The sequence below is a fragment of the Anolis sagrei genome, chromosome Y (genome assembly GCF_037176765.1).
Source record: "Anolis sagrei isolate rAnoSag1 chromosome Y, rAnoSag1.mat, whole genome shotgun sequence".
NCBI classification, from domain to species: domain Eukaryota; kingdom Metazoa; phylum Chordata; class Lepidosauria; order Squamata; family Dactyloidae; genus Anolis; species Anolis sagrei.
In genome coordinates, this window is record NC_090035.1 from 61,660,977 (window position 1) to 61,771,815 (window position 110,839).

Genomic DNA, 110,839 nt, shown 5'->3' on the forward strand with positions numbered 1-110,839 from the left:
TGTTTAAAACGTTTGAGGACCCCTGGTCTATGGCATTGAATGTTTGTCATGTATATGTGCATTGTGATCCACCCTGAGCCCCCTGCAGGGTGAGAAGGGCAGAATATAAAAACTGTAGAATAAATAAATAAATAAATAAATAAATAAATAAAATACCATAAGTAGTCATCAGTGTTGTCATTAATGGGAAAATAGAGCTATTTAGGTTAAAAAAGAAAGTGGAAACAACAATATCACTTTCTTGACTACAATGTAAAATTTGGGAACATTCAAGAAACTATTTGGCAAAACGTTCATTTAATTTACAGTGTAGTAAAGGTTACAGGTAAAAAGCTCAACTGAGTGTGAAAAGGCCTATTACACAAATGTACAAACATCTGTACAGAGACCCACATGTTTTATCCTGCCTCCCCGATGCTCAGTATCAGCCAGGCTTGGCTTCACAGATCTAAAATTAAAAGTTTGCATTATCCTGGGGAGATGAAGGGCTAAGATCAGCAATCAATAAAATCCCAACATATTTACCTTGCAAAACAGTCACTTTAAAAAAAAAATGTTTTAAAATCCAGGAAGGGAAAGCTCAACTGCTTTAAACTGATCGTATTCTGAAGAGCCAATCACAGAGCAAAGAACTGCTCTATCGTATGGAAAAATATTAACTAAACATATCACAAATTAAGTAACCATAGATCGGAAATATGGAATACTAAAGCTTATAAGCCATTCATTGTCACAACCGAGTATATGATGTTATACAACCACACAATAAAGAAACAGTGTCAGCCTCGCAAAGGGCCCCATGTAAACTATAAGATGAAAAAGAAAAAAGCAGGTTGTGCAGAAATAAAGTCAATTCTATTCATTTCACTGACTCTCAATATGGTAACATTCTTTTTCATTTTTTCTCTCCTGCAAGCAGCAATTTCAATGATTTATTTGGCCCCCAGGATCTGTCTGGACCAGTATGTTGAGGGGCAAATGTAATTTTGGAGAGAGGTAATCTTTCTGAAACAATAGGCAGATCTATCTGGGTTATGCTTTTTTATTGGGTTTTTTTTTTTTGCAGAATTCTACTGATTTCACCAGTTGAATGAGAACTTGCAAATTGGTTAATTTTCTTAATAAAGTCAACAGGGCTTGATGGAGGCTATGCCTGCCATGGGATAAGGAATTGCTAGCGAATCTAACTCCATTTAAATATATAGAACCAAGAAGAGATCAAGCCAACACTGTGCTTAACCATTTGCACAGTGTTTAGAGCAGGCATGGGCAAACTTTGGCCCTCCAGGTGTTTTGGACTCCAACTCCCACAATTCCGAATTGTGGAGTTGGGGTCCAAAACACCTGGAGGGCCAAAGTTTGCCCATGCCTGGTTTAGAGTCTGGATACTGAACCAAGACACCATGTGTACTAAATATCAAGGACTGAAAACAAGTCCTTGCTGCCTTAAATTCACTTTTGCTCAAATAGGGAAGTCAAATTGTCATGCAATAGAGCTGACATCTTGAAACTGAACTTGTGCCACATCCCTATCTGACTAAACTGCACATGTTATAACATTTCAGAGACTGGGTGACTTTCCTTGGGCTGCTGCTTTTAGGTTACCCCAGAACAGGTGACACACAGATAGTGGTTCTCAACCTGTTGCGCCCCAGGTGTTTTGGCCTACAACTCCCAGAAATCCCAGCCAGTTTACCAACTGTTAGGATTTCTGGGAGCTGAAGGCCAAAACATCTGGGGACCCACAGGTTGAGAAACACTGGCATAGGCCAAACAAACCATGCAGGCAGGGCCGGTTTTTCCATTACGCGAAGTAAGCGACCGCGGAACACTTTGTTTTTCCCAGGGGCGCTCATGCGCCTCCTTAAATGCTCCTCCAATTGGGCCTCATCCCACGTGCGGTGGCGGGGACAACGGCAGGAGGAGGCAGAAAAGCTGCGCATGGAGCAAGAGGGAAGGGAAAGGCGCGCGCCTCTGCTCTTCCCCTCTCGCCCTGCATGTGCCTTTCCTAGCGGCAGAGGCAGGAAAGGCGTGCGAGGGAGAAGAGAAAGGTGCATGCCTTTCCCTCCCCTCATGCCCCGTGCATCTTGTAGAGCGGCGAGAGGAGTGTGGGGCAGCAGCGAGGCTTGGCCATCTCCTTCTCCTCTGGGCGCTTCTTCCTTCTCCTCTCCGTTTAGACACCTCCAAATGGAGAGGAGGAGGAGGAGGAGGAAGACCCTGGAGGAGAAGGGGGGAAGACCTCGCTGCTGCTGCTGCTGCTCTGTGCCATCCTCCTCTTCTCACCTCCTTCGAGGCGAGGCATCAAAGGGGCCGAGAAGAGGGGGGTGGCACAGAGCAGCAGCAGCAGCAGCAGCGAGGTCTTCCCCCCTTCTCCTTCTCCTCTGGGCTCTTCCTCCTCCTCCTCTCGGTTTAAGCACCTCCAAATGGAGAGGAGGAGGAAGAAAACCCTGGAGGAGAAGGGGGGAAGACCTCGCTGCTGCTGCTGCTGCTGCTCTCTTCTCGCCCCTCTTCTCGCGAGAAGAGGAGCGTGGGGCAGCAGCAGCAGCGAGGCTTGGCCATCTCCTTCTCCTCTGGGCTCTTCTTCCTCCTTTCCATTTGGGGATCTCCAAACGGAGAGGAGGAAGACCCTGGAGGAGAAGAGGGGAAGACCTCGCTGCTGATGTTGCCCCACTCCATGCTCTTCTCTCTACCCTTTGAAGCCTCTGCTTCGCCTGGAAGGCTCAAAATGTTCCAGCAGCATTCTCTCCTGACGTTTCACCCACATCAGTGGCAAGCATCCTCAGAGATTGGGAGGTCTGTTGGAAACTGACTCGCCCCCATTTCCTTCTCAGCTTTGGAATTATTACTATTATTATTATATTTTATTATATTTATTATTCTATTTACAATTATTATTTATTACGTTATTATTTTTAACATGAATTATTTATATTTATTAGATTGTTATGTGTTATAAATGGCAGGCATCTTCAGAGGTTGGGAACTCTGTTGGAAACTAGGCAAGTGGGGTTTATATATATCCCTGTGGAATGATGTCCAGAGTGGGAAGAAGGACTCTTGCCTGCTTGAGGCAAGTGTGAGTGTTGCCATTGGCCACCTTGATTAGCACTGAATGACCTTGCAGCTGGATGCCAAGTTTTTAAACTTTGTGTTTTCTATATACATTACAAATTTACCCTTGGTTTGCTTCTGATGCAGCAAATAACCTTGCAGCTTCAAAGCCTGGCTGCTTCCTGCCCGGGGGAATCCATTGTTAAGACATATTAGCTGGCCTTGATTGACTCTTGTCTGCAAGGCCATTGAATGCTAATCAAGCTGATGGGATTTGGAGTACCTTCAACTGATTCAGCTCAGACTTCCACAGACCATTAAAACTCCCATTAATGACAGATCTGAACCAAACTTGGCACACAGAACCTCCATGACCATCAGAAAACTCTGGAGGGGTTTGGGAGGAATTCACAGTAATAGGATCCTAGTGTTGCAAGAGACCTCCAAGGGCCATCCAGTCCAACCTCCTTCTGCCATAAGGGAAAAACACAATCCAAGCACTCCTAACAGATGGCCATAGAGACTCTGCTTAATAATAATACTATTATTAATAATAGTAATAGAATCATAAAGTAGGGAGACCTCCAAGGTCCATCCAATCCAACTTCCTTCTGGCATAAGCGAAAAGCACAATTGAAACACTCCTGATAGATGGCCATTTAGACTCATAATAATAATAATAATAATAATAATAATAATAATAATAATAGCACCCTGGGGTAGTGTGGTAGTATGCAAAATAAAGTAATGAGAAGCAGCCAGAGATTTTTTTTTGTTTGACAGACATAGATTGGATTAGTATGTGTTTTGCTGCCAAATTTGGTGCCAATTCGTCCAGCGGGTTTTGAGTTATGTTAATCCCACAAATGAAAATTATATATTTATTTATATAGATAAGGTTATTCTATCTTTAGTCGTCTCAGTGGACTTACTTGTTGTGGTCCAAAATATTTTATTTTCTTTGGAATTGCCATGCATTCTAGAAGAAGTCCTTGCAGAAAGGAAGCCGTTTGTTCCGTAAATACAGAATATTTATTTAAGTGTGTGTGTGATGGAATGCATTGCAATTTGCAATTCCAAATGAAATAATATATATGTGTGTGTGTGTGTGTGTGTGTTCATGTATGTATGTATGTGTATGTATGTATATGTATGCATGTATTAAGGGCTGTTCTGTCTTCAATTGTCTCAGCGGAATTGTCATAATGCAAAGATCTTGTATTTTCTGTGAAACCTTTGTGTCATACTTGTAGATCAAAAATAACAACAAAAACTTAAAATTGTTGCCAAGTTTAATAAAATATTTGCATTTAAAAAACATTAATTTGTGTTAATTCTATGTAATGTAACTATATGAACATAATGTAAGTAACCTTCTGGTTTTAAGGTAACTCTTTATTCACCTCTACCTTTTATTTTTCAGTGATTGGCTTTTGTGGGTTTTGGGGGGGGGGGGGGGGCGCCAAAATAATGTTTGCTTACCATTGAAAATTACCTAGGGCCGGCCCTGCATGCAGGCCACTTCCGGGTATTCCTAATCACATCCTAAGTACTGGTCAAATGCCACTATTCTGTCATTTATTTTGCCAGGAAAAAAAATTCTGCTACTACTTCATCACACTAGAGAATGAATCCAATTTAAATCAGGTTTCTTCCTCCTGCAGAATTCTGGGGTTTGTAGTTTAGTTAGGCTGCTAAAGGATCCTCCCTAAACTACAAATCCAAGAATGCAGGAGGCAGTAACTGATAGGCTTGGACGGTTTCGTTCGTTAATTTCGTAATTCGATATTAATTCGTATTTAAATTAGCTTACGATCCAATATTGAGCCATGCAGGAATAGTGTGAGGAGTAAATTAGATTCGAAACAATTTTTTCAATTTATTTCGTAATTATTTTGTTATTATTTTGTTATTATTTTGTAATTATTTTCGCATGTCTGGTGCAAGTTTTATAGTTGTTGTTTGTTTTATCACACCAACAGTCAACAACAGAGGGAGAGGGAAGCTTCAGAAGTTCCCTCTGTCCCATTTGGATGTTTTTTTAGCATATTGCGCAATCACGTCTGCCATTAACGAATCGATTCGTAATTATACAAAATTTCATATATTTTGAAATTTTTAAAAGGAAAATTTTGGAATTATTAAAAAAAACAAAACGCAAGGACCCCCTAAAAACGAAACGAGTTTAGAACCAAATTTTTCCGTGGTTACCCAAGCCTAGTAACTGGATTTAAAGTGGATTCATTCTCTAGTGTGATGAGGCCTCTAGATTTCTATATAATTTCAAATTCAATTAAATTCATTTTCTTATACTTATGATGCTTTCAATCTATGATGCAAAGGAGCAACTGATCTCTTCCATTCTAATTTACTGATCACTCCAATTTAAATCCGGTTTCTGTCTCCTGCAGAATTCTGGGGTTTGTAGTTTAGTGAGGCTGTTAAAGGCTCCTCCCTGAACTACAAACCCCAGAATTCTGCAGGAGGCAGAAACCGGATTTTAAGTGGATTCATTATCTAATGTGATGAGGTCCCTAGACTTCTATATAATTTCAAATTCAGTTCATACGATGCTTTCAATCTATGATGTGAAGGAGCAACTAATCTCTTTCATTCTAATTTACTGATTGCTCCATTCCATTCCCGGCTCTTTCAAAATGGCGATGCATGTTTACAATGCACATAAATAAGTGCACTAGACTGAAGCCACCTCATATCTTGAGTTTAAAAAAGCAAACTACTGCTTTTTTTACTTACATGGAAATCATTTGATAAAAGCCTGACAAAGTGCTATTTTAGAACGTATCCGCTGTGAAAGAAAAGTGTTAGTCCAGAACCAACCGGTTGCAAATGAATACAATCAGTACCCAACAGTTCTGAGTTTGTGTAGCTGCAAAAGCTGGAAAGATTCATTGTGAATTATCTGACAGTGTCCCTTAAATGTATGAATAACATCAAAATAAAAACAGCAATGGGCCTGTAAAGGAAGGGTAATAAAGAAAAGTGTGTGGTTCTGCAGGGAGTGGAAGATATATGTTTTCCCCTCTTTTCTTGACACTGGCAGAACTCTTTGGGAGGGAGTTCAGCCCTGTAACTGAGCTATGTATGACATACACAGTTAGGATTCAAGTCTGAGAGCTGCCAACATACTTGTGCAGTTTTTTTTCCTAATTCCAACAGCTAGTTGGTCCTATCCCACCCACCAGAAGAAGCCAAACTTCTCAGATCAAGAGAGAAGGGGTGGGCTTCTTGCCTGGCCAAGCTTCTTTTGCATACTTCTTTTTCTTCGGCTCATTCACACCTTCGGGATTAAACACAGTTGGATTTGGAGCTGGGTTCATGGTGACGGTTGAAGGAGCAACAGGAGTCAAGTCCACATCTGGGGCAAGGTTTGGATAAGGCATGGGCAACCCTCCAATGAGAGCCGTGCCATGCACGCCATGGGACTGAGAGCCCGCTTCACTGTGAGTGGGAGGCAAGCCGCCATACAATCCCCTGCTGTAGGGAAAGTTCTGCATTGCAGCTTCATCCACACTCAGGGAGCCAGCATTTTCCAGGCGCTTCTTCTGTAGAAGAAAAGGAATCTGTTTCACACAAAGATCTCCCAATACAAGCAGCAGGAGGGGAACTCCTGTTTCCTCCTCCTTCCAAATATGAAATGCAGCTCACATTAATTTTGGGCCTTGCAAGGATGTTTGGATGCATTTGTTTCCAATCCATCTTTTTGCACCATTCCAAGATTGTGGGCAAAAATTGTATTTTTAAATCTTTAATCTTGGTAGGGTGCTGAGAAAAGTTTAGGCACAATTAACAGCGAATAAAGAAATAAACAGTGAATTCAAGAAAGAGAGAAGGAAAGCAATTGCATTTTTAAAGTGTCAATTCTAATTCAGTGTATTTTTTCTTCAGTCTTAGCCTATATTTACATTTGAACAAGGTGTTTCTTCTGGCTGGCCTATCCAGGCAATTTTAAACTATACATTTTAAATTGGAGTTTATTGGTATTTTTATCTTTTTTCTATGTCTTTTAATACATGAGTTTTTAATGGTTTTGTTTTTATTTATGGGTTTCAACTATGCTATTATATTCTGCTTTGAGGAGATGTGGGTAAGATGATCATAATATAAGTAAAAATATTGTTCTTTTTTAAAACCCTCAAGTCAATTGCTAAATTAACAAAGCTAAATTCCTTGTTTTGCTTGTTAGTTTGTCTAACAAGAGCCCCTTGGTGGGCAGCAGATTAAACCGCTGAACTACTGATCTTGCTAACCAAAAGGTTGGCGGTTCAAATCCAGGGAGTGGGGTGAGCTCCCGCTGTTAGGCCCAGCTTCTGTCAACCTAGCAGTTCAAAAACATTCAAGTGTGAGTAGATCTATAGGTACTTCAGTGGGAAGGAAAGGGCGCTCCATGCAGTCATGTTGGCCACATGACCTTGGAGGTGTCTATAGACAACACTGGCTCTTCAGCTTAGAAATAGAAATGAGCACCACCCCCGAGTCGGACACAACTAGACTTAATGTCAAGGGGAAACCTTTACTTTTTCCTTATGTTATGACATGAAGTTAGACCATTAATCTTGCATATATACTGTAACCCACTATATATGTATTTAAAAGGCAAATGGAAGACAATGTTATGTCCTTGTGTTTAAATAATAATATTAATATCTTAAACACCTGTCCTTACAGTTGAGGTGGGGTACAACATATGGGGTGTGTGTGTGTGTGTGTGCATGTATGTATGTATGTGTGTGTGTGTGTATGTGTATATATATATATATATATTCTATGAAATTATATGTTGAAATACACAGAATAAAGATTAAAATACAGTAAGCACAGGACATGACTTTAAAATTCAATTAAAAACTGGCTCGGTAGGCTTGCTAGAAGAAATAGGTCTTAAATTGTTTCTTAATGTAGTCAAGTGTCAGACATCAATTTTATATTTCAAAATACTGTACAATTCTATGACAGAAGGCACCAAACAGGCTACAATGCTGTTCTAATTCAGCATCTTACCTTCACTGGGACAACTGCGGTCTGTACCATGTTTCTGAAACGTCCAACAGAAGGGTCCACATCCTCTGTATGAGCAATTAGATTGAGGAGCAATCATTATTTCTGTTATAATGAAATATTTTTAAAGGTATAGCCAGTATTCACTATCCTTTCCCAAATAAAGCATGACAAAATTATTCACAAAGCCCTGTAGATACTGCTGCTCACAAGAACCAGAACAAGATGCAGCTGAACTTACACAGAATGAGTCTATAGTATAGGCCGTCGCCAAGTTACAGACATCTGACTTACATATGATTCATAATGAAGAATGGGGGTGAGAGAACAGTAAGTGAGAAGAGTTATTATCATGGGGAAGAGTTATTATCATGGGGAAGAGTTATTATCATGGGCAAAATGTGTTTCCACTGAAGCTTTTATTTTTATTTATTTGACTTGTATACCACTACTCCCAATTTGGCTCGGAGCGGTTTACAGCAGTAGATTAAAACAATACAATTAACTTTAAAATACAATAAAAACAAGAACAGACATAGTCCCGTGTTATTCACCCATCAAAAGCTTGTCGGAAGAAAAAGGTTTTACAGGCTTTCTGAAGAGTTAGATAGTTCAGGTTTCAACTGGCAAGGCATTCCATAAATAAGGGGCTATAATCGAGAAGGCTCTCTGTCTAGTAGAGGACAGATGATAAGTCTGGATGTTGGGGACTTCAAGCAAATTTTGGTCTTTGGACTGAAGTAATCTCTGGGGTTGGTAGGGGGATAAGTGGGCCCTCAAGTACGCTGGCCCCAGATCATAAAAGGCCTTAAAGGTTAGTACCAGCACCTTGAAAGTCATCCGGTACTCAATCGGTAGCCAGTGCACCTGTTGTAGAATTGGGGTGATACGACACCTCGCCGGCACCCCGGCGAGAAGACGAGCCGCCGCATTTTGCACCAGCTTCAGTTTCCGGATCACTGACAAAGGAAAGCCAATGTAGAGGGCGTTACAGTAGTCAAGCCTCAAGATGACTGTCGCCTGGATCACCGTAGCCAGGTCGTTCCTAGATAGGTAGGGAGCAAGTTGCCTAGCCTGACGTAGATGGAAAAACACAGATCTGCTCACAGCAGAGACCTGGGCCTCCATTGTGAGCAGCAGGACCAATAAGACACCAAGACTCTTTACAGACGTAGTGTCTCGCCATCCAGGGTAGGCAGCTGGATCTCCCTCCCACCCGGACGGCCCAGCCAAAGGATCTCAGTCTTCGCTGGGTTCACCCTCAACCTGCTGGCACGCAACCATCCAGTAACGGCCTCAAGGCACTGATGGAAATTTTCGGGTACAGAGTCCGGCTGGCTCTCCATCCTCAGAATGAGCTGAGTGTCATTAGCGTACTGGTGTCACTCAAACCCAAAGCTCCGCACCAGTTGGGCAAGCGGTCGCATGTAGATGTTAAATAATAGAGGAGAGAGAATAGCTCCCTGCGGGACCCCACAAGTTAGCAGAGATCTCGAGGACTTCCGGGTGCATGAAGATGGTGGAGAGACGCACACACTAGAGCTCTGCAAAAGTGTGTGAGCGATGGAGTGGATCGGGTAGAGCCTGTGCTCCCTTCCCAACTGTGGATTGAAGCAGAGGGAACAGCGAAACCGGGAGGGTCAGCCGACAGTCCAAAAGGGGGTCTTCTCCTCAAGAGGAGACCACCAAAAGGACCCGGTATTGGCCCCAAGGTACGGCGGATCAAAATGTAGCAGACTGAAAAGCCTGCATATCTCCTGCCACATGCTCTTTTAAACTAAGAAAGAAGAGGAGGAGGAGGTAAGAAATATTGAGAAAGGAAGGAGGGGGTATTGGAAGGAATCTTCAAAAGTCCTTTCCAAAATAAGAAAGAACTTAGGAAATTGATATTATTAAATGTGGATGAAGAAATAAAGGGGAGGCAGAGGCGAAAGAAAGGAGAAATAAGAAGTCTGAATTGAAAAGATAAGGGGGAAAAGGCGGGAACGCTATTTGCAAAGAATAAAAGGAATAAGATAATTGTTTGAGATAACTGGAAGGATAAAAGGAAGGAAAAGATAGAAGAGATAAGAGAGAAAGAAGAAGAAAAGAAATCACAAGATATAAGGAAATAGGGAAATAAAATACAGTGCATGCAGAAGAAAGGTGAATTAATAACACAGTGAAGAAGAAAAAAGGAGATTCAAAATCTACAAAACCATTAAAATAACAAGTAAATTTGAACGGAGAAGAAAGAAATACAGGGAGACAAATAAACTGGGCTTATTAAAGACAGAAAATCCTTTAAACTGACCTTGAGGCAGAGATTGTTTTGGCTACGAAAAGGCGAAGAGGGGGAGAAGGACTGGAAGGAGGAGGAACGCGGGGTGAAGGACGACGCCGGCGCCTCACTTGCATCGCTGCACAGAATTGCGGAGGGTATTCTCGCGAGATCAGGAAGAGAAGAGAGAAAGGAGGAGGAGTCCGAGATGAGAGTGGAGGAAGAGCATCAAAGATCGCGAGGCTAGGAAGAAAGAAAGGAGGGGGTAAACGAGAAGAAAGAGGCTTAACAAAAAACGCGAGAAGACGCGAGAAGACGCGAGACTTGGAACGGGAATAGAAGCAGGAAGTAAACAAAAGAAATATCGCAAGAGAGTGGAAAAAGGGCGAGATTTAGAAGGGGAAGAGAAACAGGAAGCGAAAAAGAGAAATATCGCGAGAGGGAGAGACAGGAAGAATATTGAATTATGCAAGTAAATAATACAGTAATAATACAGGGAATAAGGTGAATAAGGTGGCGCGGACCTCCGTAGGAGCAGAAGATAAAGAAAGACGTCCAAGAGGAAATAGAGGAGAGAGAAGCCAAAGTGCCAAAGCGTCTGGGAGAGCAAGACAAGAGACGGTGAGCCCAAAAATAAAATAAAATAAAAATAATAATAAAATAAAAATATATATTAAAAATAATAATAATAAAAATAAATAAATAAATAAAATAACAACAATAATAAGGGAAAAAACTGGTGAGAAGCTGCCATATGGAGATAAGAATATAAGGACGAATAATAACAAACACACAAGAAGATTAAACAGGAAAAAAAGAGAAGAATATCCAGAGCAACAAACTGGATATATAGCAAATAGATAGATAGATACGTTTTATTGATTGGCCTATTGGCCATATCAAAACATTTAACACATAACATAATTAACACATAGTCATACATACAACATACAACCCTCGGTATAAAAGAAGTTAAAATAAACAAGCTGTTAACAAGATCTCGTTCAGGTCAAATGTCTGCGTCACCTCCACAGTTTACCCCAATTGATTCTAAATGTGCAATTCTCAGCTGTGTTGCTTTGAATAGAAAAAGGGCTGTTTTGTGTGTTATTTTAGGGTTCTGGCCGGCCAGCAAAAATGAGGTTTTAATATATGGGTCCCAGTGTGTTTTTTGAATAATGTACGGTCCAAGGCAATGGTCTCTCTCTTTCTTATACAGCTCACAGTTGAAAAAAACATGTGTGATATCCTCCACCTCTGGTGCTCCACAAATACAAAATCGTTCATTATATGGGACTTGATTAAATCTTCCGTGTTTGTCCATTGTATCCAGCTGTTCAAAACGAGCTCTGGTAAATACCCTCCTAAGGTGTTTAGGCATTTCTGTTTTTAGATATTGAGCTGTTTGGAAGGTATGTTTAAAGCGGCCTAACCATTTCAGTGAGCCAGCTTTACTGAGGCCTTCTATATCCAATACTCGTTGAGCAACTATTTTTGGGTCTAACTCTTCTAAGAGATTCGGATACCGAGTCAGAAGTCCACAGCTCCTAATGTATTTTGTCAGAACTAACCAAGAGGACTGATGTTGATTTTCTATCTGCTCTAACAGGCACAATTTTTGGAGTCTATCATTTTCCATGGCCATCAGTTTTGCCCAATAGTTGTAGGCCCTGATTTTGGATAAGCCATCCACTGTGTGTACTCCCAGTTCCGCTCTTACTGTCCTGTCCACTCCTAGGAAACTTCGCAGGTGCTGTGATTGTGATTGCTCTAATAATGGTACCTGGTTTAGACCCCAAACTTCAGCTCCGTACAAGAGCATGGGAGTAATATTTGCTTTGACATACTTTGAGAAGTGTGTCTAAGGATCCTGGTTGGTTGTGATTTGTCAGTTTAAGTAGTTGATTTGCACGTACTCTTGCCCTAACTGAGCTTTTTTGATGGTGTGGTAGCCAAGAGCCGGTCTCAGAAAAAACAATTCCCAGATATGTGGAAGTGCAAACTTGCTGTATTGGTTCATCATCCAGGAACCATCTGTGTCTGTTACGTCGTTTGCCAAATACCATTGTTTTTTTACTTTGATTTATTAATAGTTAAGAGCGTTGTTATGACAATAGGAATTAAACCTTCTCAGCAGTCTACGTAGCCCAACTTGCGAATATGATAGTAAAATCATATCGTCGGTATATAGAAGGATGTTAAAATGTGTATTGCACAGCTTAGGCATGTGTACCTCTGGGTCCTTCAACTGTTCGGGGAGATCATTTACGTATAAGCTGAATAACAGTGGTGCTAATATACACCCTTGTCTGACCCCTTTGTATGTTTCTATACTGTTTGTCATGGCTCCTTGTATCCCAAGTCGCACTTTCAGGTAGGTGCTTGTGTAAAGTGCCTTGATTAGTGCCAGCAGTCTGGGTTCCATATTGAGATCCGTTAGTTTCTTCCATAACGTCTCTCTATTTACAGTATCAAATGCTGCACTAAGATCTATAAAGGCGGCATACAGTTGTTTCCCTCTGCTGACATATTTTGCAATTGTATGGTTTAAAACAAAGCAATTGTCAATAGTTGATCTACTCTGTCTAAAGCCAGCCTGTTCTTCGGCTAGGATATGTTTTTCTTTATCCCAACATTCAACTCTGTTCAGGAGATATCTGGCATATATCTTGGCCACAATATCAATTAGGCTAATTGGCCTGTAGGAAATAAATAAACAATACTAATATAAATTAAGTAATAACAATCTTCCTTCCACGGGAGTTGAAGATAAGAGTGGAGTAAAGCATATAGACAAAGTAGATTGAGAAAAGACTTACAACAAAAATAAATACAATCATTATTTTGTACAATTAGATAAAGAAAAGAAGAAGAGAAATAAAGCAAAATCAAAGACGTATAGAAAAGAAGTATAGAAAAGATACAAGCTCAACTGAACTACAAGATGTATAATACAAGAAATAAGACAGAGAAATCTGAAAAGACTGAAAAGACTGAAAAGACCGAGAAAAGTGACAAAGAACAGAAGGAAGCCAAAAGTACCACAAGAAGAGTTTCCCTGTCAGAAGAACAAATATTGAAAGATCTTCTAGAGAAAATGACGGAAAAAATGATGAAGGAAATAAAGACAGTTCAAGAGAAACAAGATGCCGCACAAAAAACATCTCAGGAACAGATGGCAGATCTGAAAAAAGAAATAAAAGAAGAAATTGGAGGAGTAAAAAAAGAACTAACACTAATGCAGCAAGAACCGAGAGAATTAAAAACAGAAAAAACAGAAATCAAAAAGACTCAGGAAGATTTAAAAGTAAAAGTTAAAAACCTAGAACAGAAAGCAGCAAGATTAGAAGAGAAATGTGAAAGAATGGAAGCGAAAGAACTGGAATACCAGCTAAGATTGAGAAATATAGATGAGGATTCAAAGGAAAACATAAGAGATAAAGTAATTGAGATTCTAGCTGAACTGCTAGAACACACAGAAGAGGAAATGCAGGATCAAACAGACAGAGTCTACAGAGTAAACACAAATTTTGCAACAAGGAACAGAGAAGCACGAGATGTTGTAGTACATTTTGCAAAGAAAACCACAAGAGATGAAGTTTTGAAAATGAGTAACAGGAGAACAGTATACTACAAAGGGAAAAAAATTATCATTCTGAAGGAATATCCGAACACGGTGTTAACATAAAGGAGAAAATACAACTTCCTAACAGAAGAACTAAAAAAGCACAGAATAAGATACAGGTGGGAACGAGGGGAAGGCCTGATGGTGACGTACGGAGACCAGAGATACTGGATAAAAAATGTCGAAAGAGCAAAGGACTTTCTAGAAAAAATAAAACGAGAAGAAAGAGAAAAAAGTAAGGATCCGACAAAAGGAAGGATGAGGAAAAAAGATTTAGAAGAAAGAACAAGGGAAAAAGAGAGAGAAAAAGGAGAACAAGAGAAAACTGCTGAAAGGACTAATGACGAATGTGGTGGACGAGAAGAAGGAATCACAAGAGAAGAGGGTGCAGTAGGGGGAAAAGAAGAGGAGGAGGAAGAGGAAAGAGAAGACCCAGAAGTAGAAGGAGGAGAAGAGGTAGTATGAGAAGAAAGAGAAGAGACTAGAGAAGAAGAGAGTCAACAATGAAAGAGTTAAAAATATACTCAAATAATATTTATGGCCAGAACACACCAAATAAAAGAAATAAAGTTTTTTATAGTTTGAAAAAGAAAAAGTTTGATGTTGTAGCGCTACAAGAAACACACATAAGGAGAGATCACACAAAATACTTAGAAAATAAAGGGATGGGCCAGTCATTCATAGCCTCAGCACAAGAAAAAAAAAAAAGAGGGGTGGTCACCTATGTAAATAATGATATTCCAGCGGAACTAGCATTTAAGGATGAACAGGGAAGATTCTTAGGTATAAACATCAAAATACAAGATCAGAAATTACTAATCTGCAATATATACGCGCCTAATGAATCCAAAATAAAATTTATGGAAAAATTTAAAAAAAAAGATAGAAGAACAGGAATACGACCAATTAATAATCTTAGGAGACTTTAATGGGGTTTTGGATAGGGATCTAGATAGAAGTAAGAAAGACTACACCATAAAGAAAAACAAGGATAAAGGAAATATACCAAACATAATGATAAGAATGATGAAAAAATTGAATCTGAGAGATATATGTAGAACAAGAAATGGGAACAAAAAAGAGTATACATACTATTCTGGTAGATTCCAAAATTGGTCTAGGATTGATATGATGTGGGCATCAACATTAATGATAGGGAGAGTGAAGAGTTTCCGGATCTTACCGAGGACAGACTCGGACCACTGTCCTCTAGAGTTAAAAATAGAGTTAAGGGATAAAATAAGAAGATGGCGGCTAGACGAAAATCTTTTAAAAAGAGAGGAGGATATAGATAGAAACAGGAAGATATTAAAAGAATATTTTGAGCTGAATGACAATTTAGAGACAAACATATTATCTGTATGGGAGGCCAGCAAGGCAGTAATGCGGGGCCACTTTATACAACAAAAAGCAATTAAAAACAATCAGAAAACAAAAAAGATAGATGAAATTATGAAGGAATTAGGAAAGGAGGAGGAGAAGTTAAAAAAGAACCCAAAGAATAAAGAAGTAAAAAAGAAATTAGAACTTTTACGTAAGCAATTAGAATACTTAGAACTGGAAGAGAAAGAAAAGCAATTAAAATATATAAGACAAAATTACTTTATGAACGGAAATAAACCAGGGAAGTGGTTATCGAATAAATTACGAAAGAAAAAGGAAAAATCACATATAACCAAGATAAGAGACAAAAATGCGATTTATACCCAGGAAAAAGAGATTAGAAACCAATTCTTTAATTTCTATAAAAAACTGTATCAGAATGAAAAAATTGATAGAGAGAAAATATACCAGTATTTAGGAAAACAAAAAATACAAAAAATTTCAGATAAACAAAGAGAAATCTTAAACAAGGAAATATCAGAACAAGAGATAAAAACAGCAATAAAAAACTTAAAACCAAATAAAGCACCAGGACCGGATGGATTATCCGCAGGTTATTACAAAATATTTCAAGAGGAAACTATACCATATTTGAAGAAAATAATGAACAATATAAGAATTAATAAAGAAATCCCAAGCTGTGGAGACAAGCCAACATAACGGTAATACACAAAGAAAATTCAGATCCGGAAGAAGTAAAAAATTACACACCGATCTCGTTACTTAATGTAGATTACAAAATATTTAGCAGCATTCTCGTGGAAAGATTAAAAAAAATTCTTGAAACATATATAGAGGAAGACCAAGCGGGCTTCCTGCCCAATAGACAACAGAAAGTTAATGTAAGGACAATAATAGATCTGATTGAATATTATGAAATTAACCATCAAAAGAAAGTAATGTTCATGGCCGTAGATGCCGAGAAGGCATTTGATAATGTCAATTGGGATTTTTTTTAATTTTTGATGAGGGAGATTAATATGGGGTTTTACTTTCAAAACGCAGTGGAGGCAATTTACGAAAAGCAAGAGGCCAAAATTATAATTAATGGACAGGAATCAGAGACGATACAAATAGAAAAAGGAACCAGACAGGGCTGTCCCTATCCCCCCTGATATTTGTTTTAACATTAGAAGTTTTATTAAAAAGAATTAGAGAAGAAAAGGAGTTAGAGGGAGCTAGAATACAAGGGCAGGACTACAAATATAAAGCATTTGCGGATGATGTAATATGTATTATAGAAAACCCAAAAGAAAAATTAGGAATCTGGCTGGATGAAATAAAAAGATACAGAGAAGTAGCAGGATTTAAAATAAATTTGGAAAAAACAAAAGAAATAACAAAAAATATTAGAGAAGAGGAAAAAGAGGAAATACATAAAATTGTTCCAAAGATAAAATTGTTCCAAAGATAAAATAACTGGGGATCCAGATAACGGCAAAAAACCTACAACTATTACAAAATAATTATATAAAAAAATGGAAAGAGATCGAGAAAGATTTGGAAAGCTGGAAAAATTCAAATTTATCATTACTAGGGAGAATCGCGTCAATTAAGATGAAAATTTTGCCGAAAATGATATTCTTATTTCAAAATTTGCTGATAATTAGGAACATGGAACTGATAAAAGGGTGGAATAGGGACATTTCAAAATTCATTTGGAATAATAAAAAACCAAGAATTCATTATAATATGATAGAACAAAAAGAAAAAGGAGGATTGGCAGTCTCAGACCTAAAAATATATTATGAAGCTAGTGCTCTAATCTGGGCCAGAGATTGGGCTATGCTAAAGAAGAAGAAATTATTAACTCTAGAGGGGGTAGATTTAAGAATGGTTTGGCATCAATACATTTGGCACAAAGGAAAAGAAAAGGAGAAAAACTTTGGTAATCACTTCACGAGATCGGCAATCCTAAAAGTGTGGGAAAAATATAGACCAAAAATGTATAATAAAACACCGTTATGGGTATCGCCCCTAGAGGCGGTACAAAGGAGGTGCTTAGGTTGGAATGATTGGCCAGTCTATAAAGAAATCTTAAAGAATAAACAAGGAGAGATAGAAATAAAGGAACAACAAGAACTAATTTTGATTGACAAAAAAAATATCATGGCTACAATATTGGCAAATCAAAGAGAAATTCAAATTGGATAAAAAATTAGGCTTTGCACGAGGGAATGAATTTTGGGATACCATAATGGAAACAGACAGAAAGTTAATAACCAAGACATACAAAAACATACAATAACCAAGACATACAAAAATAGAATGGCATTTAGAATCAAAAGAAGAGAAAAACTATATGAGAAGATGGAATGAGAATATACGAAGAACCATCAGAAAAGAAGAATGGAAGGAAATATGGAGGAAAAGACTTAAATTTATTTATGCAATAGATCTTAGAGAAAACTGGGTCAAAATATCACAGAGGTGGTATTTGACCCCAAAGAAATTAGGGAAAATATATAACAACACGAGTACGGCATGCTGGAAATGTAAGAGCAATGAAGGATCATTTTTCCACATGTGGTGGACGTGTGACAAAGCAAAAAAATTCTGAAGAATAATTCATGAAGAAATTCTTATGTTAAAGATACAGATACCAATGAAACCGGAATTATTTCTACTAGGGATATATGACAGAAATCTAGATAACGATAAAGATAAAATACTATTTCTGGCACTAACGGCGGCAAGAATGTGTTACGCCAGAGTATGGAGACAAGAAGAGATCCCAAATGTGGAAGATTGGATAATAAAACTGATAGATATTAGAAATTTAGATAAACTTACCTTCTTACTACTGAAAAATAGAGAAATCAGAAGAAAAGAAACAGACTGGAGTGAGGTTACTGAAAAAACCCCACAAGAACTGAGGTTACTGAATATTTAAAAAAGAAGAAAAAAGAAATAGTAGTCTAAGAGAGACAAATATAGACTGAAACGAGATAAAAGGTGGGAAAGAAGAGAGATAAAGAATTAAATGGGAAATGAATGAATAGAGAAGATTTCCAGAAGATATCAGGAGGTCACTTATATATATATATATATATATTTGACGTGGTTCTTTTCTTTTTTTTGGACGTGGTTTTTTCTCTTTCGTTTATTATTATTATTATTATTATTATTATTATTATTATTTTCTGCTACATGCTTTCTGTCATGTTATTTTATTTTATGAAAACTTTAATAAAGAATATTTTTTTAAAAAAGTTAGCGGAGATCTCTCGGAAACCATCCCTCCCCTCACCACACGCTGTCCCTGATTCTGGAGGAATGTTGTTAAAGGGTATCCCCCTAACCCCATTCATGGCTATGGGGGGTGGGTCAATAGATTGTGATCAACCATATCAAATGCTGCTGTGAGGTCCAATAACACAAGCAGCGCTGATCCGTCTTGATCCATCTGGCATCAAAGCTGATCTGTGATGGCAACTAGCACAGTCTACGGAAGCCGGACTGGAAGGGATCAAGTCCGGCTGTGTCATTAAGGAACTGCTGCAACTGTTCCGCTGCTGCCCCACCAGGTATGGGCGCCGAACCTATTTGGGTTCGCCCGAAGTGAGTCGCTGACAGGTTCCACGGCCTTCAGAGCATTCAGGAACCTGACCGGTTCCATAAGTCTCTTCGGGCGAACCCAAATAGATTCTGCGCTCATACCGGGTGGGATGGTATGCTCAATACGGATTCCTAGGGCACAGTGGTCCGACCATGGAACCTCCAGAACGGAGGTTAGGATCATTTGGATTCCAACGCCAAAGATCAAATCTAGTGTGTGACCAGCCTGATGTGTACGCCCAGTATTATAAAGTGAGAGTCCTAGTGTCGCCTTGGTTGACACTAGGACTTCAGCTGCTGAAGAAAAGGAGCCTGCATCAGCGTGGACATTGAAGTCCCCCAGAACGATAAGCCTGGGAAACCTCAAGTCCCACTCCGACACAACCTCCAGCAGCTGTGATAGGCTGTCCACTAGTGCGTTTGGCGCACGGTACACCATCAGAAAGGCTATACTCTCCTGTGAATCCCACACAAGGCCAACACTTTCAATACCAGAGATGTTCAGAGTGGAAGCCGCCCAAAGAGATAAATTATCTCGTGTGAGCATTGCCTCGTTCACCAGTGATTCCACGGCCATCTGCTTTTTTGATGTTCTGCCTCAGTTCCTGACGTTCAGAAAGAGATAGGCAACGTCGCCGGCTTCTATTTTCACTACTCCGGATTGCCTCAGTCGAGGAGGCCTGGCCCCTCACCAGGATCACCGAGATGTCGGGGAGTTCATCCACCGCCAGAGGAGCCTCAGCAAGGCCCATGATGCGATCAGCTGACCCAGTTCTCTTCCTAGCTGACCATGGGCAACCAGTTGGGTCTTGGTCAAAAGGGCATTCTCCGCCGAAAAGGCAGTCATGTTGGACCACAGTGCCTGGGCCAGCAGTCGATTGCCATGTCTCCAGACATTGAGCAAACTTCGGCGTAGGCAATCCCCGTCTCGCTGTCTGGGTTGCTCCACACTCCCAGGCCACCACCCCCAAAGGTAAATCCTCACATTTCGGGGAGTCGAGTAGTGGACAGGCCTTTCCCCTAGGGGTTAGTGTCAGGAACCGGTTTCCTGGCCTTGGAAGTTGGCGCAAAAACCCAGAATCCTGACATGGAGAACTGATAAGGATATGCAGCTGGTGGCCTTGGGGAGGAAGCAGTTGGTGTTTGGCGGGGAATATTGCGCGGGATTCTCGGTCGGCGGGAAAGGGAATTCAATTGTGAGGGAGGGTATATAAGGGTCAACCTGCAGCTGTATGCCAATCCTGGCTTTCTTCGTGTATGAATGTCCAGCAGTAAATGTTCCTGATTGATAACGGATTGGCGTCCTGTGTCGTTATTGGGGGCGGCTACTGTGAGCTTACATTAAGCCAGGATTCATTGTACCATCCCGCGGCTGTGGTGAGGTACCCTTATGGAACAGGAGGAAATTCTAGTGGAGGGGGAAGAGCCAGAATCCCCTTTTGAGAATGCGGAGAAGGAGTTGGAGAGAGTGGCTGCTTTGGCTTCATCGACCGCTTATGCCCGACCCAACGAGTGAAGCGAGTGAAGGGGGCAGAGGCGAGTGAAGGGGGCAGAGGCGGCAGCGAGAGAAAGCAGTGGGCTAGAATTCCCCTCCCCGCAAAGATTGGAATATCTGGAGGAAAAGGTGGCAGCCATGGAAACCACGCGGTAATGTCGAGGGTGATGGAGCGGCTGGCCCCCTTGATAGAGGAACCCTAACCCCGAGGGGGATCGGTGTGGAATACGGAGGAGAGGAGTGACCGGGAACCCGGGGCACGACCTAAATTGCAGGTGAGTTGGAGAGCTGCGCCAGAGAGTGAGGAGGAGGAAGGACAACCCCGGGGCCTGACGCTGACATCCCAGCAGGCGCTTCTGGTGCCCCCGGCCGGAGCCGGGCGTGGCACAGGGCGGCACGGACCACCCTCGGGGCAGCATGGGCTCCCGGGAGGGCTGCTGGGAGCAGAGAGCCGGGAGAGGCAGCCCCTTCTCCACCAACCGAGGAGGGAGGAACTGAGAATCGAGTTTGGAGGCGAAGCCGGGAGCATCGATTATTTCCTAACCATGGTGAGAGGATATCTAGAGGACAACGCACTCACCTTTGGATCAGAAGCGAGCAGAGTGCGGGCAGTGGGCGCAGCGCTGAGGAGGGAAGCAGCGGAATGGTATTTCCAGCTCCACGCCAGGCATGACCCATGCTTGGGATCCACGAGGCGGTTCCTGGCAGCAATGGAAGCACGCTTCAGGGATCCGCTTGAGAGGGTGCGAGCGAGGGAGAAGCTGCAGACGATAACTCAAGGCCAGCGTTCCGTGTCCGAATACGTGGAAGAGTTCCAGTTGCGGGCTGAAAAGGTGCCGGAATGGTCCAATACCACTAAGGTCCAAATATTCAAGGAAGGCCTGCGGAAGGAAATCTTGGCTTGGGCACTTCATCACGATGATCCGGAGGAGATAGGCGGATGGATCGAGCTGGCGGGCCGCATCGAGACGATCCTGGCCCAGGTCAGGAGACATCGTGGGGCGGTGCCGCAGCAGACAAGAGCCAAGGAGGAGAGTCGGAGGACGGAGAGAGGCGCGATCGGGAAAAGCCCAGCCGGAGGGTCCAAGGAGCAGAGAGGCGGCTGTTTTGTCCAAGGAGCAGAGAGGCGGCCGTGTTGGGCATCGGGCCGCAGTTTGCCAGCAAAGAAAAGGGGGGGATCCCCCTCTGTCAAAGTTTAGACCGGCCACTGGGAAGAGAGCGGAAGAGAGCCCCCCTTACAGGGCCCCAGCGGGGGATCTGGTGAGTCATAACCCAGGGATGTTAGTGTTCCTGATAAGGCTAGAAGGGGAAGGGAAGTGGGCCAGCTGCAAAGCCCTCATGGATTGTGGCTGTTCCAGGAACATTATGACCCCGGAATTGGCAGAGGAACTGAATTGCGAGAAGGCCGCCCTGCCAGCCCCTATAGCATTTTCACAACTGGACGGTTCGGTAGCCGCTGGGGCCCCGGCGCGATTTGAAGTGGGGGGAGTGAAATGCAGAATAGGGAACTGGGAAGGCGGCATAACCTTTGTGGTTTCCCCTATAGCAACTTACAATGTGATATTGGGGATGCCGTGGTTGAAGGAGGCAAACCCACGAATCAATTGGAGGGAGGGCAGCCTAAGCTTCCAAGGCAAGGAGAAGGGGGAATGTTGTAAGGGGGAGGGAAGCACGGCAGGCGGAATGCAAGAGATCCCCCCCGAGTATAGAGACTTTGAGGACGTGTTTGACGAGATAGAAGCGGATCAGCTTCCTCCCCCAAGATGGGTCGAGGTGAAAATCGAACTCAATGAGAATGCTAAGCTACCTAGGAGTAGACTATACCCCATGTCGGTCAAGGAGATGGAAGAACTGAGGAAGTACATTGACAAAAACTTGGCCCGGGGGTTCATAGTGCCATCTGAATCCCCATTGGGGGCCCCAGTGCTGTTTAGGCACAAAAAGGACGGCTCATTGAGGTTGTGCGTGGACTATAGGGGGCTGAACGCCGTAAGCACGACCAACAACTACCCAATGCCTCTAACCAAGGACTTGCTGTCGAGACTGTCAGAGGCAAGGGTGTTTACGAAAATTGACTTAATTGAGGCCTATCATAAGTTGCGAATACGGCCTGAGGACAGGTGGAAAACGGCTTTTACCTGTGCGCTAGGGCACTTCGAATATTCCTTCTGTCCTTTTGGGCTAAAAGGCTCTGGAGCAGCATTTATGCAAATGATTAATGAGGTCTTGCACCCGTTACTGTACCGCGGAGTGTACTGCTTTGTAGATGACGTAATTATATTCAGCCGTGATAGGCAATCCCATGTTCGGTTGGTGAGGGAGGTACTCCAGAAATTGAGGGAAGCAAAATTGTTTGCAAAACTGCCAAAATGTGAATTCAATAAGGAACAGATAGATTTCCTGGGATACCGAATCTCCAGGGGAGGAGTGGCAATGGATCCGTCAAAAGTAGAGGATGTCAGGGGGTGGGGACCCCCCCAAACACGCAAGCAGTTACAGTCGTTCCTAGGGTTTGCAAACTTTTATCGGGGGTTCATAGAGGACTTTGCTCAGGTGACTCTGCCCCTAACCGAATTGCTGAAAACAAAGGGAAAGGGAGAGACGGTAAAGGTACGCTCCCCGGGAGCAAAATTGAATTGGTCAGCAGAATGCCAGAAGGCGTTCGAGGAACTGAAACGCAAGTTCACAGAAGAACCTGTCCTAGTCCACCCTGATCTGACTAAGCCGTTTGTGGTCCATTGTGACGCATCAGATTGGGCCTATGGGGCCGCCTTGATGCAAAGGGATCCGGAAGGGAGGTTGAAACCTTGCGGATTCATATCCAAAAAGTTCAGCGAAACTGAACGAAACTGGCCAGTGTGGGAAAAGGAGGCCCTGTCAATCCTAAGGGCCCTAGAGACATGGAGGCACTTACTAGAGGGAAGCGGCGTACCCTTTGAGGTATGGACCGACCATAAGAACTTGCAATACATCACTTCCCCCAGGAATCTGTCAGCGAAGCAGATAAGGTGGGGGCAGTTCTTCAGCAGGTTCGATTTTAAGCTGAAGTTTCATAAGGGAAGACAAAATGTGGTCGCGGACACGTTGTCATGAATGCCGGAAGATGAAGGGAGGGGGCTGGGCCCGAAGGGTAGTATTTTCTCAGAGCGGCAGTGGGGCATGGCAGTGCAAACCAGAGCACAAACAGAGCGCAGTCAAAGGCTGGTGGGGGTTGAGAGCAAGGACGGGGGATGGGAGGAGGAGATAAGGCAGGCATGCAGGGAGGATGGGTGGCTGGAGAAGAACAGGGAAAAGGTGGAGTGGAAGGATGGATTGGGGTTCGTAAATAGAAAGTTATACATCCCAGTCAACCTACGGGAGGAAATGATGGTCAGATGCCATGGCAGCAAGGGAGCAGGACACTGGGGGGTTACGAAAACCCTAAAATTACTGGCACGCCAATGTTGGTGGCCCGGAATGAGGGGTGACGCAAAGTCGTACGTGTCCCGGTGTAATACATGTGCACAAAGCAAGGTACCCACACAAAAGCCAAAAGGGTTGTTGCAGAGGGTGGCAGAGCCATTAAGACCGTGGAGTGTGATTGCCATGGACTTTGTGGCCGAACTCCCAATTAGTCGAGGTCAGCGCTACATATGGACAGTGATGGACTTGTTCTCGAAACAGGCGCATTTCATAGCGTTACCCAAACTACCATCTGCGGAAAAGTTGGCTGAGCTGTTTATCAAACATATATATCAGTTACATGGCTGTCCCGATCAGGTGATCAGTGATCGAGGGGTGCAGTTTACGGCCCGGTTCTGGGAAAGGTTCATGCAATTGATGGGGGTGGAAAGGACCCTGAGTTCAGCGTTCCATCCCATGACCAACGGGGGGGTTGAGCGCACACAACAAACGTTAGGATTATTCCTAAGAACCTACACAAATCATTGCCAGAACGACTGGGCAGACTTAATGCCATTCGCAGAAGTCGCATATAACGGAGGCTGTCATGCGTCCACAGGGAAATCCCCTTTTGAAATAGTTTACGGCATGGAAGTGACCCCTTTGCCAAAATTGCCGAGTTGGGAGGAGGAACCCTGGGGAAAGGAAGGGTGGCCAGATAAAGTGAAGGCGAGTTGGGAGGAAGTGGCGAAATCACTCAGAGAAGCCCAACGGAAATATAAGTTATTTGCAGACAGGAAAAGGAGGGAGGGAGACAAGCTGGAGGAAGGGGAATTGGTGTGGTTGAGCACCAAAAATCTCAAATTGAACACCCCCTCCAGGAAGCTATCTCCAAAATACATCGGTCCGTTTAGAATTTCCAACAAAATAAACGATGTCACGTATGAGTTGAAATTGCCAAAGGTCTTGGGGAAAGTACACCCAACATTTCACTGTAGCCTGTTAAAGAAATACCAAGGTCCGCTAGATGAAGAAGGAGTATAGTAGTGACATGTAATTCCCTTCCAGGAAGAAGAGGAGGAGGAGGGGGACATCATGTCAGGAACCGGTTTCCTGGCCTTGGAAGCTGGCGCAAAAAACCAGAATCCTGACATGGAGAACTGATAAGGATATGCAGCTGGTGGCCTTGGGGAGGAAGCAGTTGGTGTTTGGCGGGGAATATTGCGCGGGATTCTCAGTCGGCGGGAAAGGGAATTCAATTGTGAGGGAGGGTATATAAGGGTCAACCTGCAGCAGTATGCCAATCCTGGCTTTCTTCGTGTATGAATGTCCAGCAGTAAATGTTCCTGATTGATAACTGATTGGCGTCCTGTGTCGTTATTGGGGGCGGCTGTTGTGAGCTTACAGGTTAGATTCTCTTTCAGAGAATCCCAAGATTGGTTCCAGACCAATTCCACTGACTCCCAAGTCGGCAGGACTGAATTGTCCCGAGGGTCCACCTTGTGTAGTAAGGTTAGGGGAGGTGGACACAAGCCATTCAGACACCTTAATAGATCTCCAAGGCATCTGAATCGGCTTGCTAGGAAATCATATTCCTCCAGGAGGAGCTTTATAAAACCAGGATCATATCTCGGGTGGTTAAAGCCCCAACTGCTTCTGTTGTAATTTGAGTCAGCCTGTTCTTCTTGGCCTGAGGGAGCTTGAACTTGTAGTACCAGAGATCTCATGAGGTAGTTCAGACCAATGGCAGCTGCTCCTGGTAAATTTCCTTATCCTTGTTTCCATGACAAACCAAAATGTTCAAAATCCAATTGTCATAGGGACAGAAAGGGAGGTGAAATCTGAGCAACGGCACACATGGCAAAACAAATGTTACAGGGGTGTTAACCCTTCCCTATGATGTCCAAAACTAAAAATATAGATTTTTGGCTGGAGTTACACTTTAAAAATGTTTATGTTCTGACTTACATACAAGTTTAACTTGAGAACAAAACTACAGAACCAGTATTGTCTGTAACCCAGGGGCTACATGTACACACCTGGATTGATTATTTCATCATCATCACTGAATGTTACTCTTGAGTTCTTCCGTTTCCGTTTTGGTCTTTGTATATCTAAATTTCCTTCTTCTATGGTTAGTGTGGAGATCCTCTTGTTGTGTGCCGTGTTAAATTCTGTCAGATTCTAAGAAACCAAAGAGGAGATTGTTAACACAGTAAACGCTTTCAGACTAAAGCATTTATATATTTTATTCCCATCTGCAAGCTCTTATCGGAAGTAATTACAACGCTGCCAAAGAACAACAGAATCAGCCTGAATAGTGACTTGTTTTAGTCAAGAGAATAGGGCTACCTGGTGGTGCAGTGGGTTAACTAGCTGACTGAAAGGTCGGCGGTTTCAAATCCGGGGAGCAGAGTGAGCTCTTGCTGTTAGCCCCAGCTTCTGCCAACCTAGCAGTTTGAAAACATGCAAATGTCAGTAGATCAATAGGTACCGCTCCATGCATGGCGCTCCATGCAGTCATGCCGGCCACATGACCTTGGAGGTATCTACAGACAACAACAGTTTTTTAGCTTAGAAATTGAGATGAACACCACCCCCCAGAGACAGGCACAACTAGATTTAATGTCAGGGGAAAACTTTACCTTTACCCTTATCTTAGCTAAGGGTTCGATAATGCTGATAATGCTAAACCGGAGAATGGATATTTAACTCAGAAGGGCCAGTTATCAAGATTATGTTTTCCACAGAAATATGCCCTATATTCAATGCTAATTAGCTCTCTTTAGTGCAGGAGATACTTATTTTGCATAGAATTATGGAAAAAACAGACCCCTGTATGATTCCACAGCAAGCTGGCTACAGGAAAGGCTAAAGCTGCACATCGCCAAGTGTTGAACCTGACTCAGCACATAGAAGATGGCTTTGAAATGCAGCAGATCACAGGAGCTGTCTTCATAGACCTGTCAGGAGCTTATGATACTGTGAATCACCGCCTCCTCCTGAGAAAAATGTATAATATCACAAAGGACTACCACCTCACCTGCCTCATAGGAAACCTGCTACAAAACAGGAGCTTCTTTGTTGAGTTCCAGGCCAGAGTAGATGGCGGAAACAGAAGAACGGCCTGCCTCAGGGGAGCGTGCTTGCTCCATCCATGTTCCACATCTACACAAATGACCAGCCACCGCCAGAAGGGATGGAGAGTTTCATCTTTGCTGATGATCGTGCCATTACTGCTCAAGGAGGGAGCTTTGAGATGGTAGAACAGAAACTCTCCGAAGCTCTAGGTGCCCTTACCACCTACTACAGGGAAAACCAGCTGATCCCTAATCCATCTAAAACACAGACATGTGCCTTTCACCTTAGAGCTGTCGCAAACTCTGTTCCTGCGAGAGAAAACCTTGCTAGCATGTCCCTGACGTCACGAGACTCCGCCTCTCTCCCCGCCCCTTTCTCTGCCCCTTTCTCCATGCAAGCGTGGTTTTTCCTTTGCTAGGGCAGCATTGCCCGCATTTTCTCTCAGTTGAATTCTGCCAACTGAGAGAAAATGCGGGCAATGCTGCCCTAGCAAAGGAAAAACCACGCTCGCAAAGAGAAAGGGGCGGAGAAAGGGGCGGGGAGAGAGGCGCAGGCTCATGACGTCAGGGACTTGCTAGCAAGGTTTTCTCCAGCAGAAACCTAGTTTGCGACGGGCCTAAAGAACAGACAAGCATCCCGAGCTCTGAAGATCACCTGGGAAGGAATCCCACTGGAGCATTGCAGCGCATCCAAATACCTGGGAGTTACTCTGGACCGTGCTCTTACCTACAAGAAGCATTGCCTGAATATCAAGCAAAAAGTGGGTGCTAGGAACAATATCATACGAAAGCTGACTGGCACAACCTGGGGATCACAACCAGACATAGTGAAGACATCTGCCCTTGCGCTGTGCTACTCTGCTGCTGAGTATGCATGCCCAGTGTGGAACACATCTCACCCTAGCTAAAACAGTTGATATGGCTCTTAATGAGACATGCCGCATTATCATGGGTGTCTGCGCCCTACACCACTGGAAAAATTACACTGTATAGCCGGTATTGCACCACCTGACATCTGTAGCGGCCAATAGTGAAAGGACCAAGGCAGTGACATCTCCAGCTCATCCCTTGTTTGGGTATGAGCTGGAGTATTTCTTGACTTAAATCAAGAAATACTTTTCTAAGATCTACATAGACACTCGCTATAACACCCCAGCTAGCGAGAGTCCAAAAGTGGCAGGTGAAAACCCAGAACCTCAATAAATGGCTGATATCAAATTAGAGACTCCCCCCTGGGCACACAGAAGACTGGGCGGCCTGGAAGGCACTGAACAGACTGCCCTCTGGCACCACGAGATGCAGAGCCAATCTTACGAAATGGGGCTACAAAGTGGAATCCACAACATGCAAGTGTGGAGAAGAGCAAACAACTGACCACGTGCTACAATGCAACCTGAGCCCTGCTACATGTACAATGGAGGACCTCCTTGCGGCAACACCAGAGGCACTCCAAGTGGCCAGATACTGGTCAAAGGAGATTTAATCAGCTACCAAGCTTGCAAACTTTGTGTTTTGTCTGTTTGTTTGTTTGTTTTGTTCTGTTAGAAATGTAATACAATGGTCTGGTTGCCCCTGACACTATAAATAAAAAAGTGCAGGATGTACTATTATACTATTAATTATACTTATTTTCATGGAAGGCCATATCTGTCTTATAGCCACTTTTGAGTTTCCTTTGGGGGAGATAAAATGAGGTATAAATGAATGAATGAATAAATAATGTTTGTCTCCTCTATGTATTCAGAGGCACTGAATACATAGAGGGAGAATCTGTGGATACAGAGGGCCAACTATATATATTTTTCATGGTGATCAGTGCTCTTTAGTTTTTAACCTATTTGGGTTCCCAGATATTATTGAATGACAATTTCTATCACTTTTGATTATCCACCATGTGGACTGTGGATAATGGAATTGCAACCCAAAGCACTTGTGGCTCTGAGGTTGGGGAAAGGTTAAAGGATGGTTTAATATCTGACATCATATCCACGAGCCTTGTATTCACATTCAAACCCCACTCTACTAAACAGAACAAACTGCAACCTTCCAGATGTTACCACACCACAACTCCCAACAGTAGAGCTGATGGGAACTGTCATGATGTCTAATGATGGAGAATACAAGAGTTGTAGTCCAGCATCTGGAGACCCACATAAAATGATATGGTGGGCACATTTAGAGAACAGGCTTTCAGCTTGACATATGTGCTTTAGTGTTATCATTGATGATTTAATTCCAGCCACGAGACCTGCTTTCTCTCTTCAAGACACAACATGACACGACACAAGAAACTGATCCTAAACTACAAGTGAAATACTCACATCTAATTCAGTTTCCTCTTCTGGTAAACCAAGCAACCCTTTGAGCTCATCGTCTTCACTGGTTATTTTCTCGTCACCTTTTACTGCAGAGGGCAACGTCTGAGGTTTTTCTCTGAGTGTGTAAGCCCGTGTGGAGGCACCAAATGAAACCGTAGAGTCAATGGGAATCTGTTGAGGTTTGTGAGGCTCCAACCGAATATGACCCAGGAATGTACCATGTGCTAACCATTTTGGAATAAAAACAAAAGAAATACCAACTGTTCACTGCCATCATATTATTTAAAGACACACTGGGCTGCTGAAAGTGTTAGAATTTCCTATCTTCCCAAGCTTAATCTATCTTATTCATTTTTATAGCTCAAGGTTTCAAAAACCTTTCACAAGACTAAAGGAACCCACCTTCTTATACTCTTGTGCTCATTTGGCATGGAAGAGTTTCGAGGTTATAGTTAAAAACAGCTAGTGTCCCCTAATTTTAATGCTTTTCTTTGTAAATAAAATGTAAAAATAAATTAAAAACACATAAAAATAATCCCAAACATTCCCTTCTTTACCCACACAAACGAAGTATATTACCTGGTTAATTATCAGTCAACTTACTGCTGTTGAGATCTATTAGAAAAACTCGCTTCAGATGTTTATGGTAGACCAAGGCAGCATGGACCCGAGAACATGACTGGTGATCAATGGTAAAATCGCAAAGGTCAGGATTTCTCCCAAAAAGATAGTATTTTTTCTCATCAATGATCAGTTTCTGTGATAAGATATCAGACAGAACGCAGTGTAAAACTCACACTTTTCCCTGTATCTTCTGTGCCAAGTATGCTAAAGCGGAGCATATTCGCTGGGAGAAGAGACTGCAACCCATCCAAAAAGAGATCCCCAAACTTATCAGAATGAGGATATTTCCCTTGAAATGCTAAACCACAACATTAACTGTCAACAGCAGGAAGATAGACCCTTTCCCCCATTTTTTTATCAGTGCCTATTCAATGGTGAGACAATTTACTAACATCTGTGAAAGAAACAACTATCTGCTTTTAATTTTTAATATAGATATTCTGTTTCCTCTTATTTTGTGCCTGGATTGTTTTTAGTACTGTCAATTGCATTACCTGCCTTGGAAATGTCAACATACAAGAAAGACTTCAAACAAAATCATTATCTCATCACAGAACATGAAATTTTAGGGACAAAGGTATGGACATAGCAATTTCCCTAACATACCAGATTTCTGTAGGAATGTCTCTTTCCAGAGGAAAGCCTTCCACCCATGAACTCCTACCTGTAGTCTAAAGATCTACAATTCACATATCGTGGAAAGAACTAGATAATTGTGAAGCAATAAATAAATAAAAATAAAAAAGAAGAAAGAAAGAAAGAGCCTTCAGATGCCTCCCACCGATCCGGTTTTGGCAGTTTGGCTGCTGGATTGCTGAATTTCCCCAAATCCAGTACCGCAAAATGGAATTGTGAACACCCCTAGTACTAAAACAACTTTTAAAAGGCAAAAAGCAAATGAAGCATCAGTCACTGCTCCACTTTTCTTAAAGGGTATATTTACACTATGCAGTTCGACACCACTAACTTTAATTGCCAGTCAGGTGCCAGGACTACTTGGAAGAGAATGCTACAGACTCTGTAAAACTGCAACTCCTATGACTGTATAGCACTGAGTCGTGGCAGTTAAAATAGTGTCAACCTGTATTAATTCTACAGCGTAGATATACCCAGTCATGTGCAGACTTGTATATACCGCTGTGTACACCCAGTGTGATTCTGCACACATTGAGCTAAACCACATGGCTTACTTTCATGTTGCACTTTTTAGACCCAGCCAATCACTAGTTGTACCACTGCACTCTATATAAGAGAACAAAAGTAGAGATGGCTTGGTTAGTATCAAGTGCTTAAACCTGTAGGCATTTCAAAAAATACATTATTTGCAACTGCCAATTTATAGTACGTTACTTACACTTTTATGGTGCTCAAAAGATATTCCCAGGATTATAGTCCATCCACACAGACAGTTCAACTGCATATTTGTTCTCATTTTAGAAAGCTGAGATATACATGAGACATTTTGTACCTCCTGCCTACCTGACGTGTTTCAATTAATCCAGGAAATATTCAATTAGTTATAGCAGGGGTCCTCAAACTTTTTAAACAGAGGGCCAGGTCATAGTCCCCAAAATTGTTGGAGGGCCGGATTATAATTTGATAAAAATATGAATGAATTCCTTGCACACTGCACATATCTTATTTGTTGTGCAAAAAACACTTAAAACAATACACTAATTAAAATGAAGAACAATTTTAACAAATATAAACTTATTAGTATTTCAGTGGGATGTGTGGGCCTGCTTTTGGCTGATGAGATAGGATTGTTGTTGGTGTGCGTTCAAGTCATTTCAGCCTTAGGTTGGCCCTGAGCGAGGGCCAGGTAAATTACCTTGGAGGGCCGCATCCGGCCCCCAGGCCTTAGTTTGAGGACCCCTGAGTTATAGCTTCCCATTATGTCTAAACAGGATTACCAGAATAGAGCAAGCAAGGATTGTAAACCACTGTTTGATAAGCATGGTTTCCTGGTTCAGATGTAATGGGAGATTATGACATTTTTTCTCGGTTTTCTGAGAAGGGAGGAGAGATGGGGTAGCATGAAGACTGACTGTTAGAACAGAAGAATGGTCTACATTATAATTTACTACAGTGAGATACATACATGTCCAAAGGAAGTTGGTATAGTTACAAACATTAAACATAGGACAATATATACATTCTTCTATCACCACTGCAAGTAGCTTCTGGTGTGAGAGAATTGGCCATCTATAAGGACGTTGCCCAGGGAACGCCCGGATGTTTTATCATCCTTATGGGAGGCTTCTCTCATGTCCCCACATGAGGAGCTGGAGCTGATAGAGGGAGCTCATCTGTGCTCTCCCTGGATTCAAACCTGCGACCTGTTGGTCTTCAGTCCTGCCGGCACAGAGGTTTAACCCACTGCGCCACCACTAAATAGTGACCTTTATGAACTTGGGAGCCTTTCTGACTTCTATGAAATTCATAAAATCATAGGTTTGGAAGAGACCACAAGGGCCATCTAGTCCAATTCTCTGCTATGGAAGAACACACAATCAAAGCAGATGGCTATCCAGCCTCTGCTTTAAAACCTTAGAGAAGAAGACTCTACCACCCTGCGAGGCAGCATATTCCACTGCAGAACAGCTCTTACTCTCAGGACATTCTTTCTAATGTTTTGGTGGAATCTCTTTTCCTGTAATTTGAATTGACTGCTCCATGCCTTAATCTCCAGATCAGCAGAAAACAAGCTGCCCCCTTCTCAATATGACATCCTTTGAAGTATTTAAACATGGCCATTATGTCACCTCTTAACCTTCTCTTATCCAAGCTAAACATACACAGTTCCCTAAGTTACTCCTCAAAGAGCTTGGCTTCCAGACCTTTAACTATTTTGCCAACTTTTCTTTGTACATGTTCCAGCTTGTCAATATCCCTCTTGAATTGCAGTGCCCAGAGTTAAACACAGTATTCCAGATGAAGTCTGACCAAACAAAACAATAGAGTGAGACTATTACTTCCCTCTATTTATACATTTTATTCCTACAATCATGTTGTTTTTTAAGCCGCTATATCACACTATTGACTCATGTTCAACTTGGTCTACTAAGACTCCTAGATCCCTTTCACGTATATTGTTTTCAAGCCAGGTTATCACCCATTTTATATTTAAGTATTTCATTTTTCATTCCTAAATATAGTTGTACATTTCTCCCTGTTGAAATGCATTTTGTTTGTTTTGGCCAAGCTCTCAAATCTGCTAAAGACATTTTAGATTCAGGTTGAATGGAGATGCCTGAGAAAAGGGTTGGGGAGAAGCACACATTGCACATCTATGCAATGGCAGTCTCTGCCCTGGTGTTGTGGATATCTGCATACAAAATCTTTTGCCAGACATAATGAGGAGCTTGGGATATCACCATAAGTGCTCAGATACTCTGAAACACAAAGGCAGAAGAAAATATGTGTGCTATTTGCTGTGTTTTTTTTTTTTTTACCACTTAGTGTTTCTACAGCTACCCAGGGCCAAATGAATCATCCTGGTCCATGTTCAAATAATCTGTATTTATTTTCATACCTCGATAAGTCTGTCTCCTTTGACTACATCCAGGTGCAACCCTTGGGGAGGCTTTCCTGCCCTAGAAAACAAAACAGAGACAGGTTTTGTTTAGGAATTGTTGAAGTAGCCTTTACAACCTCTAGTTATCAACAAATCAAAAGTTATCATTAAAATAAAATCCATCTCTCACATTCTTTCTGAAGAGGTGCAACAAGTGTAGCTCCTGCAACACTATGAGTTTAAGCAGACAAGGAACCACAAACTAAATACTGACATTTAGAAATCTGGTGAAAAGTTTCTGCATTTAGTATTTAATCATCACCTTTGGACTCATTTAGACTGTTGTGAATATGATTCTTAGATAACACAGACTAATGTGAAACTGATTGCCACTAAGATGTGGTACTGTCACTAGTTAAAACAGCTTTAAAATTCAATTCATCAAACACATTATTTGGGATTACTCTGGAACCTCCCTTGAGGTACTATGCTATTCAGTAGTGGCTCTTAGTCTGTGTTCATCTATATGTTTTGAACTTTAGCTCTGAGAAGCACCTGCCGGCATGGCCAAAGGTGAGAGTTTCTAACAGAGTAAGACTCATTATAAGACTTGTCAAACATTCTACTGAACCTCAGCTGCTTAAACAGCAATATAAGGCTACTTCTTGATGTTCTCAGCTTTCTGGGTGCATCTTGGTTTGCCACTGTGTGAAACAGGAGAGTGGGTTAGAAGGATCTATGGTGCCACCCAGACTGGCTCTTATATACAGCACCACATAACTGCATAAACTTTCATGTCAACTTAGCTAAATTAGAAGAGCAACAAAAATGATCCTTTGGGGGTGGGGGGGAGAAAAGAGTGTATTTTTTAGAAAACAAAATAATCCAATCATCATGTCCCAATGCACTTTACCAGAGATTTAAGATTGTCTGCACACTGCACCTATTGCCAAACTCATCCATTTCACCTGGTCATGTCCAGCATTTTTAAAATTTTTAATCATTACATCTGGCCCGGCCATAGTTTTTAATTGCGTCATGGTTTTATTGTTTAATGTTTTTTGCTTTGTTTTATGAGTTTATTTATTGTTGTATTTGTTATGTTGTTGTTTTGCTGATGTATTTGGCCTCGGCCTCTTGTAAGCCGCACCAAGTCCTTCGGGAGATGTTAGCGGGGTATAAATAAAGGCTTATTATTATTATTATTATTATTATTATTATTAGGTTCTTGTGGGTTTTTTCGGGCTATAGGGCCATGTTCTAGAGCCATTTCTCCTGACGTTTCGCCTGCATCTATGGCAAGCATCCTCAGAGATGCAGGCGAAACGTCAGGAGAAATGCCTCTAGAACATAGCCCTATAGCCCGAAAAAACCCACAAGAACCTAGTGATTCCAGCCATGAAAGCCTTCGACAATACATTATTATTATTATTATTATTATTATTATTATTACCACCACCAGGATAATATTTTATTGCATCTACTGTATGGGGACAAAATCAAACAAGCGTTATACACCAGTATTACCTGAGGTATATGGGTTTTTAAAAAAAATTATTTGGGAATATATGGATGTTTTGTACAGTAGCTAAGATCATGAACATCAGGAAAGCACCAGGAATCCCATTCTTGGTATCTCCTGCTCCTATCTGCAACATGGAAATAGTAAGCTTCATTTCACCAGTTATCTGTAAGTTTCAGAAGATAAGAATGTGAAGTGCCATGAGCACCGAAAGGCACATTCCCTTTTTTAGTAACATGAAATGTAGGTCAAAGTAACGTGACATATTTTTGTCTTTTTCCTCTTTTGTGGATTGAATAAATTCCTCTTTGATGTGTGTAATATTGCATGTATTTGGAAGCAGTCTATGTGCTAAAACTTTGAATGGCAGTTATTTTTCAAAGAGTCCCTGATGTCCATATAGCTTTTCAATGCTGTTTCTGACAGACACATAAGACATATGCATGCAAATTTGGAAGTATTTCATATCCACCACTCAAAGAGAAGATTTAATAGTTTGGCTGGAAGGAGCAAACGCCCATTATTTTAAATAAACATTCCTATACTAACACTGTATTATTAGAAAGCCATATTCGCACAGTTCCATAATCTACTGCAATTTGACACAGGAAAATCATGATTTTTCCTTAAAAGAACCAGGAACTATGGGAGTTAATTGCTCAGTAGAACCTGCATCAATGGAAACATCACACGAAAAAGCAAAGTGACAGATTCAGTTCCAGAACATCTGAAGAATAACAGAACTAATCAATGAACAATTCCTTCTCTCAATAAAACAAAGTGTCTGAATTCTATCTGCATAATAGGAATACAATCAATGCAATTTGAGGTACAAAGGAAGGCCGAAACTAAGACAAGTCAAACCCGCATTTTGGACTTTAGGAGAGCTGATTTCCAAAAAATGAAGGAAACACTGAGCAGCATTCCGTGGACACAGATACTAAAAGACAAGGGAGTTACGGATGGATGGGAATTTCTCAAGAGTGAAATACTCAAGACGCAATTGCAAACCGTGCCAACAAAGAGAAAAAATAGGACAAGTGCAAAGAAGCCAGAATGGATGTCCAAAGAACTTCTAACTGTGCTAAGACACAAAAGAGACATGCACAAGAAGTGGAAAAGTGGAGAAATCACCAAAGAAGAATTCAAACAAATAGCCAAACCTGTAGGGAAAAGGTCCGCAAGGCTAAAGCACAAAACGAGCTCAGGCTTGCCAGGGACATTAAAAACAATAAAAAGGGCTTCTATTCTTATGTCAGTAGAAAAAGGAAAAACAAGGAGGCGATAGGACCTCTTCGCGGAGAAGATGGGGCAATGCTGACAGGGGATAGGGAAAAGGCAGAACTACTTAATGCCTTCTTTGCCTCGGTCTTCTCACAAAAAGAGAGTCTTCAACCTCAGCAAGATGGAGTGGATGAGGGATTGGAGGACATCCAACCCCAAATTGGGAAAGAAGTCGTCCAGGAATACCTGGCCGCTCTTAATGAGTTCAAGTCCCCAGGGCCAGATCAACTACACCCCAGAGTATTGAAGGAACTAGCGGAAGTCATTTCGGAACCGTTGGCAACCATCTTTGAGAGTTCTTGGAGAACGGGAGAAGTTCCAGCAGATTGGAGGAGGGCCAATGTGGTCCCAATCTTCAAGAAGGGAAACAAGGATGACCCAACCAACTACCGTCCGGTCAGCCTCACGTCGATACCGGGCAAGATTTTGGAAAAGATTGTTAAGGAAGTGGTCTGCAAACACTTAGAAACAAATGCAGTCATCGCTAATAGTCAACATGGATTTATCAAAAACAAGTCATGCCAGACTAATCTGATCTCTTTCTTCGATAGAGCTACAAGCTGGGTAGATGCGGGGAATGCCGTGGATGTAGCGTCCCTGGATTTCAGTAAGGCCTTCGACAAGGTCCCCCATGACCTTCTGGCAAGGAAACTAGTCCAATGTGGGCTAGGCAAAACTACAGTGAGGTGGATCTGTAATTGGCAGGGGGTTGGACTGGATGGCCCATGAGGTCTCTTCCAACTCTTTGATTCTATGATTCTATCACTGCTGTTGAAAAATATCCCATAGTAAAAACTATACAAAGAATCATAGAGTTGGAAGAGACTCCAAGAGCTATCCAGTTCAACCCACCGCCATGCAGGGGCACAAAATCAAAGCCTTCCCAACAGATGGCCATCCAGCCTCTCCTCCACCAAACTCTAAGGCAATGTGTTAAACAGCTTTTCTTACCCTCTGGAAGTTCTTCCTAATGTTCGAGTGGAATCTTTTTTGCTTGCAAGTTGAATCCATTGCTGAGTGTCCTGTATTTATATCTTAATACATGTTATAGGTCTACGGATTAATAAACAAGCTCATCTTTCATACTCTGTTCATTACCTCTAACTCATAGCTGTGTATGTTTCTGATATATTTACAAGAACCATCTCTGTCAACTGTACGATTGCTTCTCCTCTAAAAGTCTGCCATTACAGGACCACAACTCTGTTGTGAGGAGGAAGAGGGGAAATGCTCCGTATTCCTGTACAGGCATAGGTTCTGTAGGTTTGTTCTGAAGCTGAATTTATTATGTGTTATGTTATGTTTATTTAAGTTTGGTTATTTTTTCTGGTTAGATTTTATAATTCTATATTGAGATTTTTCACCCATTGTTTAGAATCATATAATCATACAGTTGGAAGAGACCTCATGGGCCATCCCATCCAACCTCTTGCAAAGAAGCAGGAAAATCACATTCAAAGCACCCCCAACATATTGCCATTCAGCCTCTGTTTAAAAGCCTCCAAATGAGCCTCCACCACACTCCAGGGCAGAGAGTTCCACTGCTGAACAGCTCTCACAGTTAGAAGGTTCTTCCTTCAGATGGAATCTCCTTTCTTGTAGTTTGAAGCCACTGTTCTGTGTCCCAGTCTCCAGGGCAGCAGAAAACACGCTTACTCCTTCCTCCCTATGACTTCTCCTCACATATGTATAAATGACTCTCATCATGTTTCCTCTCAGCCTTCTCTTCTGCAGACTAAAAATGCCCAGTTGCTCCTCAGGGCTTGTTCTACAGGCTGTTGATCATTTTAATCATCCTTCTCTGGACACATTCCAGCTGCGTTACCCAGAATTGGACACAGTATTCCAGGTGTGATCTGACCAAGACAGAATAGAGGGGTAGCATGACTTCCCTGGATCTAGACACTATACTCCTATTTATACAGTCCAAAATCCCATTGGCCTTTTTAACTGCTACATCACATTGTTGGCTCATGTTTAACTTGTTGTCCACAAGGACTCCAAGATCTTTTTCACATGTATTGCTGTTGATCCAGGCATCCCCCATTCTGTATTTGTTATTTGTTGTTTTCGGCACTGAATGTTTGCCACTCTACTATTTTAGCTGGAAATCTATCTGAGTCCCCTCAGAGAGATAGCACAGGTTATAAATAAATACATATTATTATTGAATTTTTATGTCAGAACATGTACATTTTAAAGTGCAACTCCAGCCATATAGATAGATAGGACCCAAAACTCTTGTTCTTAAGCACTTTACAATTGCTATACCTAAATCCTTAATGGTAAATTGCTCTTATCCTCATTGCTGCTATATATTGCACTTTAAACATTAGCTCTATCCTTTAATGTTGTGGCACCAGTCCACCCACCCTTGACGAAACATTGAACTTTGCTTCTGATTGTTTGGTTTTGATGTTGTTTTATATACTGTTCAATGCTGTTGTTTATTTTGATGTATTGTTTTTGTTATCTTGTTGATACGCATTTTTCTGTATTATGTTTTAACTGTTCTGTTGGTCATGGCTTCATGTAAGCTGTCCCGAGTCCCTTCGGGGATATGGAGGCGGGGTATAAAAATAGAGTTGTTATTATTATTACTATTATTTAATATGCTTGTACCCCACCCCTCCCAGGGGGGACTCAGGGTGGCCTCACAGCAAACACCATTCGGTGCCATCGTAATGATAACAACAATCAACAAATTCATTAAAACAAAACATCAAATAAACAATTGTTAAAACGCGCCAATTAAAATCCAGATCCGGGTCAATTCATTGTCACTTCAAAATTGCTTATGTCTTCTTCATACAAGCCGCTGTTCAATAGTCAAATACAAGGTTCCACAGCCTTTTAAAGGACAGGAGGGAGGTGGCCAGTCTGATGTCTTTGGGGAGGGAATTCAACAGACGGGAAGGCACTGTTGAGAAGGCCCTGTCTCTCGTCTCCAGCAATTGAGTTTGTGATGGAAGTGGGATCGAGAGTAGGGCCTCTTCAGATGATCTTAAACTTCGTGATGATTCATGGTAGGAGGTAGGTTCAGACATGTAGTCTGAGCCAGAAATGTTTAGAGCTTTAAAAGTTAAAACCAACACTTTGAATTGTGCTCGGAAGCAGATCGGCAACCAGTGGAGCTGGCGTAACAGAGGAATTGTATGCTCCCTATACGCTGCTCCGGTGAGCTACCTGGCTGCTGACCGCTGGACTAATTGAAGCTTCCGGGCAGTCTTCAAAGGCAGCCCCGCGTAGAGCAAATTGCAGTCGTCTAATCAGGCTGTAACAACAGCATGGACCACCATGGCCAAGTCAGACTATTATATACATTAAATTTGGATAGCACAGGGAAGGGTTAACACCCCTGTATTGTTTCTTTTGCCATCTGTGGCCCTGATCAGAATATTTTACCTCAGTTTCTGTGATCACTTGATTTTGTGGGGAAAAAGGCTTATTGTGGAAACAAGGATTTGTGAGAAAGCTTCAGCGGAGACCCCTTTCCCACATGATAATAACTCTTCCAGGAGTGGATTTCTCTCACTTCCTGTTGTATCACCCAGTTCTTAACTAGGAGTCGTTTATAAGTCAGATGTTTTTAACTCGGGGGCTGCACATATTTGGCTAGAGCAGGCATGAGCTAACTTGGGCCCTCAAGACGTTTTGGACTTCAACTCCCACCATTCCTAACAGCCTCAGGCCGTTTCCTTTTCCACCTCAGCCGCTAAAATGAGGAATGGTGGGAGCTGAAATCCAAAACACCTGAAGGGCCCAAGTTGGCCTAGGCTTGGGCTGGAGGCCACAAGAGGCCCCTTCAGGGAAAGAGAGTCCTCTTTCAGCACCATGGCGCATCCTGTCAGTATTCACAACTGCTTTCCACTGGTGTTTCATGATGGATGCTTTGCAGTAAAGAAACAAAACACACACACACAAATAAATACCCACGCTGTTCATGCTTCACACATGATTACGAAATGGGCACCCGTTCATTCACAGAGGCACACTTTTAGTGTATACAGCAGGGGTCAGGAACCTTCGGCCCTCCAGGTGTGGACTTCAACTCCCACAATTCCTTGAGGCTCGGTAAGCCTTTGGGGCGAATGCCGAGCCTCAAGGAATTGTGGGAGTTGAAGTCCACCACACCTGGAAGGCCGAAGGTTCCCCATGCCTGGTATACAGGAAAGCCAAGCTTTTCTGCTCATGCTCAGAAGCCTTTCAGAAGGCCTCGGCACACAGCCCCTCCCTCTCCGGCGCGGCGGAACCAGGCCTTTCTCCTGCCCACGGCAGCTGCCCCGCCCCGGAGCCCAGCCCCCCTCCCGCCCTGCGCCGCCTCCAGCCTCACCAGCTCGGGCAGTCGAAGAGCGAGAGGCCGCCTCCTCCGCCACCGCCGGCAGAGTTCGCGTTCGCCGCCATTTTGCCTCTGCCCCATTCAGCCTGGCACGGGGCAGGCCGGGAGTCCGGGGGAGGGGTCCCGGCCTGCACCGCGCGAGGAGGAGCGCCTGGGCTGGAGACCCGGGTTGGCTCGGTGGTGACGTCACCGGCGAAAGCGCGGGAAAAGTTCCTCCCTCCCTGACCAACTCTGGTTAAACTCGCCAACATATCCAGTATGAAAAGGTTTTGCAGTTGAGAGACCCACAGAACCGCCCTCAACAGATCATTGACCTTCCAGCTCAGGACCTTTCTACGCTGCCATACAAAATCCAGATTATATGGCAGTGTAGACAAGGCATGGGCAAACTTCGGCCCTCTGGACGTTACACTTGGAAGGCAATCATACTTGGCCACAAGTAATAGCCTATGCCCCCTCCGTGGACTGTCACCTTGTCGTGGTGAGGGGGCTTGCGTGTTCCAATGAACCTGCGGGCACAACTGGAGTTGTTGGAGTAAAGCCCCAATTTTATTCTCCATCTTCATCGCTATGATACTTCATCTTGTTGACGGGAAGCTCCCCAACGGAGTGGAAATCATCTATCGGACAGATGGCAAGCTGTTTAACCTCAGCAGACTGAAAGCTAAAATCAAGGTTACAACAACATCTGTTATAGAACTCCAGTATGCTGATGACAATGTCGTCTGTGCGCATTCAGAAGATCTATAAGTCACTCTAAACACCTTTGCGGAAGCATATGAGAAGCTCGGCCTGTCATTGAACATCGAGAAAACCAAAGTGCTCTTCTAGCAGTCACCAGTCAATCCCTTCCCAATGCCAGTGATACAGCTTAATGGTGTAACATTAGAAAATGTTGACCATTTCTGCTACCTTGGCAGCCACCTCTCCACCCAAGTCAACATTGACACCGAAATACAACACTGCCTGAGCTCTGTGAGTGCAGCATTTTTCCGAATGAAGCACAGAGTGTTTGAGGACTGGGACATCCACAGGGATACCAAGGTGCTTGTTTATAAAGATATTATCCTCCCAACCCTGCTATATGCCTGCGAAATGTGGACTGTCTACAGACATCACATGCAACTCCTGGAACGATTCCATCAGCGCTGCCTCCAGAAAATCCTGCAAATCTCTTAGGAAGACAGGTGGACAAACATCAGCGTGCTGGAAGAAGCAAAGACCACCAGCATTGAAGTGATGGTCCTCTGCCATCAAGTCCGCTAGACCAGCCACGTTGACCGGATGCCCAACCATCACCTCCCAAAGCAGCTGCTCTACTCTGAACTCAAGAACGGAAAACGGAATGTTGGTGGACAGGAAAAGAAATTTAAAGATGGCCTCAAAGCCAATCTTAAAAATTCTGGCATAGACACTGAGAACTGGGAAACCCTGGCCAGTGAGCGCTCCAGCTGGAGGTCAGCTGTGACCAGCAGTGCTGCAGAATTTGAAGAGACATGAATAGAGGGTGAAAGAGAGAAACGTGCTAAGAGGAAGGCGTGTCAATCCAACCCCGACTGAGACCACCTTCCACCTGGAAACCAATGCCCTCACTGTGAGAGAAGATGCAGGTCAAGAATAGGGCTCCACAGTCACCTACGGACCCACCAGAATATTGATCCTGGAAGACTATCCTACTTCACCAAAGGGGGATTGCCTAAGTAAGTAAGTAATAGCCTATGGTGATTATGATGATGCTACTTGAACATTATCATACATGAAGGTAAGCCCCTGGTGGCACAGTCATTTAATGAAGGAAACTAAGCTTGAGTTATTTATTTATTTAAAACTTTTATATCCCAATCTTCTCTATCTCTGTAGAGGGACTCAGACTGGCTAACAGCAAGGATTCACTGCTAACAGTACAATCTTAAATATCAAAACACTCTAACAACAAACATTAATAGTGAATTAAAATACATATAGGATAAAATACATATAAGCCAATTCGCCAAGATAAAATCATGTCCAATTCAGTCTGCATCTTGTGGTCCATAACTTTGGTCAATTGCTGGTCTCAGCCATCATTCTGGGAATGCCTCTGTTATGGAACAGCTGTTCCAGGACTCCAGATTTATCTACTGTGTTTAAATGTTCGTGTGCAATTCCATGCTTGGGATTTTGCAGCAGGGGGTTTCCTGTTATAATTTGCATTTATAGGGTAAGCCACCTGCCAATTATAGTTAGGATCCCTGGTCCCACCCTCTTTTTGTTTTTTGGAGGGAAGGGGCCATTTTTCATTTAGTCACAGCAAGGGAAGCCAAGGCAGAGGATGCATACAGACATTCCTCCTGTGCAAAGGCTTCGTCTTTTAGGACTTCCTGGGGAAGAACAGATTAAAGGCATCTACAGATTCCCAAACGGTTCCAGGGAACAGCTTCACAGCCCTGAGGACCTCTGGAGGGAATAACAGCTCTTCATCTTCAGCTAAGTGATTTCAAGCCTGATGGTACGTTTGTTCGGTTCTGAGACGCAGTTCAGCCGGTAGCAGACTCAAACCAGTCAGGTTTAAGTTCACAGCAGCCTGGGAGGAGCTTTAAAGGGGAATTTTTCTGTTAAACAAAGTTTCTTGAAGATAGTGCCTGTTTCCTGTAAACAAGACTGCAAGAGCCAATAGACTATTTAGAAATCTTACAATTCCTGCTTCTTCATTAATAAAGACTGTTGTATTTAAGCTTAAGTCTCCTAAAGCCTGTTTAATAGGAAAAATTCCTCTAAAGGTTCCTTCTCGAGCCCTCGGGCTTCCCGCTGGACGCAAGCCTTGCATCCTTTCTTAGAAGCATTTAATTTCAGCTCCAGCGGTGACAGAACAGCCTCATTCCATAGCCATGATTTTACTAGCATCCTGAAGATCAAGAGGGAGGGGGGGAGATCTCATTTCATCTGGGAGAGAGTTCCATAGCCAAGGGGCCACCATAGAGAAGGCCCTGTCTCTTGTTCCCACCAAACGCGACTGCGAAAGTGGTGGGACCGAGAGCAGGGCCCCTCCAGAAGATCTTAGCAGCCTTGATGGTTCATAGGGGAGAATACGTTCAGACAGGTAAACTGGGACGGAACTGTTATGGTTTTGAATTATGCTTTGAAGCTAATTGGCAGCCAATGGAGCTGATGCAACAAGGGAGTTGTGTGCTTCCTGTACCCTTATGGTGTAAGAAATACCATAATCTTATGGACTGGATCAAAGTGTAATATAATCTGACCTGAAGCCACAAAAATGGGAATATATATTATTGTTTTAAATTTCTTATTTTATGTTCTTTTATACTTATTATCGATGAATATTCATTGTTATTCGTTCAGTCGCTTCGACTCTTCGTGACCTCTTGGACCAGCACATGCTAGAGCTCCCTATCAGCCGTCACCACCCCCAGCTCCTTCAAGATCAAGCCAGTTACTTTAAGGATACCACCCATTCATCTTGGTCGGCCCCTCTTCCTTTTCCTTTCCATATTCCCCAGCATAATTGTCTCCTCTAAGCTTTCCTGTCTTCCCATGATGTGGCCAAAGGACTTCATCTTTGCCTATAATATCCTTCCCTCCAATGAGTAGTCGGGCTTTATTTCTTAGAGTATGGACTGGTTGGATCTTCTCACAGATGACCCCAACATTTTTCACTATGTTTGCCATTTTTAAATGGAGGTGTAAGTTAAAAAAATCCTGCAATATAGAAAACATATTTACTTCTGTATGCTATGAGAGGTCAGACTTTTCTCTGATCCCACTGTGCTGCCTTATAAAACATCTGAAGTTTCAGAAGCAGTGCATGAGGGATGGGAAACATCCCTCCTTGTGATATTTTTTAATTTCAATTGTCATAAACTATTGGCATTGGCTGTTTTTGCTGGAACTGATATTGCAGTGTAACATATGAAATATCACACATTCCCTGCACTATTATTATGGTGTAGCCCAGGAACTGTTTTAAAAGAAACATAGATGCCCACTGCCAATGAGCACAGACCTAAGCAGCACTTTGGATCACAAGAGATTTGTACGAGAGTTGGTGAGATTTTGCCCTTCATGAAAGTTATTCCTATGTAATTCATTTGTAAAAAGGAAGTACATATTAAAAATGTTACATCTGTAGTACATATGTCATTAAATCATACAGATTACCACACTTGTTAATGCTTTTACATTCAAAATGGCAATATATTAAAAACTAAAAAAATACCTCACAAGATAAGTTCAGTTACATAAAATAACCTTACATTAGCTGATAAATACTGCCTTTGTGGTTTACTAAGTCCACAAACTACCTATCTTCATCTTAGCTTCTATATAGTACAACTACTAGAGGAAAACCAGATTTCTGTTCCATCTCATCATAATCAACTTATTCCACAGGCCCGTCTACCCATTTTTCTCTGGTGGGGAAAAAGCAACAATAACAAATTCAATTTCATGTAAAACATTTCATTTTGCTGTGTACCAGATCAGTAATCCCAAGATTACAGCAACTACAGCCAGACCACTAATCAGGATGCAGATCTTCTTATGAGATTTTTTCTATTAAGGGGAAACAAAAACAGAAAAAAATCTATACTAAAAATATGGCAAAAGAAATAATTGGAAAATTACTTTTAAAATCGTAATGGTAATAGAAACTACCTACTTAGACCTTGAACAATGAACTGCTGTTACAATGTAACTGAATTTCCAAAACTTAACATTTTTACTACTAAAAGCCTCAAGCATATTGGAATGTTATGAACTCGGATACAAGTCGTAATACAAAGACTTTTCCATTTTTTCATTGCCTCAACCACTACAATAAAGCGCAAGGTAGTATTAGGAAGGACAGGACAAATTCAGTTCCAAGAGTCCACACGAGGATGAAGATGTGACTTAGTAACACGCAATGTAATGTAAACATAAAGAACATGTCATCTTAAGACAGCGTTTATTGTTGGGACCCTGGGGGGGGGGGGGTTGTGAGGGGATGTCAGAGGGGTCGCCAAAGACCATCAGAAAACACGGTCTTTTTTGTTGGTCATGGGGGTTATGTGTGGGAATACTATCATTGGTGGGGTTCAGAAAACTCTGATTGTAGGTGAACTATAAATCCCAGCAACTACAACTCCCAAAGTCAAGATCTACTTTCCCCAAAATCCACCAGTGTTCAATTTGGGCATATTGAGGATTTGTGCCACGTTTGGTCCAGTATCATCATTGTTTGAGTCTACCATGCTCTCTGCATGTAGGTGAACTATAACTCCAAAGCTCAAGGTCAATGCCCAACAAACCCTTCCAGTATTTTCTGCCGGTCATGGGAGTCCTGTGTGCCAAGATTGGTTCAATTCCATCGATGGCGGAGATCAGAATGGTCTTTGATTGTAGGTGAACTATAAATCCCAGCAACAACAACTCCCAAATGACAAAATCACACACTCCCCACAACCCCACCAGTATTCAAATTTGGGCACATCTGGTATTTGGGCCAAATTTTGTCTAGTGAATGAAAATGCATCCTGCATATCAGATATTTACATTAAGATTCATAACAGTAGCAAAATTAGAAAGTAGCAACAAAAATAATTTATGGTTGGGGCCACCACAACATGAGAAACTATATTAAGAGGTTGCGGCATTAGGAAGGTTGAGAATCACTGTTTTAATGAAACATTGGCATTTCTCAGTAAATGCTTATGCCACAAATGCAAAGCATTTAAAGGGGTTTTTTTTGGGGGGGGGGGGGGGGGTTGCTATTGGTGCCTATTAAGAGATAAAGGTGAATCTGTATGCAAGGTGTAGCTCCCTTTTACTCCTTTCTTCTAAGCACTGCTTTTACGCTATATTGATGTCTCATTTTTTTAAAACTCTCTAGCTTAATGAAGTAAGGGCTTTCCTAGTAGTGGCACTCTTAAGTTACATAATGATCTTTCTCTTGGGATGCATTCTCATTATTTTCAGTTACTCTTTAGTGTGTTTCTGCTGACTTACACTGACCCATCACAGGATTTTCTTGACAAGATTTGTTCTGAGGAGGGATGCTTTTGCCTTCTCTGAAGCTAAGAATGTGAATTGCACAAGGTCGCCCAGTGGGTTTCCATGGCTCAAACCATTTTACCATGCTAGCACTGTTATTATTTTGATACCAAGGAAACATCTACTCTTCATAGAGAAAAAAACTATTTTTCATAAGTTTGAGTGTAAAAGTGTCCACTAGACATTGAAACAAGGAGAAATATATATGTTATCCCTCTTTCCTTTAGATTGAATATGTTTGACAAGAGGGTAAACTATTTTGTCTACAGAAAGTCAGCAAGGGTGACTGATTCAACTCTCATGTAAGACTTATGGTTTCTTGTTTCATTGCTAAGTGACAATAAATACACGGTTGCAGACATGTTACCTGATAATAAGCAGCTCTCTGTAACTGATCATTGGCATTTTCTACGTGGACTTCTGCATTTTCTACATTTGCTTCTATGCTATCTATATAGAAGAAGAGAAACAATAACACTATACAGATGTATGACTTTATTACAGAGTAGCCTATATACCACTCCTATGATAAACTCTGTGCCACACTCTAAAACCATTACAAAAAATAACAGAGATACCCAGATAGGATTAAAGGATATCCTTTATCTCATCCATGATAACTAGTAAAGGTAAAGTTTTCCCCTGATGTTAAGTCTAGTTGTGTAAGACTCTGGGGGATGGTGCTCATCTCTATTTCTAAGCTGAAGAGCTGGCATTGTCCATAGACACCTCCAAGGTCTTGTAGCCAGCAAGACTGCATGAAACACCACATTTGTATGTTTTCAAGCTACTAGGATGGCAGAAGCTGGGCCTAATAGTAGGAGCTCATCCCGCTCCCCGGATTTAAACCATCAACCTTTCATTTAGCAAGTTCGGCAGCTCAGCAGTTTAATCTGCTGCACCACCAGGGGGTGGGGCATGATAACTAATGGCCTGTTATAAACTACCGTATATTCCGGCATATAAGACGACTGGGCATATAAGACGACCCCCAACTTTTCCAGTTAAAATATGGAATTTGGGATATACTCGCCGTATAAGACCACCCCTCTTCCAATGCACACCAAATAAAAAATTTAAAAAATCAGATTTGAATTCAATATGGTAATTTTAATTCAAATGCTTCTGACATGCAGGTTCCTATAAGAGGGACATTGTACCTTACATTGGACATTATAGTTGCTCTTCCTCCCTTGAATTTCATTTACACTCTGGGTCCTTTACATCATGCTAGCAAGTATGAAAGCAGGTTTTAAATGGTTCAGATTACATGTATGTTGGCATAGAAGCTTGCATGCAAATAGAAGTCAGGCTTTGTACGATGAGTACTGAGGTGAAGGCAAAACATTTGTAGAATTTTTATCTATAAGCAGTCTTTAAAAATCAGGACCTCCTATCAGAAGAGAGGGGCAGATTGGACCTCATCCTTCAGAAATGTAGCATTTGGCATGGAACAAGCACCTCAGATGTGGACAACCCTCAGGCTTGGAGAAATGTCACCCTTAGAAGGACACATAGGACCCGGAAGCCTCCTCAGAATACTTCTGCTCAGCTGCAGTTACACAACAGATTCCAAATTCTCACACAACTATCACCTGCCCAAGAAACACAATATATTGGGGAAGACCAGAATGGCTTAGATACTGATCAGTGGCTCGTCCTTGATCAGTGTGCAGGGGATAGCCCTGACTGGGACAACACTTCACAACATTCACACTTGCACAATCGTGCAGGTGTACCATCCCCAACCATAGACCAGGTGCAACAGGAACACATACAGGAGAACCATAGGCTCTTGGACAAATCTCAATGGATTGTCCTTGACGAATGCACCGGGGATGTCGAGGAGGAGGACAACACTTTTCACCTACACAATTCACACCAACAGGATCACTTTTCTGGAGACCTACACACTACATTGCACAAAAGGGGCCCTGTCATTCCCGAAAGTAAACAGGTCTTGGTAGTAGGTGACTCCCTCCTTAGAGGAACGGAAGCTGTCATTTCCAGACCAGATGGGATGGCTCGAGAAATATGCTGCCTACCGGGGCAAAAATACACCATATCACTCAGAGGCTCGCCAGGCTCCTCAAGCCCTATCACCATCCTCCCCTCATGTTGATTCATGTAGGAACCAATGATCCTGCAAGGCATACGTTTCAAAAGATCACAAATGATTTTCGAGCTCTAGGAGCAAAGCTAAAAGAATGTAATATACAGGTGGTCTTTTCATCCCTCCTCCCTGTTGTAAGACACGGACCCACAAGAGCCAGAAAAATAGTACAGGTCAATAACTGGCTTAGAAAATGGTGTCAGGAGGAACGCTTTGGCTTCCTCGACCATGGCCTGCTTTTCCAGGAGGATGGCCTACTGGCAAGGGATGGGGTGCATCTCACACAAGTAGGAAAACACCTTTTTGCTCACAGACTCGCAAACCTCATTAGACGCACTTTAAACTAGGTCCACCGGGAGAGGGGGACAACAGCCTTGCGAACACTAATTTACCCATAATGTCTGGGAATCGCCAGAAGGCTAAACGGAGGGCTGCACAAACACAACAAGGACCAAGGACCAAAAGCACAATAATCCCAATTAAACAGCTCAAGGGAAGATCTCAGGGGCTCACATGTCTTTACACTAATGCACAGAGCATGGGAAATAAACAAGACGAACTCCAACTTTTAGCACAACACCACAAATATGATATCATAGGGATCACTGAAACCTGGTGGGATGACTCCTATCGCTGGAATGTAGTTATCGAGGGGTATAACCTCTTTCACAGAAACCGAACAAAGGGGAGAGGAGGCGGAGTAGCCTTATATGTCAAAAACTCTTATGCTGCAGAAGAGATTCAAGACAGCAATCTGGGAAACCAGCTTGAAATCATCTGGATAAGAATCAAGGGAACTGGGACTCAAAAAGATGTCGTTGTAGGTGTCTACTACAGACCCCCAAGCCAGGAGTAAGAACTTGAAGTCTTCTGCTAACAGTTGACCAAACAGGCACAGAGAAGAGATGTAGTAGTCATGGGCGATTTCAACTATCCCGATATTTGCTGGAAAACAAACTCAGCCAAGAGTACAAGGTGCAACAAATTCCTCGCTTGCCTTGCAGACAACTTCATGGTCCAGAAGGTAGAAGAGGCAACAAGGGGATTGCCTACTCTGGATCTCATCCTAACAAATGCGGAGGACCTGATCGATGTGGTCGAAGTGGTAGGATCCTTAGGGGCAAGTGACCATGTGCTCCTGCAATTTGAGGTACAAAGGAAGGCCGAAACTAAGACAAGTCAAACCCACATTTTGGACTTTAGGAGAGCTGATTTCCAAAAAATGAAGGAAACGCTGAGCAGCATTCTGTGGACACAGATACGAAAAGACAAGGGAGTTACGGATGGATGGGAATTTCTCAAGAGTGAAATACTCAAGGCGCAATTGCAAACCATGCCAACAAAGAGAAAAAATATGACAAGTGCAAAGAAGCCAGAATGGATGTCCAAAGAACTTCTAACTGTGCTAAGACACAAAAGAGACATGAACAAGAAGTGGAAAAAGGGAGAAATCACCAAAGAAGAATTCAAACAAATGGCCAACACCTGTAGGGAAAAGGTCCGCAAGGCTAAAGCAAAAAACGAGCTCAGACTTGCCAGGGACATTAAAAACAATAAAAAGGGCTTCTATTCTTATGTCAGTAGAAAAAGGAAAAACAAGGAGGCGATAGGGCTTCTTTGAGGAGAAGATGGGGCAATGCTGACAGGGGATAGGGAAAAGGCAGAACTACTTAATGCCTTCTTTGCCTCGGTCTTCTCACAAAAAGAGAGTCTTCAACCTCAGCAAGATGGAGTGGATGAGGGATTGGAGGACATCCAACCCCAAATTGGCCGCTCTTAATGAGTTCAAGTCCCCAGGGCCAGATCAACTACACCCCAGAGTATTGAAGGAACTAGCGGAAGTCATTTCGGAACCATTGGCAACCATCTTTGTGAGTTCTGGGAGAACGGGAGAAGTTCCAGCAGATTGGAGGAGGGCCAATGTGGTCCCAATCTTAAAGAAGGGAAAAAAGGATGACCCAAACAACTACCGTCCAGTCAGCCTCACGTCGATACCGGGCAAGATTCTGGAAAAGATTGTTAAGGAAGTGGTCTGCAAACACTTAGAAACAAATGCAGTCATCGCTAATAGTCAACATGGATTTATCAAAAACAAGTCATGCCAGACTAATCTGATCTCTTCCTTCGATAGAGCTACAAGCTGGGTAGATGCGGGGAATGCCGTGGATGTAGCGTACCTGGATTTCAGTAAGGCCTTCGACAAGGTCCCCCATGACCTTCTGGCAAGGAAACTAGTCTAATGTGGGCTAGGCAAAACTACGGTGAGGTGGATCTGTAATTGGTTAAGTGGACGAACACAGAGAGTGCTCACTAATGCTTCCTCTTCATCTTGGAAAGAAGTGACAAGTGGAGTGCCGCAGGGTTCCGTCCTGGGCCCGGTCCTGTTCAACATCTTTATTAATGACTTAGATGAAGGGCTAGAAGGCATGATCATCAAGTTTGCAGACGACACCAAATTGGGAGGGATAGCCAATAGTCCAGAGGACAGGAGCAGGATTCAAAACGATCTTGACAGATTAGAGAGATGGGCCAAAACTAACAAAATGAAATTCAACAGTGACAAATGCAAGATACTCCACTTTGGCAGAAAAAATGAAATGCAAAGATACAGAATGGGTGACACCTGACTCGAGAGCAGTACGTGTGAAAAAGATCTTGGAGTCCTCGTGGACAAAAAGTTAAACATGAGCCGACAATGTGATGTGGCGGCAAAAAAAGCCAATGGGATTTTGGCCTGCATCAATAGGAGCATAGTGTCTAGATCTAAGGAAGTAATGCTACCCCTCTATTCTGCTTTGGTTAGACCACATCTGGAATATTGTGTCCAATTCTGGGCACCACAATTCAAGAGAGATATTGACAAGCTGGAATGTGTCCAGAGGAGGGCGATTAAAATGATCAAGGGTCTGGAGAACAAGCCCTATGAGGAGCGACTTAGGGAACTGGGCATGTTTAGCCTGAAGAAGAGAAGGCTGAGAGGAGATATGATAGCCATGTATAAATATGTGAGAGGAAGCCACAGAGAGGAGGGAGCAAGCATGTTTTCTGCTTCCCTGGAGACTAGGACGCGGAACAATGGCTTCAAACTACAAGAGAGGAGATTCCATCTGAACATTAGGAAGAACTTCCTGACTGTGAGAGCCGTTCAGCAGTGGAACTCTCTGCCCCGGAGTGTGGTGGAGGCTCCTTCTTTGGAAGCTTTTAAGCAGAGGCTGGATGACCATTTGTCAGGGGTGATTTGAATGCAATATTCCTGCTTCTTGGCAGGAGGTTGGACTGGATGGCCCATGAGGTATCTTCCAACTCTTTGATTCTATGATTCTATGTTTACTGGGTCACATCCTGACATGTCTTCATCCTCAAATCACCGTGACAGCTTGAATTGTTTTAGAGTTTCTCAAGAACACAGCCAGGTGATGTTTAATTGTTAGAAGGGGAAAAGAGATCAGAAAAGAGGAAGGGGGACCCTCGGTCAATAAGAGCTTTCTGGTTTGACTTCTGTCAAAAATGAAATGCAAAGTTATAGGATGGGGGACGCGTGGCTTGAGAGCGGTATGTGTGAAAAAGATGTTGGGGTCCTTGGGTACAACAAGTTAAACATGAGCCAACAATGTCATGCGGTGGTAAAAAAAAACAAAAAAACAATAGGATTTTGGCCTGCATCAATAGGAGCATAGCGTCTAGATCCAGGGAAGTCATGCTCCCCATGCTCTATTCTGCCTTGGTTAGACCAAACCTGGAATTACATTGTGTCCAGTTCTGGGCACCACAACTGAAGGGAGATGTTGACAACCTGGAATGTGTCCAGAGGAAGAGGGTGACTAAAATGATCAAGGTTCTGGAAAACAAGCCCTATGAGGAGTGGCTTAAAGAGCTGGGTATGTTTAGTCTGAAGAAGAGAAGGCTGAGAGGAGACATGATGAGAGCCATGTATAAATATGTGAGAAGAAGTCATAGGGAGGAGAGAGCAGATCAAGGGTCTGGAGAACAAGCCCTATGAGGAGTGGCTTAAAGAGCTGGGTATGTTTAGTCTAAAGAAGAGAAGGCTGAGAGGAGACATGATGAGAGCCATGTATAAATATGTGAGAAGAAGTCATAGAGAGGAGAGAGCAGATCAAGGGTCTGGAGAACAAGCCCTATGAGGAGTGGCTTAAAGAGCTGGGTATGTTTAGTCTGAAGAAGAGAGGGCTGAGAGGAGAGATGATGAGAGCCATGTATAAATATGTGAGAAGAAGTCATAGGGAGGAGAGAGCAGATCAAGGGTCTGGAGAACAAGCCCTATGAGGAGTGGCTTAAAGAGCTGGGTATGTTTAGTCTGAAGAAGAGAGGGCTGAGAGGAGAGATGATGAGAGCCATGTATAAATATGTGAGAAGAAGTCATAGGGAGGAGAGAGCAGATCAAGGGTCTGGAGAACAAGCCCTATGAGGAGTGGCTTAAAAAGCTGGGTATGTTTAGTCTGAAGAAGAGAGGGATGAGAGGAGAGATGATGAGAGCCATGTATAAATATGTGAGAAGAAGTCATAGGGAGGAGAGAACAGATCAAGGGTCTGGAGAACAAGCCCTATGAGGAGTGGCTTTAAGAGCTGGGTATGTTAAGTCTGAAGAAGAGAGGGCTGAGAGGAGAGATGATGAGAGCCATGTATAAATATGTGAGAAGAATTCATAGGGAAGGGGGAGGGAGGGGGCTAGGAGGAAGAGCGGCAGGCAGAGTGGTAGCCTACTGGGCTGTCTTCACCCTCGCCGGCATGGAGTTGGCTCCGCCTCCGTCCCCCATCTCAGAACAGCTGCTGCAGGAGGGAGCCAAAGCCAGAGGGGCGGGGGCGGGGCCTCTGGCTGCTCTGCCCCGCTCCCGCAGAGGGCCCCGCCCCCCCCTGCTCCGGCTTCAGCTCCTGCTGCTTTACCAGGCCGGCGTGGGTGTTTGCATGCTGTGCTGTCCCCTCCGCCACTTGTCTGCTGCTAGCTCCGCCTCTGGCCTCAAAGCCAGAGCAACTGCCAAGTGAACCAAAACCGGAGCGGGGAGGCAGTGGGAGAAGAGGATCCCTCGGCAGTTGCTCTGGCTTTGAGGCCAGAGGCGGAGCTAGCAGCAGACCAGTGGCGGAGGGGAAAGCACAGCATGCAAACACCCCCGCCAGCCTGGTAAAGCAGCAGGAGCTGAAGCCGGGGCGGGAAGGGCGGGGTCCTCCACGGGGGCGGGGCCTCAGCAGCTAGAGGCGAGCTCTCCCGGCCCCGGCCCCGCCCCTCTGGCTTTGGCTCCTGCGGCAGCTGGGATAGAGGGCTGAGCCGAAACCAACTCCATGCCGGAGAGGGTGAAGACAGCCCAGTAGGCTACCACGGTGCCAGCTTGGCAGCGAAGCCTGCCGCTCCTCCTCCTCGCCCCCTCCCCCCCTCCCCCCTCCGCAGGCTCCACCACGCGGGGATACCCAGGGCGAGGGAGACGAGGGAAAAATGATCTCAAAAAATTTATACCGGGGTACAAGACGACTCCCCACTTTTGAGATGATTTTCCTGGCTTAGAAAGTTGTCTTGTACCCCGGAATATACGGTATGCCTGATTAACTGGGGATGGTTACCGGGAGAATGCCACTCCTTTCTTTCAACTGCTTCACTGGCTTCTGTTTTGTTTCCAATCTGAGGATATATTGTTGGCATTATTTCTGCATATGACCCATCTTATGCTTTTGACATCTTCTAGGGATGGATTTCTCTCTGTCCCATCACCTTCAGAGGCACATTTGATAGGAACAAGGGACACAGCCTTCTTAGTGACTGCTCTGGTGCTTTAGAAATCACGTGAAAACAAAACACAAAAAATCCTTGCAAAAGTAAATGAAAACATTGTGAATTTTCTAGAGACCATTTATAGCTTATTGGTTCTTCTTTCTATTGTGCTGTCTACACATGCTCTGTAAGAGGTTCTGGAGGAAGATGGTGTTTATCTTGTGTGCCATAGAGCAGCCTTGAGATCAGTTAAAGTCTTGCTCATACCCAGCTCAAACTATATTGCACTATTTATTGCAGACCCCCCCCCCCCACCACCACCACCAAATTCAAATGAAACTTGGCAAGTCATCTGGATAACCAAAAACATTAAAACATATAAAAGCAGATGAAGTGCCTCAGCCAACATGAAACAAATGCTTGTATACACTTACCAATCATGTCTCCCTGATCATGGATCATCATAGCCAAATCTTTAAATATATGATTCACATCCAGGATATCTGACTGACATGAATATTGAAAAGATTCATTGTATTTTTTCTGCATTGCCCATATATTTATAGAAATATAATTAAATGAAAACTAAGAAAAATGAGTAATTCTCGAATATGCCTCAACTCTAAAGAATCAACAGTGGTGCATGTATGACAAGTCTTTTTCACTCATTTTCCTCCTACAGCTATTTGAGCTCCTAAAAAGCCACTTTTTTGCAACTTTATCACCAGTAACAATCAATTAAAATATGATGAACAGGCACTTAATAAAGTTACTTAATCGGGAATAAATAAATTACAATATTTATTTAATCATTAGGATTGCAGAAACATTGTAAAGAACGCCATACAAACTGCTATAATGCCATTAAAAATAGTGGGAAATGATTATTAGAAGATTCATCAGAAAAGACTAGGTAAGAATTGGATTAGATTGCCCTTCCAACTCTATAGGCTTATGTTTCCGAACCTCAAAGATGGTATTATAACTGCCTCCTCTTTGTTTCATTTAGTTGCATTCGTAGAAATTTCCATTAAGCCACTGACCAAATTCTGCAGTTCTACTGAACTGCTAATAATTGAGAGACATTCTTCCAATGCCGAGAAAGCTCCAATCTGCTGTGAACCTGAGAACAACGATCAGTTTGTTGTCAAAGGCTTTCATGGCCGGAATCACTGGGTTGATGTTTCCGGGCTGTCTGGCCATGTTCCAGAAGCATTCTCTCCTGATGTTTCACCTACATTTATGGCAGGCATCCTCAAAGGTGGTGAGGTCTGTTGGAAACTAGGCAAGTGGGTTTTATATATCTGTGGAAGGTCCACAAAGGTTTTTGCCAGCAATTAAAAAAAAAAAATAAAGCCTTCTCCAGAATTAGAGAGAATGCATTGCTCATTTTCATCAGAGAGAATGTATCGCTCATCTATAAGAAACTGATAGTTGGGTTGCTGTGAGTTTTCTGGGCTGTCTGGCCATGTTTCAAAAGCATTCTCTCCTGACGTTTCGCCTGCATCTATGGCAGACATCCTCAGGTTGTGAGGACTGTTGGAAACTAGGCAAGTGGGGTTTATATATATATGGAATGTCCAGGGTGGGAGAAAGAACTTTTGTCTGCTTGACACATTCCATTTGTTGTTGTTCATTCGTTCAGTCGTCTCTGACTCTTCGTGACCTCATGGACCAGCCCACGCCAGAGCTCCCTGTCGGCCGTTACCACCCTCAGCTCCCTCAAGGTCAGTCCAGTCACTTCAAGGATGCCATCCATCCATCTTGTCCTTGGTCGGCCCCTCTTCCTTTTGCCTTCCACTTTCCCCAGCATAATTGTCTTCTCTAGGCTTTCCTGTCTCCTCATGATGTGGCCAAAGTACTTCAACTTTATCTCTAGTATCTTTCCCTCCAGTGAGCAGCCGGGCTTTATTTCCTGGAGGATGGACTGGTTGGATCTTCTCGCAGTCCAAGGCATTCCCAGCACTTTCCTCCAACACCACAGCTCAAAAGCATCGATCTTCCTTCGCTCAGCCTTCCCTAAGGTCCAGCTCTCACATCCGTAGGTGACTACAGGGAATACCATGGCTTTGACTAGGCGGATCTTTGTTGCCAGTCTGATGTCTCTACTCTTTACTATTTTATCGAGACTGGACATTGCTCTCCTCCCAAGAAGCAAGCGTCTTCTGATTTCCTGGCTACAGTCTGCATCTGCAGCAATCTTTGCACCTAGAAATACAAAGTTTGTCACGGCCTCCACGGTTTCTCCCTCTATTTTCCAGTTGTCTATCATTCTTGTTGCCATAATCTTGGTTTTTTTGACATTTAGCTGCAACCCGGCTTTTGCGCTTTCTTCTTTCACCTTGATTAGAAGGCTCCTCAGCTCCTCCTCGCTTTCGGCCATCAGAGTGGTGTCATCTGCATATCTGAGGTTGTTAATGTTTCTTCCAGCAATTTTCACCCCAGCTTTGCATTCATCCAGCCCCGCACATCGCATGATGTGTTCTGCATACACGTTAAAAAGGTTGGGTGAGAGGATGCAGCCTTGCCGTACGCCTTTCCCAATCTTGAACCAGTCTGTTGTTCCATGGTCAGTTCTGACTGTTGCTACTTGGTCCTTCTACAGATTCCTCAGGAGAGAGACAAGGTGGCTTGGGATGCCCATCCCACCAAGAACTTGCCACAATTTATTATGATCCACACAGTCAAAGGCTTTAGAATAGTCAATGAAGCAGAAGTAGATGTTTTTCTGAAACTCCCTGCATTTCTCCATTATCCAGCGGATATTGGCAATCTGGTCTCTCGTTCCTCTGCCTTTTCTAAACCCAGCTTGAACATCTGGCAACTCTCGCTCCATGTATTGCTGGAGTCTTCCTTGCAGGATCTTGAGCATTACCTTACTGGCATGAGAAATAAGGGCCACTGTACGGAAGTTTGAGCAGTCTTTCGCATTTCCCTTTTTTGGTATGGGGATATAAGTTGATTTTTTCCAGTCTGATGGCCATTCTTGTGTTTTCCATATTTGCTGGCAAATGGCATGCATCACCTTGACAGCATCATCTTTTAAGATTTTAAACAGTTCAGCTGGGATCCCGTCATCTCCTGCTGCCTTGTTGTTAGCAATGCTTCTTAAGGCCCATTCAACCTCACTCCTCAGGATGTCTGGTTCTAATTCATTCACCACACCGTTAAAACTATCCTCAATATTATTATTCTTTCTATACAGATCTTCTGTATAGTCTCGCCACCTTCTCCTGACACATTCCATAGATCTCACAATTTCTGAGGATGCCTTCCACAGATGTGGCTAGCTTAACACAAAGTGCACTAATTTCTGCTAACAATGAACTCATACAGCTTTACTCTAGTGTTGCTTTTGTACTTTGTCTGCTATGATTATGTCTGCTATGGTTAAACTCAAGTGTCCCCCCCCCCCAATAATCTTTTCGAAGTAGGATCATACCTGGAATCTGGTATAAGCTGCATTTGTCCTGTATACTAAGTAATTATGTTCCAGAATTCAGAATATTACAAAATTTGGCTAATGTGAGGCAAGACCCTATTAAGATGACATTGATTATTACCCCATATGGTACCATGAACACTATGGCGCAGATCCACACCTCTTATTTATTTATTTATTTATTTATTTAGCAATTTTGTATACCGGTCTTCTCCCCTCTATCGAGGGACTCGGGCTGATTTCCAACAATAAAATCACAAAATAATCATTAAAAACATCATATAACATATTCAATTAAAACGTTATAACAGCAAAATGCATTAAGTGATTGATGTAGATGTGTTGAACTATATTAAGTTCATATAAATTTTAAAAGACATTTGTTTGATGCAAATAAGATTTGATTTGGGTAAGAGGAAGGAAAGGAAGACCTCTTGTTTCAGTTAACTCTTCCTTACCCAACTCCAGCAATAACAAAAATTCACACAAAGAATATCCTGGGTTGGACTGGATGGCCCTTGTAGTCTCTTCCAACTCTATGATTCTGTTCTCTTAAATAGGCTTCAAAATGTTTATAAAGATCAAAACGCAGGAGACATTTTGTCCTTTTCTTCCATTCCATTCCAAACCACAGGAATTTGACTGAGCCAACAGATCTGTCCATCTAACCTATTTTCATCATATTCCAATTGATTGCTTTCCCTTCCATACACTTTGCTTTACAAACTGAGAGGACTATATCCTCCATGTTTACAGCAGTTGCAAGGGGATCACCATGTTCTTGGAAACTCCTGAACCTGGAGTACATGTAGACCTAACATATGGAATAATTTATAGCATTTCTCAGCTCACTGGTGCCCGATCCCTCCTAGTTCAAAAATATTAAGTTATGAGTATCCCAAGAAGTGAGAGATTCTGCGTCCGGGGAGAACAAACAGTGGAAGACATTGAATTTCTTAATTGACTGTCCAGCATATACTGAACTGCGAGACAGATATTTACATCCCATATTATCCAACTGCAGGTCCCCCAACAGAAATGATATTCTGGCATCCCTCTTGCAAGGGCAGGAAAGATCCAGCATAATCAGAGTAAGCCTTTTTATTCTGAAAGTTATTAAGAAAAGAGCAGATTTCCCTGAAAGAAGAACCAGGAAAATAAGATTTTGACATCTGCTCTCCAGAATATCTACCGTATATTCCGGCATATAAGACGACTGGGCATATAAGACGACCCCCAACTTTTCCAGTTAAAATATGGAATTTGGGATATACTCGCCGTATAAGACCACCCCTCTTCCAATGCACACCAAATAAAAAATTTAAAAAATCAGATTTGACTTCAATATGGTAATTTTAATTCAAATGCTTCTGACATGCAGGTTCCTATAAGAGCGACATTGTACCTTACATTGGACATTATAGTTGCTCTTCCTCCCTTGAATTTCATTTATACTCTGGGTCCTTTACATCATGCTGGCAAGTACAAAAGCAGGCTTTAAATGGTTCAGATTACATTTATGTTGGCATAGAAGCTTGCATGCAAATAGAAGTCAGGCTTTGTACTATGAGTACTGAGGTGAAGGCAAAGCATTTGTAGAATTTTTATCTATAAGCAGTCTTTATAAATCAGGACCTCCTATCAGAAGAGAGGGGCAGGTTGGACCCTCATCCTTCAGAAATGTAGCATTTGGCATGGCACATCTTTACTGGGTCACATCTTGACATGTCTTCATCCTTAAATCACCGTGACAGCTTGAATTGTTTTAGAGTTTCTCAAGAACACAGCCAGGTGATGTTTAATTGTTAGAAGGGGAAAAGAGATCAGAAAAGAGGAAGGGGGACCCTGGATCAATAAGAGCTTTCCAGTTTGACTTCTGTCAAAACTGAAATGCAAATATACATGATGGGGGACGGGTGGCTCGAGAGCGGTATGTGTGAAAAAGATCTTGGGGTTCTTGTGGCGGTGGCAAAAAAAAAAAAAAACCCAATAGGATTTTGGCCTGGATCAATAGGAGCATAGCGTCTAGATCCAGAGAAGTCATGCTCCCCATGCTCTATTCTGCCTTGGTTAGGATACTTTACCTGGAATCACATTGTGTCCAATTCTGGGCACCACAACTGAAGGGAGATGTTAACAAGCTGGAATGTGTCCACAGGAAGAGGGTGACTAAAATGATCAAGGGTCTGGAGAAAAAGCCCTATGAGGAGTGGCTTAAAGAGCTGGGTATGTTTAGTCTGAAGAAGAGAAGGCTGAGAGGAGAGATGATGAGAGCCATGTATAAATATGTAAGAAGAAGTCATAGGGAGGAGAGAACAGATCAAGGGTCTGGAGAACAAAACCTATGAGGAGTGGCTTAAAGAGCTGGGCATGTTTAGTCTGAAGAAGAGAAGGTTGAGAGGAGAGATGATGAGAGCCATGTATAAATATGTGAGAAGAAGTCATAGGGAGGAGAGAGCAGATCAAGGGTCTGGAGAACAAGCCCTATGAGGAGTGGCTTAAAGAGCTGGGTATGTTTAGTCTAAAGAAGAGAAGGCTGAGAGGAGACATGATGAGAGCCATGTATAAATATGTGAGAAGAAGTCATAGAGAGGAGAGAGCAGATCAAGGGTCTGGAGAACAAGCCCTATGAGGAGTGGCTTAAAGAGCTGGGTATGTTTAGTCTGAAGAAGAGAGGGCTGAGAGGAGAAATGATGAGAGCCATGTATAAATATGTGAGAAGAAGTCATAGGGAGGAGAGAGCAGATCAAGGGTCTGGAGATCAAGCCCTATGAGGAGTGGCTTAAAGAGCTGGGTATGTTTAGTCCGAAGAAAAGAAGGCTGAGACGAGACATGAAGAGAGCCATGTGTAAATATGTGAGAGGAAGTCATAGGAGAGAGCAGATCAAGGGTCTGGAGATCAAGCCCTATGAGGAGTGGCTTAAAGAGCTGGGAATGTTTAGTCCGAAGAAAAGAAGGCTGAGAGGAGACATGATGAGAGCCATGTATAAATATGTGAGAAGAAGTCGTAGGGAGGAGAGAACAGATCAAGGGTCTGGAGAACAAGCCCTATGAGGAGTGGCTTAAAGAGCTGGGTATGTTTAGTCCGAAGAAAATAAGGCTGAGAGGAGACATGATGAGAGCCATGTGTAAATATGTGAGAGGAAGTCATAGGAGAGAGCAGATCAAGGGTCTGGAGATCAAGCCCTATGAGGAGTGGCTTAAAGAGCTGGGTATGTTTAGTCCGAAGAAAAGAAGGTTGAGAGGAGACATGATGAGAGCCATGTATAAATATGTGAGAAGAAGTCATAGGGAGGAGAGAACAGATCAAGGGGCTGGAGAACAAGCCCTATGAGGAGTGGCTTAAAGAGCTGGGTATGTTTAGTCCGAAGAAAAGAAGGCTGAGAGGAGACATGATGAGAGCCATGTGTAAATATGTGAGAGGAAGTCATAGGAGAGAGCAGATCAAGGGTCTGGAGATCAAGCCCTATGAGGAGTGGCTTAAAGAGCTGGGAATGTTTAGCTTGAAGAAGAGAAGGCTGAGAGGAGACATGATGAGAGCCATGTATAAATATGTGAGAAGAAGTTATAGGGAGGAGAGAGCAGATCAAGGGTCTGGAGAGCAAGCCCTATGAGGAGTGGCTTAAAGAGCTGGGTATGTTTAGTCTGAAGAAGAGAAGGCTGAGAGGAGAGATGATGAGAACCATGTGTCATAGAGGAAGTCATAGGGAGGGCGAAGGGAGGGAGGGGGCGAGGAGGAGGAGCGGCAGCCTTTGCTTCCAATCTAACAGCGTGGTAGCCTACTGGGCTGTCTTCACCCTCGCAGGCATTGAGTTGGGTCCGCCTCTGCCCTCCATCTCAGAACAGCTGCTGCAGGAGGGAGCCAAAGCCAGAGTGGCGGGGGCGGGGCCTCTGGCTGCTCCGCCCCATCTCCGCAGAGGGCCCCGCCCCCCGGTCCCGCCCCCGCGCTCCGGCTTCAGCTCCTGCTGCTTTACCAGGCCGGCGGGGGTGTTTGCATGCTGTAATGTCCCCTCCGCCACTGATCTGCTGCTACTTCGCCTTTGGCCTCAAAGCCAGAGCAACTGCCGAGGGAACCAAACCAGGAGCAGGGAGGCAGTGGGAGAAGAGGACCCCGCCCCTCGCAGTCCTGCCCCACACTCCGGTTTTGGTTCCCTCGGCAGTTGGTCTGGCTTTGAGGCCAGAGGCAGAGCTAGCAGCAGGCCAGAGGCGGAGGGGACATTACAGCATGCAAACACCCCCGCCGGCCTGGTAAAGCAGCAGGAGCTGAAGCCTCTGTGGGGGGGCAGGACGGGGGTGGGACCCTCCACGGGGGGTGGGACTGGAGTAGCCAGAGGCCCCACCCCCACCCCTCTGGCTTTGGCTCCTGTTCTGGGATAGAGGGCGGAGGCGGAACCCACTGAATGCCGGTGAGGATGACGACAGCCCAGTAGGCTACCATGCTGCCAGCTTGGTAGCGAAGCCTGCCGGTGCTCCCCCTCGCCCCCTCCCTCCTCCTCAGGCTCCACCACGCTGGAACACCAAGGGCGAGGGACACGAGGGAAAATGATCCAAAAAAATTGATGCTGGGGTACAAGACGACTCCCCACTTTTGAGATGATTTTCCAGGCATAGAAAGTCGTCTTGTACCCCGGAATATACGGTATCTTAGGACTTCTTTCAACAAAATAATGTAAAACCCTATGCCACTTGCCTCTATTTTTCTAATGGCAGTTTCTCTCTCTTTAATTAGTTCAAGGTCTTGTTCTGTTATTGCCACATGTTCCTCTTGAGACTGCATCTGGTTCCATTCTTCATTGCTGCAGGGAGAATGAGAAATATCAATTTGCACCTCTATTACTGCAGCCACAGTCTTCATAAATTGAGTGTCCTTCAACTAGCTGTGATTTCAGCTCACATAGTCTTCCACTCACCATGATTGTTGGCCATGCTGGCTAGATGCAACCAGTCAGTGAAGTTTAAATTAGTTTTGGTTCAATTGAATGTAGGACATTTTGACTGTAAAATAATATTATCCAGTATCGTTTGTATTTACTGTGATCCATTTCTTAGAATGTAAAAGTGTTCATGAACACATTTCGGAAGAATAGAATCTCTATAAGGTATGTTGTGATAATCTAGAAGCAGCTGTGAATGCTTTTAACTATACTGAAGTGGTGTTGGCATGTGGGATGTGGTATATTTGAAATAAGAGACCTGTTTATCTCAAAACATCTGTATCAATCTTAGAGGAGAAGCAGCACATTTTAAAATATACTGACAGGTACTCTCCAAGGTAACTGAACTTGTGCTCAGCCAGCTTTTCACAACCTGATGTCCTCCAGATATTTTTGGTTTATTTTCAATGGACACACCATCTTTTACTTTCAATCCAGAACTTCATCCATGATTTAACTTGGATACCCAATTCTAATTTGGATAGATGCCGTGGTTTAAGGATACTATATCTTGCCAAGATGAACTTTTGCAAACTCAGATGCAAGTGAGGGATCTACTGGTACAAAGAGCCCAGGGTACATCCCAATCACATATATAATGACTTAGTTGCAACTTCAGAATCCAACCATTCTTGCTAAAAATCAAAAGTTTGAAAAGTATTTGCAACAGGAATGAGTATACCAGGCATGAGCAAACTTGGGTCCCCCAAGTGTTTTGTACTCCCACAATTCCTGGCTTCAGGCTCCTTCCTTTTCCCCCTCAGTCGCTTAAGCAGGAAAGGGCCTGAGGCCAGGAATTGTGGGAGTTGATGTCCAAAACACCTGTAGGGCCCAAGTTTGCCCATGCCTGAGTTATACGCTGTGCATGTCTTCCTTCTTAAGAAAGGAAGATTTGGCCATGGTAGTCCATGATCTTGTTATATCTCAAATAGACTACTGCAACATGCACTATGTGGGGCTGCTTTGAAGGTTGGCTGGAAGCTTCAAGTAGTCCAGTGGGCAGCAACCAGGTTTCTATCTGGAGTACAGGGAGCACACAACTCCCTTGTTGCGCCAGCTTCACTGGCTGCCAGTCTACTACCAAGCACAATTCAAAGTGCTAGCTTTAGCCTATAAAGCCCTAAATTATTCTAGCCCAGCTTACCTGTTTGAACATGTCCCCCTATGAACCATCTTGGAGGTTAAAATCATTGGGAGAGGCCTGCTCTCAATCCCACCCTTCTTGCAGTTGCAACTGGTGAGGATGAGAGACAGAGCCTTCTTGGTGGTGGCCCCTCAGCTATGGAACCCCCTCCCCAGCAACATTAGATCAGTTCCCTCCCTCCTGACCTTTAGGAAGAAAGTGAAGACATGGTTTTGGGACCAAGCGTTTGCACAATGATTCCCAGTGCAGCAATGACCTCTCAGTGCAACAATGAACAATGCAAATGACAATTGAAATGGCTTCTGGAATATGCTTTTGGACTCTGTGATTTAAAGTAATTGCTTTAAGTGACATATTTTAATTATATGATTTTATATGTTGTTTTATTTATTATATGTATTTAAGGCATTGAATTTGCCTTTGTTGTGAGCTACCCTGAGTTCCCTTCAAGGTGAGAAGAGTGGGATATAAATGTGATAAATAAATAAATAAGTTGAAACATAAATAGGTACAGAGGTAAGACCTCTGTCTCAAAGCAACAGATATTACCTGTCAAATGACATCAACTGTTCTTCCCTGCTCCTCTCATTGGCCTGTAATAACAAAATTAGTTCTAAGTGAGGCAAGGCAGAATTTGTATTACAACAAGTTGGGAGAATGTGATGTAACCATAAGAACATTTAGTACAACACTAGCCTAAACTTCCTGCTGATTTCAATAGACATAACATTTAAAAAACACACACCAGAAAATTTTGTCTCATGTCCAAGAAAAAAATAACTTTAACTCACAAGGCTGTCTTTTTGACCAGGTTTCCAAAGTCAATAAACAAAGTCACTGCTCATATGGATTAGTACCAGTTGCCATAGTGGTAGTAATAAAAAGGTTTCCTCCTGATCATATTTATAATCAACTGAGGTTTGAATACAAAACCTGTTTCTCTTACATAGAATCATAGAATCAAAGAGTTGGAAGAGACCTCATGGGCCATCCAGTCCAACCCCATTCTGCCATGAAGTAGGAATATTGCATTCAAATCACCCCTGACAGATGGCCATCCAGCCTCTGTTTCAAAGCTTCCACCACACTCCGGGGCAGAGAGTTCCACTGCTGAACGGCTCTCACAGTCAAGAAGTTCTTCCTCATGTTCAGATGGAACTCTCTTGTAGTTTGAAGCCATTGTTCTGCGTCCTAGTCTCCAGGGAAGCAGAAAACAAGCTTGCTCCCTCCTCCCTGTGGCTTCCTCTCACATATTTATACATGGATATGATATCCCCTCTCAGCCTTCTCCTCTTCAGGCTAAACATGCCCAGCTCCTTAAGCCGCTCCTCATAGGGCTTGTTCTCCAGACCTTTTATCATTTGAGTCGCTCTCCTCTGGACACATTCCAGCTTGTCAATATCTCTCTTGAATTGTGGTGCCCAGAATTGGACACAATATTCCAGGTGTGGTCTAACCAAAGCAGAATAGAGGGGTAGCATGACTTCCCTAGATCTAGACACTATGCTCCTATTGATGCAAGCCAAAATCCCATTGGCTTTTTTTGCCACCACATCACATTGTTGGCTCATGTTTAACTTGTTGTCCACGAGAACTCCAAGATCTTTTTCACACGTACTGCTCTCGAGCCAGGCATCCCCCATTCTGTATCTTTGCATTTCGTTTTTCCTGCCAAAGTGGAGTATCTTGCATTTGTCACTGTTGAACTTCTGTTACGGGAGGGTCCCCAATTTCCAAAAATCCAGGAGATCAGTGAAGAAGGAAGAGACAGAGACAGCTTTTGCAAGTTCACAGAATTTAATGCTTACCCAGGGTAAGGGTGCTCCAGCTTCCAAAAATGGCTGATGTGGCACAGAGCACTACCTCAAAGCATCCAGTATTTATAGGCAGAATTACCTAGTTTTCACATGCGCATATGGGTCTTGACATTTAACAATCTAATCATTATCAATTTGTCCTCGAGAAACCGCGGCCAAGAACATTTGTTGGCAAGATACTATAATTTCCACTGCTCCCCTTTTCATCAGCTGACCAGCCACGTTCCCAAATGAATTACGTAAAGGTGAATCTTTAGAATGAATCATAACTTCATATATATCTCTTTACACATATACGACTCCATATATCTTCATATATGTATCTTTAACTTATTCAAAGCAAGCATTTCCCTTATTAATTCGTCTGTAATCACAATACATTATTTTCCTATATTCTTATTAGAATATCATAGGACTGAATTACCTGCTATTTACATCAGATGGAGGATAGATGGCGCTGTTGTACCATATCTTCAAATGTCCTAGTTTTGGATCAATAATTATCGATTTACCTGTAGAGCCAATTCTCTGACCTTCCACATTTAGCACATAGCCTTGGCTTCCTCAAATATTGACTTAAGATATGGCTCCTTCCTTATTCTAGTTCCATTTCCATCTGTTAGTTTCCCTTCCACCGGAATTCTCTGCTTCCCAGCCTCAAGAACGGACAGGTAAGCTTTTAAGGTAAGACTTCTTCATTAATTCCATTAATTCCTAATTACTTTTTCCCTAATGACTGCCACACTTCATTTTGTTAATTTTGGCCCATCTCTCTAATCTGTCAAGATCGTTTTGAATCCTGCTCCTGTCCTCTGGACTATTGGCTATCCCTCTCAATTTGGTGTCGTCTGCAGACTTGATGATCCTGCCTTCTAACCCTTCATCTAAGTCATTAATAAAGATGTTGAACAGGACCGGGCCCAGGACGGAACCCTGCGGCACTCCGCTCGTCACTTCTTTCCAAGATGAAGAGAAAGCATTGGTGAGCACCCTCTGGGTTCGTCCATTTAACCAATTACAGATCCACCTCACCGTAGTTTTGCCTAGCCCACATTAGACTAGTTTCCTTGCCAGAAGGTCATGGGGGAACTTGTCGAAGGCCTTACTGAAATCCAGGTACGCTACATCCACAGCATTCCCCGCACCTACCCAGCTTGTAACTCTATCGAAAAAAGAGATCAGATTAGTCTGGCATGACTTGTTTTTGATAAATCCATGTTGACTATTAGCGATGACCGCATTTGTTTCTAAGTGTTTGCAGACCACTTTCTTAACAATCTTTTCCAGAATCTTGCCTGGTATCGACGTGAGGCTGACCGGACGGTAATTGTTTGGGCCATCCTTTTTTCCCTTCTTGAAGATTGGAACCACATTGGCCTCCTCCAATCTGCTGGAACTTCTCCCGTTCTCCAAGAACTCTCAAAGATGGTTGCCAATGGTTCCGAAATGACTTCCGCTAGTTCCTTCAATACTCTGGGGTGTAGTTGATCTGGCCCTGAAAGGGGACTTGAACTCATTTAGAGCGGCCAGGTATTCCTGTACGACTTGTTTCCCAATTTGGAGTTGGATGTCCTCAAATCCCTCATCCACTCAGTCTTGTTGAGGTTGAAGATGACTTTCTTTTTGTGAGAAGACCGAGGCAAAGAAGGCATTAAGTAGTTCTGTCTTTTCCCTATCCCCTGTCAGCATTGCCCCATCTTCTCCTCGAAGAGGCCCTATCACCTCATTGTTTTTCCTTTTTCTACTAACATAAGAAAAGAATCCCTTTTTATTGTTTTTAATGCCCCTGGCAAGCCGGAGCTCGTTTTGCGCTTTAGCCTTGCGGACCTTTTCCCTACAGGTGTTGGCTATTTGTTTGAATTCTTCTTTGGTGATTTCTCCCTTTTTCCAGTTCTTGTGCATGTCTCTTTTGTGTCTCAGCACAGTTAGAAGCCCTTTGGACATCCATTCTGGCTTCTTTGCACTTGTCCTATTTTTTCTTTTTGTTGGCACGTTTTGCAACTGCGCCTTGAGTATTTCACTCTTGAGAAACTCCCATCCATCCGTAACTCCCTTGTCTTTTAGTATCTGTGTCCACGGAATGCTGCTCAGTGTTTCCTTCATTTTTTGGAAATCAGCTCTCCTAAAGTTCAAAATGCGGGTTTGACTTGTCTTAATTTCGGCCTTCCTTTGTACCTCAAATTGCAGGAGCACATGGTCACTTGCCCCTAAGGATCCTACCACTTCGACCGCATCGATCAGGTCCTCCGCATTTGTTAGGATGAGATCAAGAGTAGCCAATCCCCTTGTTGCCTCTTCTACCTTCTGGACCATGAAATTGTCTGCAAGGCAAGCGAGGAATTTGTTGGACTTTGTACTCTTGGCCGAGTCTGTTTTCCAGCAAATATCGGGATAGTTGAAATCACCCATGACTACTACATCTCTTCTCTGTGTCTGTTTGGTCAACTGTTGGCAGAAGTCTTCATCAAGTTCTTACTCCTGGCTTGGAGGTCTGTAGTAGACTCCTACAACAAGATCTTTTTGAGTCCCAGTTCCCTTGATTCTTATCCAGATGCTTTCAAGCTGGTTTCCCGGATTGCTGTCATGCATTTCTTCTGCAGCATAAGGGTTTTTGACTTATAAGGCTACTCCGCCTCCTCTCCCCTTTGTTCGGTTTCTGTGAAAGAGGTTATAGATGTCTACATTCCAGCGATAGGAGTCATCCCACCAGGTTTCAGTGATGCCTTTGATATCATATTTGTGGTGTTGTGCTAAAAGCTGGAGTTCGTCATGTTTATTTCCCATGCTCTGTGCATTAGTGTAAAGACATGTGAGCCCCTGAGATCTTCCCTTGAGCTGTTTAATTGGGATTATTGTGCTTTCGGTACTTGGTCCTCTTTGTGTTTGTGCAGCCCTCCGTTTAGCCTTCTGGCTATTCCCTGGCATTGTGGGTAAAGTAGTGTTCGCAAAGCTGTTGTCCCCCTCTCCCGGTGGACCTAGTTTAAAGTGCGCCTAATGAGGTTTGCGAGTCTGTGAGCAAAAAGGGGTTTTCCTACTTGTGTGAGATGCACCCCATCCCTTGCCAGTAGGCCATCCTCCTGGAAAAGCAGGCCATGGTCAAGGAAGCCAAAGCGTTCCTCCTGACACCATTTTCTAAGCCAGTTATTGACCTATACTATTTTTCCGGCACTTGTAGGACCGTGTTTTATGACTGGAAGGAGGGATGAAAAAACCACCTGTACATTACATTGCTTTAGCTTTGTTCCTAGAGCTCGAAAATCATTTGTGATCTTTTGAAAAGTATGCCTGGCAGTATCATTGGTTCCTACATGAATCAACATGAGGGGAGGACGGTGATGGGGCTTGAGGAGCCTGGTGAGCCTCTGAGTGATATGGTGTATTTTTGCCCCTGGTAGGCAGCATATTTCTTGAGCCATCCCATCCGGTCTGGAAATGAAGGCTTCCGTTCCTCTAGGGAGGGAGTCGCCTACTACCAAGACCTGTTTACTTTCAGGATTGGCAGGGCCCCTTTTGCACAATGTAGTGTGTAGGTCCCCAGAAAAGTGATCCTGTTGGTGTGAATTGTGTAGGTGTAAAGTGTTGTCCTCCTCCTCGACATCCCCAGTGCATTCGTCAAGGACAATCCATTGAGATTCGTCCAAGAGCCTAGCGTTCTCCTGTATATGTTCCTGTTGCACCTGGTCTATGGTTGGGGATGGTACACCTGCATGATTGTGTAAGTGTGAATGTTGTGAAGTGTTGTCCCAATCAGGGCTATCCCCCACACACTGATCAAGGACGAGCCACTGATCAGTATCTAAGCCATTCTGGTCTTCCTCAAAGTGTTGTGTTTCTTGGTCAAGTGATAGCTGTGTGAGAATTTGGAATCTATTGTGTAACTGCAGCTGAGCAGAAGTATTCTGAGGAGGCTTCCGGGTCCTATGTCTCTTTCTAAGGGTGACATTCCTCCAAGCCTGAGGGTTGTCCACATCTGAGGTGATCTCCTCTTGAGCCTCCCCATAATGTTGATGTGATATAGGCTGCTAATCACATCATTAAGCCAACTTGTACAATATCAATACACTATTATTATTATTATTATTATTATTATTATTATTACTATTATTATTGTCAATACTAATGGTGCAATAGCTATTGTATTTTGACAATATCTAATAATAATAATAATAATAATAATAATAATAATAGTCTATTTATTTATTGATTGATTGATATTCCACTTTATCTCCCTGGATATAAAGTGGCGGATTGGAATGAAGGAGGGAAGGTCACATTCCAAAAATATTGTAGGGAAACCCACTTCAAATCCACCACCTCCAAACTGGAATCCAGGTAGACTTTTGAACCACTTCATACTGAATCCCTATTTTAGTATTATGCCTGCTGAAGAATTGAGAGAACCACTTCAGCCTTCACAAACAGGCAGCATGGAGGATCAGTGATGGAATCTGGCTATAACTAGACCCAAATATGGTCAGATTAATAAGAGTCTATGCAAAAGAAATTTCATAAAAAGTAGCTATATTTCAATAAAGCATCAAAGCCAGACATTGCATTTAGTAATGGATTGGCCAACAACTTACACTGAGTCGGGAACCAGCTCTTGCCCGGGCGACAGTTTCCTTCTCTTTTTCTGACACTCTTCTCTGCACTGCTTGGAAGTTATTTAAGGCCGCAGAAAAGTCATTCATTAAGCGCTCCTTTTGAAGCTTCTGCTGGCGCTACAAAACAGGTAATTGTCTTGTCACTTATTGCAACAAAAATACCAAAGAAAACTCAACAATTTCATACATTTCTTCTTCCCTTATTTCTAGCCCAACCATCTTACATCTGTTACTGTAAGTCTAGAGCAAAGCTTACAAAATGTTTAATGTTGGTGACAATTTTTAGACCTGTATCATTTCGCTACATGGTAATTCAGTTTCACTAGCAAAAGGAAGTTTAAATCAACCACTTATAACAGATGCAGACACATACATAAATTGCAAATACAAAATGTATGGGGACAAATAATTGCATTTGTATATTTTAAAATATATGATTGATTGCTTATTTCACATAGACCAGGGCTTCTTAAACTTTGACTGAAGGCCCATCTACACTTCCATTTAAAATCCAGATTATTTTCTTTGAACTGGATTATATGGCAGTGTAGACTCATATAATACAGTTCAAAACAGATAATGATAGAAAATTTAATAATTTGGATTATATGGCAGCATAGATCGAGCCTGGGTTTTCTTGCTTGGGAGAACTGGGTGGAACTGGATGACCCTGGGGGTCTCTTTCAACTCTGCTGCCTCAAATCTAAACTCTGTTTCTGGGTATATTTGGCTCTCTAATTCCAAAAATAGCACCAGCTTTCCCCTATCAGCTCTAGTTTTTGAGATTCAGAGCATATGCCATCAACCAGTTACCATCTGTTAGCCCATACAAAACTATGATAACAATATCTAAGAAACTAGAACTGATGAATGCATTCTATCCAAAACAGTTTTCAGATTCAGTGCCTCAAATAATTCAAGGAACAGGCCTAAAAACCAAGACACCAATATATTTTTGTTGGGCTGTGTTGTTGTTGTTGTTATTTGTTACCCTCCTCCCTGCAAGGCTTGGGGTAGGGTACAGCATAGGTAAAGTGCATAGATAAAATCATAAGACCATTGAAATACTAATAACAACAATAACAACTATTATTATCATTATTATTACTATTCAGACTGACAGAATTCTGGAGCACAATACTCCTAACCTCACGATCGTGTTAAAAAACAAAGCATAGATCATCGATGTTGCAATCCCAGGAGACAGCAGAATTGAAGAAAAGCAACTGGAAAAGCATACACGATATGAGGATATAAAGATCGAACTGCAAAGACTTTGGCACAAGCCAGTCAAGGTGGTCCCAGTGGTGATTGACACACTGGGTGCAGTGCCTAAAGACCTTGGCCTGCACTTAAAAACAGTTGGCACTGACAAAATTACCATCTGTCAGCTGCAAAAGGCCACCCTGCTTGAATCTGCATGCATTATTCGCTGATACATCACATAGTCCTAGACACTTGGGAAGTGACCCATGTGTGATCCAATACAACAGCCAGCAGAGTGATCTTGCTTCCTGTGTACTCATTTTGTTGTGCATCAAATAATAATAATTTTATTTATTACCTGCCTCTCCTGATGGCTCAAGGCAGGGTACAACAAATTCAAAAACGTATGAACATAAAATATATACAATAAATTACATAAATAAAAGCATACAACAAATAAAAAACCTTGCAACAAACACATTAAAAGGCAGACATAATTTTAAAACACATTAAAATCATTTGTGGTTATAAAATGCAAGTTTAAATTCAGAATTAAAAATTGGCTGTCAGAAGAAATATGTTTTTAATTGTGTTTTAAATTCTGACAGCTTGGTATCACTATTAGCAGTGTGTGTGTGTGTATGTATGAGAAGAAAATTCTTAAGAGCAAGCCAGAGTATTTGATCACCTTAACAGTTTAAAGATTTTTAAGTGTTTTAATTGGATTTTAATAAATGGTTTAATTTAATTCTATTCTAATATCTTGTGAATTTTAAATTGTATTTTTAATGCTATGAGCTGCTCTGTATTTTAATTGGGAAGAAAAAAATCAAGATATAAATTAAGATTTTACATGTATAGATATATACATTCATATATACTCAACTTAATAGGAACCAAAACAAACACTGAGCAATAAGGGGAATAACAGAGGAGCTCAATTCAAGGTGCTGGCATTGGCCTATAAAGCCCTAAACGGTTCTGGCCCAAGATACCTTTCCGACAGCATCTCGACCTACGAGCCCACCAGGACTTTGAGATCGTCCGGGGAGGCCCTGCTCTCGATCCCGCCTGCCTCACAGACACGCCTGGCGGGGACGAGAGATAGAGCCTTCTCGGTGGTGGCTCCTTGGCTGTGGAACACCCTTCCCGTGGACATCAGACAGGCCCCTTCCCTGTTGATATTCCGCAGGAAATTAAAGACCTGGCTGTTCAAGAAAGCGTTCGAACAAGAAGTGCAATAATTGGTAATGACGACAGGAATGGAACAACGGAAAATGATACTGGATTGTGATTTAGACGATGAGACGACGTGGAATGGCTTTTGTATTATTGATGATGTTTTTGATGATGATGTTTTGGGTTAATGCTAGATTGATTATTTTAGATTGTGTCTTGAATTTGAATCTGTTTCTATGTTGTACACCGCTGTGAGTCACCCCCGAGCTGAGAACAGCGGTATATAAGCAAAGTAAATAAATAAATAATAAAGTAAATAATGAGGAGAATGGCTGAAAGGAAAAGAAAGGGGAGAAGGAGCAGCATCAGTCAAGGTGCCTCTGGATATGTGCAGAGCACCCTTTCCTAGAAAAAAAGCTCTCTCTTCCCCCTTTTTTCCTGATTGTGTGCCTGAGGTGGCCTGACAGTGGCCTCTAACACTCACCAAACTGGTTTAAAACCAAACCAAGAATGTTCAATTTGGAAGTCCCTGAACAGACTCAGAAGTGAAGTGGGAAGATCAAAAGACAACCTGACAAAATGGCACTACCTAAAATAATCCTCCACCTTGGGCAATTGTGGAGCAGAACAAACAACTGCATCTGTATGCTTGTCTACAATGTCCTGCCTCATGTACAGAGGAAGAATTGTTTAAAGTTACAGACAATCCGGTCATTGTTTTCCAATTATGGTAAAAAAAATATTTAGCTGCTTGTACTCCTATTTTTATCAGTTTTGTACTTACTTATGCAATGCTTTGATACAAAATAAATAAACCCATCAAACATAATGCCTGTACTCTCAAATATCTAAAAGCACAACAAGTATTATTAGAAATAATAGTTTTCTTTCAATCCATCAAAACTACAGAAAGACTTCACAAACCTGTTCTGATGTAGATAAGGGGAGTGGTAAGGAACCCAATTCCTTCAGGTATTCATTGGTCTCTTTGGCGAGTTGGTTTGCTGTGTGCTGCAACTGTTGCCTATGAAAAATGCATTGTTTAGCTTTGGTTTCTAGATTCTTCAAATTGTAACATTATGTCAGAACTGGAAGAATGTTACCCATATTTTTTTGTTTAGTTTCCTTAAGCAGTGAGTTGTGATGGCCATACAAACCCTGTTGTGTGTCCTAAAATGTTAATATTTCACATGTTACAGAGCTACTGAGGTCAACAAGCACTCCTAAATTGAAAGCCTTTTTATATCAGGCTATAAAAGAGAGGCCGCTTTACGTTTGCCCAACTGTTATCCAGAAGCCATTACACTTGGCTGAGAAATTTCACAACATTAAGACCTTATGCCTGACTTTGGGGGCGTGACTCAAAGTGAAAGTCCTCTCACTTTAGCTCTCTGTGGGGGAGAAGCAATTTGCACAGGAAAGCTAGTTTGGGGGATCTAAAACTGGCAGTAGCTCCTTCTAGAAATAGAAGGAAAAAGATTGTCCACATAAGCCAATTTTTCTTAGTGATCCATGAATCCAGAAAAGGAGTAGCAGTCACAGAAAAGACAGTGGCTTGAGTCATCATCACAGCTCTCTGCAAAATGCATCCCAACTTTCAATCTGGACACTCCTGGAAAAACACACCCTTTCAGTATAATAAATAAACTGAAAAGAAGAGTGAACATTGGGCATGTCCTCAATATAAGACAAGTTTTTTTTAACTTGAACCTTTACATCTAGAACCTTAATATCATCCGGGAAGGCCCTGCTCTCGGTCCCACCGCCATTGCAGTCTCGTTTGGTGGGGACGAGAGATAGGGCCTTCTTCATGGTGGCCTCTCGGCTGTGGAACTCCCTTCCCAATGAGGTTAGATCTGCCCCCTCCCTCCTGACCTTAAACTTAAATCCTGGTTACCGGATCAAGCATTCACAGAATAGTTTGTTTATTGGGGAAGACAAGATTTTATTGGACCATACTTGGACTGATTTGGACAACGATTTAAATTCTGGTGATTTTAATATATATTTTTAATTATTTTAATTGTATATGCATGTATTTATTATGTGTTTTATATTATGTTTGGCATTGAATTGATGCCTATTTGGAAACTGTTCTGGAGGTTGAGAAGGACAGGGTATAACTGTTTCAAATAAATAAATACTTCTCCATTAACTCTTATAATTTGTTCTATCAACCCCAGACATTAGTGCTAAGAAATTCAACATCTCACTCAATATTCCACTTTGACACTATAATGCCAAGGTTAAGGATTGTGTAGAATGATGATACTTACAGGTTTTCCTGCAGTTTACTGGAGTCCTGTTTGGTTCCCAGCTGGTTTATCAAGTTCTTTATCTGTGATGCTATAGAAGCAAAAGTAATGATCTGTTATAATTTTGCCATAAATGTTATCCATGAAGCAGGTGCTGCTAAGAAAATATGTCTCAACTCATATTCTGATAGAAACTATGCTTATCTGAACAGATTGCATTGGCTTCAATTTCGGTAATGTGCTTAAAGTTTGCAAAGTATTTCAAAATGCAATTTCACTAGCCAACACACTTCCCAATGTGTTGAATTCTTTGATGCAACATGAAGTTGTCTTTCAATGAATAAAATATAGTCAGATTCAGAGAATTTTAAAAAACTCTCTTGCTATTGTAAAGATAATGATTACAAAACACAGGCTGACAAAGCCTGTCAATCCAACAGACCATTTTGGTGCCTGTGGGAACCAATGGCAATGCAAGGCCGAGCCTTGGGTAGATTACATAGGATTATGAGGCTATGGGTAGGAAACCGAAGGATCTTGAGGTCATAATTTCATCTGTTCTCCCAGTTCAAGGCTGTGACCCAGGAAGGGAGAGAAGGATAACAGAAGTGAATAACTGTATTTGCAGATAGTGCCAATAGAAACAATTTGACTTCCTGGACCATGGTCTGAGGTTTAATAAAGTTGGACTTCTGGCAAAGGATGACTTGCACCTCCCAGAGGTTGGTAGAAATGTTTTTTGCTAGGAGCCTCGCACATTTGATGAGGAGGGCTTTAAGCTGAGTTATCTGGGAGAGTATTTGCGTAGGCAGGAGTTTATCAACTCTTGGAAGCCAGGTTGAGTGTATCTGGGGAAAAATAAAGTGGAAAAGAAACTAAATGAATGTTGTTGAGGAGGTCTACTACAGGCCTCCAAGCTAGACTGAGGACTTGGATGAGCAGCTCCATTGGTTGCCTATATGTTTCTGGGCCCAATTCAAAGTGCAGATTATTACCTATAAAGCCCTATATGGTTTGGGTCCTGACTATTTATGCAACCACATCTCTGTTTAAGATCTGCTTTTGGGGGGGGGGGGGGACTTCTCATAGTCCTACCTCCATCATAAGCGCAGTTGGTGGGGATGAAGGAGAGGGCCTTCTCGGTAGTAGCCCCCTAGCTCTGGAACACCCTCCTCAGGGAGATCAGGCAAGCTTCTACGCTTTGATGTTCCAGAAGGAATTGAAAACCTGGCTTTATAAACAGGCTTATGGCAATAAAATGGTAAAGGTTTCTCCTTGACATTAAGTCTAGTTGTGTCCGACTCTGGAGGTTGGTGCTCATCTCCATTTTTAAGCCGAAGAGCCGGCATTGTCCGTAGACACCTCCAAGGTAATGTGGCCAGCATGACTGCATGGAGCACCATTAAATATAATAACATCCAGTGGCTGATTTAATGGAAACAACTTTAAACTGGATTTTATAATCTCTATTTAACCAGAGCAGTGACTGAGATGTTTTAATTGTTTTATTTATGGATGATGGTTTGGTATCAATTTAATATGTTTGTTTTCCCTTTATATTGACTTTTGTTGTTAATTTGTTGATTTAACTAGCCGCCCTCTGTCATGCGATGCCTTGGGCCCAGTCTCTGTATATGTGTTTTGTGTGTATATATATTTGTGTATATATGTGGTTTTGCGCATGCGTTCTAATGTTGGGTTTTTTTTTGTTTTGTTTTTTTGCCATTAGTCTCTCCCATTGTGTTTTTATGAGTGATGGTAACTTGACCTGAGAGGTGTCTTGTGTCCACATTTGGTGTCAATTTGTCCAGTGGTTTTTGAGTTATGTCAATTCCACAAATGAACATTACATTTTTATTTATATAGACTAGCTGTACCCGCCACGCGTTGCTGTGGCCAACCTTCCCTCCCTCTTTCTCTCCTTCTTTCTCTCCTTCTTTCTTTCTCTCCTTCCTTCCTTCCCTCTTTTTCTTTCCCTTCTTCCTTCCCAATCTGTTTCTTTTCTCGCTTCCTTTGCTCTTTGGTTCCATCCTGTCTTGTCTCTTTCCTTCCCTCCCTCCCTCTTTTTCTCTTTTGTTCCTTCTCTCCTTCCTTCCCTCTTTTACTTTTTTATTTCATTCTCTCCCTCCTTCTCTCCTTCCTTCCTTCTCTACCCTTCTGTCTTTCCTTCTTTATCTCCTTCCCTCCTTCTTTACCCTTCTTTCTTACCTTCTCTCCTTCCCTCTTTTTCTCCCTCCTTCTCTCCTCCTTTCCTTCTCTACCCTTCTTTTTCCTTCCTTCTCTCCTTCTTTCCCTCTTTCTCTCCCTCCTTCCTTCTCTACCTTTCTTTCTTTCTTTCCTTCTTTCTCTCCTTTTTTGTGTGTGTATGTGCATATATGTGTGTATATATGTGTGTCTGTGTATATATATGTAGTTTTACGCATGCGTTGTAATGTTGTTTTCTGTTTGTTTTTTTAAAGTCCCTTCTGCTGTACTTTTCGGTGTTTTTATGCGTGATAGTCACTCGTTGACCTGAGAGGTGTTTTGTGTCCACATTTGCTGTCAATTTGTCCAGTGGTTTTGAGTTCTGTTATTCCCACAAACGAACATTACATTTTTATTTATATGGATTAATAATATGAGTTTACATTTAAGTAAAGCTGTAACCCCCCTCGAGCTTGTGAGGAGAGGCAGGAAAGAAATAAAACTATTATTATTATTATTACTAAGCATGTTGCATGAATAGCCGAAGCTAATTTGCTGACTCTCTAGGCCAGTGTTTCTCAACCTGGGTGTCGGGACCCCCGTGGGGGTCACGAGGGGGTGTCAGAGGGGTCACCAAAGACCATCAGAAATCATAGTATTTTCTGTTGGTCATGGGGGTTCTGTGTGGAAAGTTTGGTCCAATTCTATCGGTGGGGTTCAGAATGCTATTTCAATGTGGGTGAACTATAAATCCCAACAATTACAACTCCCAAATAGCAAGGTCTATTTTCTTCAAACTCTACCAGTATTCACATTTGGGCATATTGAATATCTGTGCTAAGTTTGATCCAGATCCATCATTGCTTGAGTCCAGAGTGTTCTCTGGAAGTAGGTGAACTACAACTCCAAAAAACTCAAGGACAATGTCCACCAGACCTTCTCAGTATTTTCTCTTGGTCATGGGAATTCTGTGTCCCAAGTTTGATTCAATTCCATCATTGGTGGAGTTCAGAAGGCTCTTTGATTTTGATTTTAGGTGAACTATAAATCCCAGCAACTCCAGCATTACGAAATGACAAAATCAATCACCCCCAACCTCACCAGAATTCAAATTTGGGCATATTGGGTATTTGTGCCAAATTTGTTCCAGTGACTGAAAATACATCCTGCATATCAGATATTTAGATTACGAATCACGACAGTAGCAAAATTACAGTTATGAAGTAGCAACGAAAATAACATTATGGTTGGGGGTCACCACAACATGAGGACCTGTACTAAGGGGTCGTGGCATTAGGAAGGTTGAGAACCACTGCGCTAGGCACCTTACAAGAGCAGCTGAAACTAACTGCTCAACCCCTTTTTTGAACCATCCAAGGACTGGTCTGGGAACAGAAGGAAGCCTGTAGTTGGAACTCTTTGGTGATTAGAGGAAACCATCAATATAGCCACTGTGGTATAGTGCAGGCATGGGCCAACTTGGGCCTTCCAGATGTTTTGGACTTCAACTCCCACCATTCCTCACAGCCTCAGCTTAAGCGGCTGAGGGGGGAAAGGAAGGGGCCTGAGGCTGTGAGGAATGGTGGGAGTTGAAGTCCAAAACACCTGGAGGGCCCAAGTTGGCCCATGCCTTGTATAATGTATATAAGCTGCCACTTAGTCCCATTATTATTACTAATAATATTAATATATAGTAATATATACTGACATTGTACTATGCTAATAATATAATATATTGTATGAATATATATATATTGTAAGCCGCTCTGAGTCTCCGTAAATAAACAAACAAATAAATGGACTCACTGCTCTGTGCAAAGCGTTGGACGTTGGTGCTGCAGATCTGGATGATAGCGTTGAAATCCCGGGGCGGAAGGCCCCCGGGCCTGAAAGTCTCCAACGGCCCGTAAGACATGGTTGAAGCGGGAGCTCACGAAACCAGAAGCGCCGAAATAGAAGAAGAAGAGCCAAGCCGGGAAGCCACCATCTTGACCGCGACGCACGCGCAGAACGAAGGTCTGGCTCCTCCCCTCTCCGCGCAGGCGCACAAAATGAACCCGGAAGTGACTGCTTCAGGCGCAGTGCTTAGGCTGAGGGCGTCACGTCACGGGCAGTGGAGGAGGAGACATGTGCGCATGCGTCGCGCCGGGTGCCAGTTGCGGGAGAGCTTCCTGGTTGCCATAGCAGTGTTGCGGCCTGGAGTCATTTCTGCTTAGATCCTGGTCATGTTTTTTTTTTTTTAGTTTGGGCGTTGGCTGGATTATTTGAAAACGTCAGTTTTTAATTGTACCAAATGCATAACATTATAGGTGAACCATAACTCACATCAAGGAAGGAGAGCCACTACAAGAAAGGAGATTCCATCTGAACATTAGGACTGAACTTCCTGACTGTGGGAGCTGTTCAGAGTGTGGTAGAGGCTCCTTCTTTGGAAGCTTTTAAACAGAGGCTGGGTGCCCAGGGAGGAGGGAGCAAGCTTGTTTTCTGTTGCCCTGGAGACTAGGTTGCAATGGAGCAATGGCTTCAAACCAGAAGAAAGGAGGTTCCATCTTTTTTTTTTTTTGGTCGTGTCAAGAGTTGCACCTGTTGAAGTCAATACGGACTTTAGGAGGGTCTCCTCAGTAAGAGAGACCCCTAGGACCGCACCAAAGAGGGCCCATGACGTTGGCAAGCCGTCAGAGAAGCCTGATTCCAGCAATGTTATTAATATTAATAATTGAAATGAGACTCTTGCCAAGGCGAAGAAGTGGCACCCAGGTTTATTAGCAATTCAGCTGAAGCGGATGCAATTGCAGTGATCATTCAAATGCAAGCATAAAGAAATACATTTGATGCTGCCATTTATATAGAGTTTTCAAAGTTGCAGAGTTCAAACTTCCCGCCCCAGCCTCCCTGCCACCCTCCACTGCGATTGGACAATGGGCGAACAGCTGGGAGGTGGCCCTGCCGCCTCTGGACCAATCAGGAAGCTCCAGTGGTCCGCAGGGTCCAATGGGGAGGCTTCTGCCATCTAGCAGCGATAGCAAATCAGAAAAGAGGGAGGCGGGATGAAAGGACACAAAGGAATCTATGAATGAATGTGAAAAAAATAATGCCATGTGGCCGGCGAGACAAAGGGGAAATCTCAAGCCAGCCTGATCTATTGTGCTTTTGGTGGAATGAATCAACATGTGTAAACTGGGGTAATTGTTTCTTGGTGGAGATAGCTGAGTTAATCAGAGCAAAGGCAAAAGGTTTTTCGAGGACCTTTTGTCCTTCAGGAGGAAATATGATTAAGATTTTTGCCAAAGGGGCAAGCTGAGGGCTGGGCAATTCCTCCGAGGGCCACCAGCTGCCCAGGCTATTGTTCATGCAAAAGGAAGTTGTGGATAAAAAAATTCCTGGAATGTTTTGTGCTTTGTAGTCCCTTTGGTGGAGTTTCTTCATGTATATAGGGGAAACAAAGGTCAGAAGAAAAGGGGAAAGGCTTCTGCCACACAAAGAAATCAGAAAACACATTTCATATATCCAAAGTTCATAAAAGGCAAGATTTCATAAGGTTTGTCCATGTGGGAGGAAAGAGTGTCCATAGGGGATGGCTAAAACGCAAGAGTGTTGCATAAAGGTCCTGGCAGGAGTTCTTGAGTGGCCCAAATGGACCTGGTGTCTCTGGAAACAAGCTTTGCTCCCCGTCCATGGAGAACTACAGCTCCCAAGAGAGGCAGGGACCCCAAGGTGTAGCTATTTCCAAAGTTTCATGAGGTCCTCATTGTTGTTAAGGCCTTGGCAAATTGACCAAGACTTAACCCCTATTGTGCAGTCTGATACCTTTGTCCTTTGCAGAACTATAAGTCACCATCCCTTGTTAGGGGGGAGAGCATGCTCGACGTCACTGTTGTGAGAGAATTGGCCGTCTGCAAGGACGTTGCCCAGGGGACGCCCGGATGATTTTATGTTTTTATCATCCTTGTGGGAGGCTTCTCTCATGTCCCCGCATGAGGAGCTGGAGCTGATAGAGGGAGCTCATCCGCCTCTCCCCGGATTCGAACCTGCGACCTGTCGGTCTTCAATCCTGCTGGCACAGGGCTTTCACCCACTGCGCCACTGCAGGCTCCTCATTCCATCTGAACATGAGGAAGTGAGAAGGGCGGCATATAAATGTCGTAAATAAATAAATAAACTTCATGACTGTGACCATTCAGCAATGGAATTCTCTGTCCCAGAGTGTGGTAGAGGCGCCTTCTTTGGAAGCTTTTAAACAGAGACTGGATGGCCATCTGTTGGGGGTGCTTTGAACGTGATTTCCCTGCTTCTTGGCAGGGGTTGGACTGGATGGCCCATGAGGTCTCTTCCAGCTCTGATTCTATCATGCCTGGTTAACCCCGAGAAACTCCATCAGTACTTACTTACTTAGGCGAGCCCTCGTTGTCCGAGTAGGATAATCCTCCAGGATGGGTCCGTAGGTGACTGTGGAGCCCTATTCTTGATCTGCATCATCTCCCACAGTGAGGGCATTGGTTTCCAGATGGAAGGCGGTCCCAGTCGGGTTGGCTTGACGTGCCTTCCTCTTGGCACATTTCTTTCTTTCACCCTCCATTCGTGCCTCTTCAAATTCTGCATCATTGTTGGTCACAGCTGACCTCCAGCTGAAGCGCTCACAGGCCAAGGCTTCTCAGTACTCAGTGTCTTTGCCAGTTTTTAAGGTTGGCTTTGAGCCCATCTTTGAATCTCTTTTCCTGCCCTCCAACATTCCGTTTTCCATTCTTGAGTTCGGAGTAGAGCAAATGCTTTGGGAAACAGTGGTCAGGCATCCGGACAATGTGGCCGGTCCAGCGGAGTTGATGGCAGAGGACCATCGCTTCAATGCTGGTGGTCTTTGCTTCTTCCAACATTCTGACATTTCTGTGCTTGTCTTCCCAAGAGATTTGCAGGATTTTCCGGAGGCAGCGCTGGTGGAATCGTTCTAGGAGTTGCGTGTGACATCTGTAGACAATCCACATTTTGCAGGCATATAGCAGGGTTGGGAGGACAATAGCTTTATAAACAAGCACTTTGGTATCCCTACGGATGTCCCAGTCCTCAAACATCAGTACTTCAAATTTGTTATATTGAGCAAGTTGCTCTAGATGCATCATCGGTGGGGTTCAGTGTGCTCTCTGGCTGTAGGGCAAACTACAGCTCCCACTATGGTGAGTCAGGCACCCCAAACCTCTCCAGTAGGTTGAGTTAGTCATGGGGGCTCTGTGTGCCAAGTTTGGTCCAGGTCCATCATCAGTGGAGGTCACCGTTTCTTTGGTTGTGGGTAATTTGTTGTTATCGTTTTCATGCAAATTCTCTGTTTTGTTTATTTTGAATTAAGTCTATTTTTGTATTGTACGACATTAAATGTTTTCCTTTTATGTTGTGAGCCACCCTGAGATAGTGCGGAATAGAATTTGTTTTTACTTCGTTTTACTTAACTACTACTCCTGATGCTGAAGGGGTGCAACTTTCCCAAAGTTAACAAGCGGGCCCATCCAGGCAGACCCTATATCCTAGGATCTGATCCCAGGTTTTCTGCTTTAAACTGGATTATATGAGTTCACACTGGCAGATAATCGGGTTAAATATAAAACCTGGGATCAGATCCTGGGATATAGCGTCTGCCTGGAAGGGCCTTGAGTGGGGATTTGAGCCATGGTTTTCAGAGTTATACTCCAGTGATCATGATGTCGAGCACCCCCCCCCCCGCCCAAAATAAGAGATAGTGACTTATAGTTCTGCAAAGGACAAAGGTACCAGACTGCACAATAGGGGTTAAGTCTTGGTCAATTTGTCAAGGCCTTAACAAACAGTGAGGATCCCATGAAACTTTGGGAATGGCTAGACCTTGGGGTCTCTGACTCTCTCTCTCTCTCTCTCTCTCGAGAGAGAGAGCTGTAGTTTTCCAAGGACCATGGGACCGGCTTCCATCCCAGCGCTGCAGGGCTTTGCGTCTTGACCCAGTGGAACTCCATAGACTCCCTTTGTCTGGCTTTTTGAATTCTGCTGCATTCCTGGACTTCACTCTCTTCAAGAGCTTGCTCTCTACCCATGAACTTTCTTCAAGACAACTTATGAATTCATGCTGTGTCCTGATATAGTCTGCTTTTTATAATTGATATTATTAATCTCTCTCTGGGGTCCCGGATGGGAAGATAGCTGCATATGATTTCCCTGTGTATAATTTCTGTATGGTTATTATGCTTCCTTGTATTCCTGACCATTTGCCCCTTCTCCCTCCAAAGAAATATGTAAGGGAACCCCCTGGCCTTCAGAAACTAAAGACTGAAACCTCCCGCCAAAGACACCTTTGCATGGATAAAAGAAGGAGATTCTTATCTCTAGCCTCGGAAGATGGCCCACTAGAGTAAAGCATTGTTTGACAAAAGTTTCTGAAAGATAAGGGGAAACCTCCCCCTCTGCTTTTGTTTACTTAGCATTAACCTCAGGCTGCCATCATTGTTCCCCTGTCTCACAGCCAGGAAGGATCAGGACACATGTTGACCCTTTGTCTCACAAGAGCACATGGCATTCCTTTGTTTAAGGACTTCTTTCCCAGATTCCTGTGTGCTCCCTCATCCTGCCTCCATTTCTCCTGATTGGCTGTCACCACCAGGTGGCAGAGGTCTCCCCATTGGTTCCTACGGACCACTGGAACCCATCGCCCAATCATGGCAGGGAACAACAGGGAAGCCGGGGCGGGGAGTTTGAACTGTACAACTTTGAATTTTCTATAAATATGACTGTATTGGTGTATTCCCCTCATGCTTAGCTTGGCGAATGATTGCAGCTTTGCATCCGGTTTCAGCTGAATCGCATTAAACTTCGATGGCTCTTCTTCAACTGGTGAGACTTTTCATTGGGAAATCAGGGAAAAATATGGGATGCTTCTCTGTCGCGCCAGGGAAAAAAGAACTCTTTGATGAGTCTAATTGGTCTCTGCCTCCTGGCAAAGACCCTAAATTGGCGACCACGAAGGTACTGGCTTGGGTCCACACTAAATTTTTAGACTAAATTAAATCCCTGGTCCTAGGGTTTGGGGACAGTCCTCCACGAGTGATTCTTGCCTAAGTGCTCTATAAAATAAACCAGTGCACCATTGTTGCCCACCCAGGCATCTCCCTCATGGCTGGACTGACTTTGGACTCTGGCACAAAGGAGCACAGGGAAGCTTTTCCAAAAAGACTTCCTGGAAGAAGGGCCACAGACGTGAAGGGTGAAGACGTCTGAAGGGTAAGCCAAAGCAACCGTGTTGCTACTCCAAGATGCCAGGTGGAGGGATTTTGGGTTTCACTGTCCAGCTTCGGAGACCGTCCACTGGGAAGGGGAATTCTGGGACTCGGTAACAAATTCTGGTTGAGGAGTGGTGGTCATCTGGCATTTGAGGTCCAAACTCTGCAATCCAGCTCGCTCATTGCGGACCTGAGGGGACTGTGTAAGTAAGGCAGTCCTTCCCTTGGTCTACAAGTCCGTTCAGGTGGTCACTCGGGGTTCTCCAGTTAGGGACCTTTCAGCGGGAAGTTCATGTTGCGGTTGGCAGAACTGGTCTCCTGATTAGCTACTGGATAGTAGGGCTGATTGGAGAAATGGGTGCCTGCCGGTCCAGGATCAAATGTCCTGTCCCTAAGGAGTCACCTTTAAGTATGCTTCTGGCCGGATGGGGACAGGCTAGTATCATGTGCTTTAGTTTAGGCCAGAAGGGTCAAGTATTGTGTGCATAAGTGGCCTCAGAGGCCCTTGGAAGGTGGAGCCACTTGGCCTCCTTGTGGCAGCTCTGACCAGAAGCTCATTCTCTGTCCAGCCTCGGAGTTTGGCCACTGGAAGGGGGGGGTTGGAGCTCTGGGCAGGCTGCCATGATAGGGCCAGGTGGACAGAACCTGCTTATGATTCATGCTTTTTTTTGGCCAAAAGCCGGATAGGTGCTGAAAGGGAGGAGGGCACCAAGTCCCCTTTTCCAAAAAGCTCCTTTCCAGATCCTTTACCTCCTCCCCCAGAGGAGGATCTTCTTGAAGTTTTGCTTGTCCCCCTCCCTGCCGCCCCAAACTTCCTGCAGCAGGGAGTTCCTCTCCCCAATCCCTTGGCCCCTCAATCCAAAGCTCCTCTACTCTTTCCTTTGTTCCAAAGTGAACCCACAGCCTTTCTCCCCCCCCCTTTTTTTCTGCTGCCTTCTCTTTGGGGAAAAATCTGGAGGGGGGGTAGAAGAGAGGGAGCAGGCTGGAACTACCTTTTTCCTTTGCCTAAGGGCTCCCTGGCAGACCCTGGGCCTTCTTTTTTCTCTCTCTCTCTTTCACTGGAAAAGAGAGGGGGGAGAAAGAAGGGGAATAGCTTGTACAAAATATGACCCCTTTGTGTGTCCCCCCCCCCCTTGAAATCTGGGGGGAGAGAGGTCTCACCTGGGCTTGTTTTTTCTTTCTCCCTCTTTCTCCCTCTTTTCTTTCTCCCCAAATGTCCATTTTTGGGGGTTGCCTGTACCTTTTTTTCTTTGTCTCCTGTAGCCATGCCACCTCCTTGCTAGAGTTTTCAAAAAGACTTCCTCTTTCCTCAACAGGAAAGGGAGAAGTCTCCCTTCCCTCCCTCCTTCCTTCCTTCCTTCCTTCCTTTGTTTGACCCCTTTGTCACTTTTCTCCCTTGGAATATGGAAGGGAAAGGGGCTGATCCAGATTTGTTATTTTTTTCCTCTCTCTCCCATTCTGGGAAATGTGATGGAGGGGGGGGGGGGGGAGAAGGGAAGGAAGCTTCAGCCAAGCCTTGTGTTTGTAATTGTGTTCCCCCTCTGCTTTCCCCTGGCCTTGGGGGTTTCTCCTTCCTTTCTGTGAAAATAGAGGGAATTCTACCCCTCTCACACCTTCAATCTCCCCTTCTCTTCTGTGCAACTACAAAATCCATTTTCCAGAGGCAGTCACCAATGTCCCTGCCTTTTCCTTTGTTTTCTCTTCCCCTTTTCCCATTACTCCCCAACTTCCCCTTTTTTGCTTTCAAAACCCCCTCCCTTTTTCCTCTTGCAAACAAAGGGAGGTGTAAAAGGGGACTTTTTTCCTGTTCCTGTTTCCTTTTGCTAAATAAGGAGGGGGGGATGATCCATGCCTCCAAGCTTGCTGGGTTTTTTTCCTTCTCTCTCTCTACTTCTCCCCTTTCTTTCTAAGAACCAGGCCTCACAAAAAGAGTTCTTTGCGCTTATGTCTCTGAAACCCATCCCTCTTTTCTCGCTCTCTCTCTTCTCCCTCCCTTCCCATCTTCTAAGAAGCCAATATTCTGTGAATTCTTTCCTCTATTCCCCAGAGAAATCCTGCTGCTTCCTCTTACCTCTTTCTTCTCAAACCTAAGAAAGGGATGTTCCAGAAGCATTCCCTCCTGACATTTCACCCACATCTATGGTTAAGTCTCTCTCTCACACACACAGTCCCTCCAATGCTTTTTTCCTTCCTGGCCCTTCCTCCCTCCCTTTTCCCTGAACGCATGTATGTGAATGTTTAACTTATCCCATTAACTGCCTTAAATATGAGGGGGAAGTCGAGGTCCAGGGGTCTCCTCTGTGCAGTGAAGAGGACCAGGAGGCCACCAGACATCAGATCGAACAGTGGGACCCATAATCCACTCCTGCCGCTGAGGACAACTACCTGGGTGAGGTGAAAATGGGAGGTCTATGGGCTTCCCCGTGTGGCAGCTGGAGCCCGAATGGCACAGGAAGATCCTAAAAGAGCAGGACAAGACCCCCATGCCACTCAGAAGAGACAGCCTCCCCTTTGAGGCTGATCTGAGCCCCCACAGGGGAATGCCATCGCAGGAGGTGCCCTGGGAGAAGCACCCAGGGTCCCATAGCGGCCGCCATGAAGGAAGGATGCACTGCCTGTTCCAGAAGCTGTGCAGAGGGATGGCCCAAAGGAGACCACTGAAGTCCTCACCAGCTATGGATGTTTTCCCTTTGTTTCCCTATTAACTGCCCTAGGGCCAGGAAGAGGGTTGGGGGGGGGGCTTGTAAACCTTCTTTCTGACTATCCTAGACATTACCCTGATCCTTTGTGATGATGGAGAGCCAGATCTGTCTGTGGTCACCAGGAGGCGCCATGCCGGGAGAAAGTGTGACAAAGCTGTGCCTGGTCTTTTCCCTCCCCCAAGTGCCAAGGGAGGAGCCACAGCCAGGAGAAGCCAGCACCCCCAGGAGGACAGAGGACCACTGCTTGCGGCCAGATGGGAGAATTCCACCATGTGCTTCAATCCGCCATCTTTTCCATTGGGGACCTGACCTCTGCATACTATCACAGCCTCCATCGTCTCGCTCCCTTTTTCATCACTCCAGACCAAGGGACACTTGCTTCAACATCATGTGATCAACCACCATGGGTTGGGCATCATCTTTCACCTCTTCAAGTTCCTGCCACACTCTCACACCCTACTGGGTCCTGCTGTTGTAAGCTTATGTTGCTTAGATTGGGCCTCAAAATAATCAACGGAATACAATCTAATCTGTCTAGAGAGAGGCCCCAGGTGCTAAAGTATTGTTGAGGCTTGGGAAAATGAACGTGGCCATTTTCCAGCCTCGAAGGGAGGAATGATGTCGATCACCACCACCCTCCAAATTAAGGGATAGTGACTTATAGTTCTGCAAAGAACAAAGGTACCAGACTGCACAATAGGGGTTAAGTCTTGGTCAATTTGTCAAGGCCTTAACAAACAGTGAGGACCCCATGAAACTTTGGGAATGGCTAGACCTTGGGGTCTCTGCCTCTCTCTCGAGAGAGAGAGCTGTATTGGTGTATTCCCCTCATGCTTAGCTTGGCGAATGATTGCAGCTTTGCATCCGGTTCCAGCTGAATCGCATTAAACTTCGATGGCTCTTCTTCAACTGGTGAGACTTTTCATTGGGAAATCGGGGAAAAATATGGGATGCTTCTCTGTCTCGCCAGGGAAAAAAGAACTCTTTGATTAGTCTAATTGGTCTCTGCTTCCTGGCAAGGACCCCTAAATTTTAGCTCTATAACAATCATACCACTACACCAGGGGTCCTCAAACTAAGGCCCAAAGGCCAGATATAGCTCTCCAAGGTCATTTATCTGGCCCTCGCTCAGGGTCAACCTCTTGACAACTCAGAGAGAGCCCCTTTGATTGATGAATGTAAGCACAGCCAAGAAGAAGGGGGAACATTTCCATGCTTGCTCTGGTTTCAGCAAGACAAAGAGACATGCTTTTTCATATGTTGGAGGTTGGAACCTGATATTCTTATGATGCTCAGATGATGTAGGGATGATGATGATTGTATGAAGATGTATGTACTAGTATGTTCTTTGTTTGCCTGGACCTGGCATCTATAAAAGCCACCATCCGTGCCTGTTTCATTGCTCTGGTGTCTTTAGAGAGATGACTCCACACCAGAGTCGCCAGCTGGATAAATAAAGCCGTACCTTTTCTTATCTCCAGAAAGGATGTCTCTTGGTAATTATCTCTCCTTTCCTCAAAACCTATTTCCCTGCCATTTCAGTTTGAGGGACTGTAACCTGGCCCTCTGTTTAAAAAGTTTGAGTACTCCTGCACTACACCATGCTGCCTATTTAGCATTGCAGTTGGAGAATTTCATTTCGAAAGGAATCAATCAGCAGAGGGCAGCAGCAGCCTCTGAAAGTTTGTGCACATCTGAAAAGGGTTAAGTGTTGTACTTCCTTTCTTGTGTTTATTTTCATGTGCTTGCTATTTTCAGAACAGCAGAAGCAGTTTCCAAGAGTATGCAGAAAGCCACTGCCTACATGTGAGAAATAAAATCATCTCTAAAAATAACCAAGGCTTGTTCTAATATGTACACTACTATCACTTCAGCAGTCAACTGATTGCATTCTAAAGTTCAGACTTTCATCAATGTAAAAAATTCTAAATATGCAGATAGCTGCCTTGATTCCTGTCAACAAGTCAGTCCTAGCAGTCTACATCTCTAGCACGTGCAGGTGTTTTGTTAAGCTGTGGATCTCGAATAGGTCTTCAAAGTCACTTATGGACTCTTTGCCAAGGCTCTACTGTTGGAAGACTGACCATGAGTGATCACCTATAGTATAGTATTCTATAGGCAGTCCTTGAGTTGCAGACTTCTGACTTACAAGCAACTCATAGTGAAGAACTGAGGTGAGACAACAGGAAGTGAGAGAAATCTGCCCCTATGGAGGGAATTCATTCCTGATAGAGTTATGGGGGTGGGGGGGGGGGGTGTTTGTGCCTCCACTGAAGCTTTATCACCAATCCATATTTCCACAGTAAGCTATTTTTTCAAATTCCAATTATCACAGGCACTGAAAGTGAGGTGAAATCTTCTAAACTGGGGCACAGATAGTAAAACACCACAGGGGTGTTAACCCTTCCCTATGCAAAAAGAAAATATAGATTTTTGGCTGGAGTAACACTTTATTTTATTTATTTATTTATTTATTTATTTATTTATTTACTGTCCTTGTATACCGCCATTTCTCAGCCTAACTGGCGACTCAACGCGGTTTACAACAAAATATACAGTGCACAGTATACAATTAAAACCATAAAAAACATAATACACAATATTACACGTAAATCACAAACCAATACATCTCCTAACTAAAATCCTGGTCTAAAATCCTCTAAAATCCTTTAAAAATGAACCTTTTCCAACTTACATACAAATTCAACTTAAGAACAAACTTACAGACTCTATCTTGCTTGTAACTTGGAAACTGCCTGTAAAGTATAGTTCTTCTGACTGACGGACCAGGAAAGTCTTTCTAATCTAAGTTTATTTCAACTTACGTAACAATATAAATGAAAGACCCACAAGTTGTTATGAGTTTTCCGGGCTCCATGGCCATGTTCCAGAAGCATTTTCTCCTGACATTTAGTCTGCTTCTATGGCAAGCGTCCTCAGAGGTTGAGAGGTTTGCTGGAAACTAGGAAAATGGGGTTTATATATCTGGGGAATGTATCGAGGGTGGGAGAAAGAACTCTTGGCTGTTTGTGATAGGTGTGAATATTGCAATTGACCACCTTGATTAGCATTTAATGGTCTAGCAGTTTCAAGGTCTGGCTTCTTACTGCCTGGGGGAATCTTTTGTTGGGAGGTAAATAACCGGCCCTGATTGTTTCTTGTCTGAAATTCCTCTGTTTTCGAGTGTTGTTTTTTATTTACTATCCTGATTTTAGAGTTTTTTTATACTGGTAGCCAGATTTTGTTAATTTTCCTGGTTTCCTCCTTTCTGTTGAAATTGGCAACATGCTTGTGGATTTCAGTGGCTTCTCTGCGTAATCTGACATGGTGGTTTTTAGAGTGGTGCAGCATTTCTGTGTTCTCAAATAATATGCTGTATCCAAATTGGTTCATCAAGTGCTCTGCCATGGCTGACTTCTCTGGTTGAAGTAGTCTGCAGTGCCTTTCATGTTCCTTGATTTGTGTTTGAGCACATTTAATGGACTAGCAGTTTCAGGGTCTGGCTTCTTACTGCCTGGGGTAGACTCCTGTAGAGGTGAGAGGATTTCTTTTGTCCTTTGCTGAATGTAGCATTTGTTGGATTTTCTTAGTGGTTCTGTAGCTAGTTTGTAAGTTGTGTTTCTTCATCAGCTTCCCTATGTGGTCAGTGGTTCCCTTGATGTATGGTAAAAAACACTCTGAGGATGCCTGCCAGAGATGCAGGTGAAACATCAGGAGAGAATGCTTCTGGAACATGGCCATACAGCCCAGAAAACTCACAAAAACCCAGTGATTCCGGCCTTGAAAGTCTTCAACAATACGTCATATGATCAACAGCCCTGCTCGGCTCTTGCAAACTCAAGTCTGTGGCTTCTTTGCTTGAGTCTATCAGGCTGGAATGCGGTCTTCTTCTTTTTGTACTAACTTACTGTCTTTTTTAGTGAGTCATATCTTTTCATGATATGGCCAAAGTACTGACATTCTCAGTTTAGTAATCTAGGCATTTAGGAAGAGTTCAGACTTGATTAGCACACATTCATTTGCCTTTTTAAACAATCTGTTATATGTAAAACTATTCTCAAGCACATTTCAAAGGAGCTGATTTTCTTCCTATTAGGTTTCATCACTATCTAGCTTTAACAGCTGTACATAGAAATGGAAAATGCTATGGCATGGGCAAACTTAACTTTAGTATTCAATGATGTATCTTGAAACTGAAGGATCTTGTCTAGTTCTTTCATAGCTGCCCTTCCAAGTCCTAGCTTTCTGTCATTGATTGATTGATTGATAGTGAAATCTGCATATTTTAAATTACTGATGTTCCTTCCTTCAACATTATTTATTTATTTGTTTGTTTCTGGTATTTATATCCCGTCTCTTCTCTACCCCAAAAGGGGGATTCAGGACGGCTTACATAGGCAGCAATTCAGTGCCATTAAATGAACAATTAATACAATAACCATTAAACAAACCATCAAACCCATTAAAATACATAAAATACATAAGCCATTAATAAAACAATCTAAAAATATTTGTGACCAAATAGAATCGTATCCTCATGTAAATTGCCTTTCCAATCCATTTCCACTAAAGTGCTAATTTATGTCTACTGACCAAAAGCCTGGTCCCATAGCCATGATTTTACTTTCTTCCTGAAAGCCAGGAGTGATGGGATTGATCGTATCTCACTTGGAAGCATGTTCCACAGGTGGGGAGCCACCACCGAGAAGGCCCTGTCTCTCATCCCCACCAACCACATTTGTGATGTTGGTGGGAGCGAGAGCAGGGCCTCCCCGGATGATATTAAGTTACGAGGTGGGATGTAGAGGCAGATGTGTTCAGACAAATATGCTGGGCCAGAACCGTATAGAGCTTTTTAGGTCAGAAACCAGCACTTTGAATTGAGCTCGGAAGTGGACAGGCAGCCAGTGGAGCTGATGTAGCAGGGGGGTGGTATGCTCCCTGTATGTAGCTCCTATTAGTAATCTGGCTGCCGCCTGTTGGACTAACTGCAGTTTCCGAACTGTCTTCAAAGGCAGCCCCACATAGAGTGCATTGCAGTAATCTATTCAGGATGTGACCAGAGTGTGGACCACCATAGCCAGATCAGACTTCCCAAGGTTGGACACAAGCTTTAACTGTGCAAAAGCTCCCCTGGCCATTGCCGAAACCTGGGGTTCCAGGCTCAGCGATGAATCCAGGATGATCCCAAGCTGTGAACCTGCGTCTTCAGGGGGAGTATAACCCCACCCAACACAGGCTGTAATCCTATGCCCTGTTTGGCCTTTCAACTGACCAGGAGGACCTCTGTCTTGTCTGGATTCAATTTCAATTTGTTAGTCCTCATCCAGTCTGACACAGCAGCCAAGCACCAGTTAAGTCTGAACAGCCTTCTTAGTAACAGGTGGGAAGGAGTGACAGATTTGGACGTCATCTGCATACAGATAACACCTTACTCCGAAACTCTGGATGATCTCCCCCAGCAGTTTCATGTAGATGTTAAATAACATCGGGGACAGTACTGAACCCTGAGGGACTCCACAAGACAACGGTTGTGGAGTCGTCAGGTAACACCTTTTGAGACCGACCCTCCAGTAAGGACTGAAGCCACTCCAGAGCAGTACCCCCAAGTCTAATTTCTGCGAGGAATCCCAGAAGGATACCATGGTCAACGGTATTGAAGGCCGCAGAGGTCCAGCAGAACCAACAGGGACACACTCCCCCTGTCTAGTTCCGGGCGTGGATCATCTACTAAGGCAACCAGACTGCTGCTGCTCCTGCCACAGGGGTCCTGAATCCTTCCATCCAGCTTGGCTGCCCTGGACTACTTGTGAGTAGGAGAAGCCCCAGGCCCTTTCCAACTGGGTGCGACTCAGCAATCCTCCAAGGAGGGAGTGACTATAAAGCTGTGTTGCACCTGCCTTGGCCTAGTCTCAGACTGCTGCTGCTCCTGCCACAGGGGTCCTGAATCCTTCCATCCAGCTTGGCTGCCCTGGACTACTTGTGAGTAGGAGAAGCCCCAGGCCCTTTCCAACTGGGTGCGACTCAGCAATCCTCCAAGGAGGGAGTGACTATAAAGCTGTGTTGCACCTGCCTTGGCCAGTATCAGACTGCTCCTGCCACAGGGGTCCTGAATCCTTCCAGCCTTGAGGTCAGGACGAAAAGTACAAACAACATCCATTATACAACGGACAATCCGTAAAATTGTGCTGCTGAGTTACCAATAATTGCATATATTGTCTCCATTACGGATTACCATCTGCTCTGCTGGGATCATCTTCACCCAAGACGGCCAAGAAGAACCGGAGACCTGACCCTGGGTGCCGGCTTGTTTGCTCCACGGGCCTAAGGACCTAGGTTCTTCGGTGCGAACTGTCTGTCTTGACTGAGTGGTTGGAAAGTGAATCCATTTATAGTAGGCATTCTTGCATCATTGAGCACTTTAGAACTATCTATCTCAGCACAAAGTCACTTTAATCTAAGCACTTTAGTTCCTGCTAAATCTCATATCATTACTCTAAGCACTTTAGATCTTGCTAGATTCCATACCTCGACTAAGTGGTCCAAAATCCTAGGTCAAGTGGTCTTAGCCATTGCACTTTATGTTCTGTTCTTTGGGTTCCTGCTAACTGTTTACATCAGCATACTACCTCTAGGTCAATGTTCACTTTACCTTTGCTGCTATTGATATCCCTCCAATTTCCAGCGCAAGTGCACTTTATAATATTAACACAAGTGCACTTTATAGCTTTTTCAGCGCAAGTGCACTTTATAACAACTTTAGCACAAGTGTACTTTATAGCATCAACACAAGTGCACTTTACAGCTTTTGCTACACTGGAAGGAATAGATAGCATTGAGAGGTGGGAATATTGGGACCCAGAGACAGATAATCAGTACTATGAGTATGCGCCCACAACTGAGATTACAACTGCTGGAAATGGAGGGAACGTCCCCGGGGGGGGGGGGCTGTGGGTGGAGGGGCCGCCATAGAGGTGGTGACTGGGAGAGGGAGATACAGGAAAGGGAGTATAAAACATTCATTTCGGCCAAAAATTCTCAATAACAAATTGGTAACCTCCAAAGATCTTAGAAATCAAAGACAAAAGCAAATTCGACCCAAAATTCTAAATAGGACTTTGACAACTCCAAAGATTAATGTTACTATTCGGCCCGAAATTAATAATGATAATTTGACAACCCCAAAACTCACTCCTGACAATATACAACTGAGGTGCCAGGATGGTGGCCCCTCCAAACTAAAGGTGGTGCTGTTCAATTCCAGGTCGGTAAATGGAAAATCTTCTATCATTCAAGATCTAATCCAAGAAGAACGAGCCGACCTGGCTTGTATAACGGAGACCTGGTTGGACGAGGGGGGAGGGGTCAATCTCTCCCAACTCTGTCCACCAGGTTATTCCGTTCAGCACCAACCAAGGCTTGGAGGGCGGGGAGGCGGAGTCACAGTGGTCTATAAGGACTTTATTCCACTGATCAGGTGTCCCATCCCACAATCATCTTCCTTTGAATGTGCCGGCTTTAGGATAGATGACCGGGACAGGATAGGGATTCTGTTAGTGTACCGACCACCCCGCTACACTACAGTCTCCCTACCTGAGCTAGCGGGAGTGGTCTCGGACATGGCGTTGAGCTTCCAACGGCTTCTGGTCTTGGGAGATTTCAACGTCCATGCTGAGGCCCCTCTTTCTGGCGCGGCTCAGGACTTCATGGCCGCCATGGCAACCATGGGCCTGTCCCAACTAATATCGGGTCCCACCCATAGTGCCGGGCACACTTTAGATTTGGTTTTTGTCCAGGGATGGGATGAGGGTGACGGGATGGAGGAGCCGACCATCGCTCCGTTGCCATGGACCGATCAGATTTAGACTAATAGGGCCTCCTAACCTCCGCAGGGGTGGGGGACCCATTAGAATGGTCCGCCCCAGGAGACTTATGGATCCAAATGGACTCCTGACGGCTCTTGGGGATCTCTCCACCTCCTTGGCTAGTGATACTGTCGATACTCTGGTCTCTCGTTGGAATAATGAGTTGACTAGGGCAATTGACACTATCGCTCTGGAACGCCCCCTCTCGAGTAACCGAGCTAAACCAGCCTCTTGGTTCACCAAGGAGCTGGCAGCGATGAAGCGAAAGAAGAGGAGGTTAGAGTGCGTGTGGCGCCAGAACCCCACCAATCCAGCCCAAACACACCTGAATGCCTTTCTAAGGTCCTACGGTGTGGCAATAATGGCAGCTCAGAAAATATTCATCACAGCCAATATTGCATCAGCGAAGAATCGTCCGGCGGAGCTTTTCCGAGTTGTCAGGGGCCTGTTAAATCCGCCAAAAAGCGAGGCCTCGGACAACTCGGTGGCTCGCTGTGAAGCATTTGCTCGATCCTTCGTGGATAAAATTGAGCGGATTCGGTCGGGTTTTGACGTCATGTTAACGGCAGTCTCTGGGGATATAACGAGAGCATCTGCTTGTCCAGTTTTATTGGATTCTTTTCAATTGGTTCAGCTTGAGGATGTGGACAGGATCCTTGGAGAGGTGCGACCCACCACATGCATCCTAGACCCCTGCCCATCCTGGCTGATCAAGGAAGCCAGAGGGGGTTTGGCGGAGTGGGTGAAGGTGATGGTTAATGCCTCCTTACAGGAAGGAAAATTTCCAGCGAGCTTAAAACAAGCTATTATAAAACCGCTGTTGAAGAAACCATCACTGGATCCCACTCAATTCGACAACTATCGGCCAGTTTCCAATCTTCCCTACTTGGGCAAAGTCATGGAACGTGTGGTGGCAATACAACTCCAGGGGTTTCTGGTAGACACTGATTATCTGGATCCGGCACAGTCTGGCTTCAGACCGGGACATGGAACTGAGACAGCCTTGGTCGCCTTGGTAGATGATCTCCACAGGGAACTGGAGAGGGGGAGTGTGTCCCTGTTAGTTCTGCTGGACCTCTCAGCGGCCTTCGATACCATCGATCACGGTATCCTTCTGGGCCGCCTCATGGATATGGGGCTCGGAGGCACTGCTCTGCGGTGGCTTCGATCCTTCCTTGAGGGACGGACCCAGAAGGTGTTATTGGGTGACACCTGTTCGGCCCCACAACCGTTGTTGTGTGGAATCCCACAGGGTCCAATTCTGTCCCCGATGTTATTTAACATCTACATGAAGCCGCTGGGAGAGATCATTCGGAGTTTTGGACTAAGATGCTATCTCTATGCAGATGACGTCCAAATCTGTCACTCCTTCTCACTTGTCACCAACGAGGCTGTCCAGACCTTGAACCGGTGTTTAGCCGCTGTATCGGACTGGATGAGAGCTAACAAATTGAAATTGAATCCAGACAAGACAGAGGTCCTACTGGTCAGTCGTAAGGCCGAACAGGGTATAGGGTTACAGCCTGTGTTAGACACAGGTTCGCAGCTTGGAAGTGATCCTGGACTCATCGCTGAGCCTGGAACCCCAGGTCTCAGCGGTGGCCGGGAGAGCTTTCGCACAATTAAAACTTGTGCGCCAGCTGCGCCCATACCTTGAGAAGCCAGATCTGGCCACGGTGGTCCACGCTCTTGTCACATTCCGGCTGGATTACTGCAACGCACTCTACGTGGGGTTGCCTTTGAAGACTGCTCGGAAACTACAACTAGTCCAGCGAGAAGCAGCCAGATTGCTCACCGGAGCGACGTACAAGGAGCATACAACCCCCCTGTTGCGTCAGCTCCACTGGCTGCCGATCCAATTCCGAGCACAATTCAAAGTGCTGGTTTTGACCTACAAAACCCTATACGGTTCGGGCCCAGTGTATTTGTCTGAATGGATCTCCCTCTACGTCTCACCTCGAAGCTTAAGATCTTCTGGGGAGGCCCTGCTCTCGACCCCGCCACTGTCACAAGTGAGGCTGGCGGGGACGAGGAGCAGGGCCTTCTCAGTGGTGGCCCCCCACCTGTGGAACCCACTCCCCGGGGAGACTAGATCGTCATCTTCCCTTTTGGCATTTAGGAAAAAACTGAAGACCTGGATCTGGGATCAAGCCTTTGGTCATTCTGACAGCTAACTGAAGGATCTGATGATAGACAAGGACAAATGGAATGGAATGGATATATGGATTATGAACCCTGAGCATGAGATTGTTTTTATTATTTTATTATGTACTTATGTTTTTAATTAATTGTTGAATTGTTTGTATTTGTATTGCTTGTGAATTGTTTTGGGCATCTAATTGTGCCCCCACTGTAAGCCGCCCTGAGTCCCCCCCGGGGTGGGAAGGGCGGGGTATAAGTAAATGAAATAAATAAATAATAAATAAACCAAGGCTGTCTCAGTACCATGTCCCAGCCTAAAGCCAGACTGTGCCGGATCTAGATAATCGATGTCTACCAAGAGCCCCTGGAGTTGTGAAGCCACCACATGTTCCATGACTTGTAGGGAAGATTGGAAACTGTCCGATACTTACTTACTTACTTAGGCGATCCCTCGTTGGACAAGTAAGATGGTCTTCCATCATGGGTTTCCTTGTGGGTCCGCATGTGGCTGTGGAGCCCTATTCTTGCTCTGCATCTTCTTCCGCAGTGAGGGCATTGGTTTCCAGGTGGAAGGCGGTCCCGGTCGGGGTTGGCTTGACGCGCCTTCCTCCTGGCACGTTTCTCTCTTTCACCCTCCACTCGTGCCTCCTCGAATTCTGCAGCACTGCTGGTCACAGCTGACCTCCAGCTGGAGCGCTCAAGGGCCAGGGCCTCCCAGTTCTCAGTGTCTATGCCAGAGTTTTTAAGGTTGGCTTTGAGCCCATCTTTAAATCTCTTTTCCTGTCCACCAACATTCCGTTTTCCGTTCTTGAGTTCGGAGTAGAGCAACTGCTTTGGGAGACGGTGGTCAGGCATCCGGACAACGTGGCCGGCCCAGCGGAGTTGATGTTGGAGGACCATCGCTTCAATGCTGGTGGTCTTTGCTTCCTCCAGCACGCTGACGTTTGTCCGCTTGTCTTCCCAGGAGATTTGCAGGATTTTCCGGAGGCAGCGCTGATGGAATCGTTCCAGGAGCTGCACGTGACGTCTGTAGACAGTCCATGTCTCACAGGCATATAGCAGGGTTGGGAGGACAATAGCTTTATAGACAAGCACCTTAGTATCCCTACGGATGTCCCAGTCCTCAAACACTCTCTGCTTCATTCGGGAAAATGCTGCACTTGCAGAGCTCAGGCGGTGTTGTATTTCGGCGTCGATGTTGACTTTGGTGGAGAGGTGGCTGCCAAGGTAGCGGAAATGGTCGACATTTTCTAATGTTACACCATTAAGCTGTATCTCTGGCATTGGAGAGGGGACGGCTGGTGACTGCTGGAACAGCACTTTGGTTTTCTCGATGTTCAGTGACAGGCCAAGCTTTGTGTATGCTTCTGCAAAGGTGTTGAGAGTGGCTTGTAGATCTTCTTCTGAATGCGCACAGACGACATTGTCATCAGCATACTGGAGTTCTATAACAGATGTTGTTGTGACCTTGGTTTTGGCTTTCAGACTGCTGAGGTTAAATAGCTTGCCGTCTGTCCGATAGATGATTTCCACTCCGGTGGGAAGCTTCCCATCAACAAGGTGAAGTATCATGGTGATGAAGATGGAGAATAAAGTTGGGGCAATAACATATCCCTGTTTGACACCCGATTCCACCTTAAATGGGTCACTTTGGGAGCCATTGCTGTCCAAGACTGTTGCCATCATGTCATCATGGAGGAGCCGCAGGATGTTCACAAATTTGCTTGGGCACCCGATTTTGTGGAGGATGGTCCAGAGAGCACTGCGATTCACTGTGTCGAATGCCTTTGCAAGGTCGATGAATGCCATGTACAGAGGTTGGTTTTGTTCCCTGCATTTTTCTTGGAGCTGTCGTGCAGTGAAGATCATGTCCACAGTTCCTCTGGAGGGGCGGAAGCCGTTCTGGGATTCTGGGAGGGTGTCTTCTGAGAGGGGCAGAAGGCGGTTTGCAAGGATTCTTGCGAGGATATTTCCAGCAGAGGTTAGAAGGGAGATACCTCGATAGTTTCCGCAGTCTGTTCTTTCCCCTTTTTTGAAGAGGGTGATGATGGTGGCATCCTTGAAGTCTGCTGGGATTTTCTTGGTCACCCACACTTTTTCTATGAGCTGGTGGAGTTGGTGTGTCAGCGCAGGTCCTCCCTCTTTAAAGATTTCAGCAGGGATCCCATCCGGTCCGCTGGCTTTGTTGTTCTTTTGTTGGCTGATGGCATTGCTGACTTCTTCCAAACTAGGCAGTGCTGCAAGCTCATCCCTGGTTTGTTGTTGCGGGATTTGTGAGAGGACCTCTTCGGCCACACTGGAGCTGCGGTTTAGGAGGCTTTGGTAGTGTTCTTTCCAACGTAGTGCAATTGACTTTTGGTCCTTCAGGAGTTTGGTTCCGTCTGATGAGCGTAGAGGCTGTATGCCATGGTTTCTTGGCCCATAGATGACCTTTGTGGCTTTGAAAAATCCTTGAGCATTATGGGTATCTGCCAGGTGTTGGATTTCTTCAGCCTTCTTTGTCCACCAGATGTTCTTGAGTTCCCTTGTCCTTCTTTGGACCTCAGCTTTTGCACTGGCGTAGATCTTTTTCTTAGCAGCACAGTTGATGTCTCTCTGCCATGTTTGGAAGGCTTTCCTTTTCTTGTTGATTAGCTGTTGGATCTCGATGTCATTTTCGTCAAACCAGTCTTGATGTTTCTTGGCTTGGTATCCAATAGATTCTTCGCAGGCTTGGATGATGGAGGTCTTCAGTTTGTTCCAATGTTCCTCAACATTTTCGGGGTGTACTGTGGGTAGATGGTCCTTGAGTGCTGTTTGGAGATGGGCTCGCCTGGAGGGCTCCTGAAGGGCTTGGGTGTTCATTTTGCGACTTGTCTTTCTTCCTTGGAGTCTGCGCTTGGGGGCGATCTTGATAGCCATCGTGGATCAGATTAGCCTGTGGTCGGTCCAGCAGTCGTCAGCACCTGTCATGGCTCTTGTGAGGAGTACGTCACGGCGGTCTCTGGCACGTGTGATTACATAGTCTAAGAGGTGCCAGTGCTTTGACCGGGGGTGCTTCCATGATGTCTTGAACTTGTTTTTCTGGTGGAAGAGCGTGTTGGTGATGACAAGGTTGTGCTCCGCACATTTGGTGAGAAGCAGGATGCCATTCGAGTTGCTGTTTCCAACCCCGTCTTTTCCTATGGTGCCTGGCCACAGGTCGAAGTCTCGCCCGACTCTTGCATTGAAGTCCCCCAGGAGAATGATTTTGTCCTCCTTAGGTATCCCCGATAGGACGGTGTCCAGCTGACAGTAGAATTTCTCCTTGATGTCTTCATCAGCGTCTAGTGTTGGTGCATAGGCACTTATGATGGTTGCCCGTTGGTTTTTGGCAAGATCAACTCGGAGGGTGGAGAGTCGTTCGTTGATGCCAGTGGGTGCTTCGGACAGATGTTTCACCAGATCATTCCTGATGGCAAAGCCAACTCCGTGCATTCTTTGGTCTTTTTCGGGCAGTCCCTTCCAGAAGAAGGTGTAGCCTCCTTTTTCTTCCTTCAGCTGTCCCTCTCCTGCTCTCCGGGTCTCCTGAAGGGCTGCTATGTCGATGTTGAAGTGTCCCAGCTCCCTTGCGATGATGGCAGTTCTGCGTTCGGGGCATTCACTGTCACTGTTGTCCATCAGTGTCCGTACGTTCCACGTACCGAAGTTCATTTTTCTTTTTTGGCCGCAGGATGGTGACCCCACTGGACGCGGCAGTCCAGTCAGGGATAAGTGAGGCAGACTATGTTTAGGGCACCTTTTCTAGCCCCCTCCCCGTGTGGGGTGAGCAGAGTGGGTCCTAAAAAGGGCTGCTCAGTCGCGGATACAGCTGCCGAACTACTCAACTGTCTCGGACCTTGAGGTAGAACGACTGAGTCCGTACCCACCGCCCATGTGCCAGTCTGTGACTAGGGGCTTCCAGATTTCACAGTCCTGCCCCCGTCGCCACTCGCTGATCGCCATGGGACTTTGGTTGCTTGGTTTTTATTTTCTTTGGAAGACGCCTGTGCGTGGGTTTTTTTAATGTGTGGAGGTCAGTGCACAGCTGAACAACACATAGTCTTCACAGATGAGGTTCCACTGGTGATGTAGTTTAACACAATGACCATGGCTTCTCAGTCTGTTGCAGCCTTCTTCCGCCTTCGCAGCCGTTGTAATATGTGCCATGTTATCCTCCGCCTGCTCCGCCGTTGAGGTCTTTGGGTCTTCGGACTGTGCTTGGTCTGGAACCTCCCCCGCGGCCACTCCTGGGAGTGCACAACTCCAGTTGTTGTGCCCACAGGTTCATCGGAACACGCAAGCCCCCTCACCACGACAAGGTGACAGTCCATTGAGGGGGATAGTTGTCCGATAGTTGACTAATTGAGTGGGGTCCAGTGATGGTTTTTTCAATAGCAGTTCTATAACAGCCTGTTTTAGGCTGGCTGGAATCTTGCCCTCTTGTAAGGAAGCATTAACCACCACCTTAACCCACTCTGCCAAACCCCCTCTGGCTTCTTTGATCAGCCAAGATGGGTTGGGGTCTAGGATGCATGTGGTAGGCCTCGCCTCTCCAAGGATCTTGTCCACATCCTTGAGCCTGCCTTCTCTGAATCTAATCCTGCTTTATGTATGATATGTTCAGCATACAAGTAGCTCACTAGTACCCATAATGAAAGTATGCGACTCCATTACCTATATACCAGGAATCAGGAATGTGTCAGGAATCAAATTAGACAGAACAGAAAACTCTCAGCAAGATTCTGTCTCATTCAGTTTGACATGCTGGGGAAAACAGTGAAGGCCCTTCTAGACAGGCCCTATATCCTAGGATCTGATCCCTGCTTTAAACTGGATTATATGAGTCTGCGCTGCCACTTAATCTGGGATAAACAGAAAACCTGGGATTAGATCCTGGGATGTAGGGCCTGTCTGGAAGGACCTTTAGTTGTAGACGGCAACTCTCATTTATAGGAAAGGTCACCTATAGAACAAGAGTTGTTAGATCAACAATAATAATCTATCTCAAGTGAGTTTTATGAAAATGATAATGCAGGGTTATAAAATATGCCGGCCTGAGCAAATCTTAAGAGTCTTTTTCCACCTCAAATGCCCCCGGTGATGCAATGGTTAAACCCTTGTGCCGGCAGGACTGAAGACCAACAAGTGGGAGGTTTGAATCCAGAATGAGCGTAGTTGAGTTCCCTCTGCCAGCTCCAGCTCTCCATGCAGGGACATGAGAGAAGCCTCCCACAAGGATGGTAAAACATCAAAACATCCGGCATCCCCTGGGCAATGTCCTTGCAGATGGCCAATTCTCTCACACCAGTTCTCTCACACCAGAAGCAACTTGCAGATTCCAAAGGAATTTTGTTCCGGTTGGTGATTCTCCATCTTTGAACAAGTATTCTGGTAGAAGGGCCTACTTGAAACTTATTGAATAATGCTATTCCATATACAATATGTTGTGTATATATAATGTGAGTTTTTATTTTATTTTAATGATATTGAATTTGAGTCAGAAATATCTATATGCCAACCGCTTTGAGTCCCCCTGGGGGTGAGAAAAGTGGCATATAAATGCTGAAAATAAATAACTATTTTAGGGAGTACTTTTGTATTGTATTTATTGGAATGCAAATAGCCTATAGTCTAAGTATTAATAAACAATTGCTCATTGGGACCGGGCTGTGGAGCAGCTAGTTAATAGCCAGCTGCATAAAATCACCACTGATCAAGAGGTCATAAGTTTGAAGCCAGCCCAGGTCAGAGTAAGCCCTCAACCATTAATAGTCTAACTAGTTGTTGACCTATGTAGCCCGAAAGACAGTTGCATCTGTCAAGTTGGAAATTTCCGTACCACTTTCTGTAGGGAGGCTAATTTAACTAATTTGTGACACCATGAAACCTTCCAGCAGATGTGCAGAAGAATGAGGAAGTACTCCATTAAAGGATCAGGTGTCACAAGTGGACAGTGAAGCAGCAGCTCCCCCTGTGGCTGGAACCGAGCTTTTTGTGGCCTTTTCAGGAGCATCTTTCCCTTTCTTTTGAGGGGGATAGGATTTTTAAATAGAAAATTGCACAATGAACAACTATATTTATTTATCAACAATATTTTACTTTTGGAGATCTTTGCAACAACTTATTAATTTCTTAAAAAAAGAAAATAAAAGAACTTGTATAATTCTGCTTTTGTCTATGAGAGAAGCAGTCTCTGTGTTGTTTTACACTGCCTTTGGTCCTTCAAATCAGCAGCCATCTCTGATTTTAAGGACGAAAAGCAATGTAAAACAACACAGTCTTCATTGCTTACCACAACAAACTCAACAGGAATGGAGACACATTGACTTCTGTTGGGAGGTAGCAGAGAAATGCCAGTCATTTATGTATGGTATAATGATTTGGTTGATGGCTGGATCTTGGGATGTCCAGATTCTAGTATCCATTGAGCTGTGAAACTTACCACGTCACCCTGGACTAGTCAGACTGTTAGCTCGCTGAAGGAAATTTAGGATATAGATATCACAAGCAAATCATCTTCAGTGGAGTGGTTGATAATGGATAGGCATCGGAAACACAAAAACAGATGGATGTGAATGCCCAGTCCCTTTAAAAATGGACTAGATCAGGGGTCCCCAAACTAAGGCCCGGGGGCCGGATACGGCACTCCAAGGTCATTTACCCGGCTCTCGCTCAGGGTCAACCTATGTCTGAAATGACTTGAAAGCATACAACAACAACAACAACAACAACAACAACAACAATTCTATCTCATCAGCCAAAAAAGCAGGCTCACACTTCTCATTGAAGTATTAATAAGTTTATATTTGTTAAAATTATTCTTCATTTTAATTATTGTATTGTTTTTAAGTGTTTTTTGCACTACAAATAAGATATGTGCAATGTGCATAGGAATTCATTCATGTTTCTTTTTTCAAATTATAATCCGGCCCTCCAACTGTTTGAGAGACTGTGACCTGGCCCTCTGTTTAAAAAGTCTGAGGACCCCTGGACTAGATGTGGAGCTTTACAATGGAAAGGAACAGGCAGTCTATTTTTTTTTATTTCCTGCTCAAAAAAAGCTGTTGATTCACAGTGTTCTGACAGCCAAGCGGAAAGAGCCTTTTCCTGAACTTGACTATTTATATACAAGAGCTGGTTTCTACTCACACTAGGGGCCAGCAGTGCTTTCTCACAAAGTTATTTTTTCTTTTCCACTTAGCACTCCACCCACCCACTTGCTTTCTTTACACAGGGATGCTGCAGACTGGGGAGGAAGAAAATAGAACTTGATTATGATTTGCTGCAGGCATTCAGTAGAACAAATTGTAACGAATTAGGAGAGAGGAGGGCTGTGACTCTCTAACTGTCACTACAGCTGTCCCTTCAGCTATAGTATCCGCCATATTGGCTGCTTCTGAGGTAATCTTCTGTCGTCTGGCAGCCGTATTTCACTGGCTTTTACCTCACAATTTATTCTCAAAGTAGTCTTAAGGCACTTGATCAGTTGTTAAACGGATCCCGTCGTCTGCCACCAATTTGTAATGAATTAGGAGAGAGGAGGGACAATTTATTATTTATTACTCTTAATAATTCTCACATGTCTGAGAATTTAGTCTAATCTGCCTTTCTGAAGTTGAATCTTTGTTTAAATCGAACTTCCTGAGGCCTTATTGTTGGGAACACTTGGCACACTATTGGTCGGTGCTGTGTGTTTGGGATTGGTGGTCCCACTGATTTAGTGCATTGCTGTATGATGCTGTCGCTCACAAATAAGAGATCTGGGTTATAACTTCGAGGCCATCTCCCACTGTTGTAGGATGGTGGGAGCTTGCTATCATGGATGAGTGATAGTTTGTGCAGTTCAGACCAGGAGAGGACAGCATCTCCATTTTTATCCTCTTGGGCATAGCCCCATATGTGGCTATGGCTGTTGAAGTCACCAATTACTACCGCCCTTTGGTGCCTATCAACATTCTCGGGGGAGGAGAAGCTGAACTCTTCATTTGGGGACTTGTACACAGAGGTGATTGTGATGTTATTAAGCTCTACTGTTATGACCTCGATATTGTTTTCTTCAGTGTTGTGGGCACTGCTGACTTGGAGGCTTGGTTTGACAAAGGCAGTGCTTCCATACAGCGCATGTGGTCTTTCCGCTACTAAGACCATTCCTGGAACTTTGGGTCGTTTTTGTTGTTCATCCCTGTGTGTTCCTTGGACACACAGCACATCGCATTTCTTATCTCGGCACAATTCATAGAGCAGATGTTCTTTGGCAGCTGACATGCCTTTGATGTTGATTGAGATTAATGTTATGGTTGGTCCTAAAAAGGTCCGTTGGTTGTTTTGCTTGCTTGCTTGCATGCTGATCGCTTCTGTGGCAAGAGAATCAGGTTTTTCCGGGCTATATGGCCATGTTGTGGAGGCAATTTTTCTCCTGACGTTTTGCCTGCATCTATGGAAAGCATCCTCAGCGGTAGTGAGGTCTGTTGGAAGTAGGAAAAATAGGTTTATATATCTGTGGAATGACCAGGGTAATGTTTCAGCTGATCACCTTGATTTGCATTCAATGGCCTGGAAGCGCCTGGGGGGAATCTCTTGTTGAGAGTGATTTTATGTGCCTATTTGTTTCCCATCTGTTGTTTTGCGGTTGTAATTTTTGAGTTTTTTAATACTGGTAGCCAGATTTTGTTCATCTTCATGGTTTCCCCCTTTCTGTTGAAATTGTCCACATGCTTGTGGATTTCAATGGCTTCCCTGTGTAGTCTGACATGGTGGTTTTTGGTGTGGTCCAGCATTTCTGTGTTCTCAGATAATATGCTGTGTCCAGGCTGGTTCATCAGGTGCTCTGCTATGGCTGACTTCTCTGGTTGAAGCAGTCTGCAGTGCCTTTCATTTTCCTTGATGCGTGTCTGGGCGCTGCGTTTGGTGGTCCCTATGTAGACTTGTCCACAGCTGCATGGTACACAGTAGACTCCTGCAGAGGTGAGAGGATCCCTCTTGTCCTTTGCTGAACGTAGCATTTGTTGGATTTTCTTGGTGGGTCTGTAAGTGGTTTGTGACCTCACGGACCAGCCCATGCCAGAGCTCCCTGTCGGCCGTGGCCAACCTCGGTTCCTTCAAGGTGAAGTAAGTCACTTCAAGGATACCATCCATCCATCTTGCCCTTGGCTGGCCCCTCTTCCTTTTTCCTTCCATTTTCCCCAGCATCATTGTCTTCTCCAGGCTTTCCTGTCTTCTCATTATGCAGCCAAAGTACTTCATCTGGTTGCCATGACACGACAAATAAATAAAAACTTCATCTTTGGCTCCAATATCCTTCCCTCCAGTAAACAGCCGAACATTATTTCCTGGACTGGTTGGATCTTCTCGCAGTCCAAGGCACTCTTAAAATTTTCCTCCAGCACCACAGTTCAAAAGAGTCTATCGTCATACGCTCAGCCTTCCTTATGGGTCCAGCTCTTGCATCCATAGGTTACTATGGGGAATACCACTGCCTTAACTATGTGACCTTCATTGTCAGTGTGATATCTCTACTCTTCACTATTTTTTCGAGATTGGTCATTGCTCTCCTCCCAAGAAGTAAACGTCTTCTGATTTCCTGGCTACAGTCTGTGTCTGCAGTAATCTTCGCACCTAGAAATACAAAGTCTGTCACTGACTCCATGTTTTCTCCCTCTATTTGCCAGTCTGGTTGCCGTAATCTTGGTTTTTTAAACGTTTAGCTGCCTTGCATTATATTTGACAGCAAATCCTTTTTTTGTACCTTCAAAATTGAGGTACACATTACATTGGATGGTGAATCATACTCGAGTAAATACAGGTATGGTATATATTTGTTTATGGGAATAAAATAAACCACTCTATACCAAATCACACCATTTGTCAATCAAACCATTTACTTGCAGGAGTTTTCTAGAATCTTAGAACCAGAAAAAGTCCCTCCCCATAGTCACTAATTAATCCTTCTTATAAAGAAACTTTGTGATACCAAGGCCTCAACTTGTCTCTTTCTGACCGTAAAGATGCACTCAAATTTGCTTGAAAACATCTTGTCATTTTAGTAGTAAGCCCCCAATAGCATCAAAGGATGTGGGCCAGGACTAGATCCTGGTTTATTAAAACATGCAGGTGGTGTGTGTTATTAAAATGACTTCCAGAATCAGTTTCTGCTTTAAATACTATGGCTCATTCTAAGTTCAGCACCTTCCCTTTGCTCTTGGCCATCACTCAACGTACACAAACATGTCTGCTGCTTAACAACAGGAAATGCTTATGACAAAAGGCTACTTCATGTGCTTCTTGGCCTGGAACAATTGTTCATTGATGGGATTATTCTCTGCTCCTCTCACATGAACAACTTTCTCTAAACAGTGTTTGACTTGCTCTAGTTGTTGCCAGGTATGTGAACCAGAGCTTCCCTCCAGCCCGAACAGCTTGCTCCTGGATTGTTGTTTGCTCTGTATTCTATTTTCACAGTCATCTTTCTGCACTTTTGGAGATATAAAAAAATCCCCCATGCAACATGCTACTTCAGAAAGAATTGTTAAATTCTGGGCACGGGATCCTCTTGGTGAGATAAAGTATGTCAATATGCCTTACATATTGATATGTTGTTTTTTTTTAGATGTGGTGTAAGGAGTTTTTATTTTTCCTTTTGTGCTCAGTCCAAAACATTCATCCACAGTTGTTGAGCTCCAGGAGTGCCCATGGCTGTTTACCTGTTGGGAAGCAATTTAGAAATAAAAACTGTTTCCAGGGGAAAGAAAAAGATGGTGCACTCTATAGTCAAACATTTCTTTCTTTCCCCTCTAAAACAAAAATAACTACTGCTTCTTTCTTTCAATAGCCTCCATATTTTACTTTATCCAGAAATATGCAGCAGCAACAGGAGGCTCTGTCCTGGAGTCTGACAACCAACAAGGTTTGGGGGAAGATGCACAACTATGCAGATACAACGTTATGCTTGATCTAAAATCCTGTGTTTACTTCTCCTGTAAATCCAAGAAGAGTGATGTTGAATCAAGCCAAAGGCCTATCCAGGTCAGTAACTTATCAAAAGCAAGATGCTTATGGAGCCCAGAAGCTTTTCATCAGCTCATATTGCAGAGGCATACTGTCTCTGACACTGAAAATAATATATAACCATTGCAACCAGTTGCTAGTGTAACCCTCATTCTCAATAAATGTGTATAATCACCATTAAAGTCACTCAAGTTAGTATCTTAGCTGCATTTGTGTGAACTGCAGCTAAGCTTAAGGAGAATCAGGGAAGCCCAGGAGCAGGTAGATAGTAGATTATGTCCTTACTCCTGCTAATAAAGTTCAGACCAAGGGAAGTGATAATACCCCTTTATTCTATTTTGGTCAGATCTCAGCTAGAATCTATGTTCAGTTCCTATCATGACAATTCAAGAAAATATTGACAATCTGGAATATGTCTAGAAAACGGCGATCAAAATGAAACCACATCCTATGAAAATCAACTTGGGAGGCTCACTGAGAAGAGACATGATAGCCATCTTTAAATTTCTAGAGAAGCTATGTAGAAGACGGATCAGAGTAGTTTTAGATCAGTGGTTCTCAACCTGTGGGTTTCCAGGTGTTTTGCCCTACAACTCCCTGAAATCCCAACAAGTTTACGAGCTGTTAGGATTTCTGGGAGTTGAGGGCCAAAGCATCTGGAGACCAATAGCCTGAGAACCACTGTTTTAGATGCTGTTTTAGATACTAAGCAATTATTTGAACTGCAAGAGAAGAGATTCCACTTAAACATAAAGAAGAACCTCCTGATGGGAATTGCTGATCAACAGTTCAAAAGACTACCCAGAAAGTGGTGGACTCTCTTTCCTTGGACGTATTTAAAAAGATGTTAGATGCCCCTATTGGGGAGTGAAAAATTCTAGTGATGTATTATTGTATGGTAGGGTTGGACTAGATTCCAGTCCCTTCCAACTGTGTGGTTTTAACCTAGAAGTCCTCAGACATGCTGGACCACTGACCATGTGCACCCAAACTCTACTACAACATTGTAAAAGTCCCGATACACAATTAAGGGATCCAGATGGTTTTCAACTCCTCATAACATTTTTGGGTTCTGGTTTGTTATTGCAACACAGGAGGAAGATGTGGTTGAAAACAATTGTAACGAATTAGGAGAGAGGAGGGACGATTTATTATTTATTACTCTTAATGGTGCCTCCAATGTGTGATGTGAGGTATTATTGTGAGAAATGGCACACTGGACGCAGAATTGATGGAGGTGAGGCAGTCTTCAAACAAAAGTTAACAAGTTTATTGAGCACAAAGCGTGTGGTTGCAAGTTGTAACTTTTCTTATGGAACTCAGAATAATGCTTGGTTAGATGAATGTTACACTCTTTCAGGTTATACAGTATCTTCTTGACATAGAGCACTTGCTTCGGACAAAGTATCAATACAGGGATATTTTCCTTATTTGATCCTTCCTAGATCAAATTCTAAATAAGCTATTCTTTAGCCTCTCCTTGGACTAAAGAATTCCGGCTATGTTTCCCCCTTTCGGCTACCCTAGCCAGAGAAACTTTCAATAGCCAGACCCGGCTTTCCAAAGCCTTGAAACTTTGCTGCAGAAGTCACTCAGCCACCTTTTCCTCTCCTTCTCTCTCAACTCCTCACTCTAACTCCTCACTGCTAAACCCTAACTCCTCACTCCTCAGAACCTAAAACCTAACTCATGACTGTTCACTCCTCTGAACCTAAACCCTAACTCTGACTGAACTTAAACTGTCGTTTTTCAAACTCTCCCCTCTAAGCTCCTCCCACTTCTCTACAGCATCGTCTCCATGGTAACGCACTCCTCTCAGCTAGGCCGCTCCAGCATTACTGCAGCCAATCTAAACACCAATACAGTTAAAGTCGTACAATTTATAATCAACTTCTTTACACCTTCCCCCCAGAAAAAGTTATTTTTGGACCCATTCTCAGTCCCGGAATGGGCAAAAATTATTCCACAAATTATCCAACAATATCTAAATACACAATATTTCTGAAAGACAATCACAATATGGTTAAATACATTATAATGCATATATACAAACCTTTAACCTTACGAAATTCTAGTATCATCTATGGATGTGGTATCAAAGTCTCACATTTCTAACATTTTTTATATAAACAATCTAAACATTTCTATATTCATACATATATTTGTAAATATTTATTGCCTATTGCAAAACGTATATACCTACCACACTTTAATATAATGGGATTATATACTTATGGTATGAAACATATACAGTTCACCACTGTAATAACATCATACATTTTACAAATCTATAATAAAACAGGATACCAATTTTTTTTAATATTACACTATACTATATTATACTATATTATACATACATTACCTTTATATAATTTAGATCTATCTGTGATCATCTTCTATCTATTCAATTCTCCATATCAATATCAAATATCCTTGTCCAAATGTGTTTCTATCCCATTAACATATACAACTGACCTTCTACCTAGTTTGGTCAATTTATAAGACATTTATCTATATACCATACCACAACGTTTCTCCATATATATGGTCCCAATTTGTTAATAGCCCATACAATAGTTAAACTCCCACATTTGACCATTGACATAGATGTCTTAGTGTCCCATGTCCCATGGTTCAAACATAACCTCGGTTGTATTGGACCAACTGTCCACAGCAATGTCTCTTTATGATGATCTTTTAGCTTCTTTCTTCCACTTCTTCGTTTCTTCTTTTTAGGTTTCTTCTTTTGTCCCTTGATGTCTTTCCGATGACCTGGAGATAAGGTTTTCTTCCTCACACGATGTCTGCAAGTCT

At 43.6% G+C, this 110,839-nt stretch overlaps 1 protein-coding gene and 1 non-coding gene across 7 annotated transcripts; both read right to left on the reverse strand.

The window, feature by feature from the left end:
* Positions 1-4,325: 4,325 nt before the first annotated feature.
* On the reverse strand, positions 4,326-79,116 carry LOC137095063 (nuclear inhibitor of protein phosphatase 1-like). 6 transcript variants are annotated; one of them, XM_067461264.1, is made up of 15 exons: positions 78,887-79,116; positions 74,918-74,987; positions 73,566-73,665; positions 70,236-70,373; positions 64,385-64,428; positions 62,444-62,553; positions 54,750-54,818; positions 46,851-46,933; positions 44,928-45,004; positions 33,330-33,390; positions 29,774-29,927; positions 29,174-29,394; positions 25,812-25,956; positions 8,074-8,138; positions 4,326-6,617 (listed from the first exon to the last, which is right to left on the reverse strand). In XM_067461264.1, the coding sequence occupies exons 1-15, from the start codon at positions 78,993-78,995 to the stop codon at positions 6,273-6,275; spliced, it is 1,791 nt and encodes a 596-aa protein (XP_067317365.1). In that variant the 5' UTR covers positions 78,996-79,116; the 3' UTR covers positions 4,326-6,272. The 6 variants fall into 6 exon arrangements, with proteins under 6 accessions (XP_067317365.1, XP_067317367.1, XP_067317369.1 ...); XM_067461265.1 differs by lacking the exons at positions 4,326-6,617; positions 8,074-8,138 and adding an exon at positions 10,370-10,573; XM_067461267.1 differs by lacking the exons at positions 4,326-6,617; positions 8,074-8,138; positions 25,812-25,956 and having other exon boundaries at positions 29,311-29,394; positions 29,750-29,927.
* Positions 30,922-31,085, reverse strand: LOC137095751 (small Cajal body-specific RNA 1). The gene has a single exon (XR_010908904.1). It is a non-coding gene; the product is annotated as a small Cajal body-specific RNA 1 (non-coding RNA).
* Positions 79,117-110,839: the final 31,723 nt, after the last annotated feature.

Excerpts from the sequence above, each read along its gene's own strand:
- LOC137095063 (XM_067461264.1), bottom strand. The coding sequence starts at position 78,995 with ATGTCTTACGGGCCGTTGGAGACTTTCAGGCCCGGGGGCCTTCCGCCC. Across the intron at positions 74,988-78,886 it reads CCAACGCTTTGCACAGAGCA|CATCACAGATAAAGAACTTG; the intron begins GTGAGTCCATTT and ends TTGCTTCTATAG. Across the intron at positions 70,374-73,565 it reads CCTTATCTACATCAGAACAG|CGCCAGCAGAAGCTTCAAAA; the intron begins GTTTGTGAAGTC and ends CCTGTTTTGTAG.